This window comes from Tiliqua scincoides, chromosome 3 (assembly GCF_035046505.1).
Source record: "Tiliqua scincoides isolate rTilSci1 chromosome 3, rTilSci1.hap2, whole genome shotgun sequence".
In the NCBI taxonomy this organism is placed as follows: Eukaryota; Metazoa; Chordata; class Lepidosauria; order Squamata; family Scincidae; genus Tiliqua; species Tiliqua scincoides.
In genome coordinates this window covers 206,179,468-206,323,646 of record NC_089823.1, presented here as the reverse complement: position 1 = coordinate 206,323,646, position 144,179 = coordinate 206,179,468, and the positions used below count along the sequence as shown (strand labels likewise).

The 144,179-nt window shown below is 43.1% G+C and overlaps 2 protein-coding genes across 3 annotated transcripts; both read right to left on the bottom strand.

Annotated features, from left to right (window-relative positions):
- Positions 1-33,452: 33,452 nt before the first annotated feature.
- Positions 33,453-36,827, bottom strand: KCNE4 (potassium voltage-gated channel subfamily E regulatory subunit 4). The gene is made up of 2 exons (XM_066621887.1): positions 36,755-36,827; positions 33,453-35,927 (listed from the first exon to the last, which is right to left on the bottom strand). The coding sequence occupies exon 2, from the start codon at positions 35,898-35,900 to the stop codon at positions 35,394-35,396; it is 507 nt and encodes a 168-aa protein (XP_066477984.1). The 5' UTR covers positions 35,901-35,927; positions 36,755-36,827; the 3' UTR covers positions 33,453-35,393.
- Positions 36,828-81,288: 44,461 nt separating this feature from the next.
- Positions 81,289-142,394, bottom strand: ACSL3 (acyl-CoA synthetase long chain family member 3). 2 transcript variants are annotated; one of them, XM_066621222.1, is made up of 18 exons: positions 142,183-142,394; positions 125,079-125,175; positions 122,044-122,090; positions 121,595-121,692; positions 119,337-119,760; positions 110,544-110,721; positions 106,106-106,215; positions 101,826-101,964; positions 100,791-100,947; positions 99,581-99,704; positions 99,376-99,447; positions 92,873-93,012; positions 92,263-92,435; positions 91,982-92,056; positions 89,181-89,372; positions 87,943-88,057; positions 85,871-86,028; positions 81,289-83,828 (listed from the first exon to the last, which is right to left on the bottom strand). In XM_066621222.1, exons 5-18 carry the CDS (start codon positions 119,694-119,696, stop codon positions 83,665-83,667), a joined length of 2,157 nt encoding a protein of 718 aa, XP_066477319.1. In that variant the 5' UTR covers positions 119,697-119,760; positions 121,595-121,692; positions 122,044-122,090; positions 125,079-125,175; positions 142,183-142,394; the 3' UTR covers positions 81,289-83,664. The 2 variants fall into 2 exon arrangements, with proteins under 2 accessions (XP_066477319.1, XP_066477320.1); XM_066621223.1 differs by lacking the exon at positions 142,183-142,394 and adding an exon at positions 138,688-138,746.
- Between the last annotated feature and the right edge of the window lie 1,785 nt (positions 142,395-144,179).

The window sequence follows — 144,179 nt, the reverse complement described above, 5'->3', positions numbered from 1 at the left end:
TGGAATCCTCTGGAAGGAAGCAGATTGCCTTCCAGCAGGGCTTAGTACAAAAACAAGAGGACTCAGAAGGTTTGCAGGAACAGGTATATTTCCTTCTTGCCTTGCACCACACTGCAAACATTTGAAAACGGAGAGAGATGCTGTGGCTTCCTCACATATGGATCATTGGGCAACCTTTTATATCACTGCTACACAATATGCATTCGTGGAAGGGGTAAATTATATGCATTCGTGGATTAGTAAATTATATGCAGCTAGTTCTGTTGCTTCCTTCCTGTTGTTTTTGCATATGCACAGAGGCCTAAGAGAACAGTGCTTTCTGTAGCCATCACAGCAAAGATCTTTTCTGGGCCTCTAAATAAACTTCTCCAAAGGACAGAGGGACAAAAAACATATGCATTTGGAAAGGGCGTGAATCAAAAGGTAATTACTTCTAGGAGTGCTGTTATATAGTGGGTCCATGCGGATAAAGGAAGGCATAGTGATAACAGCTCAATACGTTTATTTCATCTTCAGAACAGAACCTAGCAAAATACAAGGCAAATCCCTGGCTTTTTATAGCCTTTAACTCCCCCCAGACTTGCTGTGATTGGTGCAATTGAAACCTTAACTAGAGGGCCAATCAGATGGTAGGATTTCGATCCATCACCCAATTGGCCAGCCATAAGCCTGGGCCAATCAGTTATGCAGGATTTTGATCCTGCATAACTTACATACATAACAGCGCTAAGGTCTGAACTTTGACTCTAAGTCCCAACTCTAATTAAGAGACACATAATTACATTCCATAACTCTCTCTTGTACAACCATTCCTGGTGTTTGCTTCAGTCCAGTGAGAGCTGCTTTAAATATTATTGCAAAAACTGAAAAGGCATCATAGTTCTTGTTCGTTGTGTTGTGATTATAATGATGTATCTCAAAACAATCAGAAGAAGCATTATATTGTACAAACCTTCAATTTTACCAGTTTTGCCCCAAAATAACCAGTGTTTTGAAACTCTCAGCCCAATCCTAACACATATAGTCCTCTGTGTTAGTCCTCCTAACACCCCCACCACCACCGCTACTAGAAGTAGTGTTCCAGCAGTGGAATGTGCTTCACAGTTGTTGGAAGCAGCCTTCTGGGAAACAGTCTTCCAAGACATGTCAGAGATGGGAGGGGGCAACTTGTGCCAGACACTATCCCCTCCAATAGCAGCTGGCTGCCACCTTTGTATCCTCAGATTGTAGGTGTTTGCTATACCTGTCACAACAGTCAGGCATGCTCTTGCGAATGCAAGACCGGGCCCGGGAAGGGGTGGAGATGGCAGCAGACTCTGCCACTGAATCCAGTGCTTCCTCCCAAGCCAGAAAACCCAACACGGGTCTCCTCAGTTCTGCACCCGCTCAATACTGGTAACCATTGGCATAGCTAAAGGGGGGCGGCGCACTAAGTTTTGCAGGAAGCCTCCCTGCAGCGTGCAAGTGGCTCCTCCCCCTCCCCTTGGGAGCCATTCACCTCTGTTCTCCCACCCCCCCCCGCCCACATGGCTCCAAAGCATGCTGCAAGGAGGCTCCCTGCAAAACTTAGCGCGCCACCCCCTCTAGCTACGCTAGTGGTGGTAACCATTTCGATGCCACTGAAGCCCTGGGCACTAGGGAAGCATAGGATTGGGCCCGTCACCAGAACTGGCATTAGTTAACCTGGAACAAATCAGAAGATACCTGTTTAGCCTGCATAACAGTTTTTTAGATGTCAGATGAACCCATCTTGCCAATGTATCTCCCTGCTGTTAAGTTTGGAAGTTAATAAACTTCAGTTGTCTGAAACAAAATGGGTTGATCTGTTTTGAAGACCTGGAGCCCCAGACCCCTTAGTGCCATTTGGGAATTATTCTAACCCAGAGAATTGGAATCCCTGGAAGTGGGGTGACTTTGAGGAATCAAATCATGGTGGGAAAAGGAAGGAGGTGTTTGAAAATGGTTCTATTTTTTCACAGATTTCATTATGAAGAAGGCAGAAAGCCGTGTAGTGTGTTTTTATTCTGTTCTCATTCCAAGTTCTCATTTTTATTAATTTTAAATGCTTTAAAAGTGTACTAAGTAAGTGATATAGGTGATATAGTGTCAGCAGATACAGCCACTGTATTACTTCTAACTGGAAAAGTAATCTATTTTAATTTCTGGAAATTTCTGATCCGCCCCCTGTTCCACCCTCCCCTATTTCAAAATGTCCCCTCCCAACCTCCAAACCATCCTTCTGCTACTCCTCCATTGCCTGGTGCAATCTTACCTGCTCCATCCAGCAGAAAGCTTGGCTGCAGTATTGACAGGATGGCAGCACAGACCTCCCTGTCGGCGCTACTTACTCTCCAGGTGCATGTTTGAGACACCTTCTGCCGGCAGAGGGACCACTGCACTGGCGGATCTTCCTCGTAGGATTGTGCTTTGAGTTTTTAAAACAATAACACTGGAACAATGGATCAAAAGGAGTGGCTTGCACCACTGGTGTAGTTAGAGGGGGACAGCGCACTAAGTTTTGCAGGGAGGCACCTTGGGAGCCATTTGTGGGGGGGGGCAAAATGGACACGTGGCTCCAAAGGGAAGGGGGAGGGGCTACTTGCATGTTGCAGGGAGGCTCCCTGCAAAACTTAGTGCACCGCCCCCCCTCTAGCTACGCCAGTGGCTTGCACACCCCAGCTTTACTACCTAAAGCTAGTGAAGTTTTGGCTTCCTGCAGACTCCTTAGTGATTTAGTGCCTACATTGTGTAGAATCAATTTCCCAAAGTTTTAACTAGCTTTTCAACACTTCCCTGTAGCTGGACAGAGCTCTGCAGAGATAACAATATCCTTAATTTGCTGACTTTAGCTTAGGAGCTGTGAAAAACAGGAAAAAAGGCAAGTCAAGCTATGAGAGAGTGTGAATCAGCAAAGAAATTCAGTGAAATGCAAAATCCTCTGAAGAAATGTGAGGGGAAAGTTCAAATTTCATTATGAAGGATAGGCGCTGTTGAACCTACTGAAAAAAAAGAGAAAGGATAATTGGCTTCAGAAAGCATTCTGGTATGACATAAAACTTTACAATTTAGCTGTAGTTAGAAAGTAAAATTTCAACCCCACTAAAACTGGTAGAAAAAGAACAGCATCTATACTAAAATGAACAGAAAAGCAGAAGTTTTATAATGTTTTTATATAAAACTCTGCAGTGGGATGCAGCAGAGATTGCATTGGTACCACTGCATCACCATGCAGGGGTTTTGCCAGGATTGGGCTGTAAACCAGCAAGAGTGAAAAAAGCTAGGGCTTTTGGTTTTGTATTTTTTTTTCTTTTTTGTGAAGCATCTGGAAAGGAGAGACTGATTTTTGTTTACTTGATTTGAAAATAGATTTGGAGAGAATACAGTTTTAGAATAAGGAATCTAGTAGGAAGCTAATTTTGGGGGGAGGGCATTTTCTGGGGGAATCTGGGAAAGAACCAACACTGGAAGCGAGAAAATATTGTTAGCGTATGAGGCAGCAAAGCAAGAATAAGGGATTTGGCAGATGCATAAACCCTGCTAGGTCAGGCTGAAATCTAGCCCAGCATTCTCCTCTTAACCACAGCCAGCCAAATGCCTCTGGGCTGATGGCCTTCCCTGTTACTTGTCCCCAGGGCAGTATATAGTTTCTGAACATGGAAGTTCCATTCTGCTCTCATGGCTAACCATTGACAGGCCAATTCTCCATGAATTTCTTTTATCCTTTTTAAAACAGCCATCTGGATAACTGGATATTGCCACACTTGGCAGCAGTGAAATCCACAAGTTAAATTATGTATTATGTGAAGAAGTAATGTGGGAGGTTTGCTCAAATTGGCTTTTTGTTTCCCACTTTTCTAAGAGCCCAATTCTAATGTTTCCCTTTCCTGCCAATACAACTGCACCAAAATAGCTACCACTGCATCCCTACAGTGGGATGCTACCACTGCATTCCCCAACAATAGCCAGTAAGAAGCCTCTAAGAAAATTAAAAACAGGGCATGAGAGCAATAGGTCCTTGTCTGTGTCTCATTCCCAGCCCCTGGAACTCACTGCCTCTAAACATGGACTTTTGTTCAGCTCTTACAGGTGATGTGAAAAGGCTTCTATTTTGTGGTGCTGAAGCAGGTAGGAGGAGGTGGGTGGAATACAGCAAAACATGATGAGAGTGGCTTGATTGGTAGGTAGGATTAGTACCACCCTCGCTTTCTCGGAAGCACAAAAATTGCCCTAAAGCCTTTTGTTTAGTCTTTGCAAAAGTCATTATAAAAAAAGGAGAACAGAAAACGCTAATGATGGGAACAGAGAATGTGTTTCCATAACAGCAACAACATGCTCAAGCCTGATACCAAACAATTCCACTTTCTCTGAACAAGGAAGAAGGTCATCCTTTAGGTTCTGTCTTGAAGTTGTCATTTACATTCCATGTGAAAACATGCTTGGAGACATTCAGGTTAAATTGTTTACCAACGTCAAGTCCGTGTGCTGTAGAGTCAATACTGAGCAAGCTTCTTGGACCATGCTAACTTTTCAGAAGGCAGCAATTACAGTATGTGACTCATTCTTAAAAGTTGCACAATACTTTCTGTGCTACTTCTCAAGGGCTTCAAGAGGAAATTTCCAGGAGAATTCACCAGTCTGTACAGTAAGAACCCCCTTTCAGAAAACTTGTCTGTGGCTGGCTATTTGCACCAATGGCAAACATGCACAGGAGTAGGCAGTTCTTAATACAATTGTTTTTTCTTAAATGCCCACTTCTCAAAACCCCCCCCCCCTTTCATTAGGCTTTGCTGGGAATTGCCTTAGCGCTTATGAGAAAGGACATAGCATTTAAGCAATATCAAACATATGTAACTGGAGCAGGAACCTCCTGGGAAATGGCACTCACTGCAGCCTGCGCATACGTACAGCATTCATTCCAGAATATTTACTTCAAAGAAAACCAGCTCTTCCTGTTTCTACAGAAGCCAGTCATCAGGAGCTCTAATGGGCTGATGTACCAGGTCACTTCCTTTCCCTCACATAGCATTTTTTTTTAAAACTTTTGGGTTTTTTGTTTTTAAAGCACTGAACAAATGTTTAGATCAGGGGTGTCAAACTCATTTCCTACAGAGGGCTGAATAGCCTTCATGATGCCCGCTGAGGGCCAAAAGTGATGTCATTAGGCAGGAAGTTATGTCATTAAACAGGTCATGACCAAAAATAAGCACTTTTTTCTCACTTGGAAACTCAGCTGCAAATGACAGAAGATAAAATATACAAATCTTGATCATATTTCAAGATATGGGAGAGCTCAATTTTTAAGTGGGCTGCCCTTTCAGCAGTAACACCTCAGCATGGCTCAGCAGCTGAGAGCCTGAGGGCCAGATGAAAAGCTTCCATGGGCCGCATCCGGCCCCCGGGCCTTATGTTTGACACCCCTGGTTTAGATGATGGCACACATGATGTACTTCAAAACATGTTTTTTGTTGTTTTTTAAGAGAGAGACAGGCCATTTGAAGCATTTAAGCAGGAGGCAGAACGTAGGACAGAATCCGCATTCAGTTTGCTGATTAGTACATCTGTCAAGTAGGTTGCACTTGATACATTGACCACTCACAGAACACTTGTGTGTGCCACTTTGAGGCCAAATAGGTGCTTCATCAGAGCACAAGGGAAAAGAGCTAATGGTTCCAGTCCAGGATCAGATCTCCATGGGGCTGCTGTACAAGAAAGAAGAGGTGCCTCTGCTTATAAGCATCCCTCTTAAACTTGTCTTCACTGTACTTGCATGTCTGTTCTCACCCTTTGTTCCAGTGTTGCAAGGATCCTGTGTGCCCCCCTAATCTGAACCAGCTGTTGTAATGGACATAGTAGCCTCTTTAAACCTCCCTCCCTCCCTCCCTGCATGATGGAGGATGTGACTAAAGGTGCATTCCACTAGTTGCATTTGTCAAGACAGCAGCCAAGTTGTCCATTAGTGTTCAATGTCACTTCCACAAGCTGGGGGGGGAGGGGGCAAAACACTTTCTCCACTCTGTATTGCACAGCAACATGATTCACACCCCACTGCAGATAACCAGGGAACTGTATTCAAAAAGTCAGCAGTGTAGCATTGCCAACAAGAAGGCAGGGTTCATTTTTAATCCAAATATGGTTAAGAATGCAATGTTTTGGCACAAACAACCTGTATATTTCAGGCGATAGCTGAAGTGCTGCCTTCAGGGAGTATTAATGCCACTCTACACAGCAGTAGGCCTCAGTGGGAAGGCTGTGTTTACTTTTAGCCATTACATTTCGAAGGAGGATGTTAGACCATGGGAGAGGAATCGGAACACCATGGCCAAGAAGACACTTGGCTTTCTAGGACAAGTGCAAGTCCTCATGCCTGCTTGGTATCAAACATGGGGTCCCATACTATGCTATGGGCCATATCCAGGCCACCAACACATTTTGATTGACCTGCTGTGCCCAGTGGTATTAAAATTACGCATGCCCCCCAGTCTTTACTCCCCCCCCCACTGTCTGCCACCATGCTTTCTCTGGTGGATGAAATGAAGTTTTTATACATACATACATACATACATACATACATACATACATACATACATACATACATGTGGTGGGCATTCTTGTGAAGAACTTGGTTCGTCAGGGGTTATCCCCCTTTTCTGCTTTCCAACACTGTCTCATTATTTAAAAAAAGCATTCGTGTTTTATTGCCACTTTCATAAAGCATTTGCCATTTTTAATTAACAGAAAGCCTTTGCCTATCTGAGTGAGGAAGTAATTTATGACAAAACAATCTGCTCATTTTCTTCTCAGCAATTACAGTTCCCACACTAGGAAAACATTTCCCTGTCTTAAGATAAAGGTTTCAATATTTTGACAATGAAAAATAGTATCACTGGTTTCATTCCTCCTTCCACTGAAACGTTCCTTTCAAGTTCCAATCTAGTGGGAAACAAAGATCAAGGTGAGAGTCTTGCCAATGTTCGACTTTTTGTATACAAACAAAAAAGCGTACTTAATATTTATGATAGAGTTTTAATTACGAACAATAAATACCTTATTATGAGTGGACATTTCAGGGATTCAGAACTTCAGAATATTTTATAGAGTTTTTAAGCTGCTATGCTAGTACTTTCAGCCATACTAGACGCTGTTCCAGAACCACCATTCAGAGCGCGATACCATAGTCTTTCGAGACTGAAGGTTGCCAACTACTATGCTAGTATGCTGTCACTGGATTCCTTTCCCATAACCAGATACTGTGAAACTTCCACAGTTATCTGCATTTATAGGTTTGAGGAGATAACATAAGAACATAAGAAAAGCCCCACTGGACATAAGAAAAGGCCCATCTAGTCCAGCTTCCTGTATCTCACAGTGGCCCACCAAATGCTTCAGGGAGCACACAAGACAGCAAGATGGAACTTGCTTTTTGCTTTCAATTTTAATTTGCTTTCAGATATCATGGGCCCCTTTATTGATCTAACACACATATAAATACACTTGGCAAATACAAGCACAGCAACACCTCTGAAAATGCCATTTCCTCTATTGCTGTTTCGCTACAGCATCCTGACTTGATTGACAGCTATTGCAGACATTGAGGACCTTTAAGCAGGGTGGAAAGGCAGGGTATAAATAAATAAATAGGGGAGTAGCGCATTCTGGCCAATCAGCATCAGATCCCAAGTGTTAATAGAGGTATTACTGAAGGCTAGCATTTGGGGAATGACTTGCCTTGTAAAGTCTTTAAAAAAATTTACAAGTCAACCGTTGCTATTGTTTACAGGTGACAACCATTTTCTGCAAGTCCTAGACTAATCAAGATTCTGCAGTTCCTAGGATGATGTTTTTCCTACTCTTAAGATAAGTACGGATGGTGGCTTCTGCCAAAGCTGTTCCAGCATACCCACATCAGAACTTCCCTTAGATACCCCTCACTACTAAACATTTCAATTACTTGGAGGGAAAGGCAAGACATACATTATTCACATACAATAAATAAAAATGTAGCTGACTGAAGGCCTGACGTAGTCAGCTGTTGGCGGAGCAGAAGCAACCAAGCAACTGGTCCAGCAGCTTTGAGCCCAATCCTGAGCTTGATGCGCCGGCTTACTGCTGGAGTGCACTGTTGCAAACATGCTGTAAGGCACAGTTGCAAAGTTTACACCGGGTGAGCGCCCATGCTAGCTTAGCGTTGGCCAGCACTGGCTAGCGCTGGGCAGGCACCTGGCTTCCAACACTCAGCGGTCTTACGGACCACTGAGTCACAGTAAGGAAAGTGGGAGCAGAGTTAGAAGGAGGTTGAAAGGGAAGGTAAAAATCTCTCCAGAGTGCATGGAGGCTGCTTAAAACAACAATAATAGAGGCCCAGCGGAAGTGTATACTGCAAAGGAAGAAGGGCTCCACTAAGTTCAGGAGGGTGCCCGCATGGCTAATGAGCCAAGTTAGAGAGGCTGTAAAGGGCAAGGAAGCTTCCTTCCGTAAATGGAAGTCTTGCCCTAATGAGGAGAATAAAAAGGAACATAAAATGTGGCAAAAGAAACGTAAGAAGGTGATACGGGAGGCCAAGCGAGACTATGAGGAACGCATGGCCAGCAACAATAAGGGGAATAATAAAAGCTTCTTCAAATATGTTAGAAGCAGGAAACCCACCAGAGAAGCGGTTGGCCCTCTGGATGGTGAGGGAGAGAAAGGGGATATAAAAGGAGACTTAGAGATGGCAGAGAAATTGAACGAGTTCTTTGCATCTGTCTTCATGGCAGAAGACCTCGGGCAAATACCGCTGCCCGAACAGCCCTCCTGACCAAGGAATTCATTCAGATAGAGGTTGAAAGAGAAGATATTTCAGACCTCATTGATAAATTAAAGATCAATAAGTCACCGGGCCCTGATGGCATCCACCCAAGAGTTATTAAGGAATTGAAGAATGAAGTTGCTGATCTCTTGTCTAAAATATGCAACTTGTCACTCAAAACGGCCATGGTGCCAGAAGATTGGAGGATAGCAAATGTCATACCAATCTTTAAAAAGGGAAAGAGGGGGGACCCGGGAAACTATAGGCTGGTCAGCCTAACATCTATACCGGGAAAGATGGTGGAATGCCTCATCAAAGAATCTCCAAACACATAGATGAACAGGCCTTGCTGAGGGAGAATCAGCATGGCTTCTGTAAGGGTAAGTCTTGCTTCACAAACCTTTTAGAATTCTTTGAGAAGGTCAACAGGCATGTGGATGTGGGAGAACCCATAGACATTATATATCTGGACTTTCAGAAGGCATTTGACATGGTCCCTCACCAAAGGCTACTGAAAAAACTCCACAGTCAGGGAATTAGAGGACAGGTCCTCTCCTGGATTGAGACCTGGTTGAAGACCAGGAAACAGAGAGTGGGTGTCAATGGGCAATTTTCACAATGGTGCCCCAAGGATCTGTACTGGGAGCAGTGCATTTCAACCTCTTCATAAATGACCTGGAGACAGGGTTGAGCAGTGAGGTGGCTAAGTTTGCAGACAACACTGTTGTAGAGTGTAGGAGTTTCCAGCAGCGCAATACAAACGGCTGCGCAGCAGAAACTTGAAGCTGATGCTCAAGGCAGTCCCACAGGAGGCACGACAGTTGCAAATAACCACTCCAAACAGAAGGCTGGGTTCCACCACCAAGGTATATTTACAGGAGATATTTACAGCAACATAGCAGACAGCAACGCTGGTCAAACAGAAAACAGCACATGTCTGGCTCCACATTCTCCTATGCCCTGGGAGCATTTGTTTGCAGTCCTGCTTCATGCATAGGGCACGCCCAAACTCAGGTACACAGGGTTTACACTTAGTATCACCTGCCACTTAGGTACATGGAGCACAACAGAATTAAACACCAACAGGCTACAGCAGATACAATGCCTGTAACTTTTCTCCTGTGAACAAGACCTGAGGGATTTCTCAGGTTGCAGACCTCAACACTTTTCCGAGTGGTGAAGACCAGACGTGATTGTGAGGAGCTCCAGAAGGATCTCTCGAAACTGGCAGAATGGGCATCAAAATGGCAGATGCGTTTCAATGTAAGTAAGTGTAAAGTCATGCACATTGGGGCAAAAAATCAAAACTTCACATATAGGCTAATGGGTTCTGAGCTGTCTGTGACAGATCAGGAGAGAGATCATGGGGTGGTGGACAGGTCGATGAAAGTGTCAACCCAGTGTGCAGCAGCAGTAAAGAAGGCCAATTCTATGCTTGGGATCATTAGAAATGGTATTGAGAACAAAACGGCTAATATTATAATGCTGTTGTACAAATCTATGGTAAGGCCACACCTGGAGTATTGTGTCCAGTTCTGGTCACAGCATCTCAAAAAGGATATAGCAGAAATGGAAAAGGTGCGAAAGAGGGCAACTAAGATTATTGCTGGGCTGGGGCACCTTCCTTATGAGGAAAGGCTACGGCGTTTGGGCCTCTTCAGCCTAGAAAAGAGATGCCTGAGGGGGGTCATGTTTGAGACATACAAAATTATGCATGGGAAGGATAAAGTGGATAGAGAGATGCTCTTTACACTCTCACATAACACCAGAATCAGAGGACGTCCTCTAAAATTGTGTTTTGGGAGGGTTAGGACAAACAAAAGAAAATATTTCATTACTCAGCGTGTGATTGGTCTGTGGAACTCCTTGCCGCAGGATGTGGTGACAGCATCTGGCCTGGATGCCTTTAAAATGGGATTGGACAAGTTTCTGGAAGAAAAATCCATTACGGGTTACAAGCCATGATGCGTATGTGCAACCTCCTGATTTTAGAAATGGGCTATGCCAGAATGCCAATGCAAGGGAGGGCACCAGGATGCAGGTCTCTTGTTATCTGGTGTGCTCCCTGGGGCATTTGGTGGGCCGCTGTGGGATACAGGAAGCTGGACTAGATGGGCCTATTATGTTCGTATGTTCTTATGAGCAGGGGGAGGCGGGAAAGAGGCTTTCTGGGGAGGGAGAAGGCAGACAGAGGGCAGGGGGGAGGTGTGATGGGGAGGTGGGAGGCAGGGAGAGGGCGAGTGGGAGGCGTGCCAGGGGGAGGGAGCGGGAAGGGAGGGAGGCGGGACCTTATGACAATGTTGACCTTATGACAGTGGATTGTGAGATCTGGACAGGATCTGTTCCTAGAATGCTGAGTGCTGTCTGAAATAGTGCTATAGGGCAGAACCCAAATATCCAAATTTCCAGTGCAAATTCAGCCACAGTGCAGCCCCAAGGTAAGGGAAAAAACATTCTCTTACCTTGAGGAAGCCTCCATGACTGTCCTCCCACATGATGCAGTGCATGTCTTGTTGACACAGCTGCATCAGCTCTGGAGAATTGGATAGGATTGGGGCCTCAAAAGGACTGGGTCATAAAGTTGTGCTGCAGACAGTGGCTGCAGGTGCTGCTTGGATGTGGTTCAACCACGTAAACTGTACTGTGTGAAAAATAAAAACGATTCCTTCACAATATTGTCTAACTATCAAATATTTAGTCTGTCTGGTTCTTACGAACTAACGTGGTTTAATTCATTTTGCAATGCACTTCTGTTTATGAACCTTCTGCTTCTGGCTGGACCTGTTGCGTTCAGGGCTGTTGAGCAATGTAAACAAATAGAACTCTTCTGGAAAATGAGCCTGAACAAATTGGCCTTTGCACATGCAAGTTTTCTTTATATTTCTGCACAAGATCACATTTTTATGACAATCTATGCGAGGTTTCTCGAACCAGACGCCTCTAGCCACTTTAATCATCCACACTGGTGTGAAATCACAGTCAATTGCAGCATGCCAAGTAACAGTGTAATGTATAGATCAGACATGAAATGAAGAACAGAAATATGGAGCTGAATCCAAAGAAAGTGAATCGTGACTGAGCATCAGGTAGTTGTGACTAATTCAAGTGCTATTGATTTCAATAGTGCTTGATCAGAATTTGTTTCCTTTAGGACCCATGGAGACAAAGATCTGCCCACTTGCAAAATATGTCCATTTGCAATTGATGTTCTCCTCCACACTTTTTTCATGAAAAAAACCTTAAATTATTAGTGCTCAAAAAGCACTATTTGTTAGTACAAACTCTATAAAAGTGCCTAAGCTAATCACAAGCCTAACTATAGTCAGGCCCAGTTTTATGAGGCACAAGGCAGTTTTATGGGCACGCAGAGTGGTGATCAAACACAACTAGGTCACTAGAGCAGGCGCAAATGGATGAAGAAGTTAAATGGGGTGCAAAAGTATGTTTTATTGGAGCTTTGCTGCAAGCCAAATTCCTGGAAGAAAAAATTCTCTTCTTTCTGTCACTGTTTTCTAGCATCCACCTATCATTACAGGACAAAACCCAGCCATGTTTGGTTAAAACGAATCCTATTTCCAAGCAGAATTATGTCAGAATCTAAACATCCAGTGATCCCTTCCAACACCAAAGCCAAGTTTTTCAGTACTCTGAGGCTCAAAAGAGGCGTTTCAGACAAGTATGATATTTATCCCCTCCTCCCTTTTTTCCGATTTCTTTTTTGTATGATAGGTTTCCAAACTATATATCACAATCCAAAGCACCTTATTTGGAAACGAGTCTCCTTCATTGCAGTTAATCTTAATTCCAAGTAATGGCCTGGATGTAAAATCCTGGACACACAGGGATGTGCCTTACACGGAGCCTTTGCTCATGTGGGCATCCCATTTTATTTCAGCAGTAAACAGTGAATGTGCATCCCTTCGTATTTACAGCTTATCATTTTAAGAGCTAAGCTAGACTTTGGAAGCAATCATTACACACCCAACCAGTTTCTTGGATATATCTGGGGCTCTGACACCAAAAATGACAATAGTTTTGCCCTATCAGCTCTAGTTTTGGATATACGCATACCCACCTTAGATGCCGATGTACAGAAATATAATTCAATCAGCATAAAAGGTGGCTATGCCATATCTCCAAAGCTAAAGCTGATAGGGCAAAACCGATGCCATTTTTTTGAATAAGTGCCCCCAAATATATCCAACAGCTCTAACTTTTAAGGCACCAAAATGCATGTTGGGCTGTGTTATTTATCTCATTCACTCTACTTTCTTTTAACCAAAGGAGGGCATGGGGAAGGGCACTCTCCTGTCTTACCTCATTGCACTCCTCTGCTTTTTCTTCCTTCCCAGTGCTCTTCTGCTGTTGGGGCTGGCTGAGAGAAAAACTGGGGTAGGACTGCTGCTGTATTGGCACAGCAGTAGCTCTTCTTGCTGTGCCTCTCCTGCAAGCTCATATGGACTAGCAGCAGAGAGTGGGAATCCTAAAACAGTGCATGGTGTGCATACAATAGCTGTTCTGCTTTAAAACAGCGATGCACAATGTGATTCAGGCCAGGGGAGGCAACACACACTCTCCCTTTCTCTCTCCTCTTAAGCTTGGTCTCTGTAGCATATATTCTCCCCACCCCCCAGAAAGCAAGCAAGCTCAGTCTCTGGAACACACACTCTCTCCCACTTCAATAAATTTGCTGGGGAAAACTCAACACAAGCTTCCTGAAGAAACTAGAAAATGACCTATCCTGGTACTTTAGAGAGCCATTGCACAGGCTCCTCCCTCCTTCTTCATTTTTTTTTTAACAGAAGAGAAGTAATTCCTCCAGCCGCCTCCCCAGAGCTTGCTGATGCAGGTGTCCTGCTATTTTTGGATTGGCTAGTCAGCTGCCCTCCCCTTGGTTTTTTTTTTTGGTAGCTAACTATGAATACTGTCCAATCTGCTGGAGGCAAGTCTTCCTGTTGCCTCCCCAGAGGCTAATGACACAAGTGCTGCCTTTTTATTATTGGGCAAACAATTATTATTGTTCCTTCCATGTGTGTGCGCATGTGTGTGCTGCTTTAAAAACAGACTCCTTTTTCTGCAGGAGAGAGAAGCAGCTTGGGAAAGGCAAAATGTATACTTTTAAAAGAAATTTGTCGGGTTCTTTACTCTTTTTTTTTCCTTGCTGGGTCAGGTGAGGCTCTGCCTACCCTCCCTACCCTGACTTAATGTCACTGCTTTAGAATCCCCTCCATTGTAACTGACCTAGTGAAAACGTTTGAAGTATCCCATATATATGTTTGTTTAGACACACTGGTCTTATTTGTGAGGGCTTTGCTATTATGAAAGTCCTCCCTACAAATCAATTTTACAACATTTAATGTCTTGGGGAAGGTAACACAAAGAGCAACAAAAAAGTCATATTAATCCTTGTTATTGAAGTGTTAAATCTTCACATAAGCCCCTTCAAAGATTTATCATTTTTGCAAGACAAGTAACTGCCTGTTAAACATTTTTCAAGCATTGCATCTTTAGCATTTGATATCAGTTCTTTTGCCACAGGCTGCCACAGAGCATCTGTGGCACCTTTGAAGTGGCAGGGAAAGTCTAACATACAAGGGGGCTTGTAAGTGAAGACATGTTCCCAAAGAATGAGAATGAGATATTTTTCTATTTAGAGTGTCATGGTGGTTTTTCTGTCCTAGGTTTTACTGGAGTTAAAATATATATACATTATACAGGTATTTATATACTGCCTTTCTTGGTCGTCAGATTTCTCCTCAGACTTTATTCAAGGCGGTTTACATAGGCAGGCTATTTAAATCCCTGTAGGGATTTTTACAATTGAAAGAAGATTCTATCTTGCAAGAACCACAACAATTCAGGTGTTTCTTTCTTGATCTGGTCGCACATTCTGGCCTCCATCCTCCCACGCTCAGAGCAGATGGGATAACTCGGCTCAGCTTGTCAGCTGCTTCAAGGTCGCACGGTGCCGTTGGCCTCGAACTGGCGACCTGCGGATGTTATCTTCAGGCAAACGAAGGCTCTACCCTCTAGATCAGACCTCTTCCCCGTGATAAAATACAATCACCATCAGTATTTGGTAAATAACATTTTTTTCCATACTGAGATAAAGCAGTCATTTAAAACATCAGACAATCTGGAAGAATCTGAAAAATGCTAACAAATATAGTGTGGCACAAACTATGGTGGGTCAGAGCCCACTTCATCAAAACATCTGGCTCATGAGAGTTGATGCTGAAAACATCTATAATTCATCTGATTGTCCTACCCTGATTCCATTGCAAAACGTAGCTCATGCCCTGCAAATAAAATGATTACTGTCCCTGCAAATAATAGGACAATGGACAGTGTTTACTATCCAGTTAGACATGCTAACCCTTCATTTCTATCATTAGTCCTGACAGTGCATGCTACAATATGTTTGTCTTTAAGGTGCCATTGAATTCCTTGTTATTTTTGTGGCAACAACAGACTCACAGCCCAATCTTGTTCACATTCTTCTGGGAGTAAGCCCCACTGACTCTAATGGGACTTACTTCTAAGTAGACAAGCATACAGTTGGGCTGTATTACCATAGATACTTGCTTATAAGTCAAGAAATTTATGCCAATAAATCAAGTGTAAATCACCTCCTTGCCTTATCTGTGAGGTCACAGGCACATCTGGAGGCAGAGATAATGACAAGGCAATCAATCTCCATGGAGACCACCTTCAAAGCAGCTGCAGCCAAAGTTAACCTTTTATTCTCCTCTGGAGAAAGAAAAAAAAGCAAGCCAGGGCTCAAGACTTCCATTTAAATCAAGCAAGCCTTGTTCTCTTTAGCAGACCCTTCTGCACCCTCATTCCATTTTGCAAATGTTTGGCAGAGGCTTGGTTTTTGAAACACCAGGATGTAATCCCCATTTCCATCTGAATCAAAGTGCCCGGCTACAATTCAGTGCACCATTACTTAAGAATAACACCCATGGAAAGCAATGGGTCTACTTCTGAGTAAATCAGGTTGCAACTATGTGTAGCTGTGCTTCCTCGCACACATTCCTTGTCGCTTGTCTCTCTACTGTGCACACTCCCAGTTATGTGTTGTATATTATATGTAGAGCCTCTGGCTTCACACACCAGGCACCTTAAAGAAGGATTTGATTAATGGTTCTACTGCTATGTTGTTTGCAGTGCACTGACTCTGCCACAAAAAGGTTGTGAAGACCAGAATTTTAGAGTTAATGAATGTATTTTATAATTAAAAGACATATTTAAAAAACTATATTAAAAACTATTAGACTATATTAAAAAAAAGAAGAAGAAGACTGTGCAGTTCTTAGGTAACAATTACTGGCAAGTTATTTTTTAGGACCTGGCCTTGGGTAAAATCAGACAAAAAATAATCAGATACCCCCCCTAAGTTTAACCCCTTGACTTATCCAAGGGTCATAGAAAATTTCATGAATTTTGGCTCAAACCCTGCTCTTGACTTACCTATGAGAACGACTTATAGGTGAGTGTCTTCGGTGCCCTTCTAGAATTTCTCATTCTCTCTTTTTACAAGTCATACACATTAGCCTGCCTTGTTCTCTAGCTGGGAGCAATATGAGAGGAAAGGTAAGGGACTCATATGGTCCAATCCTATTCTTGATTGGCCTGCAGGTGCAGCACCACTGATACAGACTCTGCTGCATCCCATGAGACCAGGTCAGTCAAGAAAGATTTTTAAAAGTTTACTTATGTCTTTGGCCACTCTTTTGTCCTTATGAGCTTGCTCAGATCCACGTCAGCCTTTGGGTGGCATAGGATAAAATGATCTGGATCTGATGGATGTTGCTGCCACAAAGATCTGCCCCCCCCCAGCCTGCCCTCAACCCAGCCTGATACCTTCCTGGCTCCACCCCGACTCCCACCACAATCATGGCAATGGCCAGTCTGCACAACACTGCTGCTGGTGTGTGGCCTTCTGGCCTTTACACTGGCAGTTGTACTCTGCTGATCATTGGAAACACAGCCTCAATGGCTGACCACGTGGTACACTGACAGACCTCAGGATCCTCCAGCATACTGTGCAGATAGGTTTGGGCCATTACTTGAATTTACAAGCTCCACCTCAAACTTCTCCCCCCCCCTCTAATTTTAATCAGATTGACGGTTTCTCCCATAGGCTTTGAAAAACAATATACAAGGAGTTCCAGCACAAAAACTGGAGGCAGGGAAGGCCACTTTTTATCCCTTGTAATTTGAGCAGGGAATGTTAAACCAATATATTCGGAAATATTCTGGTCGTCGTTGACATCTGAAAGAATCACACTTGCACTCAGCTGTTTAAGTTTTCTGTGGCACTGATCCACTCTTACTCCCTCCATGTTTCTGTGTGTGTGCGCATGTATTTATGTGTGTTAAGGTTTAAGGGGGGCTTGTATAAAATTATAAGAGGATTGGTATAGGTTCCCAGTCTTGTCCCAATATGAGCAGGTTGCAAGAACAAGACTTCAACTACAGCAAAGTACTTTCAGCAGTTGTATTGGTCAAGGGATATCACATATAGAGTAGTCATTTAACAGTCCAAGAGTCAGCACAGAGAGCAGTCAGTTCCAGTATAACAAATCCAAATCAGTTCCAATAATACACAGTCAAAGGTTCAGTCCATAAGTCAGTAATATCACATACATACAGTATCCAGCCTCTTCAGTCACTGGCAGCAGTCTCACAGTTACTCCATCAACTCCCCTACTGCTGCCCTTGAGGCGCCTTCTGACTAACCTCATATAGTCAGCTCAGCCAATCAGTATTTGGCTTGGTCACATCCAGGGTGTGCCTGTCCCAGGTGCTTGCTGATTCTGCTGAATCATCTCCCTGTACCTGCTCCCTGAACCAACATGTAAGCTGTGGTTCTGCAACACTCAGAACACAAGCTGACAATGTGAACTATTTATAGCTTGCTTTTTAGTTAAACAAAAACAAAGTACTCTACAGTACAAAATGCACAAAACAGCAGTAGACTCAAATTAAAATTTGAAAACCACAGAATCAAAGCTAGGCAAATGCCTTCTGGACGAGAAATGGTTAGGTGATGCCTTTTATAAATGGCCAAAACAGAACCACAGACTTTGCTTATTCCACAGAAAACAAGCCTCCATGGTTGATCTTAAGGCCTGGCAGATTTATAGGAGAGACAGTGTCCTCCATACAAATCTTGTTCTTCATAAAATTGGAGATCTGTAGCCGGTTCAATCATCCTTTTTTTCACCATGAAACTTGGGATCAAAATGGTGGCAACAAGCAAGTTAGACAATCAACAGTACCAATTCTGCAACTATTTAAACCTTGCAGCTGACAATGTTCAGAAGAGAGAAAAGGAAGCAAGCAAATATAAAAATAAAAAATCCTCAGCCTCTGTTGAACTAATCAGCAGCCAGAGAGAGGGAAAATAAAAGAATATTTCTGAGTCCCACAATGATGCAGCAACTAACTGAAATCGATTTGGTCAGGTTTATGAGACACACAGCCAAGCAGATGAGATACAGCTCTTGCAGGGCAGAGCCGTATAAACACACAAATCATCTTTCCTGCTGGCCATCTGAATAGACTGCCAGATGACTGACATAAGGGCAGAGCTAATCAAAACTGAGTCAGGAGCAGTGGCAAGTTCTCATAGTTTCAGTGGGGGAAAAGGGCACAAATGGATACTGTATCCAAGTGACAAGACAGAAAGCATGAATGGATGTGAAGCTTGCTGTGATTTTCACAGCAAAAGATTCAGGAGTGGGAACGTTGTCAATGCATGGTCATTTCAAATGATCCTTCCCCACATGCAGGAAGCATTGCTGCAGAGAATTTAAACCCTCTTGTGCCACCTAGTGGAAAGAACTCAGCCTAAGCCAGTTTATTTGGAAAGAGTTGGCTAATGCTTTGGAATATAGTTAGGGCTGTCCATTTTCATAATAACGGAGTGTGGAATGACATCATTGTAAAAGGAACTAAATAAATATTAGCATGTGTGCAGGCAACCTATAAGGGTAAAAAAGGCTTTTGTTAAAACAAAAACAAAACCACCAAGATTTCATATCTTACCTTAGCAATTAATGTTTCTGGTAGGACTGCCACCATCTTTAAACACAAGGGAACCATAACAACTGTTTAATACTTATATATATGTTCATACCAGGAAAACTTCAACCTATTGATTTGTGTCTGTTAAGGGCATGTAGGCTTTTGTCATGACTTCAGCCCTTAGCAGTAGCAGAGGGGGAGCAGTTGAGTTGGAAGGTACAGCCCCACAACAGCTCTAAACTCAATATCAGCCAGCCAGCTGGAAGATCCCAGAGCCAGAGATCCCTCGGACAGCATTAACCAAGCCTGACCCTCTGAGAGAACATTCTTTAACCCTTCTGTACCAAGAACTTTGCCCCCCCCCCGCCCCAAAATCTTCACCACAAAGCACCAGAAGTGATGAACAGAAAAGGATTGCAAGATTCTAGGCCAGGAACAGACCCCTTGAAATTTTGTTATTGTCCAGTCAGCAAGACCAGCCTTAGGAGCTACCAGGCCCAATGCAAAGCATTTTTGTGGGGCCCCTCACCCCTGCATCCCCTCTACTCACTAGGATAAGCAGCAGTAACGAGGCACCCGGCAGTGGCATCACTGCCAACTGCATCGGAGGGGGGATGATTTCAAGCCAATCAGACCCAGAGGTGGGCAGGAGGGAGGGCTGCCCAGCGATAAAGTTCTTCTTGCCACACTGATCTCATGACACCTCAGCATGAAAGATTTCATGCAAGAGCATCTGCTACAGAGCAAGGTGCTGGCTGCAGCTGCGGGCACTCACCAACCCAATGCAGGGTCCCTACGTGTGTGAGACCCAGTTTGGCCAAATTGGACAAACTGCCCCAAGGCCAGCCCTGCCAGGCAGATGCAGAGCCTGGGAGGGGTAGTTTCATCGAAGGATTGAAGGCCTCCATCCATCTCTGACCCTTGCCAGAGCAAGTCATTCACTTGCAAAACCACCTCACCCCCCTCCCTCACCACTTGTCAGACCACATGGGTTCCCATTTGCAGGGCAGGGTACAACATTTTTTTTGCCCACCCAAAGGCGGCAACTCAAATTTCTGCACATTTAAATTTTCCCATCTCACACATACTGTTCAGGTGTGTTAGAAATGGAATCATGAAAATGTAGGTTTTCCCAGTAACACCCATTTGGGGGACAGAGCACTGCAAAACGACACTGGATGGGAAATATTTGATCAAGAAAGCCACGCCATTTGGAGTGCGTGGAATGTATATGTATACCAAGCTCTCCCATTAAAAGCCTTTAAGGGGGAAAAAAGCTGTAAGTCAAGAAGGAAGATTCTTTAAGATTTAATACCTTCAAGCACTATACATAGGACAAAAGTATGAATTTTCTCTCATTTTCTCTCACCGTCTCATTAGATGGTGCTGCCTAAAAGCCTGTTCCTTGCCCTAAGCTTCCCCTCTGGCTGCGTCTCTTTGAATCTCAGCTCCTGACATTCACTACTTCTGTACATGTTTGGTGTGAGACTATTCCCTCTATCTCCTGCCTGCCACATCTGAACCCTTCTCTCAGGCCTATGACTCCTGCCCTCCTCAATTCTTGAATGAAACAGACATCCCTGAGGCCATGAAAGTGAGAGCTGAAGGATTCAGAAATGGGAGTGATGCCAAAAAGTGTATTGAACTGTGGTCTACATATTATAAAGGAAGTTTGCTTGTTGCCAGCATAGCTCTAGTTCATTGAGTTTACTTCATATTAAAAAAAAAAATTTCTATGTATTAGTCACTGATTTTGTTTTTGAAACAGATGATGCCAGCACGTGGACTAAATGGTACTCAAAGAGCCCAATCTCATTCTTTCCCCCCCACACCATCGCAAAGTGGCAAATACTGTACTGCATTACATGGTGGGGGTGGACCGACCAGGAGACTTCAGTGGGGAAGGGGGATTACGCACCCTCATGTAAGTCCCCCAACCCACAATGGGTCTCCTTGAACCCGCACCACCAAATTTGCCAGAGCTAGTCCAAGAACAGAAAGGGGGCAGGAAGGCTTCTGCCAGACAGGATAAGATTCAGCATGGGCCATCCTCAGTGAATCTTCCCCCTCCCATGACCTCCCCATCCTGTTATGCCCTTCCCCACCTCTGTTCCGCCATCTTGCCACCCCTTCCCGCCTCTCCCAATGTCTTACCTGCTCTGGTAAGTGGGGACCTTGGCAATGGCATGGGCAGGAAGGTGCAGGTTTTTCTGATGGTGCTCCCAGCAGTATGCTAACTCACGCACTGTCTGAGTGCGCGACAGGTGCTGACTGCTTTATGACCACATCATCTCTCTGACACTGTGTCAGGGGCCAGGGGAAAAAGAATTAATTTACATTTAAAATTTGAATAAATTTACATAAATTTACATAAATGAACATATTAAAGATGAACTTATATGAATGAATGAAGGTCTTGCAATAGCTCAAGGCCTTGCACAAAGCAAGGTCAGCCTTTCCTTTGCTGCCGCTGCTGCATCTCAGACATGAAACAACAAGCAGTAGAGGGAGCCCTCATCTCACAGCTCACCGAGAGGTCAAACAGTCGCCCTCATGCTGAGAGCAGTTGGATCAGGCCAGTGTGGGCTCCAACAAATCTCCAGCGGGCCAGAGGCTCATTGGAGACTGGGGGCTCCCTGCGGGCTAGGGTGGGAGTCCCTGAGAGCCACAAGTGGTCCCTGGGCAGGACCATGCACCCCCTTTCTAGGTGGTAGTTCTGCCATGTGTAGTTTTATCAGCAGGCCAAAATATCGAAAAAGAAGGGCAAAAGTTGCAAGTGGAAAGGGGCTGGGAGGGAGAGGCTGGTGATTCCTTCCTCAGCCTGCTGCTTTACCCCTACCAACCCTTCCACCCAGCTCCTTTTTCCCCAGCCACACTCCAAGATCTGAATTTGGCAAAAAGCCACCACCTTAAAAGAGGGCTGTGAGAAGAAGACATCAGGAGTGTTTAGCACCATCTTTCACTGGCTGCTTTTCCATTTCAAATGTCACCCACTGCAATTTAAACATATTTTCAGATACAAGTCTGCCACTGTCACATATATCTCCACCCTCACTGCCCAATCCTATCTTCCCCTATGCTATAGCAGGCAGGTGTGCCAAAATGGGCAACGCTGTATGCTATGGGGGTGGAGGAGGATCCGGAGGCTTGGAGAAGCAAGGGAAAATATTTTCCATTAACCCTCCTTAAATTCCTCAACTGCCTATGGGTCTCCTTGGACCTGCCTCAGCTATATAGCTGGCACATGTCCGAAGAGAGAAAGAACATAAGAACATAAGAAGGGCCCTGCTGATCAGGCCAAAGGCCCACTTAGTCCAGCTTCCTGTATCTCACAGTGGCCCACCAAATGCTTCAGGGAACTCATTAGACAACAGACACAACCTGCATCCCTGCATCTGGCAATCAGAATCAGGCTACCTCTACCTGGCACATACCTACCATGACTTGTAACCCGTGATGAACTTTTCCTTCAAAAATTTGTCCAATCCCCTCTTAAAGGCATCTGCGCAAGATGCCATCACTGCTTCCTGTGGCAAGGAGTTCCATAGACTAATTACACGCTGGCTAAATAAATATTTTCTTTTGTCTGTCCTGTCTATCTGGGCGCATTTTGGAAGACTCTGGAGGGGATAGGATCCCAGCGCAAGTCGCTTGTGCTGGGATATATCCCCTCCTCTCCCAGCACCTTCCCTTTCCCATCCAAATGCCCCCTCCCCATCCAAAGAATGTCCCCACCATCATACTTACCTTGGCAGGGTCTGGGTGATCTGTTGGCAAGTGCCAGGAGCATCTGGAAGTTTCTGCTGCCAGTTCCCAGACTCCATGCAGCTGCACGCCTTGGGACATCACCGCTGCAGCTATGACAGAAGAAGAGAACATCCACTGTCATAATGGGCCCCTAGGACAGGGCCATTAGTATGATGCGAGTTATCCAAAAGATCTCCAGTGTTGTACCCCTAAGAAGTAATCTCACATATCCCAATGTGAGATTTCTCACATATCCCAATCACATCTCACAGGACCACTGTTCAACCCACCATGGGCAGGTTCATGATGGCACAGTCTGCCCCACACTGGTCAGAACTTGGGCAGTAGTGGACCTCCCTAGCCCCGCGCCCAGGGTAAAAGTCTGTGATGGTGCCCTCCCCACAGGCTACCACCACCCCTCGTGCAGGAATCCCCCCCACTCACCTGAGGCTCGCAGAGCCTCGCGTAACCTCCACCTACGACGGAGAAACCTCTATGAGGTTCCCCAACACTTTAAACTGTGCTTCTGGAAAACCAGAAGCACAGTTTCCGCCCCCATTGGGAGCTCAGAGAGGCTTCCGCAGTGTCCTGGTGCCTCATGCCTGGGGCTTTTGCCCCATCAGATCTTATGGTAAGTCCGCAACTGAACATGGGAACCAAATGACTTCTCCATTGCTGTATTTAGTCACTACATGTCCAAAACCCCACTTCTTTCCATGCTAAAAACCATTAGGAGATTCAGCTTTCTGAGGGTAGATTACTGCCTGCTAAACAAGCCTCACAGTTTATGAAATTGTCTCACAGCTTCCAGAGAGACATCTGTCACATTGTTTACATATATTGTTGTGGAATTGGCTGGGAGCCCTCGTTTTTTTGTCATTTGATGCATTTCAAAGGATTGCTAGCTTGTGTAGACTCACGTATCCCTCCTACTACAGTTTTGACCCCTCACACACACACACACACACATCCCAATGTCCCAGAGACAGTATAATGTCTCTTCATGACATTAGCACTAGCTGAAGTTTAAAGGCTTCCCTCTACCCTCCCCCCTTTTTGATGACTAAATGCTGTGCAGCATTCCTAAGACACTGTCCTCTGGACAGAAGCCCAAGGGCTTCTGGAGCCAAGTGTGCATGCACAGACAACGTGGAGTTGTGCAACTCTGACCCATGTTATATATACCATGCGTGCCAATTAATCATTTTTTTTCAGGCTGCTCTTCTCATTTAATCTTAGGGAGAAGAACTGGAATGATTGAAAAAAAAATGTTCCTAGTAGCTGCCCATATCTCTCTCCATTGGTGTTTGTGATGCATGCAGCACTACACATGGAACAGAATTCCAAGGTGAGCCAACAAATACATTTACATCACAAGGGATCTAATGAGTCTCTGAGTGAATCCTGGCTGCATGCTAAAGGTCCCACCATTCCTGTTTTAATGGGATCAAAAGAGGGTCTTTTAAACCAGCACTGGACATAGCTTGGAATTCATACTTTAAAGCACTGAGGGACCAAGCTCTGTTTCCAGAACAATCTTTACTTGTTTGCTTTATGAGTCTCTCGATGACAATCTAAATCCCAAATGTTCTTTCACAAACCATTAATCTCTCTGATGGAGCTCAGGGAAATAATGCGTAACTTTCCATCGCCCAAAATGAGAGGGAGGGCATTAGGTTTGCCTGCAGCGTTGTAATATCAGTGATGGCATTCACTGCATGACCAGTTCTTTCAACAAATATGCTGCTTGGGCCCTGATCCTGTTCCCACTAAATTATGTGCATTTGAGTTTTGTGTGGCAATGAAGTCATTGAGTTTAAAGGTATGATGTGCTCAACATCAGGACATATTCACGTCCACCAGATGTGTGCTGGTAACAGCAAAGTTTTGATACATGCAAAAATGGCTGCCCCTTGGAAGCCATTTTGGATGTACTTGCCCCTAGATTTTCCCTTGAGTCTACTTCCGACAACATTCATTGGTTAAATATCATCTAACAGCTGCGCAAAGCAGAAGGCAGATGCTGGCCCAGCTATGAGCCTCCGAATACTGACAAACTGAGAACTATGGGGGGAATGTTGAGAAAGTGACAGGGAGCAACTTGAAACAATGGAAGTTATCTATTTGGGCAGGAGCAAAACCTGAGTCTAGATAACATCTTCATTGATATGGCTAATAGATTATGATGTGTCTATTGGCAGGCTTCAATGTGGGAATAATTTCTCCTTATTTCTCTGATGCAAACATCAGGGAGACTTCCATGAGAGCTGGGCCCTGTCCATCCTGCAGTCTTCAGTTAATAATTTATCTTGATACTTATATTCACCAGATTATCTATATACTACATTTTAAAGCAATAATAATAACAATGTGTTTCTTCTTTCCCAGCCTGCTGGAGATGGGATTTAATTAGTTTATATTTCTCTGTGTTTGAGTGGGCGGGGCGGTTCAAGTAAGAGATAAATCCTGAGGGGAACTTACTGTGAGAAAGTTGCACTGAGAACAGACTTTCCGCTCACCACAAAACCCATAGCCGTTTACATCTCCGGTAGGAGTGAGAAAGACTGAGTAAGCAAATCCCTCTTTTGATTTTACTTTCTCCTAATTGTAAACCTGCCTCAATACTGCACAAAGTCCATAGAGTGTAGAGTAGTGACGGAGGGAAATGAAATGACTGTTGCAGATCTCACAAAGTTACAAAGAATCTAAGGAAGATGCGACCCTGGCATACAAAAGGCATCTGGTTTTTCCATGGCATGTTACGGAAGTTAAATTAGATGATGATGATGATGATGATGATGATAGATAGATAGATAGATAGATAGATAGATAGATAGATAGATAGATAGATAGATAGATAGATAGATAGATAGATAGATAGATAGATAGATAGATAGATGCCCTCAATTTGATATGGAAAAGAAAAAAAGATGGGGGGAACTCCATTCATGGTACTCCACATCATACTGAGTTTGGCCCTAAGAAGATCTTTGGTTTTAAATTGCTCTTACATTTTTATCCAGATTACAGAACCAAGCACTGGGGATGTGCAGCTTCTGGTGCTCTAAACATGGAAAAGGATATAAGCTCACAAATACATTGCTGGTAAGATTCTGCCACCATATTTGTTTGTATGATGCAAAATCATATCAGGGTGATAAACAAAAGGTAGCAAATATACATTTTTTAATTTATAAGCATGTGCTTTTCTGGAACAAATATGAGGGTTTTTTTTTTTTTCAGAAACATACATTTTTAGGTTTTTGTTGCTTTTATAGCCACTCGTCCCAAAGAGAGATTGTACATGAGCATGATTGGGTTCACATTCTGAAATATTTTCAGCAACTATTGACATTTAAAAAATATTACTCTCTCTTTTCCTGCCATATCCAAAGTGGTTTACAATATCCAGTCTCCAAACACAGATGCTACCAAAATACTACACAACAAATTGCAGAAACCATTTTAAGTTACCGAAAGCTGTAAAATTGACTGTTTTCATCTATCAAAGCCACTGACTTTCTTGTATTCTTTAAACCAAAACATTTGTGCTAAAACAAAATATATTTAAATGTGTGAAGCTTCAGAGCTGAAAACATTAAATTTAATTGTATTTCTTTGTGATGGCAAATTTCAGTTCCCTGCAGGGTTTTGTACAGTTTCATAACTCATTCTATGACTATATCATAGTCTGTTCAAGGACTATATCCCTTGTAAGCCCAGAGTACATCATCTGGCTTTTGCAGCACATTTTGAAATTAATTGAATGGTCCATCTATGCCAGTGTTATTGTCTTCTCTGCCTGGCTGTGTTTCCCCACACTTTCAGGCAAGGATGTATCTTACAGCCCAATTCTATCCTCCCCCACCCACCCTGGCAATGCAAGAGTGCCAGGAGGTGCAGTTTCATAGGTCTTCTCTGGATAGGGGAACAATTGTTCCCTTACCCTAGGGAGGTAAGCCACCATGGTGCAGGGGGTCTATTAGGACCTATGCTACCTAAATACCTGCCACGTGGACCCATGCCATGGGATCAGGTCCAGGAAAGGGGTTAAGATTTGGTTGCAGGCCCCTTCCCAGACCTGATCAGCCCACCCTTCCTTGCCTTATGCAGGGCATGGCCAATCAAAGGAAACCTCCTGCCCTAGCTGTGGAGTGGCCTCAGTTTTCCAATACAGCAACTTGGTATAGAGTTGCAGTTCCGCGTCAGTCCCTGCCAGCAATCTGAAGTGACACAACACAGGCACGAGTTTTCCAACACACTGTGAGACCCATGGCTAGGCTGAGGCTCCTTTAACTTCCCCGTTGCTTTTTCAGAGTATGCTGCCTTTCTTTGGGAACAATAATGGGGAACATTCAGGTCAGCAGGCAGTCCAGGAAATGATTGAGCTTTCTCTGTCACTGCCAATTAAGTTTGCAAGTTAGGAAGGTTATGCGTTGCTTTTACCCTGTCCAAATATAAACATGCACTGCATTTGTGCCAAGCCAACAACAACAAATTAAATGAATTCTCTCTCTCTCTCTCTCTCTCTCTCTCTCTCTCTCTCTCTCTCTGTGTGTGTGTGTGTGTGTGTGTTGGAAACTGGAGGCACTGCATTTTTTTTTCCACCCCTTTTTTTTCTGCAGATAACCAAAAAAAAGCAGATCCCACATTAGTTTTTGGAGAGAAACTCATTCAAACTCATTATCAGCTCATTCAAAGTATGGTATATAGTTTTCTGCCAACGCCCCTTATTAAAATTATGTTTCAGGCCGTTGGTCCAACCTAGCTCAGTACTAGCTACACAGACTGATGACAGCTCTCTAGGATTTCGGGTGAGTTTTTCCAAGCTGGACCTGAAAATGCCAGAGCTGGGCTGTGGAACTTTTTACAGTATATGCAAAACAGGACTCCATGTTTGGTCGCACACAGCTGAATTGCAATGATTTCTATTATTTCCTATGATTTCCAATGACGCAAAAGGTCATCAGTTTAATTTCATCATCTTCCCAAAATCAAAGTGAAGGGAAATAAACATTCATGCACAATTGGGAATCAGTTGTTCCCATGAATAGCAGACTTTACAGAAAGACACTACAGAACTTCAGTACATCTGGGTATTGAAATCAATGCTTTGCCATGGGTGTATTACTCTTCCTGACATGGCATTGACATCTTCTTCCAGGAGATCACAGCAAACCCAAGAGCTGCTCCTCACAGGTTGCATAATTGTGCAGGGCTGTCACAGAAGAGGTTATTAGAAATGGGAATGGCCATACACACAGTTTCTCATGGGCCATATTTTCTTGAGCACACATGGTACTTTCTCACCAAAAGGAGCAAAAGGTTGAGAGCAGAATTTTGTGTGAATGTGACCTTCAAGTATATACAATTATATTTCAAAGGTCTCTTCTCCCATTGACTCAGACCGGTTTGTGGTGCACATGGTGCTTCCACACTGGCCATTGCCTGTGGAAATGAGATCATTCCTTCATGTGCAGTCATCATGGTGAATCCAGACAACATTGCTGCCAAATCACTGGATTCCAAGTCCCGCAATCTTCCCTTTCTTTCAAATGACTCAGGGCAGTTTTTCTGACTTGCACTGCATTTGCAGCACCAGCCTTTCATATGCCTTCTGGCAAAACACTATTGACACCCCTAAGAGGACCTGTGGTCTACGAGGCAAAAGTGTCCCACTTTTCTGCATTGCGTGGCTGGCATTTTATGGCTGCACTGACACCTTTGTCCTGCATCAGAAAGGTTAATATTTTGCAGATCAACTGTTCAGAAAAAGGAGCTGGGGACTAGATTAATCCCGTTAACCAAATAGCTGATCAGCAGGATTTTAACCTGGAAAGGGTTGATTGCACCTTCATCATTGTATGTCCCTTTTCCCATTACTTTTCTGGGTTTTTTTCCGATTTCCTTTTTGTGCCAAATCACCACTGAGCAAAAATATGTACACCTGGAGTATTGTGTCCAGTTCTGGTCGCTGCATCTCAAAAAAGACATAGTGGAAATGGAAAAGGTGCAAAAGAGAGCGACTAAGATCATTACTGGGCTGGGGAACCTTCCTTATGAAGAAAGGCTACGGCATTTGGGCCTCTTCATCCTAGAAAAGAGGCACCAGAGGGGGGACATGATTGAGACATACAAAATTATGCAGGGATGGACAGAGTGGATAGAGAGATGCTCTTTACACTCTCACATAACACCAGAACCAGGGGACATCCACTAAAATTGAGTGTTGGGAGAGTTAGGACAAAAGAAAATATTTCTTTACTCAGTGTGTGGTTGGTCTGTGGAACTCCTTGCCACAGGATGTGGTGATGGCGTCTGGCCTGGACGCCTTTAAAAGGGGATTGGACAAGTTTCTGGAGGAAAAATCCATTACGGGTTACAGGCCATGATGTGTATGCTCAACCTCCTGATTTTAGAATTGGGCTATGTCAGAATGCCAGAGGCAAGGGAGGGCACTAGGATGAGTTCTCTTGTTATCTGGTGTGCTCCTTGGGGCATTTGGTGGGCCACTGTGAGATCCAGGAAGCTGGACTAGATGGGCCTATGGCCTGATCCAGTGGGGCTGTTCTTATGTGTCAAAAATAAGCAAATGTTCCAACTTTGGTTTGGGATTGCAATGGCTGGTGCACTAATTGTTGCTCATGTTCATGCCACGTAAGATTGAAATGAAGAATATAGCATCATATTAAGTGTTGTGTGGAATAGTGATAGACGCACTTCCTGCTGATTGCAGAATAGCAATGCTTCAGCAGTACTAAAGGGCCTCATGTGCGGGGGGGGGGGGTCCACAGGTGGCATCAGGTGTCAGCCCGGTGGGCTACTGCTGAGAGCTGGCACTCATCAGGGTGATCCCTGAACCCTCAATACCAGTGGCAGCATCCAATGCAGGGGTGCCCAAACCCTGGCCCTGGGGCCACATGTGGCCCTTGAGGCCTCTCAATGTGGCCCTCAGAGAGCCCCCAGTCTCCAATGAGCATTTGGCCCTCCAGAGATTTGTTGGAGCTCGCACTGGCCCAACGCAACTGCTCTCACCATGAGGGCCACTGTTTGACCTCTCGCGTGAGCTGTGGGATGAGGGTTTCCCCACTGCTTGCTGTTTCACATCTGAGATGCAGTAGCGGCAGCAAAGGAAAAGCCAGCCTTGCTTTGTGCAAGACCTTTTATAGGCCTTGAGCTATTGCAAGACCTTCATTCATTCATATAACTTCATCTTTAATATATTCATTTATGTAAACTTATGTAAATTTATTCAAATTTTAAATGTAAATTAATTCCTTTTTTCCCTGGCCCCCGACACAGTGTCAGAGAGATGATGTGGCCCTCCTGCCAAAAACTTTGGACACCCCTGATCCAATGCACCATCAGGGACTGCCATGGAAGATCCAGTGCAGATTTTTGCCCAGGGTCCCCAGCACCTTAATGTAGCACCCAGAACCTTGATATAGAATATATATACTGTATATCTTGCCATGTCAGATGCTACCTGCTACCCATTAGCCCAGCAGCTCTGCGTCCAGCAATCCTCCTCCTCCCCAAGGAGTAGTGGAGAGAATGTGGGCTACAGCATTTTTTCTCAACTAGTGGTATGAGTATCACCAGTGGTACTTGAGGTGGTGTATGTGGTACTCGCAGGACTCCTGGAACCTGCCTGGTGAGTGAGACCAACAATGTGACACACGAACATTGGTAGGAGACTCCAAAGCATTCTTTTCCATGCTCAAAAATGTCCTCTCACCCACCCTTAGCCTCTTACTAGTGTTTGTTATGTTGCATCTGGCCTCCCAACCCAGAAGTAACTGGTAACAATGTCATTGCCAGTTACTTCCAGTGGTACCAAAAAGGCACATCATGTGAGATGGTACGGCAGAGGACAAATGTTGAGAAACACACTGGACTAGAGTATCTTCATGGCTCTATTCCACCACTCTCATCTGCTTCAAACTCCCTTTTCCATTCTGATCCCCTATGTCTTTTAGAACCCAGGAAATGAGAGGAGGAGGGTGCTGGAGGCAGAGGTGGGCAGGTGAAGGTGGGTGATGAGTGCATCCCACCAATCTACTGCCAGAGGCAACCACTTCAGCTGGCCTCATGAGCGGGAAGGTCCTACAAACATGAACCCTTGAAGGGTTCATGGTCTGAAAATTCATATAGGAAATGCGGCATAAAGAAAAAACAGATATTAGACATTAAGTATAAGCTCGATATACAAACAAATGATGTGTTCTGTTTCAGTTGTGAAACCTGGGCTCAGGACAAAGAGGTTTGGGGGGAGGGGATTTGTGGTCAATGGTAAATAAGGTTTACTTTTTTTCCACTTACTTTCCAGAAGGCTGGTTGGTTGAGCCAGTCAAGTTCTCTGAGCTCATCTGGGGTTCCTCAGGCAGTGGTGGACCTGCCATAAAACGAAATTGCGTGCCTCTGGGACCGCATGGAAGCCTCTCTGAGTCTCCCAATGCAGTCAGAAACTTTGCTTCCAGTTTGCCGGAAGCACAGTTTAAAACGTCAGGGGAAATTCAGGAGGCTTCCCCGACACGCCCTGGAGTCACGTGAGGCACCATGTGCTCCAGGTAAGTGGGGAGGTGGATTTGCCTGTGGGGGTGACGGCATCCAGTGGGGGTTCCATCGCGGACCTTTGCCCCAGGGCACAGGGCTGGGGAGGTCCACTACTGGGTTCCTCAGCTGTACCTGTATAGATTCTTTTTCTCATGACCTGCTACTGTTATTCTTGGAAGTAGCTTAAGTGGCTCACACATAGCAGTATGTTATGTCACACACTTCTTTTTTTTCAGGTTCTGGGCTGCGTCCAAGAGCGCTGAACTCTCAGATCTGTTCTCCTATCTCCTTGACCTTATTTAGTCTTTAGCTGTCCTCCCAGTATCTCTTCCTACTGTGAAGACCTGAAACCTCAGTAACAGATTACATGCATCCATGTCTTTCCTCATCATCAGAGATGTCTTTCTCATTCTGTTCCCCATCTCTGGTCTCCCCTAGAGGGAGCATTAGGGTTGTCATCATCCCCCCGTTGGCAGTCTTCCAAGCTTGGAATAATCTAATTACACATTTCCTCCCCTTCTGGAACATTTCTTCTGTCTGATTGCCTCCCTGCCTGATTGAAATACATCTAATAGGAGGAGCAGACTTGGTCATAGCAATTTTACAGCACGGTAAATATCAAAGGTAATCGCCACACCCAGAAACCTTTTCTATTTCTGACACCTCTGGGGCCTTAACTTAGTAGTAGCACACGTGCTTTGCATGCAGAAGGTCCCAGGTTCAGTCCCTAACTATATCTAGGGAGGGTAAGGATTTCTGCATAGAGTGCTGCAGCAAGATACTGATAGACCAAGAGCAATTGGCCATGTTCTTTTCTGACATCCTAAAGTCCTTTCAAGAGCTGTCACTGTCAGCAACCCAAGCAAGCACTTAAAAAAGAACCACTGATGGCACAATAGACTTCTATTACAGGCTAGCCCAATAGCATTTCCTTTTACAGCATCAGAAGCCAATCAGATTCTAGGGAATTCTGGTCAATCTATGATTTGGAAAGAGCTACCACACTTCCATGCTTTGGTACCCAAAATTACAGCATAAGGATCACCAATGGACCAGAAGGAACCCTGTCAACCTTCACTTGTACCTTTTCATAGAAACTTGCTATGCAGGAATGAGCCAGTGAAGTTTTCATATAGGATGGAGATCAACAGTGTCACTTACTAATCGATATAGATAAAAAACAGCTGTTAAAGACAAATCTGCTTCCTAACTTTACACTATACTGTATATGCTTAACTGGGTTGAGCTACCAGTGACTCCATGTAAGACTGCAATCCTATACATGCTGACCTGGGAGTAAGTCTCATTGGTTTCAGTGAGGCTTATTTCAGAATAGACATGCCTATGATTGCTGTTTTGGTAGTCAGTTTAATTTAAATGTGGTCTGTATCATAATGCTCTCACACGAATCTATGATGCAGCTTCTTTTAAAATAATGTTCTGGTTGCCCCCTCTCAAAAATATTGTAGAGTTGGAAAAGGTGCAAAAAGGGCAACTAAAATGTTCAGCAGTGACATGCATCTCCTCTGTGAAGAAAGGCTATAATGTTTGGGACTCTTTAGTGCAGAAAAGGGCAAGTGGGGGAACCTTATGAAGATTTATAAAATCATGCATCTTATGAGATGGTAGATAGAAGCTTTTCCCCCATCTTTCATAATACTAGAACTTGAGGTCATCCAATGGAACTGATTGCTGGAAGATTCATTATTATCAGGGTAAAGGAATTACTGTAAAGAATAGTGTACACAATGAGGAATTAATGTATAAAATTTGTTGCCATATGAAAGATGACCACCAGCTTAAGTAATTTTAAGAGGGGATTAAATAAATTCACAGAGCATAAATCTAACACTGGCAGTTAGTCAAGAAGGTTTGTGGAACCTCCCTGTTCAAAGCAGTGTACCTCTGAATACCAGTTGGAGAAGCAACTCTCAGGCAAGTCTGAAAGGGGTTTGGTCATAGCCACCTGCCTAATGAGTCAATAGCAAAGGCAAGATTTGAACCCGGGACTTTCCGATTCACAGATACCTCTCTGGAGTAGTGAACTGATATCATATAAAGTCACAAAACAGTGAACGCTTTATTTAAATAAACTTTAAGTTTATCGGGAAGAAACCAATTAAATACACAATACAAATATATACAATTCAGTATCAAATTGAGTATCAAATGATACTCAGTATCAAATGATATACATCATTGTCTGTCTCTTGAAGCAAAAAGAAAGAAAGAAAGAAAGAAAGAAAGAAAGAAAGAAAGAAAGAAAGAAAGAAAGAAAGAAAGAAAGAAAGAAAGAAAGAAAGAAAGAAAGCCACAGACTGATATGTGTTCAAAGAAAAGAAAGGACAGAAAGCTATGGAAGAACATGACAGCTCACATGCCAGTCTCAGTGAGAAGGTTTCAGGATTCAAGTGATTCCAGGCAAAATACCAAAAGTAATTTGGCTTCTTTAAAACTTAAGCAACCCCTCTTGCAACCCCACAGTTTGTGCTTATGGGCTGATCAGTAAAGTCAAGAGAGATGTTCCCAGCGCCTTTCATGGGATTTACTGCTTGATCTCAGTGAACAACAAAGCATCTCTGAAAACAAAACAATCCCCTGCAACCCTATGTGAGTTTTACTGGAAGGAAGCTCTACTCTTGCTTCTGAATAAACAGGCACAGGATTGCACTGAATGTGGATAATTTTCTTGAATCGGATAGTCCTGTTCATACTGAACTTAGGTCTGAAGGTTTAAATCGGCAGTAGAAAGTTTAAACTTCTTGCCTCCTCCTCTGTGCCGGTTCACTTTTTATGCTATGTTTTCCCAGACTTCGTCCCAAGCTTTAATAGCAAGAGACATGTTCCCAAGCTATTTTAACTCCAAAAATTCAGAGAGGCATTTTGGCAGCATTTCTGTTCTCATACTTGCAAAACCAATCCAAACACTGATGTTCTTGTTAAATGCAATGCATAATGGAAGGAATCACCCTGTGCATCAGTGTTGCATCCTTTATGAAAAACGGGGCAGCAGTACAATGAGAAATGCATAGGCATTTGTCTTTTTAACACACGTGCATCCAGAGAGAGAGAGAGAGAGAGAGAGAGAGAGAGAGAGAGAGAGAGAGGGCTCAATTCAGACATCACACCAAGCAATGGTTATTTAAGAAGTCAAACTGCACATTAGCATGGTGTCTGATCTGACATGCCACAGTCTGCAATCAACCAGCAAACGAGAATTAGAAATCATGGTTTGAAGTTTGTCTCTGGAGGACCCTACTCTGTAGAAACTAGAGGGCTGAGTGGTGGAAAACAAAAACAGACAATCAGCAGGTCTAAACCATAGTGTGCTTGCATGTTTTGAAGCTCTAACCATGGTTTGAATTCCAAATCATGTTTGGACGTGTTGTCCTAATTGACCCCAGTCATGAAACTGAAACAAAATAATACATAGCAATGCATGCATCACATGCAAGATGAAAAATGTAAACCTAGCCTGATCTACATCTGCTTTTTAGAATTAAAAGCCAAACTATAGAGCCACTCTTCATTTCACTGAGTTTGCTCAAAAAAAGTACCAGTACAATGAAAGACTCTTGAATGGTCTCATCAATTGGAAACACAGTCTCTGAGGATATAAATAGATGCACTGGGATTTCCTTTATCAGTGCTTACACCACTTTGGATCCCCAAAGGCAAATTCTGCTCAAACTCACTGCACAAAACTACTAATCACCCTCCAAACAGCTGCACATACAGTTAAGAATTCTTCAAGTTGTTCTTAGCCCTTTGTTGAAGCTACAGTTGTCCTATATTGCATTGCACAATTTCTGCCCTTGATGACCACAGTTCCATTGCAAACGGTTGTTTTTTTCCTTGTAACTTTCCAGAAAGTCACTTTTCATCTTAGAACTCCTTCAAAGAATTATGCAATATCCTGGGGTCAAATATTCAATTTCTTTGAGACTGGTTGAAACACAGGTGATTCATGAAGAGTCACTTATATCTTGCAACTCTTTCCCATAAACTTCTGAAGAACCTGCAGAACGTGGTCTGCAAACCAATTATTTGCTTGGGGAGGTCTATTCTTAGTAACAAAGGCATCCCATTATGCAGAAAAATGGCCTGTACAGTTACAGTGTGTTTGATGCCTCTTTTTCCTGTTTCCAACAGGCCACCCTTACCCCTGATGGTAGATGATCAAGACAGGAGGCAACATAGGGACTTGATAGTTGCCTTTAGTTCTACTTTTTTCCAAAGATGCTGCATCTCCAGTGCCTGCATGCAAGTGCTAGGAGTTTTGGTGGATGCTTTCGGAAGAGCCTTCGCTGCTGTCATTCAGCAAGCCTCCTTCAGCTGTTTCCCCCACATCCGCATCAGGCACTTCCTCTTCGATAGTGAGGTGAACATCAGTCAGAGAAGACTCGCTCACGCTGCTGCCTTCCATGGAGCAAAGGGTGCAGGAGAGAGCCGGGGCCATGCTCTCTTGCAGCATGCTGAACATCATTGGAATCTGGAAGGACTTCAATCCTGAGACAGTTGGCAGGGTCTTGACGGCTTGTCCCCACTCTCTCTCCTCATCTTTGTAGAGCAGCAGCAAGCTGGAGTCTTTATCTCTCCTCTTACACTTCATGTAGCCCAGCATTATTCCCATTAGAAAGATACCGTAGAAGGACATAACAATCAGGACGTAGAAGTATTCGTTCCCATTGCCCTTCTCCCAAGTGGAAGCCTCAGGGTTAGAACTTACAACAGCGGGTATAGGGTGGGTTATATTTGGATGGTCCATCCTGAACATCAAAGCTCTTCAGGGAAACACTGGAGTCTGGAAGAGAAAATACATCTAGATAGGACAACCAGAAAACCAATCTCAAATATGCAAAACCAATGGAAGAGATCGTCATGCACATTCTTACGCTCTAATATTCTGGAAAGTAAAATTAGTTAGACATATTTAAGAAAGGAGGTTTTCAATGGACTAATCACAATGATCCTTTCGCCATGTGTCAGAAGACTGAAGCTCAGTGATAGACCACATGTTTTGCGTTTAGAAGCCCCAAGTTTGACCACTCATGTTGCCATATAGGGCTAGAAAAGTCAAGAGTGTGAACTGGCAAGTCTCTAGCCATGAACTCACAGGGTGACCTTAGGCAATCTGCTGTTCTTGCTGCCTCCATCACACATCTGTGGTAGGGAGATAATAAAACTGGCCTAAGTTAATAGCTTGTAACAAGAGTTACTGAGAATAATGTGCTAATTAACGTGAAAGCTGAAAATGCACTAAATATTATTATCCAGGTCTATAGCACTATCCCTTTGCCACTGAGCATATGTAGATCATCACAAACTGAAGTTTCTTTTGGGGCAATGCTTCCTTTTCTTGTCTAAAGATAATGCAGACTAGGCAACACTGCAGAGGAAGTACATGAGCACGATTTAACAAAGGACGAAAAGCAATTCTAAAGTACAAGAAATGCATACGTGTTTGGAAGCAGACAGCTAGGGAAAAGGGCTTACTATCAGCCCTGGTCATTGAACTGAAGCTTCTTGAATTTGTATAGCTTCTAGTGTTGTAGTAAAGAAAGTAATAATAGGGAGGTGTTATTAGATCCAATGCAATGAAGCAAAGAAAAAGAAATTGGAACAACTTACGTGAGCCTGCAAATAATTTGGTGCTTCCCAAGCCTCGCAAGAAATCAGCTCATCGACCAGAGTGCAGAGCTCTGAAAACTTTCTCCCACTGCTGCCAGAATTAATAGCCTGTCCGTGAAGCAAAGTTTCATCACATGACTGAGAGTTTACAATAGTTTCATGCTGGAGTCAACAAAAGACCTCAGAAGCCAGCAGTTTCACTGGCTGAATTCCCCACGCTTGGTAAGATGAAAAGGGGTGGGAAATCTGTGTAACTCTTTCCTAAACAAAGACCTGTGCCAGAGGGTTGAAGCAGAAGTGCTCCTCAAGCACTCACACTCCAATGATGAACTGTGTTTTTCCTTGTACAGTAAGGTGTTTTGTTTATATAGGAATCTGTCTCGCTGATGGCTTGGGCAGATTTACCAGGCAATGCAGGAGCCAGAACAATCACCAGAAAACCCCTTTCATGGCCATGCGCAAGTACTACTTTCTGCCCAGAGCTTTTGCAAGCTGACTTTCCAGTGGTGTCTTTTGATGGTTACTAAGGTAGTCTTGGAACAATTTGGGAAATCTACACCTCTGCCCATGCTTTATTCAGGTTGTGGAGATGGCCGAGATGGTTAAGCTCCCAGACAATATCTAGTGGCAAAAGAAGCACATTCTCTGGTTTAGATGAGAAATAGACCCATTTCTACTTGTTTTGAAAGCACATCCATGTGTAATGAAGACACCAGGAAATGTTTTTCTCCTATTAAACACACTAATTGTATATTTTTAAAAACTTGGCAACATTCCCAGGGATCTATGGGACATCAGACAGCAGCACACTGTAATTCCAGATCAGCGAACATCTTCGAGATGGCCAGAACTGTGACTTTTGTGAGCATTCCTCACATCATGGCTTTCTGTTTTTGAACACCGTGCACAGCTTTGCCTTGCTAACTGAAATGAGACCCATTTATTTCAATTTTATCTACTGCTCCCCAGTAAGCATGCATTGAATTATCATCTTATAATACCTAACTGTCTTCCTCTTTGAGGGTAAATGTAACCTGGGGCAAGCTGCCCCTGAACATAAGAAGATAAGAACATAAGAACAGCCCCACTGGATCAGGCCATAGGCCCATCTAGTCCAGCTTCCTGTATCTCACAGCGGCCCACCCTGGAAGGCTGCAACACACTGTGAATGGTACACTTTGCTGACTGCCGCCTAGGATCACAAATTATAGGCAGATTGCAGATTACAAATTGGGATTACAGTGACAATCAAACATGAATGCCACTGGAGTTGCATTTTGTTTGCTTCCGACAGTGGTCTCTCTTTTTAGCCTGGCTTAACTGCTGTCATAGGTCTGAGTTTGTTTACTTGTTTGTGTTTTACAAACTTTTTCACCTGGTCTTATAAATGGCTCAGTTCATGCCATAGACAAACCCACTTGCTCAGAGTGGGTTATCAGAGAATCCACTCAAAAATTATCAGACAATGAATTGAACCAGAATAGGCAAAGATGTGATTTGGACAAAGGTTAATGAATGGATCTAATATGACATATGCAAATGTTGCAAACATAATAACATAAGAAGAGCCCAGCTGGATCAGGCCAAAGGCCCATCTAATCCAGCTTCTTGTATCTTACAGTGGTCCACCAGATGGGCGTACACAAGACAACAAGACACCTGCATCCTGGTGCCATCCCTTGCATTTGGCATTCTGAGGTAACCTACTTCCAATATCAGGAGGTTGCACATACGCATCATGGCTTGTAACCCGTGATGGACTTTTCCTCCAGAAATTTGTCCAATCCCCTTTTAAAGGCATCTAGGCCAGATGCCATCACCACATCCTGTGGCAAGGAGTTCCATAGACCAAAAAATCAACAGGCTTTGTCTCTGTGTTCTTAAGAATAGTTATGCCAATAGCGGCGTCCTTGAGAACTGCCATTTGCAGAGATGCACGAGTATTCACTATTTCTGGCTGCAGCCTGAGAAAGGATGACTCATGCTGCAGATGCTTTCTAAGGAAGCATCCCCCTCCACGCCTTCCCAAGAGGACAGTTCCACGTGGGGGGGGGGCAGGGAATGGCACATTTTCTCCATCTTGACACAAGAAGTATGCCACAGATTTGAATGCTGCAGGGAATTGAGTTTATTACAAGCACCAAGCACAGTGTCCTGTTTGCCTAGTCCCTTGACCTTTCATACCTCACTGTTATGAGTTAACCTCTCTGGGGTTTGCTTCTGGATGCCTCTTAAATCGAGCCCTTCCTTGCTAGGGGGCTGGAATGCCCAGGAGAAAAGGGCATGCCCACCAGGCAATATGCCTCAAAGTGGAGGTGAGAGGCTTGATAACTTTAAGAGGTGGGTGGGTAATTCTGCATTCTTCCCTAGACTGGGGAATGTGTCACCTGTGGCTTGTAGGGTGTCTAGGTGTCTCCTTTCCAGGTTGCTCCTTTCTTCCTGCCCCCTCCATCTCAGTTTCCTTTCTCTCCTCTTACACCAGCTGCTGTCTTGTTCCTTGTCCTCCCCATCCATCTGTGTTTCCCCTTTTCTACTTGCTTCTTGGGTACCTCCCTCCAACCTCCTGGCTCTCCCTCTGCTCCTCCCTGCCATGCTTCTTTTGCTATGTTTCTTCACTCCATTCTGATCAAGCCCTTCTCTTCTGCCTTCGCTCTTCCCCCTGCTGCCTGCTTCTCACTACCTTTTAGGCTCTCACCCTCACCCTGCTCCACTCCCTCCCAATTAACTTCCCTGGCCAACTACAGTCACAACTGGCTCTGAGACACCCAGAGATACATCATCCCACCTTGAATGGGGGACCCACCTGAAATTGGTTCGTGACCCACCTAGTGGGTCCTGACCCACCGTTTGAGAAACACCGGCCTAGAGAATGCTTTGCCAGTCTACACAAGATGGGTTGGTGCTATAATTGCATTTTAAATATTTAAAAAAATTCCCCAAAAAGGGATGTAAATCAAAGAGCAGGGTGACATAAGAAAACACCAGAATTCAGCAGGCTGGCAATGATTTCATTTGGGTTTGTGGCAATCCTAGGCTAAACAGCTAGTATGGAAGCAACTCAAAAATCCATCTCGCCCATCATTCTGCAGTCAACAGTGAGTGGTCTGGAGGTGGAAACGGTTCTTTATAGAAAAGTGTTTAAGTGGTGGTATTATTTTCTGCTCCACTTTTCACATAGTTTGCTTTACACGTTTTATAATTTTTGCTATCTACTGCTCCAGAAGATTGAATTAGACAAAGCAGAAATTAAAGTTTAAAAATAATTAAATCCGGATGGTAATTTGGCAGATGTTCATGTATATTCTATTTTCACAGAGAAAGCCTAACTGCTCCCTGCCTGTCATACCACTGTCTTCCTTCCTATTTACTGAAATTGCACATCACATAATCCATCCCATAAGCAAACAAAGTGATCTGGGGCTGTGAAAATAGTCCTAAATCAACCATGCTCTGCTTGTATGACATAAATGTCAACCCTACTGAATAGCTTTCGGAGATGTTTATGTGAAAAGACATTTCAGGTTCTCACTGGGTTTTGAAGAATCCCCTGTGAGGAGGTCTGAATGTTTTCTGGTCATAACGTGGCTCTCTCTTTAAAGGTTAAATAAGCATGTAATTACAGAATCAAAAACTTTGTATCCCCTACTTTTTTTAATGTAGAGATCTAAGGACGAGAATCATGGGCTTTCTTTCTTCTCATCTCTCAAAACCAATGTGGCTTTGTTCGTAGGATGTTGATTTAATCCCTTCATCACACATTCCCATACATCAGCCCAGGAGTTGTTGATGTTGGATTAATATCCACTGGGATTTGATATGACAACATTGGCCTGCAGCATTGCTTCCCAAGTCTGTATGGGTTGCTTTTTCTCTCTCTATCTCTAAATAATATCTTTACTGTTGACTTAAGTATATCATAGCGGACTTTCCACCTCCCCCACTGATAAGCACAAGTACAAACAGCACATGAGCACCAATGGCATACCTGACCCAGTGTACTTTCCAAATTTATGGACATTTGTTGGACCAAGAAAAATCCAAAGTCAACTCCACTCCCCTGCCATGTTCAGAATAAAGGGCAACTGAAAAGCACACACATGAGATGCTTTTCTCCCTGATCGCAAGGAGATTGCTGCAATGGCTTTTATAACTAGCTGGCTGAAACAAAAACAGATGCACAATAGTTGTGCTGAGAATTCCTTGGCAGGATCCATGATGTAGCTATTGACCTGCTGGGAATACTCCTCCCTCCCTCCTCTGTACCCTCAAATTCATACACTGCCTGATATGATATGATATGACACACACAGGGGACCAAACAGGAACCCTTCTGTGCTTGTACCATAATTTTCCATCTCCAAAGAAAATATTAGCCAGTGCTGCAGTAGCTCAAATCTTGGAATGTAGGAAAACCTCATTCAGATCTCTATGCAATGGCCAGCCCCAATCTTATGTAGGGGTTATGGTGGCAGATCTCCTGATATGCCACCCTATGTCCTCTTACAGTATTATAAATGGAGCACCACTGTCACACGCTGTGTGGGTGCTGGCGCAAGTAGCCAGAAGTTCCTCTTATGCACCAGCAGTTCCTGGATGCCATGCTAGTGCAGGTAAGGTGGTGATGGGGTGGTTTGTGTGTAGGGAGCAGGGCAAGTATGGGATAGTTCAGGGGCAGGAGGGGGTGGATCTTGCCAGCAGCAGTGCACACTAGGATCCTATCTCCATTTTCTCAGTCCAACTGATCCCCTGCCTCTTCTCAGACTTACACCAGCAAAATAGCTGGTAAGATCTGAGGAGACCCAGGTGGCCTATGCAGAGGTAAGTAAACATTATTTTCACTTGCAACTCTCAGGCCATCTGGTCAACACTGCCACCCCCCCTCACAGTAGCATGGCTGCATCCCATAGAATGGTGAGGGATATGATTGAGGCCTTGCTGAGTGGTCAGCACAAGTACTTTCACTCAATGCAACCTGCAGCTGGGAAGTGCCCACGTCTATCCTTCCACTTGTACTACTGCTTGGTGTGCTAGACACTCTAGCCTACCACTCTTCTATCTTCCGTGCTTCCTTTCCCACGCCATCTCCTTCCTTTCCCAATTCAGGGAACAGGAGGAGCAGAGGCTGGTGTATTGCCACATAAGGGAGAGCAGGAGTTGGCATGTTGCCTCAAGCACTTGGAGGTCTTTGGCCACTCCTGCTAAGACATAACCCTGTGCTTGCAATCCTATACAGGCTTACATGGAAGTAAGTTCACTAAGATCAGTAGAACTTACTCCTGAGTAAACACAGATAGGATTTCACTGTTAGGCCTGCAGAGGAAGATCATGATATAAACGTGACAAATGAAAGAATAAATGAGAAAGACTGTGAATGACTTCGATGTCAGTGCATGGTCAAGAGCTCATATGTTTACGCAAGTGCTTGAACTTTGGCTAAGGAGACAAGATCTGCATAATGTGAGCATGAGCGTTTCTCAATCATCTTGGCAATTTCATTCCTACCCTTGTGTGCTCACCACTTCCCCAAGTAGTGAGCTGTTGTTCATGAAGTGCTACCAGGTTTAGTTTCATTTGGATGAAAAAGCACTGGAGGTTTTGCAGTATTCAGGAGCTCAGGAAGGTGCCATAGATCTTTCTTGATCAGCATTGTCTACAGCAGGGGTGGGCTAACATTTTGGCAGGAGGGCCACATCATCTCTCGGACACTGTGTCAGGGGCCAGGAAAAAAGAAAGAATTAAGTCACATTTCAAATTTGAATAAATTTACATAAATGAATACATTAGAGACAGAACTTATATGAATGAATGAATGACTTTTACTGAGCTTATTTATAATACACGCGAGAACTATAATACAGGCATGTAGAACTACATAACAACTATGAACTGTTTGCCACACACCTCTTGTGCAGTGAAAACATACTGACCAAGCCAGAGACGACACAAGAAGACATAAGTTGTTCAGAGGCAATTGGGGGGGGGGGGGGTTAAATAAAACCCAGGGAAAAGCAGAAAACACTTGGAGACTATACAAGGCCTTGCTCTAACTTACCCACTACTCATGTCTAGTGGTTGCGACTGGCAGTTGTAGGCCAGCACAGGGTTCAAGAGTCTCGAATGGGCCAGACGCTCATTGGAGACTGGGGGCTCCCTGTGGGCTGGATTGGGGGTCCCTGAGGGCCACAAATGGCCTGCAGGCCAAGGTTTGCCCATCCTTGGTCTACAGTGGCTGGAAGCTACTCCATGGGTTCAAGCTAGGGACAATCGTAGCCCTAGTAGGATTTTTCATAGGTTGACCTGCATACAAAGCAGATGCTCTTAGGGCTGAGCTTCCACCTCTCCACATATTAGATATTTGCTTTATTTACAGTATACAAGTAGAGCATAACTGGAGGCAAATAACAGGCATTCCTACAAGGGACAGTTGAATATTCTACATCAGATCCCCAGAAAGGGACCCTGCAGCTAGCAGCCAACTTACAGCTCTCTGCCTGCCTTAGTGTCTCCAAATTACAAAAAGCACTGCTCCTCTCAGATGAAGGGTTGTCTCCTTCCCCCAGCTCTGATAGGTATACCTTTCAAATATGCAGCAAAGTTTCGCAACCATTGCCTAAGGATCAGCTCCCACTGAGGAGACACCAAGTGGGTTTTCTAACCCATAATCTGCCTAACCAAGAATGTGCAACCTGGTTACGTGGAGCTGTTCCCTAAAAATGATTTCTTGTAACGGAGGAAATTTCCTTACTCAGGGATACCAATCTGTCAAGGAAACTGCTGTCAAGCACTCTTAAGTGCAACGCTCTGTTATTTCTTTGTTTCCATTTCACGAACACTATCTCTCTCACCCCATCATCACTGCAGTCCCTCTGCTAGCCCCTGCTTCTTCTCTGCTTCTTTCTCCCTCCCTCCATTGGAAACAGACTCTGTTTTAGCATTAGATAACACCGCGCACATGTTGTGATCTATATATCTGGCTACACCTGCCTTTGCTTCCCTCTCCTCTAAATTATAATTTATCCCTGAACTGTTACCTTGCACATGCCCAATCTTGTCTGATCTCAGAAGCTAAGCAGGGTCAGGCCTGGTTAGTACTTGGATGGGAGACCACCTGGGAATACTGGGTGCTGTAGGCTTATACCATAGTCTTTCGAGACTGAAGGTTGCCAACCAACCTCAAGAAATAGGTCTGTGCTTTTGGGTTACTTTTGACTCTTACCTCCTACTTAAATGTCTTGTATACCAACCTTTCTTTGAGTGCACCACGAGTAAAAGATCCCTAGAACACGCATGTTTTGGTACACATGTGAGGGCACATCACTGAGCAAGTCTGGTAGTAGTACCACAAGTGGCATAGACAGTGGGAGTTTAAGGCAACTCTAGGGAGGAGTGTGTGGATCTGTGGAATAGAGCCATGTTGAGTTGAGATGTTGGGATATTTTAAAGCCATTTAAACTGCTTATACATAAAGCCTATGTAAACTGCTTTGTGAATTACTCTTGTTAAAAATAAATAAATAAATAAATAAATAAATAAAGTTCACACATAACCCAACTTCCAGCTAGCCAGTTATTGCTATATAGATATCAGAGGGCAGAATCAACAGTTGTCTAGCTGCCCAACCCCATGGACATGAAAGAAACAACATGCATATTAGAGCAATTTTGTACCCTAGTGTTGGAAGAAAACAAAAGGGTGTAAAGTGCAACTACCTGCCACAGAGAAAGTCCATTTATTTATGAATAATTGCATTTTATTTATTTCAATCAATCAATTTTAGCCCTCCTTTTTGATACGCAAAACCAACGCAAAGTGGCCAACAATTACAAAAAAATGTGAAGCACTGTATGATAAAAATACAAAAATGCAAATCTCCACTAAAAAGCAACAGTCTGACAGACAAAATAGCTCTGATACAGCAATCTAAAACTATCTGCAGAATAAAAATGACTTTAAACTATGTTTAACAGTTCTATCCACAAGCTGAACTCTCCTTCATCAATTAATGCACCCTTGTATCAATTCAGAGAAAAGAAAATGGTACAATACACATTTTTGCTCCACAACCTGAGCTAGAGCAAACATTTTCCCCAGTGAATTAAAAAGCTAGATTCTTGAGGCTGCCATGAAAAATGCAACATTAACCCTATTTGTGCTATGTTTGTCTACCAGATTCGATCTAGTGAGTCAGCAAGGATTAAAGACATCAACCCTAGGGGCTCGTTTGATCCATGAGATGCCGGTCCCCATTCAATTCCCACTGGCCCTGCAACACTGTGCATGTAGCTGAGTGGCGTGCACACAAACCTTCCCTATCCTTCTCTGAAGCAAGCTGTTTATGATCAGTGTGAAAGGAAGGGCAGTGGGAGGGCAAGGGAGTAGAGGTTAGGATTTCCCCAACTTTTAAAGCCAGGCTTTCGTAGAGATGGCGAGAAGTGCTTTAGGAAACGGGGAAATGCAAAATATTTTACTTTAGATTTATTAAACTGTCATGATGCAATGAGCGGATGTGAAACAGGTCAAAAGTATAAAAAGAACTCCTAACATGAGATTTTTATTTAAAATACAGGATTAAATTAAACACACAGGCACAGGCCACAAAGACACATGCTGCATCCTATGGTGCGGGGAGGGGGGGGAACAACCTAAAGGCAGATTGGAAGTAAGTAGGAAACATTTGTACCTACTCCCAAGTAAGCCCTCAAGCAGCAATGGCTCTCCTAGGAATACACCACCTATTTTGGTCGCATATATCCAAGGAGATAAAAGGAGTGGGGAGGTTTGCAAAAGAGGGGAGAAGTTCCAGCTGATGCCATTGCTGCCGAATCCACCCCTCCCACCTGCTCCCTGCTACCAGGTTTCTCCCTCCCCCCTGGCCAGAAATGCTTCACCATCCTTCCCACTGCCTGCCTGCACTGCTGCATTACCTCGTGTCTGTGAATGGTAGCCTCACTTCCAGTAAGGGTATGCGGCCACCAGCGACTGCTCTGGTGGCCTTGTTGCTCTCATTGGCAGTGTTGGTGACCACAATAACATTGCATGTCACGCACCAACTCCAGGCACTTCTACCTGGACCCTGGCACTTTCACTGGCGGAACACATGTTCCACTAACAGCCACAATCTAATAGGACTGGGCCAGAAGTCTGTGTATGATGTTTATTTGCGGACAATATATAGATATCATATATGTTATCATTTATGTTAACATCCATTCTCATAAGAGCTTCCTCAAAATCATATCTTTTCATACCATTACCAACAGGTTCACTTAAGACTACTTCTGAGTTCAGACATTAATTTATCCCTGCACACAAAGAAGGGAGAAAAAAATGGTCTGAAACCTATGCCTTCATAATTTCTGAATGGTCAAACATGTGCCTGCACATGAAGGATGAGAAACTTTCAAGTCAGATCGGTTTTAGGGAACTGATATATAGTCACCAATTTGAGAAGTGGAGCTCCTGGATTAAACTGATATCCTTGATTTTAAACTGACAGACTACAGAACTACACCTTAAGAACATATAAGAACATAAGAACAGCCCCACTGGATCAGGCCATAGACCCATCTAGTCCAGCTTCCTGTATCTCACAGTGGCCTACCAAATGCCCCAGGGAGCACACCAGCTAACAAGAGACCTCATCCTGGTGCCCTCCTTTCCATCTGGCATTCTGACATAGCCCATTTCCAAAATCAGGAGGTTGCACATACACATCATGGCTTGTACCCTATAATGGATTTTTCCTCCAGAAACTTGTCCAATCCCCTTTTAAAGGCGTCCAGGCCAGTCGCCATCACCACATCCTGTGGCAAAGAGTTCCACAGACCAACCACACGCTGAGTAAAGACCTGATCTGTAGAGTGAATAAGTTGAGGAATATTGATTATGCACATATCTTCCATCTCCAACACCAAGTAGCTGACTCAGAGCTCAGTCCTGAGCTTGATGCGCTGGCTTACCGCTGGCACGCACTGTGCCAGGCCTAACGCACTGCGAGGCACTGTTAGGCACTGTGAGGCCTAATGTTGGGCCAGCACCTGTGCTAGCCCAGCACTGGCCGGTGCTGGGCTAGCACTGGGTGGGCACCGGCCTCTGCCGCTTGGTGGTCACATGGACCGCTGAGCCACGGTAAGGAAAGTGGGGGTGTGGGAGGAGGTGGGGAGAAGGCGTTCCAGGGAGGAGGAGGCAGGTGGAGGGCAGAGAGAGGGTGGGATGAGTCATGACAGGGAGGTGGAAGGCGGGGAGAGGGGTCAAGGAGGGAGGGAGGCGGTGTTACATGAAAATCCCCCTTTTTGCCTTTTAGCTGTGATTTTCTCTATATATATCTGGTTATGCGGACTCTGTCAGTCCACTTCTCCAGTGGCTGCATTGGCTGCCCATTCGTTTCCGGACCCAATTCAAGGTGCTGGTTTTGACCTTTAAAGCCCTATACTGTTCTGGGCCAGGGTATCTTAGAGATTGCCTACTCCCGTACAATCCGGCTCATCCTCTTAGGTCATCAGAGAAGGCCTTTTTACAAGTGCCGACGCCTAGGGAGGTACGTGGGGCGGCGGCAAGAAACAGGGCCTTCGGAGTAGTGGCACCAACGCTATGGAATTCCCTTCCCCTTGACTTTTCGGCGAGGCCTGAAGACCCTTCTGTTTAAACAAGCCTTCTGAGTTCTCGGCCTTTTTAACATCTTTTCAACATCTTTTAATATTTTTTACAGGCCTGATTCCTTTATGATTTGCTGCTCTATGCTCTTTTTACCTGACTACTTTTTATCTGACTGCTGTTTTTATGATATGTGTTAACATGCTTTTATCTGTTTTAAATTATGTTTTTAATCTGTTTTAACCTGTTGTACGCCGCCTTGAGTCCCTTCAGGGAGAAAGGTGGAGTAAAAATAAAGTTATTATTATTATTATTATTATTATTATTATTATTATTATTATTATTATTATTATTATTATTATTATGCTCTATTATTATGCTGTATTATAGACTATAATTTCATGCAAGCTAAACTGTTCTCCCAGCATACAGACCACATTTCCAGGACTTTGGTCAAGCCACAAGCTCATGGTTACACAACCACCACCACTCCATAGTCAGACGTTATGCGAGGAAATCTTGTGTTTTAATCCAATCACTGTTTAAGCATCTCCTACATTACTGTATGCAAACTTGAACTGCCTTTAATGATTTTGGTGTGGCTGATTCATCGTATTGTACCTACATCCTGTACTTTTTCCCCCATACAGTCTTTGTTAAGTTCCCCCTTCTAGGAAGCCAGCCATTGACCCCCTGATTGAATTTTGCTGATAACTGACATCCTGATCCCCATTCAAATGCATACATACTCCAAATGTATACATAACACAAGTCTTGTGTTAGCAACCTTGTGTCTCCCAACCCCTTATAAGAGAGGGCTTCCTCTTACTCTCTCTCTCTCTCTCCAAGGCCCAATATACTTGTGTTGTGTCAGAGGGTCCTCTCCACAGGACTCTCTCCCCCCCAACTGCTTTACAGGAGAGATAACTATCTTGCGCCTGGAACTCTTTCCCTTTTTCTCCCCTTCTCTCCCCATCTTTAGTTAGCAGCTGGGGTTGGCAGAGCAGGGACCCCTAAAGAACTTCCCTACAACCCCCCTTCCTTATCTGTTTTCCTCGGATGCACCAAATACAGTAGAACCTCCAAAGTTGACCACCTCTCTATAATGACCACCTCCTTAAGTTGACCTAATTTTCACAGTATGGACAGACACTGCATATACACTATGGGAGACCAACCTCTCTATATTGACCACCTCCATAAGTTGTATCTTGATCACTTTGACCATTGCACAGAGTATTAATCTACCCTCCGTAAGTTGCCCACTGAGCGCAATACTGCTTGTGCATTATGAAGCCACTGTCCTTTCACTTTGGTTCCCATCACCAGTGCATTACTTTACACTTATATTGAAACACAACTGCTATTTTGCTGCCTATTCTCCCGGTTTGGAGAGATCCTTCTGGAGCACTTCACAATCCTTTCTGGTCTTCACCACTCAGAAAAGTTCAGTGTCATCCACAAACTTGTCCACCTCCCTGCTTATCCCTGTTTCCAGGTCATTTATAAAGATGTTGAAAAGCACCAGTCCCAGGACAGATCCTTGAGGCACTCCACTTTCCACCTCTCTCCAACTTTTTTGTCAATTGCCCACTAACACCCACTCTCTGTTTCCTGGTCCTCAACCAGTTCCCAATCCATGAGAGGACCTGTCCTCTTATTCCCTGACTGTGGAGTTTTCTCAACAGCATTTAGTGAGGGACCATATTAAACACCTTCTGGCATTTAGTGAATCTGAGGAGACACAGTGAAGGCCAGGCAGCCTAAGCAAAAAAGTGTTGCTTTTTTAGCTGTTGAGGTTATGTAACATGCTACATGCTATGGGCTGGCAAGGGATAGCATTGGTCTGCCTGTCTGCTATGAAACCAAGTATTTTTTTTAACTTACAATTTTTTTTAAGCTTATGAATTTTCAGGGAGTTTTTTAAACACTGATTGTGGGCTGTTTATTCTCTGTCTCTTGATATAGATTATATAAATAGTAAACATCACAAGAGGATCAATTCTCATTGATATTTGCAATAAAACTTTTTAAAAATCCAATCTAAATAATAACTTGGCCTTACATTTGTTGTCCTGGGAGCTAAACATGATGATATTTAAATGCCTTTTTTCCGTACGTTGACCACCTCCCTATGTTGACCAATTTCCTCCAGTCCCTCGGGTGGTCAACTTAAAGAGGTTCTACTGTACTCTTCACACACAACCACCATGAAAGTTAGGACCAAGAAATATCATTTCTCCATGTGCATTATTTTTATCTTTGTTCTTTTGTAATAAACCATAATCTGTTATTGAAAGTTATCTTTCTCTCAGTCTCCTCTTTAAGGAAAAGGGAATTTCTCTGCATTACACCATCTTGTTATCCAGCCTATGATCCTAAGGTTCCAATAAGGGCAGTGTAATAATTCCCCTAAACAAAACAGCCCTTTTGGTAATGTTGGGTCTGGTGGAGCTCTGCTCTGCTCTCCACCAGATCCTGTCCATTCGTGTGGGACTTGGTGTCCTACAAGAATGCTTTTACCTCACCACCGACCCATTGCGGGCTACTTCCCTTACCCTGGAGAAGGACGAAAGTCCCGTTCTCCCAAGGTGCTGCCTAGAGCTCAGGTGCCGCCTGGGAGCTCAGGATTGGGCTCCCCGACCAATTTTGAAACATTCTGAAAATAATAGATGAAGGATTCTGTTTTGAGAAACAAAGCCCTCTCCAATGATGAACATAGGTTCAGGGACTTTGAAGTATGCCCCTTATACAAGCAGAATAAGAATTATGGGTGCCATGATTTTAGAGTTGTACTTGCATTGGTAGGAAGCAATATGGTGGGATTTCTAGGACTCTGAAAACAGAAACAGGGAAACAGAAGTTATGACCGAAAATTAAAAAGAAAACTAAAATCATCTGATGTCAGTAAAATGTCTTAGCTTCAACAAAATAAGCCCCAACCATATCTTCTGTTAAGATGAGAAATGTACTTCTGCCACAGAGCTTCCCTTCCCAGTGTCCTGCTAGAGATTATTCCAAAGAGAAATCCAAATCTACATTTATAAACGGGCGTTAGAAAGATCTATAATGATTGAATATTGAGAAGACCACAGCATATTTCAAGGGGCTTTCTGGCACATCCATAGACATATGAGCTCTTTTTGAGTGCAAAGGGGAACGTTTATAATAAAAGCCTGCCTAATTGGAGGCATGGTTTGTTAGAAGATGCTATCCTATGGCTTCTTGGAACACCTTTGTTCAGGTCAAGAAACAGCAGTGTTTCCTGGAAAGCCATGGCATTAACAAGTTGCTACTGATAGGATTTGCTTGGACTGTTAGACACGATGCTACACAAGTCTGAACTGTGACTTATTCCAAGACAAGCTGTTTGGTCCGCGTGGGTTGTGCCCACTTTTGCAAGGAGCACATGAACCAATCACATAGTGATTAATCTCTGAGTGGATTCTTTTATTTCCTGCATGTTCTGGTGTATAATTTTCAGGCACTCAAACCCAGGATACAAACTGATGTCAAAAACACGGAGAAATGTGTTAAAATGTATGGTCTCCCTCTGAACTATAACTCTCTGAAAAAAAGCTATTCTATTTGTTTGTACAGTTCAATTTGTGTGCAAAGGAGAGGACAGATTTTTCTCCTGAATAACTTACAGTTCAGATATTGACAAATAAGAGACCACAGAGGAAGGGAAGGGAAATGGGGGCAGGGTTAAACCATGAATATTTCTTTATTGGGCAGCCCAAACCTAACCCACTCTCTGCACAGCGATGCAGTGTCACCAACGTGGCTACCACTGTATCTCGCGGGAATGTTTCAGCCTCTGGAGGCCTCCTGGGGGTAAGGAGACATTTGTTCCTTTGCTCCAGGGTGAGCCCCAGCAGCCACTAGCCTACGGGTCAAGTTGAACCTGTGCCAGCTTGTTAACTGGCTCAAATGAGCTGTACAGGCAGATCAGGTCTGGGAAGGGGGATGGGATTTGATGGGTGCCGCTGCTGCCAAACCTGCCCACTTCCTGGGCCCAATCAACCCTCCTCCCAACCCTGTCACTGACCCATTCTGGCCACCCCTCCCCCATTCCACCCTACCCACTGCCCTCCCCACACCCTCGCCCCACCCCATCCTGCCTCTGTTGCCAGCATAACTTACATGGTGCATCTTTGGCCATCCACTGATACCTGAGTGGCCGTTCTGGAAGTTGCTGCTGCTGCAATGCACAATCTGGCATTGGCCCAGCATGGAGCATCACAGAACTGAGCCACTAGTTACACATCCTTAAACTTAGTTACAGTAGGGTATTTGTTACAGTACGCTACAGTAAGGATTGGGGACAGTTTACAGTGTTATCTCTACCATCTCTACCACCAGATGCAAGGGAGGGCACCAGGACGCAGGTCTCTTGTTAGCTGGTGTGCACTCTGGGGCATTTGGTGGGCCACTGTGAGATACAGGAAGCTGGAGTAAATTGGCCTATGGCCTGATCCAGTGGGGCTGTTCTTATGTTCTTAACTGTAATCTCTGTATGCAGTGTCGGTATACCTGTCAGTTTATCGGTCTTTCATAAGAAGGAGACCCTGATGTGCTATGGCTGCAATCCTATATGCAGTACAATCCTGAACACAGTGTTCAATAGGACTTACATAGAATTCTGCTGTACAAGTTGGCCAGCCTAGAACCTTAAACTGTAAGAGAACATGCGCTTTCTGTCTGCATTCATACTTCATAGAGCTGCCCCTCTGTTCCCTGCTCAGTCTTGATCTTGGGAGTAAGAGAAGTACACTGAGCTAAGAATGGAATTTAGGTAAAAAGACATTTGTGTCTCTTCATCAACTTGTTCCAAATGTATACTGATACAGCAAGACTGCAAAGTCCATAAATGGTGCTGGTGGCTGGATGTTCCTTGTAAAGAAATGTATATTTAAATAGTCACAGAGAAGTTCATAGGAAATGCTGCATATGTACAAGTGGGGTGTGTGAGAGAGAGACATGCTGCAAGCAAGCTTGAGTACCTTCGAAATGCAATTCCGCATCTGCTGTCCATGTGAAAATAAAACAGCTGCTATGTTCTTAAGGTCACACTGACCTAGAATGCTTTTCTGAGACAACTATGAAATGATGAAGATGGCTTTTCACACTACAAAACAATTTTTTCAACCAGTTCTCTCCAATGTGGAGAGGAGAAAGCTGGTCCATTTAGGGCTTTGCAGCCTCTTGGGTTTCTCTGAGGTTGCATGAGTGCAATGGAGGACATGGTACATCTGTTCCATGTAATGTGCAGCTCACTGGCACCAAACATGTGACTGGCAACCTCTGTGTATGTTGCTTTTTCCTGTGGGTGGTTGCAGCAGAATGGCAACATGGTGACAGTGGAGCAAGGACGTTGCTCATACTGCGATTGTGTATCCATATGCTGATTCCTTTGCCTGTTTTTGCTTTTGTGGCTTGTCATTATTTTTATTACATGCTTTCATCCAGAGCTCAGACCAAATACATATTTATTTATTTATTGGATTTGTATTCCGCCTTTCTCTCCGAAGGGCACCCAAGGCGGTGCCTAGGGCAAGTGCGCCCAGGCAGAAAGGATGGGGAGGCACCACCAGGGCCACCCATGCTCACTGCCTCCCCGTCCAGAGGAATTCTGAGGGCCAGAGAGGCCGCAAACAGCCTCTCTGACCAGCGGTATACCTCCCCAGTCCCGTACCTGGTGCAAAAGTCTATGATGACACCCCCCCCCCGCGGGCTATTGCCCCCACCTGGGGGAAATCCATGCCCCCCACTCACCTGAGGCTCGCAGAGCCCTAAGCAACCCAGGGCTGCATAGGGGAAGCCTACTCATATTGGAATCTTAAAAGTTTGGTTCTGCAATGAATAAGTAATAACCACCATTATTAGTACAGAAAACAAGAATGTTCCTGGGATTTCTGGCTACGACTTTCAACTGAACAGTTAAGAAATGGAATAATACTGGCTTATTGGAAAAATAAAATAAAATAAGGGTTATTGTTAACCCAAAGGAATGCTAAAGATTCTGGTTTTTGTTTGTTTTTTGTTGTGTGTGTGTGTGTGTGTAAATGATCTCTTAATGACATGCAATTATACACTCAGTGTAAACAAATGAACAGCTGGTCTGCATAAATGTGTGTGGTCCTATTGCGGTACATAGGTCAGTATTTATATAGATGCAAAAGAATTCAGTGAAAGGGAATGAACTGAGTGCTGAGATGTTAGTTTTTATATCAGTTTCTTAACAAATGCATCTGGGCAGCACACAAGACATTTAGGATGCAATCCTAACCCACTTTCCAGCGCCAACATAAGGGCAACGCAGCTCCGAAGTAAGGGAACAAACGTTCCCTTAGCTTGAGGAGGCCTCCTTGACTGCCACCCAACTGCAGGATGCAGCACATGCCCCACTGGCACAGCTATGCCAGTGCTGGAAAGTTGGTTAGGATTTGGGCCCTATATATGCATATATACACATGCAGAAATGTTAGCTGTAGAACACTGAAAATAAAAAGGTAACATTTGTAGTCTGTTTTGGTTTGGAAGAATGCAAAAAGTGAAACTTAACTCAAATGAGATGGATTTGCCATCGGGGAGAGAACCTACCAGCCAGGATGGAGATATTTGACATCTTACATGGGCCCCCCTACTTACCATACATCCATTATGTTTTGAAAGTTCCTGTAAAATAGATCTCTCTTGTGGCCTCTGTGCAGATTATATCTTGGAATTACTGTTGGACAAATGCCACAGTCCAGTATTTAAAATTATACCAGTTTTGGGAAATTATACAAGTTTCAGGAAAGTTTCGCCCTTCAGTTTTACTTTTTAAACATGAGTATGGATGGAAAAACACATTATTCTTGCTTCAGAATCAAACACTTATATCATGGTTTGTTTTTCTTAACCTTTTGTTGACATGACTTAGCATGGATGTTGAATAAGATTTTGGAGGACACCAGAAAAATCAAACTCTGCCCATCCAACCCAAGAGAGAGTTCAGTCCCCCACAGGGGGATGCAGAGGAAACAAACAATATTTTTGATATGGGAGCACTAGAAGGGGTAAAGGACACAGTCCAAACATATTATCAGCCATGCAGCTCCAAATACAAAAGGGGTATCCTGAAGTGCAAAAATGGCATGGCAGTTTGATTCTATAAGCCACTGTATTGGTGGTGTATTAACAAGACTGTTAAGGTAAGACTTTGCAAACATTCATTCACACAGCAAGAATCTTCAAAGAAGATCTGCAAAACTTACATTCCTAGGTCAAAGCAGAGTCCATTGGCAAGACTTTATCATCTTTACTAATTAATGAAATACACCTAAATTTTCCAAGCCAGCCTCCTTTACAAGATCTTATCTTAGCTCCATTGCCAACAAGCTGGACACGACTAGATTAGAATGCACAAAAGAGACCAAAATCTATAGGAATAATAGCTATCACGACTTTCTTTATTTTATCCTAAACATCAGTAAAGTCATGTGGATATAGTCACAGGGGACTTCAGTTTCATCAAGAGAAATTTAAGTATGACTTTCCTGACTGTTGAAAAGTTGGCACATATGGGCCATGTCAAGAAAATTAGGAACATCTGAAAAAGTGTTTAACTTGGGAGCTGTTATGGAAATCTAACAGTTCTACGATTGCTGCTTCTGTTCAAGAGATAACAAGCTTATCTTTGTTACATGGAGCTTGTGCAAGAAAGCAAATGCCCTCGATTAAGGAATCACTATATAAAAGGTTTAAGGTGTACAGTATATCCACATAACAGTGCTCCAAATACATATACATTCCCTATGCACAAGTTGTTTAAATAGGACTTCTAAGAAGGCCTAAGGACACAATAATCTACAGATCTCTGATTTTATTTGTCCCCATTTTTTGACTGGAGTCCCCTGAAGTTATTCACAACAGCCATAAAATATAATCAATCCCACTTTTAAAAACCTTCAGTTTTAACAATAAAATCATAAAAGAAATAGACTCACAAGGCAGTGGTCCCAAGAGGCAGTGGTGTCTCGGGGGGTGGGTGCAGACTGCACTGGGTGACACCATTGGGGGGTGACATCAAAGTTACTGTGGAGGGCACTCCAATTACTGTGAGGCTCATTGTGCAGGAATGGCCCTTCCTCACTTCAAATGGTACCTACATACAGTGGGAGCAGGACCAGAGCTGCACCGGGTGCATCATCCCTAGTGATGTCACTGTCACAAGGAGGTTTGAACGAGAAGATTTGAATGAGAAGAGGAGAACAAACTGGACTTTTAAAAATTAATAATAATACTGAACCCCAAAACAAAATTTAAAAAAACAGAAATTGAAAGCAAATTAAAAAATCCTGTACAGGGAGACTGCTTCATTCTACATATGGGAGAGTAGAACAACAGAAGAGGCATGACCAAGCAGGCATCTAATTGCATCTTGCTGCCTCCAGGCTTTCTCACACAAAACAGTTGGCCTTCCAAGGCCACTGTAGTAAGATTAACAGCCCAAACCTAACCAACTTTCAGCACTGATGAAGCTATACTGCAGCCAGATGTTCTCTTAAGTTGAGGATGCCTCCATTACTTCTGTTGGCAAGGCTACATTAGCACTCAAAAGTTGGTTAGGATCGGACTGTAAGGAAAGAAAACCTGTTGTCGTGTCTTTATCCATCTTCCTTTCTTTCCTAGATCCTTTTGCGTCCATGTAGATTTAAGATTTGTCCAAAAATCTAGTAAAACAGATTATCTAATGCAGTGGTTCCCAAATGTCACCAAGTGGCTTCCCCCTCTGCTGCTGCCATTTCTTTTGAGAAGCCAAAGAAAGCTGACAGTGAAGACCCTGTTTCCAGGCAGTCATCTCAGCAAACAGCCAGGCACCTTCTAATGCCCTACCACTATGCTTTCACACAGCCTGCCAAGAACAGCAATCAATTGCTCCTGCCTCCTTCTGCTGCTGCTTCCCGAAAAAACTGTTGAAAGCTGATGGTGAAGACCTCATGGGCCATTTGAAAGCACAGCAACACATTCATCATGAGAAGAAAAACTTGGCTGATTGCTGACATGTTATGGATACTGACATTTTGAAGTTTGCCATGGCTATTTTAAAGGACTCTCTGCCCTAGTTGCAAGTGCCATTTTTAAGGTCTCCACTGCAGTGGTTCTCAAACGTTTTAGCACTGGGACCCACTTTTTAGAATTACAATCTGTCGGAACCCACTGGAAGTGATGTTATTAACCTGGAAATAGCATCATCAAGCAGGGAAATTTTTAACGCTACTTATGCAACAATATCAAATCACATTAGTAAATTAAAAGTTTAAAATAAATATAAAAATTTATTTAAAATAAAGAAGAAACCTCCTAACCCTCCCCAGCAGTTGCTGATCTGTTTAAAAAAAAAATTCCAAAGGTTGCAATCCTATCCACAGTTACCTGGGAGTAAGCCCCATTAACATTGTTAAAAGCATATACATAGTAGCCTGTTAAAAGTACAGATATGTAACATTTCCCCAAATGCCGTCACATACCATGGTAGCACCGAAGCTAATATATTGAAAATAAAATACATATTGAAAATGGGAACCCACCTGAAATTGGCTCGTGACCCACCTAGTGGGTCCTGACCCACAGTTTGAGAAACACAGCTCCACTGCATTCAGCAAGGAAGCAGAGACCTTCAAAATTGTTTCTTAGAATTTAAGAACTAGTACATATGATTTCTTTCATATTATTCCATTCAATAAGTTTTTTACAATTTATTACTGCTGTCTATTTATGGCCTGGGTGATAACCTCCAGAACAAACTGTAGAAAGATGCTCAAAGTTTCTGGGGAGATAACTGGATCTGAGATAAGCTTCCTTGCAATACCTGAAGATCAAAACATATCCTACATACAAGTGGCTACCTACAAGTATGTGACCATTTTCACATCTTGAACAGAAGACTGAGCTTCACAGTCATTATAATTTTTACTAGCAAACTTGGTTCTAGTCATGTCTTTCTGTTATACAGTAAGTGGTTGGGATGGGGAACAATGTTATGTATTAATTGACACATGTTCACAGAATCCATTTTCTGACATAGTCATGTACCTAATAGTTTATTTTGATGTAGCAGCAAAAGCAAACAAGGGCCTCAGCAATCTGGTCCTTGCTAAGAAAATATAAGCTGCTTATTTTCAACTATATAACATAGTACATTTAGCAAGTGAGACTCTGATCAAGTTTGGAGTGGGGAATATACGGAAAGCAAACTGCACAGAAAGGATTCTCAATCCAAGTATCTTGCAATGGAGAGAAAAGGCTTGATGTTTCTCCATACTAAATTTCATTGAAGTGTCAATCCTACCTTCCAAACTGCAATAATTACTACAGACAATGGAAGGCAGCTGATGCAGTAGCAAAGCTCATGCTGTATTTCCGGTGTGCCCCCAAAATTCTGGGCCCAATTCAGAACAGTGTGTGAAGAAGACTCACGTTGTGTCCCTCAGCCGCTACATAAAGACAAGCAAGGACTCATGGATAACCTTTTGCATACACGAACCCAAGTGTGCCATTTAGGGAGAGTGGGAAGGTGCCCCCCTTGTCTTGCAGACTGCAGTCAGTTATTCCTTAGCAGCAGCTATTTTTTGGATTATTTTGAGTGATGAAAATGTCATCAAAATGTATGCTTTTAAAGTGCACTGGCTTGGATCAAAAGTGCCTTGCATAAGCAGAAAGGCACTTTCCACTTCTGAAGCAGTGGCGTCACTAAGGAGGTGCGGGGGGTGCAGGCCACACTGGGTGATGCACCCGGGGGGGTGACGCACCATAGGGGTGATGCGCTAAAACCACAGCATTAGGAGCTACCACGTCATGCCATACAATGTTGGATGTGGAATTCCCAGCTGAGTGCAATGCATAAAACCTGAATTGAAATTGCTCCTTTTGTTCAAAAGTTATGGCCAAAAAACCAGAAGGAAAAAATGCATGGATCTCTATGGAAAGTGAAAGTGAGCCGTATCACGCGTTTACCCATGAGTAGGCATACTTGCCATAGTCCGTCGTAAAGGGCAGCCTGAGAAGAATCCAACCAGAATGGTCCCGATCCAATGAATGCAGCCCCCCAAAAACACCCGAGGATGTCCCTACCTCCCTCCCAGCTGCATTTATAGAGCCCAAAACGAAGGCACGTGGCCGCGTTTACTCGTGAGTAGGTGAACTTGCCTTAGTCCATCGGAAAGGGCAGGCTGCGATGACTCCAAGGATGTCAGAATGGACCTCATCCAATGAGTGCAGCCCCAAAAAACACCTGAGGAGGTTCCTCCCTCCCAGCTGCAAGTCTACGGAGCCCTATGCAAAGCAAACTCAGCCACATGGTCGTGTTTACTCGTGAGTAGGCAGACATGCCTTGGCTGGCGGTCAGGCCAGGCAAAGGGGAATGTGAGGTCACCAGAATGGTCCCAATCCAATGGAGCTGGAGTGCAACAAATGCTCCAGAAGGCAGCCTCCCACCCCCACCCCCACTAAAAAGGACAAAAAAGTGGCTTGAACTGGTAAGGGGAAAGTTTTCTATTTTGCACTTGAAAATCCAGGTGGATCCTTATCTTGATCTGCTTGAAGTAGAAGAACTTTAAACTGGGGAGGGCTGGAAATCTCACTGATTCTTTTTGCGGGGTTGTTATTGCAGGCAGGCTACAGAGTAAGCCCCATTGACCACTATGGAACTTACTTCAGAGCAGACATGCATAGGATTGGGCTCACAGGCTGCAATCCTACCCACACTTTCCTGAGAGTAAGCCTCATTGACCACAATAGAACTTACTACAGAGTAGATTCACTTGGTGGAACAGGACTGGTTCCCCCTTATTTCATTATTTCTTTTATTTTAATTTAATTATCTATAATTATTTATTTTAACTTGCTTGATGATGTCACTTCTGGCCATGACATCACTTCCAATGGGTCCTGGACAGATTGTCATTCTAAAAAGTGGGTCCCAGTGCTAAAAGTTTGAGAACTGCTGCAATAAGGTGTTAGTAAGTTGACACGGTGTGTGTGTGTGTACACACGAGAGAGAGAGAGAGAGAGAGAGAGACTCTACAAGTTTTCAAAATCACTAAAATCGGAATTTGGAGGAATAATACCATCATGTTATATATCAATCAATGTGTAATTTCATGCAGAATGCAATGAAACAAACCACATTGAAATAACTGTGTTCTAACAAAAGGTACAGTCAAAAAACCAGTGGGGGTGGGGCGATGGTACATCACCATGCCCACCACCTGGGGCGTTGCCCCGCCCACTGCATGGGGTGACACGCAGGCCTCCCACACCGGGTGACACGAATCCTAGTGAGATACTGTTCTGAAGGATCCTCCATCCTTCAGGACTGGCTTCACAGTGGTACAGGAGCTGCAGTGATCAGTGGGGAGGGGCAGGATAGCTGTTGCACAAGCAGAGTTCTGTTCAGTCTAGATCTAGTTCTAACCTACTTTTTGTCATGCAAATTAATCTTTGTTATATATAAACAGCTCCCTTCCTCCCACACTTGCACAACATTTGAAATGGAACCTCTGCAAGTATCTTTCCTTCCAGAGTAAGCAAGAGTGTGATTGTTAGATGAGTGCAGGGTTGTAATGCCTAGCAATCAGTGTCCATTTCCAGCTCATTTGAAACTGGGTTTAACTGGGATGGTAGATTACTTCCACCAGTCAAGTCCAGGGGAAAGTAGACAGGAGGATGCCTTTGGGAAACCTCTTACCCAGAATAATAGAAGGTTCCCAACATGCTGGGTGTCGCTCTAAAAGCCAGAGAGTAGCAAAGGCTGGTGATCTTTGGAAAGATGGGGCAGCCAAACTGCCTCTTGAGTGACTGGAGATCAGGCAGGGTAACAATAAACAGAGTATAATTTTTATTAAAGGGAGGAAGAACACCAAAACAAGAGGAATAAAGTGAAGCATAACAGTATGGCACTTGAGGAATCATGAACAGTAATGGAAAATTCAGGTGGATGGGCAAAGACTGACACAGTTTGCAAAGTAAGCAGAGAAAAAATTAAATTTTATTTTTTCACATTTTTATACCACCTTTCCTCCAAAGAGCTCAGGGCGGTGTACACAGTCCTTTTGTTCCCACAACAACCCTGTGAGGTAGGTGAGGCTGAGAGAAAGTGACTGGCCCAAGGTCACCCAGGAAGCTTCATGACTAAGGGGGATTCAAACCTGGATCTTCCAGGTCTAAGTCCACCTCCCAAACCATTACACCACTCTGGCTCTCTACTAACCATTTACATGGTGAACTGGGTTCTTGCCCTTCTTTAGGTTTCCCAGTCCAGGATTTTGATCCTTATACCAAAATCTAGCTGGGCAAGCAGGTGATCCATGTCATTTCATCCAACACACTAGACAAGTGCCCAGTCCAAATGTGCAAAGTAGAGGTGGTTGACCTTGCTTTTCATCACTTGAGGGTGTTAATCAGGTTTTCACTGCAATCCTATCCACACTTACCTGAGAGTAAGCACCATTGGGCTATCATGGGATTTACTTCTGAGTAGATATGCATGGGATAGGGCCCTTTGTCTCTTAGATTGGTCACTTGAGGTCAAAAGAACCTGTTGAATTTCCCACTCTGGGGAAGCAGGTGAGCTTCATGGTCCAGTGTGCTGACTCAAAGTGAAATTCTTGTTTTACTGATCAATCGGGGATGAAGAAGGAGGGCAAACAAGAGATGACATTAATAGTTTACACAAGGTTATTGCAAGTGAATGACCCAGCAGCCTCTTCAGGATGCTAATTCCCATACAGGAGCCTTGGAGGTGATCAGTATACCCAAAATAGTGGAAAAACAGGCCATAAATAAGTGGAAATCAGTTTATGGTGATTATGTTATATATCTTAGAATCATAGACCCCCCCCCCACACACACACACACACACACACACACACACGTGCCTGAACAGGCAGCTGTATCCTCTGGTTATTAATTAGATGGTCAGGTTGTTCAATGCACATAAGGTGAGGTACAGACTGCTGTTCCCAACACATTGCTCATTGAAGCACACAACAGAACTGCAGAACTGCAAGGCCAGTTCTTGGCCTGTTCCGTCTTCTCACAGCACAGTGTCTGTTCACACAGTTTTAAAATGACATAGATTCTTCCAAGATGTGGAATACACTGGAGTCCTTAAAAAAAAAAAAGTAGTAATAATTTGCTTAAATAAGCCATCACATTTACGAATGGCCTGCTTAGGCATCACAAGTGGAATGCTTGTTGCCATAGTTACCTACAAGGGGAAAAAAAATAACACAGTCTGCCGTGGAAATTAAATTGCTGAGAAACATCAGACATCTGGATGTTGCATGGATAGTACATTGAGGGTGCTGCATGACATTCTAATTCAGGCAAAATATATTCTGATGCCCTTGCATAGCTGAGGCATGCCTCTGAAAAAAAATCCTTATGGAATCAGATGCATTTTGCATTGGCCGTTTTAACTAAACATTTAATTTAGAAGGCAACAAATACACAATTCTATTCTGCATTCTATTCGGCTGGTCCATAAAAGATGCAACCTTCAATACTGCTCTGGTCTACATATCCAAACATGCATTACCAAACATGCAAAGAAATAGTGAATTTGCTGGCATGCATTTTCTTTGGGATGTCTGTGCGATATAGTGGATAAATGCAGCAGAATTAATGCACAGCAACCATGGTCCATTTTCTGACCCCACCATCTCTCCCTTCTTCTGTACTACTGAGATGGCATGTTTTTGTTTTTTTCCAGAGGTGCTCTCAATTTTTCTTCTGGATGATGAATAAAGAGACCAGCAAAGGAGGCAGCAAAGCATATATTCCTGGAAAGGGTGGCTCAAGAAGCACAGAGCTGACAGGGAAATGATTCCCAGAGCATGGCTTGAACATCATGATCTGAAGAGCAGTACACAGCTGACAGCTTTGTGAAATGAAACAGTAGCTGCAATTACAGGCAACAGGCTAGACGAACGTAGGCATTCCATCATGCTGATGGTGTGATTACGTTTTGCGTTTGCAGGAGAAGGAGAATCAAACTTTCATCCTACTCTGCTTTCTTCAACAGCTGCAGTGTGATACATCCTCACACTGCAACTATTTATGCCTCAATGTCTCAAAAGCGAGAATTGCCACTTTTTCCTGACATAAATCCTGTGCTTTCTATGACTAAAAGCAATACGGAAACAGTTCGGACAATGCTTTCCAAACTTGTCCCACTTCACACAACGAGGAATGGGATCACATCCCCTCACCTGATCAGGAAAAGCAGAGAGGAGTGCTGGACGGAGGAGCATTACACACATAGTTCCGCTCTTCGTTGCATAAAAATGCGCTGTTTTGGAAAGTATTATCCAATACTCTCCATGCCTAATGCAACCCCTAATGCATCCTAGTGTAGATATTTTTAATAAATGGGAAACCCAATTCTAATGGTGACACAGTGACACAAAAATGGCAGCCGCTGATCCTGCAGGGCCAGGGAGGCAGGGAACATTTGTTTCCTTACACCATCTCAAGCCCTGAATGCCACTATGAGTCTACTTAGATCTGGACCATCTCAATTGCTGGCACAGATCCAAGTAGACCTGTGTAGGGCTTTCAGGCATGGGGGGGGGGGATAGGATCCACCAGCAGCCTCCTTCACCATCCCCACCCTCCTCTCGAGTCTGAACTACCCTCCCCCACACAGTTTCACACCCAAACTGCCTTCCTTTTGCCCTTTACAGCCCCGGAACGCCTCCCCGCCTCTTGGTAGAGAACATTCCACCAATGGCTCCTGGTGGCCCTCCAACTGGCATGGACACCCAGCGCCTACCCATGCTGGCCTCCCCAACGACACCTCCATCCCTCTAGCTGCCACAACATGCCTTATGGCACATTTGTGACAGCAGTCTCCTGGGCAATGCACTGGAGACCTGCACTGGCCTGGAATAGGATCAGGCCATTAGCTGCTAGATAGAATGTCTGTCAAGATATACAAAGGGCCCAATACTGACCAACTTTCTAGTGCTGATGCAACCACGGTACAGCCCCAAGGTAAGGAAACAAATATTCCCTCATCTTGAGGAGGCCTCCATGACTGCCCCCCTAACCACACAATGCAACACGCACCCCATTAGCATGGCTGCATCAGTGCTGGAAAGTTATATAGGATTAGGTCCAAAGACTTTACCCAGAATCAACAGGGAATTATATTAGTTGAATAGGCAAGTTTCTGTGTGCAAAGGCTGGAGGCAGAGTAATATTCTTGAACTAGGGGAATAGGAAATTAAGCTCCATGAAGTAGCAGCCAAATTAAGTTGTTATTTTAGGATTAAGGAGGAAAGACAAACAAGTTATTACTTCATTAGACTAACATCTTTGTGTTATAGGCTCTGGAAAAATAACATTGCTTGAATATGCTCCTGTGTCACTTTTTCTTGTTTGCCGCACACTTCTAATTGGACTACTCCCATAGTGAAGGAGTAAAGGTTCTACTCCATCTTCTGCATGTTATATGTATTTACTCTGTCTCCTGTCTCCACTTATGTGAATGCCAAGACAGTATTTCTTATCTGAGCTAAAGATACACAACAGCATTCAAAGGCACAACCACTGTGTTACAAAATGTGGTCTCCATTTGAACCACAACTTTTCGTTCTGCCCGGCGCTGCGCAAAGTCCTCCATGTTTGGAAAGTCCTCTGGAAAGTCGCATCTGCTGCCCAGCAACCCAGAAGGCCGTGCAATAGGGCGCCCTAGCAGACATGACTGCCCAAAGCATCCCTCTCCCCTAATGTGAAGGACTTTGCACTGCGCCCGGGGGGAATGGTAATGTCCACTCACCGGGTGGACAGATCTGCCCGAACCCTAGATCCGGCCCCTGGGCTGGGGTTCGAGAGATCCAGCACTGGAAAACCACAACAGAATTCTCCTACAATGTTATCAGCTGTTCAAAATAAAGCTCACCAGCTGTAACACATGAATTAGCAGCAGATGGTACAGAGCATGAAGCCTTACTGTTCCTGTGCGGGCAGGATGCAGCTGTCTCCCAGCTGAGCACTAGAGGCACAGGAAGTGGGCCAAAAGAAAGAGAGAGCTACAAACTCATACATTGAAAATGAGTTAGTAACGCATTCCCCCCCCCAAAAAAAAAAAACCCCAAGAACAAAACCCAGAATACAGGGATAGTATGTAGCAATGATTTAGATATTGAAAGGGACTAATATTTGCCTAATAATAATAATTTGTAGGGCAGGTATAGCATTTGCTTTGGAGATATGAATGGGTGAAGAGAGTGCTTAACCCTTCACCGTATCTCCCCCTCAGTCTCTATCCCACTTTGGGTTTTTCCTGTTATTTCTCCAACCTAACTGAGGCCAGAAATTACCTTGACTGGAGGGGGAGGCCTGGGGATGGGAATAGGTTGCAGGAGAAAATTGGTGTGTGTGGACAGGGCCTAGGACAGGGGGTCAAGGGGGTAATTTGTACCCAGATCCAGGGTCGGAAAGGGGGCCCAGGAGCCAAAGGAGGGGGCCCAGAAATTTCCTGGAATCTTCCATTTTCCAATCACACCCAGACTCTCTGCCCATGTGGGATGCTGACAACACTAGGCAGCAAGATAGACCTGAGCTCTGCATTGGAAGATTGGTAGACCTTGGCTCCAAAGACTATTCTGGCTTTTGCCACTTTCCCCGTTTTGCCCCCATTGCCACCCACAACATTGCCCCCTCCCTCTTTGGGAAGGGGCCCAAAAGAAACTTTGTACCCTTTGATAAAATTCTTCTCAGAGGCCCTGTGTGGGGAAAGGGTTAAACAACTCCCTCCTGCTTTTCAATTCTCCTCTGCAGATCCCCACTACAGTGCCTTTAACAAATGGCCAATCCCTCCCTTCTTTATTACAATGTTGCTTTTTCTCCCACTACCCCTGACATATAAAACACTTCATGAATGGCTCATTTCTACATACACACATCACTTTGAACTGTATATGGGCACAGAGTTTCCCAGCAGCAGTTCCACGGGCTCCACTTCCGAATCAGTCCCAGCTCTGTTTTAAGACATACGTGCCAGCAAGCAGATGCTTCTGTTTTGATGTACCAACTGCTGTGCCAAAGCTATGATATTATGCCTGCGTTGGAGGAAAATATGGCAGCACAAATGTTTAGGGTGGCAGGTCAAGCACCCGATGAGCCACCCACACTTCCCTGAATCTAGCACACAGACCCACATGAGTCATTTTCTATATTTAATTACAAAGGTAAAGTGCGTGCGAGTATTTATTTTTTTTATGATACTTGAGTTTAACTTGTATTGCAGCATCTTTTCAAAATCTTTGCAATGCTGCATTCTCAGCTTAGGAAGAAAGCTGGAAGGTTCCGGCATGGGGCTGTTTTCAAAGAAGTGAGATTGAGTCACCCAGTGAACGCACACCATATTTTGGTCTGCTCTCCCAATGACTGAGGGCCCAATCCTATCCAATTTTCCACCACCGATGCAGTCGTAATGCAGCCCCAAGGTAAAGGAACAAATGTTCCAATACCTAGAGGAGGCCTCTGTGTTTACTGGCCCACCACAAGATGCAGTGCACACCCCATTGACACAGCTGCACCGTTACTGGAAAATTGAATAGGATTGGGCCCTGAACTGGCTCTCAGAACCCAGTGCAAAGCAAAAATCTTCCACCACTAATTTTCAAACTTTCTCTCTTCAGGAAATCATCTTCACACTGATTCATATGCTGATGAACCCCAATGCAGTTGCCATGAAGTCCCAGTGTACTGTAGATTATGGCGTACCATCTGGAACCAAACTACCTGTTATGTTAAATGTGTAGCTTGACTCTTGTGCGCTTTTTATTCTGATAGATTGGGGTTGTACCAGTGCTCAAATGGATCTTTAGTTCTTTCCCTCTGCCACAGTCATGATTTGGATCAAGGGTCCCTATGGTTATTTCTCCCAAGACCAAGAGGGATACTCTTAGTGGCAGCACTGTGTGTGTGTGTGTGTGTGTGTGAGAGAGAGAGAGAGAGAGAGAGAGAGAGCCATTGAGTTTGCAATGTTTGTTACTACATCAACTGTCCCTCTAACCCAGGGGTGTCCAAAGTTTTTGGCAGGGGGGCCACACATATCTTTCTGACATTGTATTGGGGGCTGGGGGAAAAAAGAACTAGTTTACATTTAAAATTTGAATATAATAATAATAATAACAGGTATTTATATACCGCCTTTCTTGGTCTTTATTCAAGACTTTATTCAAGGCGGTTTACATAGGGATTTAGATAAAAAAAGCCTGCCTATTTAAATAGAGATTTTTACAATTTCAAAGAAGGTTCTTTCTTTCAAGAACTACTACATTCAAGGTGTTTCATTCCGATCTGGCTTCACATTCTGGCCTCCATCCTCCCACGCTCAAAGCAGATGGAATTGCTCGGCTTCAGCTTGTCAGCTGCTCCAAGGTCGCATGGTGCCGATGGCCTCGAACTGGCGACCTTGTGAATGTTATCTTCAGGCAGATGGAGGCTCTACCCTCTAGACCAGACCTCCTACCCATATATATTTGCCCTCTAGACCAGACCTTATATATTTACATAAGTATACATAAACGAATATATTAAAGATGAACTTATATGAATGAATGAAGATCTTGCAATAGCTTATTGCCTATAAAAGGCCTTGCACAAAGCAAGGTTGGCCCTTCCTTTACTGCCGCTACTGCATCACAGATGTGAAACAGCAAGCAGTGGAGGAAACCCTCATCCCACAGCTCACGCAAGAGGTCAAACAGTCACCCTCACACTGAGAGCAGTTGCGTCGGGCCAGTGCAGGCTCCAACAAATCTCTGGAGGGCCAGAGGCTCATTGGAGACTGGGGGCTTCCTGAGGGCCACATTGAGAGGCCTCAAGGGCCACATGTGGCCCCAGGGCCGGGGTTTGGGCACCCCTGCTCTAACCTCATGATGATTTATTTATTGGTTGCTTCCCCTAATAAAACATTGCTTCTCTCTCTGGGAACTGTGATTTTACTTTAGATACTAATTTTTTGTGGGTTTGTTCCTCTGATCTATTAAACAGCAACTACTTATTAAGAAGTATCTTTACACAGCAGCTGGTCTCTTTTGGGGAAACAGCTGGTACTGATGCTCAGAATTACAGAGCATTTTAGTTCCAGCAACGACATATCATATCATCATGGAAAACTCTTTTGGCAAGCTTCATAAGGCTGGAGAGGCCAGACTGGGAAGGCCAAGGCAGCTGATGGAAGCAGGGACTTCACAGAATTCATCTGGAAAGCACCCACATCTAGAAGAGATACTACTTTTGTTTTTGGTCAAAAAGTATCAGTTTCATTATTGTATTTGCCTGGTTAAAGACTGCAAATGTCAAATAGCAAATGCTTTCCAATATAAGGCTTTTCATAGGTCAAGCTAAAAAATATTTTGCACAAATAGCTGAACTTTCTTCTACGTCAATATGCTTAAGGTTGCACTGCACGACTCATATACATGAATCAGATCTTAGATCTGCTTTAGAAACATGAAGTATTCAATAAAACATATTAAGGATTTGAGAAACTTATGAATCATGTTCTGCATGAAAAGAAGGTTCCCTGGGAGATTTGTACTCCATTCACTCATAAAAATCTTGTGCATTGTTAGAAACACTTGTCAGAATTCTAAGCTGATGAAAATTGAAAACATTTGTTTCCTTCGCAGTATTCGAGTTGGTTAACATTAAATGTTTATAATTCTAAAGGAAAATATTATTAGGGCACAATCCTAACCCCTTATGCCAGTACTTTCCAGCACTGGCATAACAGTGCCAATGGGACATGTGCTGCATCCTGCAGTTGGGTGTCACTCATGGAGGTCTCCTCAAAGTAAGGGAATGTTTGTTCCCTTACCTCAGAGCTGCATTGCCCTTATGTCAGTGCTGCAAAGTGCTGGAAAGCACTGACATAAGGGGTTAGGATTGCGCCCTTATTTACCTTTCTCATGACAAAATTCAAAAGATTTGCTAACCCTTGCTAATTGGGTAAGAGGCACTTTTACAAATAGGTGCTCCTCTTTTATTTAGCAGGGGGAGAGTAACTGGCCCTCCTCACCCCAGCAGTGTCTTTTCTAGTGGCTGTCTCCTGGTGTTTTGCATCTTTTAGATTGTGAGCCATTACTGATTTGATTTTTCTCTGTAAACTGCTTTGTGAACTTTTGTTGAAAAGCGGTATATAAATACTGTTAATAAATAATATTTGTGTTAACTATTTATGTTAAGTTGGGATCCTCATATCTGCTCTCTGCCATAGAACATAATCAAGAGCTCTAATATTACCACCTTAAACTTACAGATGACTTAATTCAAATGTTGTGAAATCCACAATGCCTAGACGGTCATGTCCCAACAAGCCATACATTTCAAAGCCCTACCCTCAACCTACCTACCATGCTTGTCTGTGCAAACACTGCACTTGAGAAGATATCCTCCCCATAATTAGAGAGCCTGGGTATGCAGCGTCCCTAAGCATGGGGATAATCTCTCCCTAAGTGCACTGCTGGCCTTTTCAGACATCTTTGTAAACATGATGGGAGGGAAGTGGGGCTGTGAAGCATGCTGGGTGGGGCTTGCTGATGAACTCCTAGATGGTGCAAAATGGTGGAGACCCTCCATAGTTCCATAACATCTGCATAGTGTTTTCATGAAACAAAGTTGAGAGGCCAGTTTAAGAAAAATGAGAGACTGGTAAGAAAAGTACACTAAAATCACCTTTAAAAAAAGATTTGGAGAACAGCTGAATGCAATACCATCACAGAACCATTTCTCAGTAACTGCACTAAATCATAGTTCACTAAAATATGCATTGTATTACCTCTCTTGTGTCTTGATCCCAGACATGATACATTTCTAATTAATTCCCTTGAGCCAGAGCCTTGTGTGCATCTGAGTATCCCTCAGCGAACATGCCTCAGAATCAATATAAGAAGATGAGAGTTTATCCATAAAATGGGTTTGGAAATAATTTATAGGAGCATAAACCTGCAGTTAGCATTACTGCTTTGTTGTTCACAGAGAATGATACATACTAACCATGCCTCTGGAGCATTTAGGAACTTGAGGATTTACGAATTAGGAAATAGTCCAATATAAAAGTAGCATCTTCTGCATTAACTACCTTTCATTGTCAGACATAGTGAGCCAACTCATAATCTTGCAAATGTTGATCTCACTAGGCTCTGGATCAAGCCATCCTTCAATAGTCAGCCATCCTTCAAGGTCAAAAAGGACCACATGAATATTGATCTTTGCTTGCTCCCCCCATCTCTCTCCTCCAAAGAATAGCAGCTAGGAGAAGGTTGAACTTTTGTTAATGGAAAGAAGCACACTTTGAATGTTCAGTTCACAACTGCCTTTCCTTAGATGACCTGATCAAGTGAGCCTTGTGGATCATGCATGGAAAAAATGTAACAGTAGGAATGTTTGTGTTCCTTCCAGCATTCCCCACTGTGGGTCAGTTCAGAAGTTTGATGAGCGTTTTAATTACTACCACACTCAGCCAATCTCTGATGGAATCTAGAAATGCTATGTCTAGTAAGATTTACAACAAAAATTGCATTAAGTGTTTCTGTCAGAAATGTACAATAAATACTGTAATCCAGTGTTTCTCAAATTGTGGGTCGGGACCCACTAGGTGGGTCGTGAGCCAATTTCAGGTGGGTCCCCATTCATTTCAATATTTTATTTTCAATATATTAGACTTGATGCTACCATGGTATGTGACTGCATTTGGGAACCTGTACAGACTTGTACTTTTAACAAGCTACTATGTATAATCTTTTAACAATGATAGCCAGTGGGACTTACTCCTGGGTAAGTGTGGGTAGGTTTGCAGCCTAGGATTGTTAAAAATTTTCCTGCTTGATGATGTCACATCCGGTCAAGACATCACTTTGGGAGGGTCCTGACAGATTCTCATTCTAAAAAAGTGGGTCCTGGTGCTGAATGTGTGAGAACCTCTGCTGTAATCTAAAGCTTTGCAGAAAGCAGAACAAACTAAAATTTCACAGAAGGTACTTGATGTTCTTTTGCTCTGTGCAGCAAGTCTGAATTAAGACTTTCTGCAACAAATCTTACATATTTGAGTGAGTGGAATTCAAGAACAGTAAGGCAGCTGTGCTCACTAACGCTGAAATATTTGGAAAGAATTCCGTGCAAATTCTCAAATTGTACTCTCTCACCCCTTTCACCCACACCTTCTCTCACACCCTGGGGGAAAGCCAACAGGAGCTGAGTGGCATCTGGTTTGGGACTAATCACTATGAGATAAAAATGGAGACGTTCTCAGGCTGCAAGGCAAGGGCAGAGTAGAATTTGGAGCAGAAGCACTGTGGGACATCACAGTCAAGTCCAGCAGAATGAAAAGCTGCAGGGATAAAGACACAGATATGCAATCCTTGGGATGCCCAGGTTCCTTTGTGCAAATACCCAAAGTTTCAGAGTTAAGATGGGGGAACTGGAATTTTTGGTGGCTAGGGAAATAGTGGTCACAGCATAAGCATGGTGGAATGAGAACCAGTGGTTCCGCTCCTACTTGGAGGGTCGGTCCCAGATGGTGGTGCTGGGGGATGCCTGTTCGACACCCTGGCCCTTGAAGTGCGGGGTGCCACAGGGTTCAATTCTGTCCCCCATGCTATTTAATATCTACATGAAACCGCTGGGAGAGGTCATCCGGGGGTATGGAGTGGGGTGTCATCAATATGCTGATGACACCCAGCTCTATCTCTCCTTTCCTCCAGACTCCAGGGTGGCGGTTGAGGGCCTAGAGCGCTGTCTGGAAGCAGTGAGGATCTGAATGGGGGCTAACAAGCTGAAATTAAATCCGGATAAGACAGAGGCTCTCCTGGTTCCACCTCGATGAAGGTGCTGGACTATCTGCTTGCGCTGAATGGGGTTGCGCTCCCCCTGAAGGAGCAGGTCCGCAGCTTGGGGGTCCACCTGGACTCGCAGCTGCTCCTGGATTCCCAGGTGGCGGCTGTGGCTAGGGGGGCCTTCGCTCAGCTTCGGCTAGTGTGCCAGCTGTGGCCGTACTTGGATCGGGCAGACCTGGCCACAGTGATCCATGCTACGGTGACATCGAGGTTAGATTATTGTAACGTGCTTTATGTGGGGCTGCCCCTGAAGACGGTTCGGAAACTGCAATTAGTGCAGAATGCGGCGGCCCGTGTGGCCACTGGAGCTAGGCAGTTTGACTCTGTCAGTCTGCTTCTCCGGGGGCTACATTGGCTGCCCATTCGTTTCCGGGCCCAATTCAAGGTGCTGGTTTTGACCTTTAAAGCCCTATACTGCTCTGGGCCAGGGTATCTTAGAGATCGCCTACTCCTGTACAATCCGGCTCGTCCTCTCAGGTAATCAGAGAAGGCCTTTTTACAAGTGCCGCCGCCTAAGGAGGCACGTGGGGCGGCGGTAAGAAACAGGGCCTTCTCAGTAGTGGCACCAACATGGAACTCCCTTCCCCTTGACTTGAGAATGGCTCCCTCTCTTGAGAGTTAAGAACATAAGAACATAAGAACAGCCCCACTGGATCAGGCCATAGGCCCATCTAGTCCAGCTTCCTGTATCTCACAGCGGCCCACCAAATGCCCCAGGGAGCACACCAGATAACAAGAGACCTGCATCCTTGGTGCCCTCCCTTGCATTGGCATTCTGACATAGCCCATTTCTAAAATCAGGAGGTTGCGCATACACATCATCGCTTGTACCCCATAATGGATTTTTCCTCCAGAAACTTGTCCAATCCCCTTTTAAAGGTGTCTAGGCTAGACGCCAGCACCACATCCTGTGGCAAGGAGTTCCACAGACCGACCACATGCTGAGTAAAGAAATATTTTCTTTTGTCTGTCCTAACCCGCCCAACACTCAATTTTAGTGGATGTCCCCTGGTTCTGGTGTTATGTGAGAGTGTAAAGAGCATCTTCCTGTCCACTCTGACCATCCCCTGCATAATTTTGTATGTCTCAATCATGTGTGTGTCCCCCCCCAGGACATCTCTTTTCAAAGCTGAAGAGGCCCAAACGCCGTAGCCTTTCCTCATAAGGAAGGTGCCCCAGCCCCGTAATCATCTTAGTCGCTCTCTTTTGCACCTTTTCCATTTCCACTATGTCTTTTTTGAGATGCGGCGACCAGAACTGGACACAATACTCCAGGTGTGGCCTTACCATAGATTTGTACAACGGCATTATAATACTAGCCGTTTTGTTCTCAATACCCTTCCTAATGATCCCAAGCATAGAATTGGCCTTCTTCACTGCCGCTGCACATTGGGTCGACACTTTCATCGACCTGTCCACCACCACCCCAAGATCTCTCTCCTCATCTGTCACAGACAGCTCAGAACCCATCAGCCTATATCTAAAGTTTTGATTTTTTGCCCCAATGTGCATGACTTTACACTTACTGACATTGAAGCGCATCTGCCATTTTGCTGCCCATTCTGCCAATCTGGAGAGATCCTTCTGGAGCTCCTCACAATCACTTCTGGTCTTCACCACTCGGAAAAGTTTGGTGTCGTCTGCAAACTTAGCCACTTCACTGCTCAACCCTGTCTCCAGGTCATTTATGAAGAGGTTGAAAAGCACCGGTCCCAGGACAGATCCTTGGGGCACACCGCTTTTCACCTCTCTCCATTGTGAAAATTGCCCATTGACACCCACTCTCTGCTTCCTGGCCTCCAACCAGTTCTCAATCCACGAGAGGACCTGTCCTCTAATTCCCTGACTGTGGAGTTTTTTCAGTAGCCTTTGGTGAGGGACTGTGTCAAACGCCTTCTGAAAGTCCAGATATATAATGTCCACGGGTTCTCCCACATCCACATGCCTGTTGACCTTTTCAAAGAATTCTATAAGGTTCGTGAGGCAAGACTTACCCTTACAGAAGCCATGCTGACTCTCCCTCAGCAAGGCCTGTTCATCTATGTGTTTTGAGATCCTATCTTTGATGAGGCATTCCACCATCTTACCCGGTATGGATGTTAGGCTGACTGGCCTATAGTTTCCCGGGTCTCCCCTCTTTCCCTTTTTAAAAATAGGCGTGACATTTGCTATCCTCCAATCTTCTGGCACTGTGGCCGTTTTGAGGGACAAGTTGCATACCTTAGTCAAGAGATCTGCAACTTCATTCTTCAATTCCTTAATAACTCTTGGGTGGATGCCATCAGGGCCCGGTGACTTATTGATCTTTAATTTATCAATGAGGTCTGAAACATCTTCTCTTTTAACCTCTATCTGACTTAACTCCTTGGTCAGGAGGGGCCGTTCGGGCAGCGGTATCTGCCCGAGGTCTTCTGCCGTGAAGACAGATGCAAAGAACTCATTTAATTTCTCTGCCATCTCTAAGTCTCCTTTTATCTCCCCTTTCCCTCCCTCACCATCCAGAGGGCCAACCGCTTCTCTGGCAGGTTTCCTGCTTCTAACATATTTGAAGAAGCTTTTATTATTCCCCTTAATGTTGCTGGCTATGCGTTCCTCATAGTCTCGCTTGGCCTCCCGTATCAACTTCTTATATTTCTTTTGCCACAGTTTATGTTCCTTTTTATTCTCCTCATTAGGGCAAGACTTCCATTTATGGAAGGAAGCTTCCTTGCCCTTCACAGCCTCTCTAACTTGGCTGGTTAGCCATGCGGGCACCCTCCTGGATTTAGTGGAACCCTTCTTTCTTTGCGGTATATTTATTATTATTATTATTTTATTAATTTGTACCCCGCCTTTTTGCCCAACCACCTCTGCTGGGCCTCTATTACTGTTGTTTTAAGCAGCTTCCATGCACTCTGGAGAGATTGGACTCTTTTTACCCTCCCTTTCAACCTCCTTCTAACCAGCCTCCTCATTTGGGGGAAGTCTGCCTGTCGGAAGTCAAGGGTTTTTGTTAGAGATTTGCCTGGTATTCTTCCCCCAACGTGCATGTCAAACGGATCACAGCATGATCACTGTTCCCCAATGACTCAGTAACATTTACATCTCTAACCAGGTCCTACATACCGCACAATATTAAATCCAGTCACCTGTCCTCTGGTGGGCTCCGTGACTAGCTGCTCTAAGCCACAGTCATTTAGCACGTCAAGAAATCCGGTTTCCTTATTGTGACCAGAACACAAATTGACCCAGTCAATATGAGGATAATTGAAGTCCCCCATGATTACAACCCTGTCCCTCCTTGTCACCTCCCTGATCTGTTTCCTCATTTCAAGGTCCCCATCCGATTTCTGGTCTGGAGGACGATAGCACGCCCCCAGTACTACATCGCTGCACAAGCCTGGTAATTTAACCCACAGAGATTCTACGGTGGAGTCGGACCCACCTTCAATCTCTACTTTGCTGGATTCTATCCCTTCCTTAACAAACAGCCACCCCACCTCCAACACGCCCCTGCCTGTCCCTCCTGTAGTTTATAGCCCGGGATTGCGGTATCCCACTGATTCTCCACATTCCACCAGGTTTCCGTTATGCCCACTATGTCAATGTTTTCCCTTGTCACATTCCAGTTCTCCCACCTTCGCTTGTAGACTTCGGGCATTTGCATAAAAGCATTTGTACACGGAGTGCCCTAGGATGGGCTGCTTATTTGCTCCTTTGTCCCCGCATCCTCTCATTGTGCCAAACCGTCTATCACATCCCATCGCGCTACCTTTCCCAATTTCTTCTCCTGCTCTGCCTTTGTCTTGTTGATCTCTAACCTCCTCATCCTCATCCCATAGGGATGAGGAGTCCCGAACCGGATGCCCCTCGGCTCCTGTCGGCCTTCCCCAAGGGATCAGTTTAAAAGCCGCTCTGCCACCTTTTTAATGTTATGCGCCAGCAGTCTGGTTCCATTCTGGTTCAAGTGGAGCCCGTCCCTCTTGTACAGGCCCCGCTTGTCCCAAAACGTTCCCCAGTGCCTAACGAATCTAAACCCCTCCTCCCTACACCACCGTCTCATCCACGCATTGAGACCCCTGATCTCTGCCTGCCTAGCTGGCCCTGCGCGTGGAACAGGTAGCACTTCAGAGAACGCTGGCTCTCAGCTTCCTGCCTAAAAGCCTAAATTTGGCCTCCAGGACCTCCCAGCTACACTTGCCCACGTCGTTGGTGCCGACATGCACCACAGCCGCTACCTCTCCCCCAGCACTGTCTACTAGCCTGTCTAGACGAGAAGTGATGTCCGCAACCTTCGCACCAGGCAGGCAAGTCACCATGCGGTCCTCACATCCGTCGCAAACCCCCCTCTCTATGTTTCTAATAATCGAATCCCCCACTACAAGAAGCCCCCAACCCCCCTTCCGCCAAGGAGTATCCTGAGTGCGTTCGGATACGGGCCCATCCCCTGGAGAAGGGGTTCCCCCTATGGGATTGTTTCCCTCCTCTCCAGGATGACGTCCTCCAGCCCCGAGACTTCCCACCCAGGCAGCTGAGGAGCTGCACGCCTGAGGTTGGGCGTGAAGCAAGGCCTGAAGACCCTGCTTTTTAAACAAGCCTTCTGACTTCATGGCCTTTTTAACATCTTTTATACATCTTTTAGTTATTTTTTTACAGGCCTGATTCCTCTATGAACTGCTGTTTTATGCTCTTTTTTATTCTGACTTTTATCTGACTACTGTTTTTATGGTTTCTGTTAATGTGTTTTTAATATGTTTTTATCAGTTTGTTAAATTATGTTTTAATCTGTTTTTAATCTGTTGTAAGCCGCCCTGGGTCCCTTTAGGGAGAAGGGTGGGAGAGAAATAAAGTTTATTATTATTATTATTAATAAATAGGACTTACTCCTGGGTAAGTGTGGGTAGAATTGCAGCCTAGGATTGTTAAAAATTTTCCTGCTTGATGATGTCACTTCTGGTCATGACATCACTTCCGGTGGGCCCTGACAGTTTTCCATTCTCAAAAGTGGGTCCCAGTGCTAAATGTGTGAGAACCACTGTACTAGGAAGTTACACCTCAGCATTCCCCAAGTCGGTTAAAACCTTCCTGGACTTTCAAAATGCTCAAGCTCAGTGATGATTGTTGCTCTAGTGCTTATTGATTGATGTTTAGATTATTTACAACTTGTACAGGATACAAGAATGTATATGGGATACAATTGCTCTTGTTGAAAAATTATGTTATATATCACTGTATCCTGCCCTGCCCTTCAGTCACATCTCTCAAGGCACCTAAGACTTATATAAGAACAGCATAACTAAATCGGAATTATTTCTAAAAATAAAGCCCAGAATAGCAGCAAGGACATCATACTGCAGCAGTAGCATATCAGTTGGCCTTACCCCAAAAGTCTTCTTAAAACAGGTGGTTTTTCACTGCCTGCCCAATAATGGAGTCAGTCCTCCTTTTGGAAGGCATTCTAGTGTCATGGTGCCCCTATAGCAAAAACCACCACACCTCCCTGATGTTGATCAAGCATTCAAGTGGGCACATATTGGACAAGACAAGGTGAGCCACTGTGAGATACAGGAAGCTGGACTAGATGGGCCTATGGCCTGATCCAGCGGGGCTGTTCTTATGTTACCAAGATAGACTTTAGATATGGTCTCAACCAGTTTAAGGGGTCTGGTGGGCAAAACTAGCCCTTTAAATTGGGCCTGGAGACAAATGGGTAACCAATACAAATGTAACAACAACCAAGGGATTTGTCTTGTGCAACAAGTCTCAGTTAGATTCTCCATAACAAATCTTACATACTGTACTTGCTTGGAGTGGAGTTCAGAGACAGTAAGGCGGCTGTGCTCAATAACGCTGAAATATTTGGAAAGAATTTGAGACAAAAGAACCAAAAACAGATGAAAACTATTAAACCATTGAAACTATTGACAGCGTGGGAATAACAATGTCAAATTAGGTCAGGGTCATTTGAGCAGCTTTGCACAAGATTTAAGGCATAATTGTGGCACGATGACAGGTTCCAGTAGAAAGGTGAAGAGTTTTATCAGAGATAGTGATTTATCACTGCTAACAGTTTAATTATTTGAAGAATAATTCAGTAGTTCAGCCACAACTGAGCAGAGAGAGCTCTGGTTCCTTTAAAAGCTTGGAAGCAAGGCAGCATTCAACAATGCAGGGCAGGAGGTCTGGTTTAGAGGGTAGAGCCTCCGTTTGCCTGAAGATTACAATCAAAGGGTCACCAGTTCGAGGCCACCGGCACCCTGAATGGTGAGACCTTGAAGCAGCTGACAAGCCGAGCCAAGTTATTCCATATTTAAGCGTCTTGGCTGCCCTTCAAGTGAAAGATGAAGGAGCTGTTTGTCAGCATGCGTGGAAGGAAAGTGGAGATCAGAATGCGATACCAGATCAGCAAATATCCATCTGAAATGTTGTGGTTCTTGAAAGACAGAACCTTCTTCAAATGTGAAAATCCCTACAGGGATTTAGAACAGCCTGCCTATGTAAACCACCTTGAATTAAAGTCTGAGGAGAAATCTGACGACCAACGACCAAAAGGCGGTATATAAATACCTGAAAAAAACAAGGGTTGTTCTCTCTCATTGCAACATGGTTATGGTGGAACATGCGTGCCTGTCATTGAACTTGCCCAAGTAATAATTATTTGCAAGAGTGTAAAGTCCTGCCACAGATCAAATGCAGATAATGCTCTCAAATTATCTTGTAACACATCAAAACATTCTGTGATTCGATGAAAGTAGTTCCCTAATTCAGTCATCAAGCAGCATGTTAAGAGATGTACCTATCTGCTCAAACCCTGTTCCTGAGACCTCTTAAGAGATGCAGAACCCCAGTTGCTATCAACTTCCAACAGTGCGAGTAAGGTGATAAGTAACCCATTATTTCAGAATGGAGTGGAATTCCTTGGCACTGGCATTTACCACCACCACCCTCATTAAAAAAAAGTCTTTTTTTTTCTCAAATACACACACTCTAACCTATTTATGTTACTTGACATCTTGCGGGCTAAAAGGGACCAGGAAGAGGAGTTGTGCATATTGACTATTAATTACAATAGCACTGCATGTATACTCTACATGCCTTCATTGAAAATGGTCCCATTCTAGACTAGCTTTCTTTCAGATATACTAATTTTATGAGTGCAGTAAATTTTTCCACAGGGAAACATTCAATCATGCTATGTTCACTGAAATCAAAGACCCAAAAACTCAGAATCAATCCATAATACACCAAACCTATCATAGACATTCAAAACCTGCAGGACGCTTTTTAAAGTCTGCCTTGTCATATCTGTGGTGCTTGCTGCAATCTGGCTGGGGAATCCCTTTTCTCCCTCCATTGTTGATGCATCACAAAAAGAGGCTATGGACATAAGGGAAATGAATCAACACAGCAGGATATCCTTTAAGTTTGGGAATGGTGGGTTATTTGGCAGGTCACGGTTCTACTGAAGGTAGCACAAAAGGAGTGTTTCTGGTTTGTCGATGGAAGAAGACACCATTCCCAAACTTGAAGGATATCCTGCTGTGTCAGTGAGAGTGACTTTGACAATTATTCTATGGAGGTAAGAATCAGGCCAAAAGCTCTCAAATAGCTGGAAACAAGCAAAACAGGAAACAAAGTTTAACTTGTGAAACTCAATTTTAATTTTATTTTGAAGTGTAAATGTCCAATTACAAATAAATAATTCATACAATATAACTCAGTTATGATAAGACATACTTCAGGCAATTCAGGATAACAACCAAGATTAATGAATTTACATTAAATAACCAATTACTATAACAAAAACAACTGGTCATCCAGTTACATTTTCAGCTTGGTCTAATGCGTACAGCCTTTTTTTAAAAAGTCCCCTCCTTTTGCCAGTTCAGAAGACAACAAATGCATATAATTTTTTTTACAAGCCCAGAAGAGCACACACATTACATTTACATAAAATAAAATAAAAAGACTAAGGTGGGTGAAGTGGAAATCTAAAGCAGGAAGAAAAATAGCTTGTGAAATTAGGCAGCAAACCTTCTAAGGATCTCTATTCAGTTGAATTTGCTGCATAAGTTCTCAAACTTTATACACTGAAACACTTTAGTGCTTCAACTCCATACATTTTCCTCACCTTTATTAAAAAGTGATAGCCCAGAGTATATTTATAGGCTTCATTTTTCGTTTTAATTGCACACTGCTCTTAGCTTTAAACTTCAGCAAAATATTTTACTGCTAAAAAGACAGCTTCCCCTTGAGGTAAATAGATGCATTATCTGTAAACTGCAATAGCAGCAGCATCAGTAAAACCATTTATCTCTTTTCCTGAAATACAGGGTACAGTCCATCACTGCTGCTTTACTGTTTTTCAATGGAACTTGTATGGGGCTTGCTCATAAGTCTTGGAGGAATGAAAGAAGGTTGGACAAAGCAGTGCTTGATCAATTTCTTCACACCCATCTCCACAAAAAAGCTTCCTTCTTGTTGGAACGAAACATGCAAAATGCTTTTAGATTTAAACATGAAACTATTTCATAATTTTAAAAGCAATACAAGCTGTAACAATCTTAAGGTCTCATTTCCCCAAATTTGCTATCCAAGAGGACAACAGCCCCCTTCTACACCTGCAGGCACATAGGAGCAACTTCCTTAGAGGAAGGAACCATGCAGTTTTGTAATCTGCTACTAGTGGGAAGACAAGTGGGTAGATAAGATACTTACATTCACCCTATGTTCATCCTCACCCTTACAATTGCACTATTCAAATAGCACTGTGGCCACATGGAACTGCAGCACAGAGAAGTAGCTTCTACATGGCTAGAGATGGGTGTGAAGAAGAACTTGTATTTAATGTTAACACCTACCTTTCAACAGTACTACTGGGACAAGAAGTGAATGATCCCAGATGTTCCTGTGGTCTGAGAACAATGTCAGAACATAGCATAGCATGCCACAAAAAAAAAAAAAAACATTAAGCAGAGAGAGTTGTTGACCCGTACCCCTCCAACTACTTTCCCAATGCAAAATTGCTCCTCCAAGTTGCTTTACAAAAGATAATTCGCCTTCCTGTGGGTAGAAAAGCAGCCAAGGGTTGGGGGTTTTGAGTACAAAATATTCAGAAAGGGCTAACAGGTTCTTCACCATTCGCTCAAGACTGCAGCCTTTCACAGCTACTTTTATTTTTAAAAAAACACCAAACACACACCAAAGAATTGGAAACTGTTACATGTATCTGTCACAAAATGTCTAGTTTCACTCTGAATTACTGGAAAGCTTAAGTTTATAAAAGACTCTATTTTGAATTGGAAGGTTCAGAATGTACTTCTTGGTCTAGTTGCTAAAGAAGGAGTACTTATGCACTCTTCTACCACCACCTGCCTTCCTGCAGAACAACAAAGTCAGAAGGGAGGGAGAATGCTCACAGTTTAGTAGCCGGAAGGTAGTACAGTACAGCACAATGTAAGTGATTGCAAGGAAGTTCTGCATTTTAATTTTGGTGATCAAAGAGTATTTATGACTCACAGTTCACTTCTGAATCACCACCTTAGTTCCTAATTCTAAAATGCCCAAAGAATCCACAGGCATTAAAACCATCAACTGAGATACTCCACAAGTTTGTTACCTTCACTGTGTAGCCTTCATAACAGCTATCATATATACAATTCTTCTCATGGAGAGTATGCAGCAATGTTCAGAAAACTAATTTGTTGTGAGGTTTCTTTTCCTTAGGACATGTTAGTATGAATTCAAAAGCTCCAGCAATGGGACTGACAGGAGTCAGTAAACTATCACTTTACATTGCCAAAGAATAAATAGTTCAGGACTATGTTATAAACACTTTCATAAATGTTAACCCTCCAAAAAACCAAACCATTAAAATATATTTTTTTTTAACACAGTGGAATCCAGAACCACAAAATGCATATAAGTGTTGCAAGGTCTATCTAAAATATACTTTTTCTCCAAGGGAGTTCTTTCTGCCAAGGCCATATAAGTGTTATAGTTTTAAACTATATCCAAAATTAATCATACACACACACCCTAAAATTACAGATACATGACTGTGGGCTCTTATATCTTTTTATTTTTAAAAAAAATAAACTGGCCAATTTAATTTCACTGTACAAAAAGAAAAGCATACAGATCTCAAGAAGCGAAACCCAGTGCAAACCTTGACAGAGTTCCCAAGGAACATAGCAACACTTCCATTCAGACAGTTGTGAATAAGTAGTTTCAACCATTATGAAACACCTAACTTGACCTCCTGCAATAGAGTTCCACATGTCAGAAGAAAACTGTTGCTTTAAGTAGATGTCAACGATTTTTAAAATTAAAATGCAAAAGTTATTTGCTTCCTGAATCTTCCTAGTTAAAGCTTTTTCAAAGTACTAACAGCAGCCATGGATTGCTTCAAGTACAGTATGGGCACAAGACACAAAATTAAGTACATTTAAATTCTATTGATTTTTAACAAGATGCAAGCAATTGCTTAGCTCTTCACCTAGTTCAATAGTATCTAAAAGTACTTAGCTCTGGCTGTATCACGTCCAAAGTCTTTTGCATATCCAATGCCCCATGACCAAGATACAAACCCCAAACCACCATTTTTTACTTTACAGAAATGGCGGTAAATTAAAGCCTTTTTCATCCTTGCAAAAAAAATTTGCTAATATACGACTTTTATATTCTCAAGGTTTCCGTAGTAATACATGTTTCTAATATTACAATGAACAAAATCAAACAAGTGAAACAAAACCAACATTTCCAAATTTCGACCTAAGTGATATCCAGAACTTTCAACACAACATCCTAGACTAGAGCTCCATGATGTTCAGATGCACATACAGAACTCTGTGCAAGAAGAGATTCCACCTTTCTCTTTGTTGTCAACAGAGGCACTGCATACACGACTCATACTAGCTGGGACAGAATTCACCCCTCCCCCATTCTGCAATCAGTCTCTTTCTACTCCTACAGAGTTGGATGTGTGCACCACCGAAACAAAACTGGACCCAAAATCTGCACGGTAGTATTTTGAATGAATTACAACAGAACTCTTTTTCAGGTTAAAAATTTTGGACACAAGAACAATGAACTATTCAAAGAAACACAATTAGGGTTATGATCTCAAACACACTCAACCTGGAAGTATGTTTTGTGGAAAAAAAGGAAGTTTTATGCCCAGGCAAAAAGTGCTTAAGACCAAGAGTCCAACAATCATGTAAAGAATATTTCAATCAGCATTCATTACAATGAGGCAGACAGATTGTACAAACTGACATCAGTACATGAGGAAATTTCTCTAAAAGGGCACAATCCATCAAATATTGCTCTTGGGCAAGTCCCACCAAAACAAGAGATATGCAAGAGTGCAACCAATATTTATTTTGGCTGGGCTTGTGCAGGACAAGTTCACAATGGACTTGTGGGAATAAAATATTTGGGCTTCAGCTAGGCTTGAACTGGAGTAGAACAGTTGATTTGCACAAAACAAGAGAAAAAGCCTGAATTGTAAAGCAGATAAAATCAACACAAACAGAAGTCCCAGCTTTAGAAAAAGACATTGTCAAACATCAGGACACATTTAATTTAAAACTGAGTTCTCACTAGTTTTAACAAACCCAAATTTCTGTAGAAAATGGCCTCAGTACATTTTGAAAAGTGAATGACCTCTGTTAAACAGATTATTCACAGGTGTAACATCTGCTGTGTTGAGCATACTTTGCATGACTAAAGCCTCACCACAGTTTGTTGGGCAGGTATGCCTGCATATATACAGTGCTTTGCCATGACCATTTTCCTTAATTTAGATAAAAATAAAATATATATGTAGGAGAAAATTGCCAGGCACATACTCCAGCTGTTGTTTTCTAAGTCAGAATGTCAGACTATTTCTCTTGCAATTTTAAACAAAACAATTGCACAGCAACAAATAATCTGGTATTCTGGCCAACAATGATTTTCACCAATAAGTCATTTAATTGTACATAATTTCACATGGATACCTCTTTAGTATTTAAATACTTATGTAAAAAAGGCCCCCAAACTAATAATTTCTTATATAGCCAAGTTATCCCTCTATATATCCAAACTTCAAAAAGATACAAACAGAACATTATACAGAATTTATAAATCAGGTTTAAAAACTTGAGGCTTCAAAATCATGTTATTCCAAAAGGACTTTTAGGAAAATCCATACTTTGACAAGGTAGTAGAGGAAACTGAGGGGGGGAAAAAAGACAGACAAGTTTTCTGCCTTAACATTTTACTAATCCTGCCAGTTAAAGATGTTGATGATATCAGGAATAACAGCATAAGCTGAAAGTGAGGAAAGATGTTTTTTGTGTTGGTCTCAAGTGATGAGACATGCAATTCAAGTATTTCCTATTTGATCTGAGCTCACCATAGCAAAGTGGTGCAAGGGAAAAAAGAAAGAAATTATTTTACATTTGTTCCATACATTCGATTAATATCTGCCTGGTAGTGTGCTGTAAGCTCTTTGCGTTTTAGTTTGAAGGCATCTGTCACCAAGCCGGTCTCTGGGGTCCATGGTTCAGGGCTCAAACAAATTTTGAGTGGGACCTCAAATTTCTCCAGGCTACCTGCAACAGATAGATGAAACTTCAAATTATACATTGTATTTCAGTTTGTGAATTTGAAGCTGTATGCATTGACAGCTGAGGCTGACAGAGCTTTAAGGGAACTGGATGGGTTTGAGTTCAGGCCAAATCAGGCGCATGCACGCACACATGTGCAAGAAGTGTGCTTAAGGGCCCCTTCTCTTTAAAACTAGCCGTGCAGGGCATCAGGTCCCAGCTGGACCCAGGGCACAATGGAAGATTCATTTCCTCCCCACATCCCATTTTCCTTCAGAAAATGCCCCCCCATTGCAACTTTCAGCAGTGGTATTCAAGAATTTTTTTCTTCTCTTTAAAGGAAAACAGTTTAAACACCCTGTACTTTTGGCAGTTATTAAAATGGTTTTGCAAGCTTCTCAAACTTGGCCTCTTCAGTTACTCGTTGTAATCTATCTGTGAATGTATCCTGTTCTGTAACCTAGTGGACTGGACCACAAGGAAGAGTGGAAAAGCCAACACATTGGCCCAGGAATGTGGGGGTGGGGATTGCCTCAGCAAGAGAAAAAGGTTAGTCAGGGTTTCTAATTGCTACACCACAATTTTCTTATTTTGTTATCCTTAAGGATATATGTTATGTTAGCAGCCAACCCCTCCTTTGGTCTGATAGTGCTCCATGATGACGGTCTGCACCCTGACTCTAGCATGCAAGAATGGAGAAAGACCACCAGAGTGTCTACCAGAAGAAATGAGATGCTATCAAACTACAATAGATCTTTTACCTATCCACACAATGAGGAAGGTCTGTGAACGCACCACAACTTCAGTTCAAATGCTTACTCTCCCAAATTCTTCAGTTACCCAATTCCAGCCCAGACACACTGGTGAAAAGTAATATCATTAAGCATATGAAAGAACAAGACTAGTTATGGAAGAATCAGCTTGAATTCTGCAAAGGGAAGAACTGCTTCACCAATCTTTTGGCATTCCTGAAGAGAATGTCAATAAAACATGTGGATCGGATGATCCAGTACGGACATTCATGGATTTCTAAAATGCCTATTACAAAAGTTCCTTACCAAAATTCTCAAGTAAACTTAGCAATCTTGGGATGAGGCCTGCTTATGGATCAATCTTGTTAAAATATGAAAACAGCAGAAAGAAGTAAGGGTAGTTCCTATAATGGTGGGATGAACAGAGTCCTCTGAAAATCTAGGTTTTGACCAGTGCTACTTTTCCAATCTGGAGTTTGGAAAAGATGCTAAGAGTTGTTGCCTTTACCCTGATTCTGGGCTTCCTGGAAGAATCTGGTTCTTGTGGGAAACAGGATGTTACACTAGATGGTCCTTTTGTCTGATTCAGCAGGGCTCTTATAATTCTTCTCCCCCTTAGGATAATGCAAATAAATCTAGCATCCTAGTAAGGTCCTTTAAAAATCAGTGTTTCCCAACTGTGGGTTGTGCCGGTTGCTGGTGGGTCTTGAAACTGACAAGCTGATAGCTGACAAAAAACTATATCTTGCCTTATGGAACCTGAGTCACATGTGTGCATTTACTCATGAGTAGGCAAACATTCCTCAGCCCACTTTGAAGGGCAGGCTGAGAGGAATGTAATGCTGCCAGAATGTTTCCAATCTGATGAAAGTAGGTCCCAAAATACATTTGAAAAGTTGACAAGGAAAATGTATTGAGCCCTATGGAAAGCAAAACTGAGTCATGTACTTGTGACTAGGCAAACGCGCCTTGGGTCTTATGGAAGGCCAGGAGAAGGTGAAAGCAAAGCCACCATCATGGTGCCAATCTGATGAACGTGGAACTCAAAACACTCCAGAAGGCATTCCCCCCCCCCCCCCATAGTAAAAAGGATAAAAACAGGGCTTGAGAAGCTGGTACGGTGAAACTTTTTTTTTAAACTCTCAAAGTTAAATGGGTCCTGATAATGTGCCATTTTAAGAAGCTAAAACATTAGGGAACCACTGCTTTAAATTGTCTTTTTCTTTAATTTATAATAGTCTTGTATCTTACATTTATTCTCATAAAGTATGTTTCATAAAATTTTTAGGTGCTTACCTCTAGTAGCTGCCTCAGCTAAAATCTTCTGCACTTCTTTTTCCATTTCAGCATTGCTACATATCTCTTCCCAATTTCCTTTAATTTCTTTCTTTCTTGCTAACTCACTAAGTTCTTTATGGTTTGGCACAACAAATCCAATGACGTAAGACTGGAAACTAAGAAGATACATAATCACTGTGAAATTGTGCATATGTATATGTGCTTTATCCAACTACAAAGTTTAACCTCACTACACATTTATCACTTTTTTCCCCTAAACTTTTCTCCAAGGATATAAAACAGAAGGTTAGAATGTAGCACATAGTGATCTTATCATTGAGTTGCTGCTGAAGACAAAACCCGAGGCAGGTTCACTGCTCCTCCACAGTTATAATGTTTACAACTTCTTACCATATGCAGTTCAGCCACTGGTTCAGATTATGGCTTGCCATTACATGAACAAGCTTTTAATGATCCTCAGGCTTAACAATCCCTGGGAAATCAAGAGGAGCAGGGGGAAAAAGTTTGTTGCCTGAAGGAAAGAGTAATGTTTCTGCATGGCTGCTGGATGGACTTTAAAAAAGAAAACCTTCTGGTATTTATTGGGAGAGTACAGAACTCTTCATCTTCAGAGTTCATCTACTTCTTCTGCAATAAAATCTTGACAGATTTGTGGTTTAAGAAAACCTAGTCAGGCTGCAAAATGAACTTCTTTCCTCCTTCCTTCAGACAAGATGCTTTTCCTTTCTAAGACCTACCTAAGAAAATAAGACCTACCTCAAAAATAAGACCTAGTGTGTTTTTTTGAGAATTGCTGAAATATAAGACCTACTCTGAAAATAAGACCTAGTTATGATTAGGGTCAGGATGGGGGGGCAGAAGGGGTCCTCGGGCGGGGGCGGGTGGACAACGTGACCAGGAACGCTGTACTCCCCGCGCCACCTAGAAAGCACCTGCTGTGCTGCCTTGGGCAGAGGACACTGAGGAGGAAGCAGCAAGCGAGGCAACCCTGCCTACCCTGCTCTGAGGTTCTCCACACCTTCCAGGGAGTAAGTTCCATTAACTATAAAGGGACTGACTTCTGAGTAGGCAGGCAGGGATCCTCCTGGGTGCTGAGGGGATATTTTTGAACAGTATATTTTTGTACATGAATAAATGTAGACTGTTGTACATGAATTACTATGGATTGTCGTACATTAAAAAAAAGGGGGGCCTACCCCAAAAATAAAACCTAGTGTGTTTTTTTAACCAAAAAATATAAGACAGTGTCTTATTTTCAGGGAAACATGGTAGGTTGATTTGCTGTGGGTAAATCCTATCTCTGAGAGAGCAGGGAAAGACAAAGTACAAAACAGGACTTCAAGGTCCCCCAGCTTTCCCTGCTGATTTGGACAGATGAGGAAAGGAGACATTTAGGAGACTCAGGCAGTCAGCTTCTCACATAACATGAGCAGCTGTAACACAGAGCCAGGCTCTAAGCTGAAGTTCTGCTAACTGGTCAATTGAAAAACTGGTCTTGGGAGAAAAATTCAAATAAACCATTCCCTTTCAAAAATGTGTTGAAAACTGAGGTTTCTGAAAAGTAACTCACAATCAGCCTAAAAGAAATTTTGGTGCTGATTCAAAGCCTGCCAGTAAGCAAGTCAGAAGACATCTACTCTGCTGCCAAGTTTTGCAGAGAACCTATGTATATTCAACATGAGATCACGTCTTAGCTTTAAGCACAGGAAAATACATAATCAGACACACCAAGATATTAGGGCCAGTAAAAGCTAGTACTCATAAGCACCTCAGAGCTAGGACATAACCTCTCTCATTACTTGTAATGTACCACATGCAATGATGGCATAACAACAACAATGCAAGTCAATAATTAGTGTCCTAGCCTACAGAGTGCAAAGAAAAACTATGAACGGGCTCTGTATTGAAAGAGCACTTGTTGCTAGACTTACATAGAATGAATATGAAGACATGTCCCACTGTCATACACCACTATAAATACAAATCAGGCAGCAGGAAGGAGCTTAAATCAAGCTAATCAGTTCACTGACAGAAGCCCCATAGAAATTATGCTTGGGCACTGGTCTTACCTGCTTGCATATACACAAATATTATCCACCAGTGGAAGATTCTTCAAAGCTGCTTCAACTTTACCAAGAGAAACATATTCTCCTGCTTGAAGTTTTACAAGATCTTTTTTACGATCTATAGAAAGAAGAATTAAAATTAAAAAGTTTAGAACACTTAAACAACAGATATATTGGATCTGGTACAATTCTGCTTTAAGGCAATCAGAGTTTGATCTCACTAAGAATACTTTGGCTAATTTTTTTTTCTTTAATGCTTTGAATTTTTTCTTCTTCAACTCTTTTTCCTTCATTCTTTGTACGTGCATTTAGCCTTCAACAACATTACATAACAGATTACCCAGACTGATTCAGGAATCTGTAAAACTAGATCTATAATCTGTACTAAACCTTCTGTCAACGCATTCATTAGATCCCTATGTTCCTGCGGTAGGATATTCCCTATGTTCCTATTAGTTTTATTTTACCGCTACAATATACATTTATATATTTATCAAATAGTAAACCATTTTCAAAACTGAAAGTATTAACTGATCAAATGCATATTTACTCGGCATTAAATTCCATTGACTCAAAATATGTTAGTAAGTCACTGGAATGTTCTGGCCATTTTGAGCCTTCTTCCCATATTGCCCTTATTTACCATGTTTGATTTACCACTGTGTTTTAAGAACACAGTGTTCTGGTTTGGATGTCATGAAGAAACATAGTACTTCATGACATGAAGTTTGTATGTCATGAAGAATCATAGTTCTTCCTAAACCTTGGACTTATGAGCTTCCTGTTCATATGTTAATAGAGAAAGATATGGGCTCCTAATAATGCTTAAAAATGAGCTAGAATTCACTGTGACATCTGAACACAGGATATGAAAGCGGGATGCTGAACAGGGCCAGAGTTTGATCAGAGACTGCACAATACTGCCAAAAGACTTTACCACCCTACTGATTTCAGTGGACAAGATTTAAGTAGGAGCTTAACTTTCACATAAAGTCATGCTTCCATGTTGATTTCAAAACTTTCATTTTGGTAGGCTCTCTAAATGCACAAGAGTCCAAGAAAGAGAAACTAACAATGAAGAGTGAAGTATGCTTTTGTTGAAAAATTAAAACTTTGAACATTCAGTAAGTTACAGAAGCAGAAGTAAGTCACAGTCACAGAAGTAAGTCACTACATCTGTTGGAGTGAAAACATCTTGTGCTAACCGAGTGGTTCAATTAAGTACTACATGGTTAACTCACCAATAATTTTTAGACACCCATCTGGCTGGAATTCCCCAATGTCTCCAGTGTATAACCATCTCTGTCCATACTCATCTACTGTGAAATCAGTGTTTGTTCGGTCTTGATTTTTATAGTAACCCATAGTAATGTTTTGGCCTCCAATAAGAATCTCTCCTCTAGGGTATGGCTTATCAGTGTTAAAGTATCCACCTATAATAGAAGTTTCAATAAGAAAAGGGATGTGTAGGCTTAAGATACAGAATGCATTCTAAATATTATGCTATTTTTCACAAAATAAACAAAAATGGAACAGAAACTTTAAAATCTATAGTATATACCAGGGGTGTCCAAACTTTTTGGCAGCAGGGCTACATAATCTTTCTGACACTGTGTCGGGGGCCAGGAAAAGAAAAGAATAAATTTACATTTTAAATTTGAATAAATTTACATAAATGAATACATTAGAGATGGAACTTATATGAATGAATGATGGTCTTGCAATAGCTCAAGGCCTATACAAGCCTTAAACAAAGCAAGGCCAGCCTTTCCATTGCTGCCACTGCTGCATCACAGATGTGAAACAGCAAGCAGTGGAGGGAGCCCTTATCCCATAGCTCAGGGGTGCTCACACTTTTTTGGCTCCAGAGCTAGTTTGAAACCCAGCAAAGCCCAGAGATCTACCAGAGTTTTTTTTACAATGTTCACGCCATCATAACATATAACATTTATGTGTACAATGTATGTTGTACATTTATGTGTACAATTTATAACATTTATGTGTTATAACATTTATGTGTACAATTTATGTGTACAATGAGCGACTAAGATGATTACGGGGCTGGGGCACCTTCCTTATGAGGAAAGGCTACGGCGTTTGGGCCTCTTCAGCCTAGAAAAGAGACGCCTGAGGGGGGACATGATTGAGACATACAAAATTATGCAGGGGATGGACAGAGTGGATAGGAAGATGCTCTTTACACTCTCACATAATACCAGAACCAGGGGACATCCACTAAAATTGAGTGTTGGGCGGGTTAGGACAGACAAAAGAAAATATTTCTTTACTCAGCGTGTGGTCGGTCTGTGGAACTCCTTGCCACAGGATGTGGTGATGGCGTCTAGCCTGGATGCCTTTAAAAGGGGATTGGACAAGTTTCTGGAGGAAAAATCCATTATGGGGTACAAGCGATGATGTGTATGCGCAACCTCCTGATTTTAGAAATGGGTTATGTCAGAATGCCAGATGCTAGGGAGGGCACCAGGATGAGGTCTCTTGTTATCTGGTGTGCTCCCTGGGGCATTTGGTGGGCCGCTGTGAGATACAGGAAGCTGGACTAGATGGGCCTATGGCCTGATCCAGTGGGGCTGTTCTTATGTTGGTGTACCTTGAGCCCCACTGAGTATAACAGGACTTACTCCTGACTAGACATGCCTAGGATTAGGCTGTGAGGCTGCAATCCTAGCCACACTTACCTGGGAATAAGCCCCATTGAGTACAATGGGCCTTACTCCCGGCGTTTCCTCCCAGAGGCAACTGAAGGGGGGGGTCGGCACTCCGCGGTCTACTCATTTTGCCTCGCGATCTACCGGTAGATCACGATCCACCTATTGAGCACCCCTGCCATAGCTCATGCGACAGGTCAAACAGTTGGCCGTCACACTGAGAGCAGTTGCATCAGACCAGCACCGGCTCCAGCAAATCTCTGGAGGGCCAGAGGCTCATTAGAGACTAGAAGCTCCCTGAGGGCCGGATTGGGAGTCATTGAGGGCTGCAAGTGGCCCCAGGGCCGGGGTTTGGGCACCCCTAGTATATACCAATAATTGAGGACACCGCTGCCCGAAGCCTTGTGGACATAGAGGTAGCCTATGATAGGTAGGTGATATTTCATGATAGGTTTAGTTTGGACCTCAGAGGAAGTTTGTGAGGTAGTAGAGAAAACATTCATGTTGGCATACTTCAGTCTTGGAAGACTATGGTATCGTGCTCTGAATGGTGGTTCTGGATCAGTGTCTAGAGTGGCTGAAAAGGCCAATTTGGGAGTGACAATCCCTTCCACACTGAGAGTAAATGTAGTCTGTCCCTGCTTTGTCTCCCTGGCTACAGGCCTGCCTCAATCTGTTGGGCAAGTGTCTCTTCAAACTGGGAGAGGCCATGCCGCATAGCCTGCCTCCAAGCAGAACGCTCAGAAGCCAAGGTTTCCCATGTGTTGAGGTCCATTCCTAAGTCCTTCAGATCCCTCTTGCAGATATCCTGGTATTGCAGCTGTGGTCTTCCTGTAGGGCGCTTTCCCTGCACTAGTTTTCCATAGAAGAGATCCTTTTGGATCCAGCCATCGTTCAATCTCACGACATGACCAAGCCAATGCAGGCGTCTGTTTTAGTAGTGCGTACATGATAGGAATTCCAGCTCATTCCAGGACTGTGCTGTTTGGAACTTCGTCCTGCCAGGTGATATTAAGGTAGCACATGTGGAAAGCATTCAGCTTCCTCTCTTGTTCCTTGCTAAGAGTCCAGGACTCACTGCAGTACAAAAGTGTACTCAAGACGCAAGCTCTATAGACTTGGATCTTGGTATGTTCCGTCAGCTTCTTGTTGGACCATACTCCCTTTGTAAGTCTGGAAAACGTGGTAGCTGCTTTACCGATGCATTTGTTTGTTAAACAGCTCTTAAAGCAAAGTAAGGCTCCTCACTTATACAAGAAAGTCTCAAAAATATATAAGAAGTTTGTGGATCACAGTTTGTGGATCATCCTTTCAGTGCAAACTTTATGATAATCATTATACATCAAACAAGGTTTTACAGCAAATAAACACCCTACCTTCTTCCCAGTTCTTTAGTTTGATTTCACAGCAAACCAATGGTGCTCCCACTCTCCCTGTTGTGTAATCCCAAACTGAAATTTAGGAGAGAAGACAGAATTAAAAACCCTCCAAGTATAGCTTACTAACAAAGTTTACTTGTCATTGTATAGGATAGCTAACTCCCACACTACATCAGAAAGGTTGGCAGAAATTTTGGAGTGAAGTGATATCAATATAATTGACACCCAATTCTCTCTCTACAACCTGGAGGAGATTCTACTCTATAATTACCACTAACCTTCAGTTATTGTTCCAGCCCCAGAGGATTCCGTTAGGCCATATCCCTGTCCCACAGGACAACAAAAACAGATGTTCATAAATCTCTGAGTTGCTGCAGAAAGTGGAGCTCCTCCACACAACAAGATCCGAATCTTCCCACCTAGCAGCATTCGGACTTTCCGGAAAATAAGGCTACAGAGACAACAATAGGTTTCTACTGTTTAATATGGAAAAAAAATCTGGAGGTCATGTAACATTGTTTGTGTAGCAGTCCTAAAGAATTATAGTTACAGAGCCACTCTTTGCAATCTCAAATGGTTTCACTGCACAATAAACATTTATAACAGAGAAGAATTAAAGACTAGCTGATTAAGGAAAACAAGATTGTTTCTCTTAACATCTTCTAGCTTTTCCACATAGAGATATCCTGTTTAGCAAATCTGGAATGCAAGCATCCTCCTTCCTTCATCCACACCACCAGATTTATGCCCACACTGCCAAAGCCTTACCCACTTCGCCCTGGTGGCTAGCAAAAGCTTCCTGTTTCTCTGACAGGCTTATCTGTGTAGGTGACTCCTTAACCAGCCAATCTGACACAATAAACCGCAACTTAAGAAAACTCATTTTACCTGTCACACAGTGGAGTAGTATATCCTTTTGAAATCTGCTCCATTTTGTAATTATAAGCCAATATAAACAGATTGCGTTGGAAACTGGACATTTCATTAACTTTGCTCATGACATTTTTGTAGATTCGATCCATGATTTCCTAGTTACAGAAATGGATTGTGCACATCAGTTAGAGAAGGTAACTGCATAAGTCTGAGGGAGTAAAGTTATCACTGAAAAGTAGATTTCAGGTCTTCAAAAACTCAAAGTGGGATAGAGCTTATAACCATATCAATACAAGGTTTTAAGTAGAAAACACAATCATCACAGAAGCTAGAAACCTACTCTCTTCATCATCCAGATTGACCCCAATAATTAAAAGGCAAGGAAACATACTGGGGTGATTCTAACTCATCCACACCTACTTTTTGGGCTCTTCCATAAATTCTGCCCCCGAATGCAAGATGTAACTGGAAAGGGTTGTTACGCTGTGCTACCATTATTTATTTAAAAAATTTCTATCCCACCTTTCCTCTGCTAAAAGCAGAAGCCCAAGGCAGTTTACAATTTATCGATTTTCAAAAAATTAAAAAATAAAATATACAATAGAATAAAAATAGAAAATACAATCTAACAATAGAAAATAAATTGGAAACATAAAGGGGGGGAAACACCAATTGGAGCAGGGCAAAAATATTCAAGTAACTGCTACAGAGGCACAGGAGGCAGACATCCCAAATGCAAAATGAAACAAAAATGTTCTAAGTCCTCGCCAAAATGCCATGAGGGAGGGGGTAGATCTTAATTCCTCCAGTAGGGAGTTTCATAATTGTGGCGCCACTATTGAGAAGGCTTGCCCCCATGCTGCCATACCACTAACTTGGGAGAAAGGCAGTACTTGCAGGAAAGCCCCCTCAGATGACCTAAGAGGGCAGGCTGGGATATATGGGAGAAGGCAGTCCCTCATAACCTGGCCCCAAACTGTGAAGGGCTTTAAAGGTCAAAACCAGCACTTTGAATTGGGCCCGGAAACGAATGGGCGGCCAATGCAGTCACAGAAACAGTGGTTCAACAGAATTAAACTATCTGGCTCCAGTAACCACCCTGGCAGCCGCATTCTGCACTAATTGCAGCCTCTGAACCATCTTCAAGGGCAGCCCCACATAAAGCATGTTACAGTAATCCAATCTTGAAGTCACTAGGGCAGGGGTCGGCAACCTTAAACATTCAAAGAGCCATTTGGACCCGTTTTCCGGAGAAAAGAAAATCTCGGGAGCCACAAAACCCTTTTGACATCTAAAATGAAGATAACACTGCATATATAGTTTTTTTTTACCTTTATGATCTGCTGCAAGCGCCCCTTCCTGTGCTAACCAGACAATATACTTATTGTCAAGATAGATATATCTTGACTGAGGGCCCAATCTTATCTAACTTTCCAGCACTGATGCAGCCCAGACTTAAGGAAACAAATGTTCCCATACCTTGAGGAGGCCTCTGTGACTGACTCCCCACTACAAGATGCAGTGCATGCCCCATTAGAATGGCTGCACCAACACTGGAAAACTGGATAGGATTGGGCCCTAAGACGGCACTCTGAGGCACACACAGGGTGACCAGATGTCATAACAATAAAAGACGACAAGTCACCCCAAAATGTAGGATATTGAAGAAAAATGTAGGACCACAAAATAAAAGCTAAAAACACTCATCTATATTGATCAATATATAGATTATATATTGTATTATTGATCTCATGTGCCTAATTTAAAATTACTTATTATTGAATTTAAAACTGTATTACATATAATTTATTAATTACAAGAGGGGATGCGTTGCCTGCTCACAGGGAAAAGCAGGACATTTAAGTTCTTTTCCAGGAAATGGGGCTAAAAAATAGGACATGTCCTGGAAAAAGAGGACCTCTGGTCACCCTGGGCACACACTGGGGCGGTGCATGCTAAGACGGCACCCTTGAATTTAGCACTCTTCATTTTCCCCAGGTCAACCCCCATCTTTCTTGCTCCTGAAAGAGCACCCCTTTCTAAGGCTCCTACAGCCCCATCTCTGCCCTCCTGCTCCCCATGGCACCCCAGAAAAGCAAGGTAAAGATGGAGTTACACAGGCAGCCCTTCCACAGCCTCCCTCTTCCCCACCCACCCACCCTTGTAAAGTCAACACTCTCCCCCCCTCCCACTGCTCTGCCTCACCTATTGCCCTACAAGACAAAAGTGAGGTCATCCCCATTGCCTCACGGTGCCAAGCCCCACCCCACAGCTGTGTGCACAGGAGATGCCCACAAGGGGACTGCAGGCACCTTCTGCCCTCTCCTGGGAGCTGCCCCTGCCTCCCCCCACCCAGGCAGCCCTGCCTGGGCTCCCCCTCCTGCCTCTGCGCCCCCCACCGACCCCCCACTGGAAGCCCACCCGCCTGGCGCCCCCACCCCTTGCCAGCCACACTCAGGGTGGCAGGAAGCCAGGAGGGGAGCTTGGCTGCTGTCAGCCACACTCACCATATACAGGACGTAGAGGGCGCACAGTGCATTACGGGAGCAGGCGAAGCCCCAGCACACCATCTTCCCAGACAGGAGTGGCCAAGCCCCCCTTTCCCTCCCCCGCAGCACAAAACAATCTCCCCCTCCACTCAAGGGGAAAGCAGCTGCCGCCCGTCCTGCCCCTTTAAATCCCAGCCTGCAGGAGCCAGAGCAGATGGCTGAAAGAGCCGCATGCAGCTCTAAAAACACAGGTTGCCGATCCCAGCACTAGCATATGGACCACAGTGGTTAGGTGCGACTGACTCAAGTACGGCCACAGCTCAAGCACCAGCCGGAACTGAGCAAACATACTCCTGGCCACCACTGTTACCTGGCTCCCCTTGGAAAGCTGTGAACCCAGAAGCATACCCATACTGCACACCTGCTCCTGCAGGGGACGTGCAACCCCATTCAGAGCAGGCAGATAACTCAGTACCTGCATCAAGGATTTCCTGACCAAAAGGACCTCTGCCTTTTCTGGATTCAATCTCAACCTACTGGCCCTCATCCAGACCCCAACCGCCTCCAGACATTGCTCCAGGACTTCCACAGCCTCCCTGGAATGAGATGGTAAGGAGAGATAGAGCTGGATGTCATCAGCATATTGGTGACACCCCACTCCAAATCCCCCGGATGATCTCCCCCAGTGGTTTCATGTAGATGTTAAAAAGCATGGGGGACTGAATAGAACCCAGAGGCAACCCACATTCTAAGGCCAGGGTGCTGAACAGGAGTCCCCCATCATCACCATCTGGGACCTGTCAGCCAAGAAGGAGTGCAGCCACTGCAAATCAGTGCCCCCAATCCCCAGCTCAGCCAGCCTATCCAGAAGGATACCATGATCAGTGGTACTGAAAGGTCGCTGAGAGGTCCAAGAGAACCAACAGGGACGTGCTCCCTCTGTCTAGTCCCCAGCGAAGATCATCCAACAGGGCAACCAAGGCTGTCTCTGTCCCAAAGCTTGGCCTGAAGCCGGATTGGAAGGGGTTCAGAGCGTGCTCAAAAACCTTACCCAAGAAAGGAAGGTTAGATACTGATCAGTAGTTTAAATTGGTGGAATCTAAAAGTTTTTTTCAGGAAGGGGTGCACAATTGCGATCTTCAGGATGCTAGGAATCACTTCTTCCTATAAGGATGAATTTACAGTGTGTTTCACCCAAGTGGCCAGACCAGCCCTAGCAGATTGACTTCGCCATGCTGGGAAAGGGTCAAGCGGGCATGATGACGGTCAAATTCCAGAGGACCCTATCCACATCCTCAGGTTGTAACAGTTGAAAAGAATCTATAATGATGGAATTGACAGATGCCACAGGGACAGCTTCTGGAGCTGTTAAACCAGAGTCCAAGTCACAACAAATAAGATCAATTTTATCTGCAAAGTGCTTGGCAGACTCATCACAGAAAGTAATCGAGCCCTCCAGCTCATTTGCCAAAGACAGGGCTTTTCAAACTCGGGCGTCACAATGCCCTAGCCAGTGAGCCCTGGCCTCTGCCCCCTAAAGGGGCGGGGGCAGCTTGGAGGCAGGGAGGAGGCAGCGGCACACCACTCGGGGGGGCTGCAGGGGCTTGGGTGCACTTACCCAAGCCTCCTGCAGCCTCCCCAGGCTGCGGGGAGCCGGTGCGACCTGCAGCAAGGCTCCCTGCAGCAGTGAAAGTAAATGTGGAACAATCGCGTGGAGGGGGCACGCGATCGCTCCGCATTTACTTTCACTGCTGCGGGGAGCCCTGCTGCAGGTCACACCGGGCTCCCCGCAGCCTGGGGAGGCTGCAAGAGGCTTGGGTAAGTGCACCCAAGGCCCTGCCACCCCTCTGGGTGGCGTGATCCTGGGGATCGCACGGCTGCCTTCCCCCCGCCGCCTCACCCCCCCGCCCATGCAAGTACTTAGTGGCTCTCAAACTCTCCCAGAGAGTTTGAGAACCACTGGCCAAAGATGTTGAGTGGAGCAGTTCATGAAAGACTTGAAAAAGCTCTGCGCAAACACAATGGTGGCAGAGGAAAAAAAAAAAACTTTCTTTGCTGCCATCACCGACATGGAATAGGCCCTAAAAATAGGCTCTAGCCCATGTTCTGTCAGACTCATCAAGGATTTTCCTTGATCATCACTCTAGGCATCAGCCAAGTTGTTTCACTGCCTGCAGCTCCTCAGTAAACCAGGGAGCTGCCCTGGCTTGACAACAAGACTGAGGTCATTCAGGAGTGATCACATCCGATGCTCTAGCTATCTCCCCCATACCACAGGGCAGCCAGGGCATCAGATGAATTGGCATCCCGGAGGCCGGGAAATCCCCCGAAGCCCTCAGGAAACCATCCGGATGCATCAGTCTCCGGGGGCGGACCATGCAATTTGGTTGCCCAGTTCTAACTGGGTTAGGTGTTGCCAGCCTAAAACTCACCAGACAGTGATCTGTCCATGACAGAGGAGTGATCTTAGCCTTCTCCAATGCCAGATCACTCTCCCCATATCCCCCAGCTAATAGTAGGTATTCATAAATCATTTATAAAAATTATACAGCATTAATGTGGCCTTCTTCCCCTATCTGCTGGATTTAAGATAAAGAGAAACACCATAACTGCACTACAATGATTCCCTTGGATCTATTAAAGCTGTTGCACTGTGCTGACACCATAGGCTAGACCTGCGGTTTTCAAACTCTCAGGGAGTTTGAAACCCGCAGTAAGTCTTTGCGGGGGCGAGGGGGAGGCAGCAGGGGCAGGGAGGAGGAAGCGACGCGATCAGGGGGCTGCAGGGACTGGGCCATCCCTGGGTGTGGGGTGCAGCAGCCATCCCTGGGTGTGGGGAGCCCTGCGCAAGTGCCTGCAGGGCTCCCCAGGTCAGGGAAAGTTAGAGGGGAGAGATCGCGCTCTTGACTCTGCAAAACCGGAAGCAGAGCACAATCTCTCCACTCTCACTTTCCCTGACCTGGGGAGCCCTGCAAAAGGTCGCACAGGGCTCCCCACACCCCCAGGGGAGGCTGCAGGAGGCTTGGGCAAGTGTACCCAAGCCCCTGCAGTCCCCAAGCGGCGCAATCCTGGGGATCGCGCTGCTGCCTCCTCCCTGCCCCCGCCCCTTAAGGGGAAAGGGTTCAGGGCCCTCAGGCTGGGGCGTCGCAACACCCCAGTTTGCATACTACTGGACTAGACTTACAGCTCTCTGTTCTGTCTCATAGAGCCAGCAGTTAAAGCAGAAATGAAGTGCATACAGGTAGCACAACATGGTCTCAGCCAGTTCTGGCAGGCACTCTGTCTCTCTGTCTCTCTCTCTCTTGTACTGAGCTGTCTATATACTGGGCTTGGCTAGCAGCCTCTTAATGCTAGGAGTGCAGTGTAATTTTCCCACTGGCACGCTGAAGAAAACTGCTCTTTACCCTAGCTAAGCAGCAGTGTACAAAGTAGTCTTAAGACAGAACAGTCACTATATAATCTAAATATTCAGAAAGTTAATTCCAACTTTTAAAAAAACTACTTCCGCATTGTTATCATTAAGAAATGTTCTTTGTTCCTTAAGAGTTAGATACTCAATTCCCCTTCCACTCTCCTTTTTTGGAATTTTCAAACAATAAATGTTACATCTGCTAACACATAATAATAAATCCCTCCAAGGCTGCAATCCTATACATAATTACCTGGCAGTAAGCCCCCTTGAACTCAATGTGACTTACTTCTGAGTAGAAATGCCTAGGACTGCACTGTAGGTCTTATTAGCTAATATTATTAACATGGAACACAAAGAATTAAAAAGATCATAGTATATTTTAGTGGCTATATTTTAAGGTAATCTAATACACTATCATTAACAAAAATTAGAATATTCAACCATGTCGACTTTCATATAACAAAAAGTTTACAATCTTATTAACACAAACACACGTTTCATCTCTGACATGTTTTCCACATGAATCATCCGATACTGGAAACAAGCATTACATGGGAACTGCTGCTGAAAGATCTTCTCGCATCTGAAAGATATATACACAAAAAAATATAACTTACAGGTACAGCTGCCATTAGAGTTGGCTTCAGTGTGGAAACATCACCTTTACTTCCTTTCTTTATTTTAGAAGACTAAAAGAGAAGTGGAGAAAGTAACATGTTTATATTGTAACAGATAACACAACTAGGGGAAAAAATCCATGTTTGTGAACAAAACTGAACATGTACCAACCACTGTTACGATCTGATTATGAAAACAACCTACCTGATCACTTAACGTTTGAGGTGATGAATAGCCAATACAACATCCATGGGCCAGACAGACAAGTTCAGCACTTAACTCCAGAACGTGAGCAAGAGGCAAGTAACCAATGTAAGTGTCCTTCTCTCTGAAAAAAAGATTACAGTATAGTTGTGTCAAGTTGTGCCCACCAACTGCTAAGGCTGCAGCATCGTGATTTAAAGTCTGTCTTGCCGTAACAACTTGGCAATACTGGTATACTGACATATCTAACATCAGGAAAGGGGGGCAGAGACAGAATTACAACAGTGGCTCACCACTTGTTATGGTGAGCAAATTGTGAACTAAAGTTAAAAATGGGTTCCCACAGCGCCTCTTTCTCACAGAGCAAAATCTTCCCTCCCCCAATAAATGCAGTTAAGCAGTGGCAACACGAGTGTCTGCTGCAATTAAAGCTTGTGAGAGCTTTCTTTAAAATGCAGAACTCAAACACAAACATTATGCTCCCAATGTTATTTTTCTCCTATATCCACACACAATACAGTTTGAACAGAACATTTGAATCAAGTTGGGACTATCTCTACTTCGTTGCTAGTTTGTTTACAAGAATGTATATGGAACTTCATTTCTAGAGGCAACATGTTTCTGAATGCCACTTGTTGGATAAAAAACAGCACAAAATAGTTATTGCCTTGAAGGCCTGCTGGTGGGGTTTCCAGAGGCCATTGGCCACTAAGGGAAGCAAAATGCTTGACGAGATGAACCTATGATCTGACCCAGCGGGCTTCTCCTTACAACCTGAAGCCAAATGAAACTAGATAAAATCTTTCATCTTGAACACTCCCGAGGTTTTAATGATTTGCAAGATATTCTACAAAACTACCATTATAAATTAGCTTAGATTTTTGTGATAAAGAATGTATATTTTAATGACTCACCTCTGAAAATTTAACTTTAACTAGATTGTAAAGAAGCAACATAACTTATTTTAACGAATAACAAATGCAAAACAAAATAAAAACATTAAAACAGAGATCATTCTGACTACATACATTCCATAAATGGAAGAGTTTAGCAGATTATTTTTGTGTTCTAGAATAGAAACTAAGTTAAAGCTAGCTTTATACTTTCCCATATACTTTCTTAGAATCTCTTTGCTAATGTTAACGTAAACATTATTTCAGCAATTCTAGAACTGTAAGGAATACTATTTTTAGCTGTATTTGACACATACCCTAAGTTAGGAATCCTTTCAGCCATCCCAGTTATACCAGAAATCAGATTACAATGCGAGATCATAACTCCTTTTGGAACTCCTGTAGAACCGCTTGTGTACATAATCACAGCTATGTCCGAGGGTACAGGTTTTATCTTCTGTCTGCCGACTGGCACTTAAAAAAATTAATGAGCAAAACCATAAAATCAGCCAACACAAAGCCAAGTGAAACCAAGATTATTCTCTTCCTTTAACACAAAGGAACACATTCTAATCACTATTAAATAGTTTTTGATGTTCTCAATTGCTTTGTAAAAAATTTTAACGAGCTCTTACATGGAAAGAACTAACTATAGTTTCCTGCTTTTCTTTATTCTGAATTACTTTTAATCTATTGTTTGGAAGGAAGTATACCTTTCCCTCCCCACAACATGTTATCATCACCACACATATTATGAAGTCCAATCCTCTGTCAGATGCAGAAATCTTAATCCAAACTTGCATTGTAAGAGGACTATGCATCCTCATCTCCAATGAAGGACAACTCTGGATAAGCAACCTCAAGACCACCTCTAGGCAACCTTTCAGGCTCAAGTTTATTCACCAGGGGTGTCAAACATAAGGCCCATAGGCTGGATACAGCCCCCAGATGCTTTTGGGGCCCTGTGATAATTGGGCTCTCCCACACCCATCAGCTACTGAGCTGCAAAATGACACCTCAGCAGAAGTGGTACTGCTAAAATGATGGCCCACATGATAACTGGGCTGTCCCATATCTTGAAAATATGGTCAAGATTTGCAAATTTTCTCTTCTGTCATTTGCAGCTAATTAATCCCTAAATGAGAAAAAGTGCTTATTTCTGGTCATCACCTGCTTAACGATGTTAATTCCTGCTTAATGACACCACTGCCAGCCCTCAGCAGGCACCATGAATGCTACTCAGCTTGCTGTATGAAAATAGTTTGACACCCCTGCTTTAACCTCTTATAACCTCTATTTCTAGAAAACATTACACAGACAAAAAGGAGGATCAAACAGTGAAGTGTACATACTAGTTTCTGCTTTGGCCCCCATAGCTTGAACGGATGCCATAGTATGAACATTTACACCTTTGGGGAATTCTGACCATGTTGTTGGTTTGCCATCCACAGTAATAATATGGCGCAGTAGAGGAATCTGAGAAGCAATACTCTGTGAAGAGGAGCACATATACAAAGTTTGAAACTGTTCCTAGTTCAATGCTAAAGACTTTTATCTTCCCATCTTTTTCTTTTTGGACTTTACTGCCCTTAAAATTAACATACCTGTACAATAGAGGATATAGAGGCAACAAATTATTTATGCTGCTACGTATACATCAGTGATTTTCAACCTTTTTCATCTCACGGCACACTGACAAGGTGCTGAAATTGTCAAGGCACACCATCAGTTTTTTGACCATTGATAAGGCACACCATGCTGCTGGTAGGGGCCTCAAATCTTCTATTTGCCCTACTAATAAATGACCTTCCCCAAAGTCCTGCGGCACACCTATGGACCATCCATGGCACACCAGTATGCCATGGCACAGTGGTTGAAAATCACTGTTATACAAACTATTTCAACACAATGCTTGGAATAAAAATGTTACCAAGGGAGTTCAACAAACCTTCGTGTCATTGCTGAAAACTGTTTTAAGAGTCAGGAAGGGGGTCCAGCTCACAGCAGAGCACTAATATATTAATTAGTAAATCAACTAGGAACTTAAAACATTTGCCCCAAATTTACTTTTCACAATTTGTAGCTTCTTCCTAGAACAAAAAAAAATGTTCTGTTTTTGTTCCTGGGGGAAATTGCAACCTGAGCAGTGCCAGAGTCTTTTCCTCCAAAGCAAAAATTATCTTGGTGCACTTACTCAAAATCATCTAGCACCTAAGTTTCAAAAAACATTGCTAAAGCCAGGTTGACTGAAACACACATCATTATTGGCAAATTCCAGAGTGCAAATGAAGAGTTCCAAAAATCAATTTAAACTGACTTATTTTTAGAAGACATTTTAAAAAATTGTTACCATTGCTATAAAAAACATGGTTCTAAATTTCTTCTCAATATAGACTATAACAATGAAAAAAGTGCTTTTGTTTTTATTTTAATGCTTTCGTGAAGTAAATGCTACTATTCATCTCTGTGATATAAACTTTCAAAAAATGCAAACCCCTCTATAGTTCCTATAAACTTATGTTGGAATGATTTACCTTCCCTTAAAAACTAGATACTTATTGTATCAGTGCAACTAAAGCAAATCCGCTGGATTTTACTATGTTGTGGGATGGAAGAAACTGTCAAATCCTATGCTTTCCAGAGCCCAGGTCTGCTGTGCTACTGAAATGGTGACCACTGAAACCCATGGGGCTGGAAAGCAGTGCCAGGTCTCCTCAGGGTTAGGGAGCTTATGCTCCTTGACCCTGTGCAAGAGCCGGGCAGCCCCAATACGTTGGGTCTCCCAGGCCAGGAGATGGGTCAGGATATGGTGGCACAGCTTGCTGCCATCTCCGCACCCTTTCTGCCCTGCTCCCACCCCCTGCCCCACCCTTCCCTGCCCTGGAACGCCACTGCCACTCCACTCACTGTTCTGCTGCCCAGAGCTCCAGGAAGCATTCAACTGGCTTCTGTTCAGTGCTGATTCAACACCGGCTTGTGCTTAGTCAGCCTGGCAGTAAGTGTCGCAGGTGTGCCTTATGGCACATTTGAGACACTGAGCACCAGCACTGGGTCAGCATGGGCCCAATAGTATTGGGTCCTAAGTCCTCACAAACTAAAAGAAGTTATAGAAAGGCATGTCAAGAAAGATTGCCAGGAGGGGAAACAAAGGCAATAGGTAACAAGGAAAGAGATGATTGCAGGTAGGACCAGGGGGGCCTTTGAGGGCTCATATGAAGGAATAATTTCTGGGGCTACAATACGGCTATAGCTAGGTGAAAAGGAAGGAAATGGGTGAATACACCAGTCAAGCAAGTCTGGTCTTATAAGTTAAAGATTAGAATAATTTTTGACACTACCGGGAAAGATTTCCTAGTTCAAACAATAAGCTGGGAATGGAGCAAATTCGAATTTCAGTTGGTTTATTTTAAATATAAACAATTGCATTCCAGAATTTACAACATTCAGAGAGTTAATGGAATCTGAGGGAGTGGTCCATTGTAGAGGCTGCAAGCAGCTGCTCCAGGTCTCAGAAAGCCTCCTGGAGGTATCAAAAAAGTATTTCCAGTTTTCACCAAAACTGGAAGTGCCTTTCTGATACCTCTGGGGGGCTTCCTGAGACCTGGAAAGGCAGCGCGCAAATGTGACTCCTCCAGAAGTGACTGGAAAGAGCTTCTGGCTGCATCCAAGAAGACAGGCGAGACTCTCTAGCATGGGTTTGGAACCCACACTGGAGTCAAATCCATTGGTTTAACTACAATTACAATGACTTTTAAATCCTAAAAGTTAGTAAGTTTGTGGAATGCTTCAGTGCCTTATAAAGCAAGTGGCTGTACCTGTCGAATCACAAAACTGATACTGAAAGACTGAGAGATAGGTAGAACTTGCCCACAGTAACTGGAGAGCACCTTCAGTGACTGGACCACTGAAGGGCGACAAGTAGGGAGAGGGGTGCCTCTTGCCCATAGTAACTAGCCATGCTTCCTTTCACTGCTCATGGAACAGCTATGAGAGGAGGAAAGTCAACACATCTGTAACTAATATATACAAAAGAAGCCTACAGCAGCTATTGCAACCCATATGTGTACGACAGCTCTAAAGGAGAAATATAAAGATTTGTGCTGCTCTTCACCTCAACCACAATGCCTCTCCAAAAGCACTTCTGTGCCTCTGTTAGTAGCACAGAATAGAGAATTTAACCAGGTGTGAATTTTTATAGGAATAGCCACATCTGACAGAGCTCCCCTTTTATCCAACCCTTAGAGACACTTTTCAGGACATTTATCTGGCAACCTTTGGGCTCCTTTACTCTCCAGTCTGACTTCCTGTCCACCTCCTTCCTGCCATTAGCTCATAACACTCCTAATAATAGAATCCAGTCCTTTGAAGTAATTTTCCCTTTCCTTAGACTTTGTTTCTTCTGTTCTTTACCTCACTCCTCCAGTCTCCTCCACCTACTCTTTTGTTCAGATTCCTGTTCTTGTTAACTACCTGATCTGCTTTCTTTTCTCTAGCTGTTCTGCTTTGTGGTCCCTAAACCTTAGTTTTCTTATTCATTTGGTGGGGACCAATTCCCACCATGTTATCCAATCATTCTTGCTATCTTGTTCCCAAAACATCTCATGTCTCTAGTAGAGACTTCTGAATTCTCTCAACCACACTGACGTTTAACTGCAATTCACAAAAATGGAATGTTGCAAACTTTCTACAACATCACAGCAACTCTACCAGAAGGTCCCAGAGGCTAATCATGGCCAGTAAACACACTTACATGGGAATAAGTTCAATTGAATATACTGGAATCTACTTCTGGGTAAACATGTATATGATTGCACTGTTAATGAGCTACAATCCTAATTAGAATCATAGGGCCTCCAAAGTGCTTTTATAATTATGCTGCTACTAGGTTTCATACGCGTGCAGCAAGTCAGTATTTTAGCAGACGAAGCTTATATGTGAAATGAGTATTTAGTTGCCCTTTTAGGGCAAAAAACTTCATATCAGGCATGATTTCTCCACGTTTGGTTCAGCTGCAAGTAGTAGATAATAATGCTTCCCTGTTTCTTTTAAAAAAATTTACTGCCATTTTCCTCCATGCTTTTTTGGTGTTTATGCTATATAAATCAGTGTCCATGACATTTAACAAGGTTAAATCAAATAGATTGCTGTCACAAATTCATGGCAGTAATCTTTTTGATTTAACCTTGTAAAATTTACTTTATATAAGCTACATATAAGTTATGTATAACATATAAAAAGTAAAACTGAAAATAGTATAAAAACTTTACAAGAAACTTGAATGCATCCTGTAATGTATAGCGTAAGACACTACTCATGCATTAATTAAATGTGATGCTTAAACAAGCTCAAGCTGCAACCCCCGGAACACTTACCTCAAAGTAAGCTTCACTGAACACAGTGGAACTTACTCTTTACACATAGGATTATGCTGTTAACAGTCTTTTATGTAAGCTATAGGAACATGCAAGTCAGTTGCACTTCGTATTTTTGTGTTCTTACATTATAACTAAATCTGTAGATGCAAGGACGAGGGAAGAGGAATAATAAATTGTATTATATCACATTTTCTCCACAATATTAAACAAAGCCCTTTGCATATATGCATTCAATTTATCCAGACAAGATTAGTTACCTTCAATTTTGTCTGCATCAGCTCTTTGCTAGTAATAATGGTTTTCACTCCAGTTTCATTTAACCCATGTACTATTGCAGGGCCTCCTAGAGTGGCATAAAGCGTAACAACTGGACAAAAAATATAAAAATGCATAATGAATTTTCTACTATAACCATTCAGGATATCAAAACATACACGGCATGCTGAAAATGCTAGTTTAGCAGACACCCACATTGACTACAATATTTGGAACATTTGGAACAGAAAATGCATAAGGTGTTTTGGTTTCACCATTTGTACCCATTTCACCAGTAAAACTGACGTCTTCCCTCTCCAAATCTTACAGCAGTTACATAGAAGGAACATATTGTGGAGCTAGAACTTTTCCACTTTGGTTGTGGAATAAGAATGGATAAGCACTACATATAGCAGAATGAAGGCAAAACATAAAAGAACTTTAACATGAGATACTACATATCATTCACCTCCTGCTTCATGCTATGACAGAAGAATAAGAATTGTAATTACTGAAAGGGAAAAAAGTAAATAGGAACCACTGTTCCTATATTCTATAGCCATAGAACTCAGGGCATTACTGAAAACTACTTCCATTCCCAGAAAAAGTCTGCTGGCACTGTTTACTCCCCAGGTCTCAAAAACTGCTTTACAACACTTTTATGACACCCAGCACCAGTGCTGTGGCCACAGTGTCAGCGTTCTCAGAGCACAAGGCTGGGCTGTTAGGTTAGGATACGACCCATTAACATTTACAGAGAACAAAAAATTATGGATAGTCACTAAATCTAAAAAAAAATTATTTTGTGAATGTTTAAAAGGTTCCAAAAAGGGAACACGCAAAGAGTTGCACACTGATTATGTTCATTTTAGGCATCATCCTCCTTCCCATAAGTAATCAGCACTAATAAAACTGACAGCACAATTAACTGCTGGCAAGATGGATCCTTACCTAGCACTGTGCATGCAAGCAACTCACTGCTGCACACAAGGATATCTCAGAGTTAGGGCACAATCCTAACCTGAGCTGGTACAGCCAGGCTGCAGTGGCCTGTGCTGCATCTAGTGCAGGTTAGGTGAATAAGATCTGTGCCAGCTGCACCCTCCCACCACCCTCTCCCACCCCCAGCACCACCTCAGAGCAAACTCTCCTCTTCCGGGCTTCTGCGCCGGACCAGCCAACTCCCAAGTCATCTCAAACGTGCCTGTACAGTGGGCCTGTAACAGCTCAAATCCACATTAGGACTGTGCTGCCCAAGTTCTTTTCAATAAAATTCAGTCAAGCTCTTTGACCTAAGAGTTAATGAATGTCTATTTGGCCATAACTATGTCATAAGAATTGGAGAGTTGCTCTTAAAGACAATCCCACATTTCTGTGGCAAATGACTCATTTGCATGGTTGTGGCTTTTCAAATAATGATGTAACTAAAATATTGATCTAAATAGATTAATCTTATGCTGCATAGCTATTAGAACATAAATCATATTAAAGCATTTCATAAATCTGATGCAAGTATTTAAGAATTATCAGTATCATAATCAAGAAATCAAAACCATGCAGCCTAATCCAAAACTAAGTGCTATGGGACACTTACTTGACCCCAAGTAGGTACTCACAAGACCTACAGTCAGATACTGGCATTAACAATGGACTTTGGCACTGCTAATGATCAAGTTATTAGATTAAGGGTGCAATCCTAACCCCTTATGTCAGTGCTTTCCAGCACTGACTTAAGGGCGATGCTGCTCTGAGGTAAGGGAACAAACATTCCCTTACTTTGAGGAGGCCTCCGTGAGTGACACCCAGGATGCAGCACACGTCCCACTGGCACCACTTGCCAGTACTGGAAAGTACTGGCATAAGGGGTTAGGATTGCGCCCGAAATGTATTTCTTGGAATGAATGACTTCAAAACACTAAAAAAACCCGCAAGCAATTTCCTTTTAAAAGTCAAAAACTAGGCTGCTGAATTTCATTTAAGAAGGCTATTTAACCAGGACCTGAATTTCAAATTGTTACAGAGTGAACACACAAGTCAATTGTTTTCTTTAATTTGGTGGGAGCAAAGTACAAAAGACTGCTTTTTATTCATTCCCATGTGCTCTCTCCACTTAGTCCAGTGACCCCTGTTATATAAACTTAAGATTCCCTAAGACAGCTCTCAGCAAACTGTGGAAGAAAAAGTTTAACCTTCCAAATAATTGATATTAGTCACCTACAAAGAGAGAATAAAATGAAGTGAAAAATAATCTAGCAGTTCATCAAGTCAAGAAGGTTGTCCAGTTTACAAAATGCTACACTGACGTAATGGAGGGAAAAAAAGAAAGCAAGCTTACAGCAGCTGCAAGCTATTATCATGCAGTCTGAACTACAGTTGTCACTGAATATTGTGCACAACACTTTCTCATGAAGAGACAGAATCCGATGAAGTATTAGTAGTATTGCAAATGGATATAACGGAAACCTTTCAGGTGTATAATTGCTATTTCCTAGTAGAGTTCCAAGAAAAAAAAAACCCTTCTGTTGAGTGTGAAACTGGGTTCAAGTAATGTATACTTTATGATCCATCACATAGCAAAGGCCCTTTTTTCTTATTAAGCTAATTTGTTTTCTGGCTCAGAACAAGATGCTGGTTTTACAGCCCAATCCTATGCATGTCTACTCAGAAGTAAGTCCCATTAGAGTCAATGGGGCTTACTCCCAGGAAAGTGTGGATAGGATTGGGCTGTTAGTCTTTAAAGATCAAAATGACCTGGTACCAAAATAACTCTGGAACCGCCTCCTCCTGTATGAACCTACCTAAGAGTGCCAAACTATTTCAGGGGTCCTCAACCATGTTCCCCCACCATAAGAAGCAAGGCACGTGGACACAAGAGAGGCTGCTTTCTTAGTAATGGCACCCAGCCTAAGAAACACTCCAAGGAACTTTTGGGAGAGTGGTGAAACCTGTTTCAGTATGCTTTTACTTAAATTTGTCTCTACATGCTAGTTGCTTGAAACTGATGTTTCATGTATTCATAACAATAATTTTTAAATTTATATCCGTAGTTTCTGTTAATATTGTTTGAATTGTTATTTGCCTTAGGTACAAGTCCATTATAGAAAAGTGCAATATAAATAGGAATAAATAAATACAGATTTAAAAAAACTATGCAACAAACAGATCCATGATTTCAATGTATCTGAAGAAAGTTTAAAGGGAAATACTGCCCATGCTTATTCTGGACAGTGGTCTTTCATTTATCTCAGGTGAATAAAATTGTATTTGGTGCATTAACAATACTCTTGTGGCAGAAATTCAGGGCACTCCTCTTTAAATATGTACAAAAGATAACAAATCAAATGAAGAACCTCCTTGAAATATTAAAAATAAAATTTTTGTGCAGTTTCATGTATATTTTAGAAATATATCATTCTGAACCCACATTAACAAAAATAAACATCGTAAGATTAGTACCAACACACAGCAAATTTTGGAAAGGTACTATTTGTCAAAAGCTGCAATAGCAAACACTTTTTTTATGAAGTTAAATATTTAATTCATCATATTTCACTGACTACAGGTCAACTTTTAGTAATGACTACGTGAAAAACATGCAATAAATATTACCATCTGCCAGCAAATAAGTCAGCCAAGTTCATTCATTTGAGATCACCAAATGCTGTGTCATGCTGTGAGCTGAAGCACGTCTCAGAACTTGAAACGTCCAACTATTAATCCCACTATCTCTGTTCCTTCCTGATGCAAATACAGTACAAGCTTTTCTGATTCGAATACAAGTTTTTCTATACCTGATGTTACATATTTCACTATGTTTTCATGTTAAAGATGAAAGCATCTTGAAAATATTTACCAATGGATTTTTTAAAAATGAGTTTAATATTTCTGAAAGTGTTTTTTCTATGAGCTTTCAGGTTCTAGATTTTAAATCCTTTTAAAATCATGAGAATTAAAACGGGGAAAATGTTCTGTCTTGCAATATAATTTATTCCTCCATGGCTGTCGTTTCTGCAATTCTCTGGACACCACTGGCCTGGTTCAGACCATGGTTTGTGAGGTGAATGAGCTTTGCTCCTACACATTCACTTCTACCTCTCAGGCAGCCCAATCCTAAGCCCTGGCAGCAACCAGAGGAGCAGTGACACCGAAATGGCCGTCACTGCATCTTATGGGACTGGGGCAGCTGCTGGAGTCTCCTCGGGGTAAGTGAACATTTGCAGAGGAAGGAACATTTGCAAGAATCTTAATTATAATCACAGTAATTTAGGAATACTATTTAAAACAGTTATATCCTGCCTCTCTTTGCATAAGAGTGGGATGCCCAAGGCAGACTCTAGCAGCTGTCATTTATAATAAATACATTAAAGTGATAGGAAAACCTCAACAGTGAGTTTGGAAAGAACAGACATAATGTTGATATTGCCAGAGAACATTACTTACGATGGAAGTTATTCATGAAGCAAGCTTGGGCAGCAATCATCCATTCTGCTCTAGTTTCACAGAAGATGGCAATGTTAGTCTTTGGTTGTTGTCCCAACACAGCTAATCCATTTCCAAAATCATTCGCTTTACTGTAAACATCTTCATAAGAAAGCCAGTTATACTTTCCAAGGATGACCTGATAAAAATATAGAAACCGAGTCTAACATATATAACTACCGTTGCAAACATCCTTTCCTTGTAACTCAAATCTTTCCTTCCCCATTATCAATATTTAGATTGTAAGGTCCATGGAAGGTAATATATCCAAAATTATACGGTCTTCTGGATATATTACTCTAATGCAATCTTTCCATATATGACATTTTAAAAAGAAGCGTAATGAACTATTTTTTGTATCTCACTAGTTCAGTGAATTAATTTGTTACACAAAACAATGTGAATTATCAATAAGAGCCCTTCAAGAATAATCCTAATTCAGTAGCTCTGTACTTCAGGCTGCTCCTGAAGCAAGTCCCAAGCCAATTGCATTGAAATCAGCCTTGTTTCAAAATTTTTAGGTGGGTCATAAGATCTATGCACTTTAAAATAATCAAATATCTTTTATAACCAGAAGGTTTTGCAATTTAAAACCAGAAGTGGCTTCCGATTGCTTTTTCTTTTTTAACACTTACAGAGGCTTGGGGAACAGCCCTACAGAGGTGTCCATGGGCTTCCTGCATGCCCAGGAGGCAAGTATGAAAAAACCCCTTCATCCCTGGCAGCAATGCAATTCTGGGGACCATGCTGCTGCCATCTGCAGGGCATTCCCTTAATTTTGGAAATCAACATTATGGAGAAATAATGTTAAAAATTCTCAGAGTGCAATCCTATAAGCTCACTGCTCCAGTGGAAGTGTTGCACATTTAACACCTTACAAGTAAGCAGCACCAGCAGAACAGCCTGCGCCTCCCCGCCAGCACCACATTTGGCACCACCACCCCCCGGCACAAGCAGGTAAGGCACCAAGTGACACAAGGGTGTGGAGAGGGTAGCAGGGAGGAGGTATTTCTGGGTGGGGGAGAGCAGAATGGGGGTTGAATCCGGCAAGTCCTCCTCCACCATACACTCATCCTCTTCCTAGGCCTGGGATCAGCAACCTGTGCTTTTAGAGCCGCATGCGGCTCTTTCAGCCATCTGCTCTGGCTCCTGCAGGCTGGGATTTAAAGGGGCAGGACGGGCGGCCGCTGCTCTGGCTCCTGCAGGCTGGGATTTAAAGGGGCAGGACAGGCAGCTGCTGCTTTCCCCTTGGGCGGAGGGGGAGATTGTTTTGTGCAGGATGGGCTGCTGCTGCTTTCCCCTTGGGGGAGCGGGAGATTGTTTTGTGCTGCAGGGGAGGGAAAGGGGGGCTTGGCCACTCCTGTCTGGGAAGATGGTGTGCTGGGGCTTCGCCTGCTCCCGTAATGCACTGTGCGCCCTCTACGTCCTGTATATGGTGAGTGTGGCTGACAGCAGCCAAGCTCCCCTCCTGGCTTCCTGCCACCCTGAGTGTGGCTGGCAAGGGGTGGGGGCGCCAGGCGGGTGGGCTTCCAGTGGGGGGTCGGTGGGGGGCGCAGAGGCAGGAGGGGGAGCCCAGGCAGGGCTGCCTGGGTGGGGGGAGGCAGGGGCAGCTCCCAGGAGAGGGCAGAAGGTGCCTGCAGTCCCCTTGTGGGCATCTCCTGTGCACACAGCTGTGGGGTGGGGCTTGGCACCGTGAGGCAATGGGGATGACCTCACTTTTGTCTTGTAGGGCAATAGGTGAGGCAGAGCAGTGGGAGAGGGGGAGAGTGTTGACTTTACAAGGGTGGGTGGGTGGGGAAGAGGGAGGCTGTGGAAGGGCTGCCTGTGTAACTCCATCTTTACCTTGCTTTTCTGGGGTGCCATGGGGAGCAGGAGGGCAGAGTTGGGGCTGTGGGAGCATTAGAAAGGGGTGCTCTTTCAGGAGCAAGAAAGATGGGGGTTGACCTGGGGAAAATGAAGAGTGCTAAATTCAAGGGTGCCGTCTTAGCATGCACCGCCCCAGTGTATGCCCAGGGTGACCAGAGGTCCTCTTTTTCCAGGACATGTCCTATTTTTTAGCCCCATGCCCTGGAAAAGAACTTAAATGTCCTGCTTTTCCCTGTGAGCAGGCAACGCATCCCCTCTTGTATATATAAATTATATGTAATACAGTTTTAAATTCAATAATAAGTAATTTTAAATTAGGCACATGAGATCAATAATACAATATATAATAAATATATAATCTATATATTGACCAATATATAATCAATATAGATGAGTGTTTTTAGCTTTTATTTTGTGGTCCTACATTTTTCTTCAATATCCTACATTTTGGGGTGACTTGTCGTCTTTTATTGTTATGACATCTGGTTACCCTGTGTGTGCCTCAGAGTGCCGTCTCAGGGCCCAATCCTATCCAGTTTTCCAGTGTCGGTGCAGCCATTCTAATGGGGCATGCACTGCATCTTGTAGTGGGGAGTCAGTCACAGAGGCCTCCTCAAGGTATGAGAACATTTGTTTCCTTAAGTCTGGGCTGCATCAGTGGTGGAAAGTTAGATAGGATTGGGCCCTCAGTCAAGATATATCTATCTTGACAATAAGTATATTGTCTGGTTAGCACAGGAAGGGGCGCTTGCAGCAGATCATAAAGGTAAAAAAAAACTATATATGCAGTGTTATCTTCATTTTAGATGTCAAAAGGGTTCTGTGGTTCCTGAGATTTTCTTTTCTCCGGAAAACAGGTCCAAATGGCTCTTTGAATGTTTAAGGTTGCCGACCCCTGTCCTAGGCCAAGCAGCCCTATACTGGGCCACTCTGACTTCTACCAGCTAAATACCTGGCAGAGATCTGACTAGCCCCATAGGGCTAGATGAGGAGTTGGATAAGGAAAAATATATCCCCGGAGACCTCTAGCTGGCTCCCAAGTAGTGCTGGATACAGTGTAGGCCAGGCAGCCTGGCTGCACCACCACTAGTTAGGATTGGGCTGCCCATGGTTTTGCAGTTTGCAGCCTAAAAGAACAAACTAATTTCTTTAGATTTTAGTCAGTCTTCACTAGCTGTTATTAACTTCAAACAGGTAAAGGAGAAAATAAATACAAATTTGATTCATCAGAAATTATGCAATAGAAAACTAAAAAGATCTAACAGGTTTTTATAGCATGCAATGACAACACTTTCTACAGACAAGACTGTCCAATACTGCCACCACATGGAACAAAATAAAATAGATGCAAGCATGCCAACTATTGCATCACAACTTTTCTCAAATAACTTAGCAGCATGCACTATGTATCTTAAACAGCTTGGGGTTTCCTTGCTTCTAAATTGCTGTAGTACTGCTTGCATTTTTAGTTGTGTATTGCCTTCAGAAAAAAAAATGGATTGCAAGTTCTTTACCTTTACAACTAAGCTATCATCTGTCACATTAATTCGAATTTGGACCCAGGAGGATGGGAGCAGTAAAGGAAGAAGAGAGTACAGTGGTACCTCGCATAACGAATGCCCCGCGCACCGAAAAACCCGCATAACGAAAGCGTTTTTGCAGTTTTGTCCGGTGACTCGCAAGACGAATTTTCTATGGCCGTGCTTCGCATAACAAATTTTTTTTATGACCATGCTTCGCATAACGAATTTTTAAAATTAAAAAGTTGAAGTTTTGTGCTTGAAATTTTTGAAATCCTCAGTACAGTATGTATGCCTTTAAAGAGCACTTAATAAACACTTTGTAAACCAAATTTGACTTTGTTCTGACTTTTCTTGCCCATAGGAACGCATTAATTAAATTTCAATGCATTCCTATGGGAAAACGCGATTCGCATAACGAAAAATTCGCATAACGACTTGCAGAACGGATTAATTTCGTTATGTGAGGCACCACTGTATATGTGTTTTCTAGTTAGCTGCTCCATCCCCTCTGTCAGGGATCAGGCACAGGGATCACATGGGTGGGTTCTATTACTCTTTCCCCACCCCATGAAATAAACTGCTGAAAGAACAAGATCAGCTCCTTCAGGGAGAGCTCCAGCAGATTTTTTCTCCCTCACCTGCATTGGTCCTATCCAAGCTGCTATGCAAAAAGAGCAATGAACTAGAACTCTCATCCTCCTTTCCTACAGGTTCCAGCATTAGGCACACAGAGAAGCTGCAGAAGAAAAGGCAGAGTTCTGCAGCTACTGATTTTTCAAGATACACTATACAGTAAAATTCTAATGGTCCAGCATCCAATTGTACAAGACTCCCAATAGTATAGCATCAAAATAACAAGAGGCTAGCAAACAAGCTTCAGCAAAAAATGAAGTTCTTAATCGTTTTAAGTGATTAACCTCTGTTGCACTAAATGGCAAGGGGGCATGAATTAAGCACCAGTGCCTCTCTTCCAAAATGAAGCTTAGCTCTGCTTTTCCTTCCCCAGTTTATGGGGCCTCCTGATAAGAATTTTGCGTGATGCTTTCCTAAACCACACTCTGGCCCTCTGGCCCAGGCTCCTTGGCTACCATGAAGCTGCAAAGGCACTGGGTAAGCACTGGGTGCACATTCCAGATGAATTGACTGCTAAAGGCAGCAGGCCCTTGCAGGTCTCAAGGACCGGGCCTTGCTTGGAAGCTCTCATATTTGGGCAGATTGTTGAAACAGGGTGTGGCCAGGTGAGGCAGCTGGGTGCGCTCCAGCGCCAGCAACTGGACAAAGCATGGTGTGCCCAATGTCTCTATTGCCCTGGCTCTGCCAATACCTCCTGATAGTCTAGCATATCCAATAATTCAGCACCATGTAGGTTTCAAACGTGCTGAATTATCAGAAACTTACTGTATTTAGAAAACCAATGACAATCATATTATAAATGGAAGTAAGTGCAACTAAATGGTTGATTAAGGCTGCAATCCTATCCACACTTTCCTGGGATTTGGCCCCATTTAACACAATGGGACTTCTGAGCAGACATGCATAGGATTGTGCTGTTAAATACTAGTGGTTTGGACTGCACTGTAGATAAAAAACAATAATGCTTCCCAGTATCAAATGTCCTCAAGTGAATAAGCCCAATGGTTTTAAGCAAAACATTTTTTTTTATTTTTAGAAAAAGGAAAATAAGCAGATCTGTTCCTACATTTCTTGGCTCTCTGATAATTTAGTTACTTACGTAATAGAATAGTCTAAAACTTCCTAATACTTAACATTTATCCTATTAATTATGCTTACAAAAGAAATTTATGATGTAGCAAAAATGCTAATCTGCGTTCACAGTTCGTAAGCAGTAACAACTTGTTTTCAATGATTCTTCAACAAAACCAGAATGAAAGTCATGCACATTTATATATCATGACAGCTCATAAACAAGGTCCCACACATTTTGCCAGGGCTCACTAACCAGTCATTATTTGTGGTTCAACCACCATCACCCTTGACCCCTCCTCTCTGTCAAGTTCACTGGCAGGAGGAGAGAAGCCAGGGGAGTAGAGGAGTCTCTTCTCTCACAGAGATGAAGAAAGAGAAGCTAAGAGCTCCACAAAGCACTCACTTCCAGGTCCTATTAAGTCTCCAGCTACACAGCAAGAGCTACAGACAAGAGCTACAGGTACAGCTATAGGAACTGATATGAATATTTAGATAAAAGCAGCACTAAAGGTTCCCTTTCAATGTAGTGTTTTGACATAAAGATGGCCTCTAAGAGCAATACATAGTAAGCATTGTGGAAACAAGATGCTCTTGTCCCTTCTCAATATAAGCATTGCAATCGCGCTGACAGGATTTCAAGTAACATTTCACTCCCTGTCTAGATTACACAATTTGTCAGACATACAAAAAAAAAAAAGGCAAGACTGTGATTGGGCAGTTAGAAGGAATAATTGGCCAGAAAATGAAAATAAAATGGATGCAGATTTCTTAACAGTGCAATTCTATACTAACTGACTTTGAAGCAAGTCCCAGTGCATGCAGTGGTGAGGATAAACTAGTAAGAATATTTAGGATTACATTCTTTTAGAGATTAAAGGACATGTTTGTTATATGCACCCTGTCAGAACTCAAGCAGAGGTTTTGGGCTCATGAGAATAAAGGTTGTATCTGATCATCCACAGATTTTTCATACAGGAATTTGACTCAACGTGGGTTCCCTGATCCTCATTGAGCCTGAATTAGGCCCAACCTGTAGCCCTCTAAATGCAACCAAAGCAGAGCTCCAAAAACAGGAAGATTTTTCAGAAGTTCCAAGGCCTTATAAGTCATTCTGAGGGCTGTGGAGGCCACATGCACCCACCCTGCCAATCAGAATGCCCTCAGGACATGACTGGAACTTGGAGGGCTACAGATGCCAAGACCTGCTGATTTCATTATCAACAGGTTTCCGTATCCGTGGGGTGTCTGGGAGCAGATCCCCCGCAGATACCAAGGTACCACCTGGATAATGATCCTTATTTCAAGACTTCAGTATTACAGATACAGTGTTGAGCTTTTGACTAGTAAATCTCCAGGGCCTTTAAAAGGCTGCATGCAAGGCAGAAATTGACAACAACATCTTCCACTTCTGTATCTTCATGCCAGGGAACAATGTACGGGAGGGGGGCCCGTATCCACAGATCCCATATCCGCTGTTTCAGTTAACAATGGATAGGGTCATCCCCCCCTGCACTCCCACGCTCCTGTGCCTTTACTTCCTTGAAGACAGGCCTCTCTCACCACCGTATTTCCACCAAATTGAATTTCTGCTTGTAACAAGGCATTTAAAAGCACCACAATCCAGTTAGAAAGAAAGGTGCAAACCTAGCCTGAAAACAAAGTGTCATCTCTATCTAGTTTTTGTATCTTTTGTGGGTGGAGGGTGCAACAAGAGTTTCTAATCTTGCCTGACTACTTTGAAATTTCACATTAATCCCTACATATTTCCACAGCTGTCTGCCCAAAAAAAATTCCATATTTCTGAAAGTGGAGAATTCCTCTATCAAGCACTAGATGCCCCCATCACATTTAGACAACAGTCCACTGCTTCATGACACCTGGAGATATCAAGAAGTGTACACCAATCCTTTTCCTCAAAATGAGTTGAAAGGTGACAGAAAAGGCTACAGGACTCGAGATGAAAAATATCTGCCATACCCAGTATTGAGATCTTCTCCCCACTCCAAGTTTTTGACAATGTACAGACAATGTGGTAAGAGGCACTTTTTCAAGTGGGTGCTCCTTTTTTTAGCAGGGGGAGAGTAACTGGCCCATCTCAGCCCAGCAGTGTCTGTTCTAGTGGCTGTCTACTGGTATTCCTTTGCATCTTTTTAGATTGTGAGCCCTTTTGGGATAGGGAGCCATTTAGTTATTTGATTTTTCTCTGTAAACCGCTTTGTGAACTTTTAGTTGAAAAGCGGTATATAAATACTGTTAATAATAATAATAATAATAATAATAATAATAATAATAATAATAATGTGGAGGGAGGCGTTAAAGAGTGACCATTGTGTTAGGTAGTGGTCATCACTGCAGGGGAGGCAGCTGCTCCAGATGACCTAGCAACAGGATTTGCGGGCTCAGGAAAACAATACACTATAATCACAAGATCTTCTATTAAACATAAAGTTAGACTGAAAATCCATATCCACAGTCCTTGCTATGTCATACATGTGGCTTATAGATACCCTCCAGGATTTAAAACTCATTGCCATTCTGTACTTCTTGGCCCTTCAGCATCCTTTAAGTAACATAAAGGATACAAATCAATTGCCTTTAGAGGTGCCTGGTTACTTACAACAGAGCCCCTTTCAAGGGCAATCCATTAAGTATCTAGAGCAGGGGTGCCCAAACCCCGGCCCTGGGGCCACATGTAGCCCTCATGGCCTCTCAATGTGGCCCTCTGGGAGCCCCCAGTCTCCAATGAGCCTCTGGCCCTCCAGAGATTTGTTGCAGCCCGCACTGGCCCAACACAACTGCTCTCAGCGTGCAGGCAACTGTTTGACCTCTTTGTGTGAGCTGTGGGATGAGGGCTTCCTCCACTGCTTGCTGTTTCATGTCTGTGATGCAGTAGCTGCAGCAAATGAAAGGCCAGCCTTGCTTTGTGCAAGGCCTTTTATAGGCCTTGAACTATTGCAAGACCTTCACTCATTCATATTTCATCTTTAATATATTCATTTATGTAAACTTAAGTAAATTTATTCAAATTTTAAATGTAAATTAATTCTTTCTTTCCCCGGCCCCTGAAGCAGTGTCAGAGAGATGATGTGGCCCTCCTGCCAAAAACTTTGGACACCCCTGATCTAGAGTCATTCCAAATCTTGAGATCAATCAATTCGAGGAGGACTAAATGTCAAGCCCACCTAACATTTCTGTACCTACCACAGCAATAACTAGTTATGGGGAGCTGGACTACCAAACAGGAAGACTGAGAAGCAACCATCACATATAAGGATGGATGCAAATATACTAGCTATCTGTTCCTTGACCCAGGAAGTAGTTCTGGAATATGCATGCTGTGTTTCACAAATAGGTCTCTCTCTGGTATAGCATAATCTATTAATTTATAACCAGCATTTAGGATGAAGCCTATCCATTCATATGTGGGAGAACTTCTGCTGTCTTCTGAAACTTTCAGTTTGGCAGACAGGTGTTAAATCTTCCAGAAAATTCATGCAAGATTATTTTCTCTCCATGGATTAACATATACTGCCTAAGCTGCTTAAGGTACTTCCTACACAATGGGGAATGTCAAATTATAAAAGTTTAAACCTCTGTCCCCTTTAAAGTTACATTAAAGGAACATTACAGTTAAAAGATAAACAGAGGAGCAATATACCTTTTTAAAAACTTTTCCGGATGGCTGGATTTCATCTTCCTCCTTCAGGATTTCCCGTGTTCCTAGGAGTGGTCGGTCCTTAAATTTACTTTTAGCATACTTGAAAGCTTTGTCAAGAGTATCGCATCCAGGATATAACACAGATGCTAAGCAATGTAAACTGTTCACAGATCTGTATGAGCTACCTGGTTTGCCATCCACAGGACTTGCTTTTACTTGCTTTGCCTTTGCTCTGGCATATCTTGATCCAGAAAATATATACCATGGAATAAAGGTAAGAAGTGTGTACACCAGGATTACAAAGTTTATAACATGAAGAAAGACTGAATTGATATTATGTTTTAACTTCATTTCATCCATCTGTGAAGAATGCCAAGCAGCCTTGAATAGCTTACAAGTATATCACACAAAGATCAATGAAGTCCTGAAACAAACAAAAAGAAAAAAAAATATATATATATACCACCACATTTTGGTAATACTTAATATTATGATAAGAAATAATCTTATGTACTTATATAGGCTTTTGGGCTAAAAACCACAGTCCTTTAAAGAAAAGAAGGATTTTATATATCATATAAAGTAACATATTAATAAAACATATTTTTATATGTTAGGTATTGGAAGGAGTCTAGAAGATTGATATAAACAGGAATGGTAGAAATGATGATATACAAAGTATAAAAAGTATATATAGTATATGTATAATATATTTTCTATTTTTTCTTATTTGTCCATTTTATTTTCTCCCTTATCTTTTAAGTTAATGAGGGGTAAAAGTAGAAGAATAGTAGATTAGGAATGTAGAATGATGTATTAAATAATTTGGTAGATGGTGTCTTGCAACCTCTGCTGTTTGTGGTGTATGTGTTTGAAGTGTATGTTTGTGTGTATTAATAAAAAAATTAAAAAAAATTGAAACTGAAATTGAAATTGATTTATAAGCATAAAGCCAACAGAAACAGAGAAGGGCTATCGTAAAAACGTCAAGCACAGCTTTCAAGAATGAGGCCCCAGGTCTAGCATCTTCAATAAAGAAATGCCATAGCTAAGGAAGTTCATGAGACTCTGAACTTCAGTTTTGGGGTCAGCTGTCAATCTGAAATGACAATAGAGCCCCAGGATCTGAAGTTTATAACTGTTTTAAGATGGAGCACAGGAGACTTTATGTTAACTGAATACAATTAGCTACTGCTGGGTGAGAGACAGAGGATTGCAGGAAAAAGAAACTAGACTCTGGTACAGTTCAGATGTTACAAATCCAATCCCTAAGAACTGTTTAAGAGATTCAAGAACACACCATAGGCTCACCTGTTTCCTCTTCTGGGTTCCCTCCTCTATTTCCTGATCATAGTTTGAGCCACTTCAAATGACAGGAAATCATTCACCACTTTGTTCTTCTAATCCTCCCAAAGTTGCATGCTCCCTTCTTGTATCCATAAAAGAACCATAATAGCAACATCCTGATTTATTTAAAAACTATGACTCATGCAAAGCCAGGAACAGTGGTTTAACTCTGACTTCCAAACAAGGTGAAACTCAGGTTCACATCCTGATTTTGTAAATGTTAAATCATGGTTCCTAGTATTTCATGAGCCATTGCTTCAATAAACCAAGATGTTGATGTCATGGCTCTGACAGATCAGATGAGGGAGTGCACAGGTTTAGAAGAGTTAGAAGCCACATGCACTAGCAGAAAACTGCTTTTGCATTTTGTCTGACCTGCCAACTGCCATGGTATCTGACTTGGCAAAATACTATTAGCGAGCTGCCTGCGTACTATGATTTAAAGTAAACTGGTAAACAATGGTTTGCAAATAACTTATCCCATTGGTTTCAATAGGTCCTAATTGTGATTTTCTCCAGAATGTGGACAATTCTTCACCTACCCCCACCCCACAAGTGGAAAGCTGCAAGCATTTATACTCACAGTCATTTGAATGAATCATTACTTTAAATGTTGATGATGAGGTTCACTATTAGAGGTACATGCAAACAAAGAAACAAAAAATCTATGTTGCACAGAATGTCAAGGCCATGCCCATGCTTTCCTTCATTACAGCGAGTTGGGTAGATTAGAAAAATTTCCAAAATCTTTGGAAAAAGATGTGACGTAAGCTCAAGAAAATCACGGGCATGGATAAGATTTCTAGTATTCATATTTCTATTTTCCCCTTCCTATCCAACACTTTTCAATTTTTTAATCTGGATTTTTAAAACTTCTACTCACAACGAAGAACAGTAATTAGGAACCTTACTTGTTCACCTTGGCTACCGAGCCATTTTGCTATACGATGCAATCTTTACTGACTATTTAATTCATCGACAGAACTTGCATTAGTGTCTTCCCTAGTGACTGTAACAAAAAGAGAGAGAGAGAAAGAGGATGTTTTGAGCCACAAGGCAAAGTTCAAATACCCAATGATGGAAAAGAATACTGTGTGAAACTAGAAACAAGTTTTACTGTAAATTGCCTTAAGCTATTTGGAAATTGGTGGTTCAAAGGTTAATACAGTTATATTGTGCAAATTTAAATAATATGCCAGTTACACATGACTGAGCTTTAGTGCATTTGCTTTATTTACAGAAGCTACAATAAGAGTTAGCAAATGCAAACACTTTTCTCCCAGAGCTTCAGAGTAGACTAAGGTCTAAAGTTATAGTGCACAGAGACTTAAACTGCTGAATACAATGGGCTTGAGCATACCTAATGCCGTGTTGGATTAAGGCTTTCCTCAGAATGGTCCTCTGCACCTAATAAAATACAAGTAAACACATAGTATCAGAATAAAAGTTAATCTCTCTCTCTCTCACACACACACACACACACACACACACAGAGAGAGAGAGAGAGAGAGAGAGAGAGAGAGAGAGCGCATAATTAAAATTTTTGGCAGAGCATTTGTACACCTGGTTTTAAACTATTATCAGAAGTTTCTGCCTGTCCACACAATTGCCTCACAGCTCAGCTGAAAAAGGAGATTTACAGAACACGTCTAAAACTTGAACATCTAAAACAGGGGTGCCCAAACCCCAGCCTGGGGGCCACATGTGGCCCTCGGGGGCTCCCAATCTGGCCCTTGGGGAGCCCCCAGTCTCCAATGAGCCTCTGGGCCTCTGGAGTCTTGCTGGAGCCCGTGCCGGCCCGACACAACTGCTCTCAGAATGAGGGCGACTGTTTTACCTCTCACCTGAACTGTGGAGCAAGGGCTCCCTCCACTACTTGCTGTTTCACATCTGTGAGGTAGCAGTGGCAGCAAAGGAAAGGCTGGCCTTGCTTTGACCTTCATTCATCCATATCAGTTCCATCTCTAATAAATTCATTTATATAAATTTATTCAAATTTTAAATGTAAATTCTTTTTTTTCCTGGCCCCCAACACAGTGTCAGAGAGATGATGTGGCCCTCCTGCCAAAATGTTTGGACACCCCTGATCTAAAACAATAGTTGAAAAACAAACATCTGTTAGAATAAAGGAATTCTGAAGTAAATTCCACATGCTGCACACCAAGTAGTCCTGAAGGCAAATTTGACAATGGGGTATACAGTATTTGGTTATGCAACTCAACAAAAGTGTTGCAGTGTAAGACAGTAGCTGGATTCAAACGCAACAGGTAACCGTAATTTCCCACAAGAAAGAACCCTGGACAGCTGCAACTGCGCATATTCCCCCTCCTCTACCTTCATGCAGAAGGAGAGCAAAAGCTTTTCCTTTCATTTGAAGAACAAACTGCAGTTCCACAATATGTATGAAAATGAGGAACTGCAATGTATTAACCAAGCAGAGTTAGAACAAGGCACAATATTAACCCATTTCTGCTCAGCCAACAGCTGTACACATTTGATTCCTTTTGCATACATACAACATACAGCAGAAATGGCTTAAACCAGGATCAATCATGATTTATTTAACTTTAGTTAGTTAAATGCAGTTTCTCACATTCATATACAACATAGACCTGCTGTTTGCTCCCAAAGTGAATGCAAAAGCTTTCTACTTTCCATGAATAAAGTAAACAGAAGGGGAAGTGTGTGAACTCACAGTGTCCAGAGGCTCATTTTTGTAGCAGAAAACCATAGCTTTCCCATGAAAGCTGCTGATGCGGCATTTTTATCCAAATTCCAACTTGAAATAAAAAAAGATTGGGCTAACATGCTAGACAGCACACTCAACATCAAGTCTTATAACAGAGGATTTTCAGACTATGTTGCATGCCTAAACAAATAAATAACCTGTGATCTCTTACTGAAGTGTATGTTAAGCAGTACCTCAAAAAGGCCTGTGAAATTCATTCTCAAATAAATATGCAGAAGCAAGAGAATGGAAAACAAGTGCCCTTTTATTCCCCAAGGTTGAAAGTCACTCCCCTTTAGTTCATATAGTTCTAAGTGGTAGATCATCCATTCTAAGAGGGCAGTCCATTTGCTCAGTTCCACTGACTCCACTGGGGGCTTATTCACAGTCCTCTGAATCCTGGTCACATGTTGAAGAAAGTGGTCATACGGCAGGGGTAGGGTTAGCAGCTAGTCCAGCCCACCTGCCTCCATAGCCAGTTTCTTCCTTGTTCTGGGATGTCACAAGGCCTTTGTTGAGAATTATCTTCTCCTCTTTCCCCCACCATCATCCTTCATTCCCTTCTTCTCTCCTGTCAGCTTTCTTCCATCCCATATTTCCTTAGCTTCCCCCACCTATCTCCTTTTTCAGCCAATACCAGCCACCGACCCAACACTACACACCAGCTGCTTGAACTCATGAAGGAAAGGATGCACATCATTGACACCATGTCTGCTAATAGTATGCCAACATGACCTCATTACCCAGAGCCATGACTAACCCAGTTACTGCCAGCGCCAACGGCAAGCGAGCATCACATTCTCCAACACCACAGTCCAGGAAGTGTAGCATCATTATATAATCTTCAACAATTGAAAGATTAAACTTGTGAAACAAGTTCAGCTTGCTGGTAGGAATATAGACCATACGTTATAAGAGGGGAGAAAGATCTGCCAGCCAACCTGGCCAGGAGACATTACATCTTCTTAACTCTCTACATTGAGACCAATGATACCTTTATTCATATTTCAGGTCTTTCTGGGAGCCATATGCCTCTAAGCGTAAGTCAGGTCTCCCAGGCGCTGGCAGCCCCTCTCTGGACCCTGACAGAAAAGGATGCTAAATGGAACTCGACACTGTTAGATGCATAACTGATCTTCTCTTGGGGAGACTCATACGAATTTTCTTTCGTTCAAGCACACTCAAGATACCCTTCAAGATCTTTCATGCAGAAGAATGTTTCCAAAATGTTACATTCTCAATTTCAGATCACTGTCAATTATTATACACTGCAAAATACAGACTTCAGTGGCACATTACAGTCCTCAGTGGCACATTAATTAAGCTGCAGTCCTAAATATCCTTTCATGTATGTTCCACTGATGGAAGTTTTACCTATTTCAAATAAAATAAGTTTAGGATTCAGGTATAAAGGAAGTATAAAGGGAAGAGAGCATTATATTTTTACCATGCCAAAGCAATAGAGTTCACACAAATGTTCTACTACTGCTCGAGTTAATCCCTATTATACAATGTAATCCATGATTTCACTCATTACTGTCAGAGGTAAACTTGTTCAATGGGCAAGAAGAAAAATCCGTTAAAAAATGTGTTTACCAACTGATCTGATAATCTTGTGATTGAACAATTAAACTAGAATAAAGCACAAAGTGGTAAGTCATACAAACCTTAAATGACTTCTCATTGTTATGATTGGTACTGATGGGGCAACAGTTTTCAGATGCTTGTCTCAGAAAGATCAGTCACAGACAACACCAGATAAATCTAAAGATGAAAAGTTGCAGTTAAATAAAGCAATTTTAAAAATCCACAACTAATTGCTGCCCTTTAATCTAAACAGTCAGAAAATAGTATCTGTAAACTTTCCAAGTTGCAATATGCCAAATTCAGTATATTCAAAACAAATACTTCAACATAATAGTTTAAAAAGATTATAACTGCCTTTACAGTTTCTTCAATGGATATAAAAGACCAGGTATCAATGCTGTAAATAAATTATATCAAAAGTTTGGTTGACCACTCTTTATTTGTATTCCACCAACAGAGGATCAAAGCAAAACAAAGCATAACTTCTCTAACTAAAGGCCAAACTACAAGCTACGGTATGTTAAGTACGTCATTTGTCCTTCAGATTTTGGGGTGCTTTTTCTCTTTTGTAATTGGCTGTGGTCAATGGCAACCAATGTAATTGGCTGTTGCCAATGGCAGCTTGCCTGCTGGAGCAAATATCAATGTCCCAAAGGATAATTGTCCAAGAAAGGATAGAACCAGAAGGTTTTTAAAACCCTCATCCATACACTGCAGTCTTGACTCGGTCCCTCCAAAGTTAAGTTTACAAAAAGAAAAAGGAACCCCCATACAGGGGCAAGATATGTATTTAACTGTTGATACCATTTACTATCAAATTTGGTGGGCAAGCAGCATAGGAGTCTTATGTAAATTCAGACCATCAGTTCATCTACAGTACTGTTTATACTGACTAGCAGATTTTTTCCAAGGTTTCAGACAGTGATCTTTCCCAGCCCTATCTGGAGATGCCTGGGATCTTTAGTATGTAAAGCATAAGCTCTACTCCTGAGCTGCAGCCTTTCCTGATGTTAGCAGCCACCCTATAGAAATCCTCCAGCTTTCAGAAGAGTAACAAAAACTTTCCTAGACAAAACAGCATTTGCTGGGCTGAATTACGTTTCTGGACAATTAGTTCTGCTTGCGCTATCAAGGAGTACTTGTTAGAAGTACTGCAATTCTGATGAATTACCATTTATGACACTGTAGTTACTATATTGTATTTTCAAATTATATCATAAGACCCTTTGTAATCAAGATTATACTTGTGCTTTCTTCAGCATACAAAGCTTTCTGCATATACAAAATGCTTAATGTATATTACAATATCTTGTTGAAATCCTTACAACCCTGTTAGGTCAGTAATGTTATCCTCAAATTGCAGCTGTGGAGCCAAGGCTGTGAGAGAGAGGTTTGTGTCAAGCCACCTAGTGAATTCATGGCAAAAGAAAGCTTTTAACTAAGGATGTCCCAATTTGCAGCTCAGTTTTTTAGCCCCTGTGCTACACTAGCTCTTTGTAGGCCTAGGCTGTTACAAATCTGTAGAAATTCAACACATATCTCCCTAAAAACACACAACAAGCAATTATATAGAAACACTCTTGATTATACAAATAAGGATTATAGCAGCATAGAATTTTAACTCAGTGGGTGTAATCCACAGAAAGTTTGTTGTCACAATTCAATGTCTCAGGGTTTGATGGCAGGCATGACTAAACCCACTAAGTTCAATTGGTTTAGGCATACCCACTCATAGGACCAGACTGGACAAATTACTTCTGGGTAGCTCCACCAACAACTATTAGCCACAATGGCTAAGAGAAATCTCCAAGAGCAGAGAGGCAGCATGCCCCAAGTACAGATATTGAGGACAAACAATAAAGGATTACTGTTACCTTAATGTCCTGCTTGCAGTTTTCTAAGGAAAATTTGTTGACTGATGTTGAAAACAGAATGCTGGACTAGACAGAAAACTAGCAAAGCAATCAGTGCACAAAAGTGTCCCTAAAGTCAATGACATCTGAAGCTCAATCCTAAACACATTTTCTTAAAAATGCAAGTACCATTGAATTCAATAAAAATTTAAAAATACATTTAGGATTAGAGACTGGCAGCCCTGAGTGTACCTTACAGACTAATCTTATGCACATTTTTTTCTTAATGAAGTCTTACTATAAGTCACTGGGACTTATTTCCAAAGACATATACATAACACTTTAGCCTACAACCTGAGGAATGCTTAGTGGTACTTATTTGCAGATAAACATACTCAAGATTGGGCTACAAATCTCTAGATTGTGTCCCTTAAACTTTAACTCAATATTATGCAGTCCTAAGAGAAATAGTGGCTAGAAGCATCGAACCAGAGGTTCAAATCCCCATTCAGCCCAAACACACCTTGGTAACCTTGAGCAGTTGCTATCTCACAGCCTCATATACATGACAGGGTTGTTGAGAGGGTAAAAAGGAAACTGAGAATCATGTACACTGCCCTTAAGCTTCTTCAAGGAAGGGCAGAGTGAAATGTTTATTAAAATCTTATTGAATTTTTATCTAACTTTCTCCCAGTTAGGGCATTTAATATTTAAAGGTTATTTGTTTCAAATGCTTGTTCTGAAACAATGAAAAGAGTAACTGCAGCTCCAGCTAAATATAATTCCAACAAAATACAAAATGCTATATAAATATTGAAAGGGTCATATTAAAATTAAGATGCAAATATGGTATTTCTCTTTTAAAGCTAAACAAAAAGGAGCTATTCGCTGTGCTTTACTAATATCCTTAACAGAAACGCAATTCATCAGTTAGTAAATAAATCACTTTTGGGTCACTTTATAAATGATATGTTATCACCCAAACTAGACATTTCATATCTGGTAACTATTGTATGAGAACTACAATGATAAATTAATGACCAAGTTCTACCTGACGTAGCTCAAAGCTGCTGAGAGGCTCAACTAAATGAGGCTGCAGGATAAATTGTTGCACAGGACAGAAATCTAAATGCATTATAACCAGTCTAGTCCATTCAGGAATTTGCTGTTTTTATTCAACTGTTGACCCAATACATACTGTTTATTGTACTATCTACTAAATATTTGCATTTGTGTATTATTTGCATGCAAAAAGAATGTCAGGAATTCTGCTATAAAACAAACCACAACAATAAGACTATTTTGGCAAAACAGAAATCAGTCACTACAGCTAACTAGCAAACAAACTTGCTTTGAACCCACTTCCAGAAAATTTGGTTTGGTTCTCAAGCAGCTATAAAATCCGGAAACACAGCACTGGTTTACAGCACCCACATACAAGTTCTAGTTACTGCATCCACTTTTCCTATATTTACAATGCAATTCTAGCATGTTTACCCAAAAGTAAGTCTCAGTGAGTTCAAAGGGGGCTTATTACCAAGCGTGCATAGAAACACAACCTACAGCTGCCCTCCAACATTGCCAGGAAAGTCTGTAATGCCCATTAAAGATGGTGGGGCTTACTTTTGAGTAAACTTGCATAGAACTGTACTGTTTGTAATCAACAGCAAAATAGCAAGTGTATGGAAAAGTCAAAAGTTCAACTCAAATCATACTCTCCACTGGCATCATTCATTTCTTGGAGAAGTAATTGATTTGAACTGAGATTATATTAAGAGGAAAACAGGACCACAGCAGTAAAAACTGGGAAGTGGTACCATACAAAGTAGGGGAAGTCTCCTGTGTGTTTTAAGAACTTTACTGCTTCCATATTAGTCAGATCCACACTTTTGTTTTACCCGCTGCAATACTACTGTATTCAACAGAATAAGGCTTTAAGTCAGTATTTCTCAAACTGTGTGTCAGGACCCACTAGGTGGGTCGCAAGCCAATTTCAAGTGGGTCCCCATTCATTTCAATTTTTTTATTTAATATGTTAGACTTGATGCTACCATGGTATGTGACTGCATTTGGGGAAATGTTACAGACCTGTTCTTTTAACAAGCTACTATGTATATTCTTTTAACAATGATAGCCAATGGGGCTTACTACTGGGCAAAGATTGCAGGCTAGGATTATTAAAAAATTTTCCTGCTTGATGATGTCATGACAACACTTCCCAACAGATTCACATTCCAAAAAGTGGGTCCCAGTGCTAAAAGTTTGAGAACCACTGCTTTAAATCATTCTCAAAACCAGCAAGACTGCGCTTTTCGCTTGTAGAACTGAGCTTCATTCACGTGGGAAGCGACCGCCCTCTAGCGTTCGTTTCCCACAGAGTAGTCAAGCAGAGCCCACTCGCTCCAATTCTGCAGAGCAGAGATGCTGCCGCCTGGAGAACAACACGAGATGGACGGAGGGAAAGGACCAAGTGACGCGCTGATAGGCGTTTTCCTGGATGACGGAGGAGAGCGTCTTACAGCTGCTTCTCCCGGCTTAGAGGCAACCTCACCTGCGAACCCCTGGGTGGGCAGGCAGCCTTCGTCATGCTCCTCCCCCAGCCTACCTGATCAATGCCCTAGGCAGATCTCACCACCATTTACTTTCTTTAGTTCGGCAGTCAAAGGATGCTAAGGAGGAGGAACAGTTGCCTTGGAAACAGAAAATCCGCTTTGTGACGCGCATCCTTTCCCTCTGCTTCCCCCCACCAGTGACCCAGACAAAAGAAGCAGCTCTTCCACGTGCGCTAAGCCAGCAGGCGTCCAGCCTCCTTGCAAGTTCAGCCCTGGAATAAGGAAGTCCCCTCCCTCCTTCCAGGGTAAGCGCAACACATTCCAAGACAAGCTGCAGGCTGCCTCCAGTCACCATCCACTCTTTCAGCCTTTACCTAGCTTGTATATGGTGTTTAGAATCTTAGGCTCTCAGCAGACCTTTCACAGAGTGAAAGCAATTTAAGTTGATGACAAGCACCCCAACTTTTATAGCTGGCAAGGACAGGGTGACCAGATGCAATGGAGGTCACAGTGCCTATATCTTTAACTTTGGAAGAGAAGAGGGAATTCTGTCAGGTGCAGCTCAACATGGAAGAGTTTAAAAAGCTGCACCCGCCCAAATCCCCTCTTCTCTACAAAAGTTAAAAATATAGGTACTGTGTCCTCCATTGCATCTGGTCACCCTGGCCAAGGGGCACTATAAAGTCATGCCACGTAAGTAAGCAAAGTTCAGAATTTAATTACATCCATTTCCCAATCTGTTTTAGTAACTGAACTGCACATCAAGGTGAGGGAATGTTGTGGACAGGATCTCTACAATTAATGCAATCAAAACCACCTTACAGCATGTTTTCTATTCCCTCAAGCTTATCCTTACAAATAGGATATATGGGAGCAATCAAATTGTACTAATAAGATAGTGGGTGCCATGGGGAAGATATCTTAATGAGTATATCTTTGTATCCGAACTCAAGGCAAAGGTTTAAATACAGCAGATAAGGGCTACTGCATTATTTGAAGCTTTATTAGTACACAGCAAGAGATCTACAGCTCTAACTTGCCTGGGTGTAAACCCCACTAAACACAGTGGGACTGCTTTCTAAGTAAGGCTGAATAGAATTGCACACATTTGTGGTCCAACAGTAGAGCATCAGTCAATGACTGTTTACCGGACCCAGCAGTAACCTGAATAGGTTTCTGTTTTTGTGGAAGTCTCCATAAAACAAAAATGAGCATACACACTTTAAGAAGGCAACAGTGGGCTTTTACATATTTGCTTTACTCTTCAATAGACATTGTGTTAAAATAAATTAGATTTGCAGACAATAACAATATCAAATGCTACTCAAATTAAGCATTTACTTTTCATTTTCGCCACTTGTAAGTAGTCTTCAGCATGTGAACAGTCAATAACATCCTTACCATCAGTTTCATTAGATAGGAAACGAACCACTGCAACTTTCCCCATTACTGCAGCTCTATGACAAAAAAAACTACCTGTGGCAAACAGGTCACATAGGTAGAATGTCAGGAAAAACTGTGGGAACTATGTTGCTTCAGACAAGCAGCCTACTTCATTCAGCATTCTGTAAGCAATGGTAGCCAACTAGATGCAAGTCTTAATGTCGGCCTAAGGTCAATATGAAATGCAGGGGTTAAATCCTGAAAGATGTGAACTACAAATGTCTGTGACAGACTAACATGTTTGTCCCTCTGAAACTGAGCAAATGTTTCTTCACTGGCCCCAAGTAATTACAGCTATTACTCAGGTATTTGGGTTAGGTCAGATAAAGCCTTCCAAAGAGGATGCAACTTCCAAGTGGCCTTGAGTTTCAGCACTGCTTACTTTAGAGCAGTAGTTCCCAATCATTACAGGAAGGCAAGGGAAACACTGATTATCTGCAGAACTGGCATGAGGATGCAGACTCGACAGTGAGGGCACTTTGGGTTCATGCTGCCGCCACTGCAAGTTTTTCCACACTTACCAGTAATGGCAAAAACTCAGGTTTTGCAGCCTCTCCAGCCTTGCCAGGTAAGTACAAAAAACCCTTTACTTTGGTGGTGGTGGTGGTGGCATGAACATGGAAGTGCCATCACCACTGTCCCCACTGCTGCTGGTCACTACTCCCCTTGAGGAATGCAGTGTTTTTTGTTGCCATGAGGGGGGGCTGCAACCACTATGTTGGGAAACACTGCTTTAGAAGGACATCAGTGCTGATCAGATGTCCCCAGGAGATTCCATACAATGGTGATATTCACTGCTTGCTAGTCCCTATCATCTAATAGTCAAAAATACAGTTTCTCAGAGGCAATCACAGCAAACAGTCAAACAGATCAGTTCTCTATTTTTACATGAAATTTTTTCGTACTACAAGTTAATGTTATAGGCCATTGAAACAAACATCTAGTGCACACCACAGATTCACAATGTACTGGGAGAAGCGATACTTCATTTTGTTTCTTAAATCTATTGATATTCAGTTTGATTTTTTTTAGCATTCTGCAGATAAAATCACTAGTAACTGCTTCTATTCAGACTTCACAATTAATACAGTAAATAAAGCTAACATGACTCAGTTGAGTTTATATAAATCCCTTCAGGTTATGTTGTCCAAGGATATGGACAAACAACTTGGAGGGTAAAATCTACTACCTGTGTGTCTAATGCATGCCAAATGTGGCTGCTGAAATATGCCCGATCCATCTTGGAGAAATGGGTGGCAGAGGCTATAAATGCCTCTGAGGAATAGCATTACCTTAACACCTCATAAAGGAGAAATAATGCACCCTCTTAATTTAAAAAAAACAAAACCCCGCTTTGGACCAAGTCAATTTGAACAACTAATTTACCAGTTTTTAGTAAATTCTTAGAACTAGCAATGATCTTCCAACTTCACAAAATTCTGGGTAAAACATTTGGCTCCTTTTCAGTTCAGGGTTAATCACCCTAGTGAACAATCTATACCAGGGATCAAATGGGACAGTGTAACCCTATTGAGTGTCATCAGCCCTGAATACTATTTACCATGGAATCCTTCTGGGGGGACTGAAGTAGGAGGTAGTTCCTTACAATGGTTCCAATCCTACTTCCTATATTGATTGCAGAAGGTGAAATTGGGGGGTTCCACTTTTCCTCTTGGGTTAGTGCTGAGTTTCATCTTGTTTCCTATGCTTTTAACATATATATGAAACTGCTGGTAGTGCTCAACTGGGACTTGGGGCCAAGTTGTCACCAGCATGCAAGCAATACTCAGTTCTACCTCTGAGTGCCAATATCAGATCCTAGGGAGGAAATGGAAATTGTTAATTGCTATTTGGAGACAGTTCTACAGTAGATGAGGATATACAAGCTAAAACAATCTAGCCAAGATAGAAGTTCTGATGTTGGAAAATACATCTGTTCTGTCTAATGGTGTCCATCTGACTCTGGATGGGACTGCACTCTCCCTGAAAAAATCAAGTATGCAGCTTAGTGGAGCTTCTGGACTCAGAGTTGCCACCACCTGTCCAGATGACATTCAAGGCCAGGAGTACCTTGTACCAGAAGCAGCCAATTCCCTGTGGCTGAATCTAGAAGACAATTTCCTAAATTCAGTTATTCACACATTAGTTACATTCACATCGTAGTATTGTAATGCACTTTACTTGGGGTTGCCCCTGAAGACAATGTGGAAACATCAGTTACCCCAGAATGAAGTTCTTCTTGGATCCTGTGATGAAAATAATGAAGCCGCACGCTTGGGTGGGTGCAAATTTTTTTTTTTTTTAAACCAGCCTACAGGAAAAGAGTAAGGGAACATGGAAAGCAATGTTTTAATAGGGAAGTCTTGCTGCATGAGAGTTGCAAAAAAATCAGAACTACGATTTATTGCACAGGGATCGAGGTTCACAGAATAGCAACATCATGTGTTCTATTAACCCTTCTTGACACTACATGGGGAGGAGCAGACTGTACCTGGATTACAGGTTACTGAACCCAAGAGGAATATTGGGAACATACTTTAAAATAGTATGTGCATATGTGTCTGCTTAGGTGGGGGAGAGGTAACAGTGTGACACTTAGCTAATATGCCACAAGAACATTTGTGGATCCTTATTACTCAGAATCCTTAGTTAACTTTAATTCCAGGAGACATATTTACCATGCATTTTTGAAAACATCAATAGCCTTTACACACATAAAGATGTGGCCACTGTGTAGAGGAAAAGCAAAGAACCACCCTTACTGTAAAATGCCAGGCAACCTTAAGACTTGTATTTGTTTTGTAACTGCTGCTGGATTCTTTCATGCAATAAGAACAGGAAAAAAAGGTGCTTAGGTTTCACATCATGTGTGCTTAGGAAGCACAATGAAAACTTTTTATTACTAAGCCTTTCAAACATCAAGGAAGGCAGATTACATTCCTTACTATGTATATTCCTAACAGATATCCTTTGTCTACAGAATTAGAGTGTTGTTCTTACCAAATACCCCTTGATGGTTGACTAAGGCTAATTGGATAAACAGAAGATAGTCTCAATCTCTGGATAGCCAGACATGTCTCTAGTAGTGACCAAGTTGCAGGAATGGGTTGGGTAAGACAAAATCTGCTTGCCTATTCCTTACAAGAGCTAAAGATTAGGTGCCCTAATTCTCATACAAAAAAAGATTTCCAACATTAGAATGTCGAGGAGAAGGTTAGGTTAGAAACGTTAGATGATGAGAAACGTCATCATTCTCAGGTCCTTCATGAACATAAGTTTCAGAAAAAGTGGTTGGAATCCAAAACTGTATGCATCAAAATTTTAAAGTCTTTGGGTAGAAGCCAGTTCACTCCCAACAACAGATTATACGAGAATGGGGAGACAGAAAACTAAGAGTACATGCATCCTTTTAAAGAATATGTGCCATTATATTAAGATTAAATAGTTTTCTATTAATTTTGCCTAAAATTCCTTAATCATTTATACAGTACACTGTATAAACTAACACTGATTGAAAATGAACACTATGTTCTACAGAATTTTAGAACATTCAAAGAACCACCTACTATTACAAGAATCAAATTTTAAACATAAATTTTAAAACAGAATCTCAATTACTACTTGAAAGTACAGCAGCATAAACAGAATGTTCACCCAGGAATGTCTGTGAAGCACATTTTAGAAATAAACACAAATAACTGAACTTTTTACAATTTAACACGCATTCTTTGTGCTTTCACTTTCATATTAATAAAGTGTCCTAAAAAATTTGGGCCATTCCATATGATTTGCCACCACTCAGGAGGAAGCCAAATCCAATCCCAATTCTGACAGGTGAACCTATTGAGGGATGCAAATACAGTGCAGTAACTTGTGTTTCTCCCAAGGGTCCAGCATTCCCTGGAAGCCATCAGAAGTTTCTCACTAAAGTGGTCAGTAATGTCAGGGCAAGATCATTTGGGGAGGTAGCAGGGCCCAATAGGTCTGACCAGCACCCCACTGGTACTGGATGGATGCAAGTTATAAAATACTTCCCAGAATCCTCTACAACAGTGGGGTTCCTGCACAGAAAAGCAGGTTTTGAATGTTATCTGAAAGAACAAAACTTGAAAAGCACTGTTAGAACAGTTGCCATAATCAGAAAGCCTTTGCAGGTGCAAATGCTCCAGAATGCTCATGAAACTCTTCCAAACAAAGTTTCCCAACTCAGATCAACAGAGGGAACAAGTCCAATGCTAAGTCATGCACACTTAGGATTGTCCCCTCCACTGAACAGAATGAAGAAGTGATGCTGGAGTTCTGTGTGAAACTTGTACACAAATTAAGGCAAGAAAAGAATTAATGAGATGCATGGAAGAACATTTCCAAGACAAAAGATGTCCACAGGCCACTGAGGGTACAGAAATGATGCTACATATCCACCACTATATAGGGGCTATAGTTCAGTGGAAGTGTACTCTGTTGGAATTTGGATGCTACACTGCCTGCAGGACTCTGGAGAGTAATGTACTGCCCAGCCATCTGAGACCATCTACTTATCCTCTGTCCTAAATACCATTTCCTGCCTTCCCTTATTGATAGCAACTAGCCTGAGTGTTGGGATACCTTTTACCATAGGAAGAGCTGGATGCTTTCACTGATTATTCCGGTATTCTCCCCCTTTCGCTTCTAACACACTTCTCATAAGAAGGGTCCCAGCAGGACTGAGAAGAACTATTGCTTGAGAGTTTGGAGTGCTGCTGCCAAAATAGATAATACCAGGAGAGATGGACTGATGTCAGATTCACAGTAAGGACAGTTTTGTGCATTCAATTACCTCTGCCAGGACTCCTGTAAAGAAGTAGGAAAATATCAACAACTAGTGCCTCTACCTATTTGTAATATACCACTAGTGATTCACTTATGGACCTAGAAACATACAGTGTCACACACAGTGTACTATTATAAGAGGCCTCTCCTATTGATCCAAATATCCAGAGCACTGCAGGGAACCACTGCCTACGCTGATCTTTACATGAGCAGAAGCTACCTCTTTATTTCAACAGAAAGAATACTCCTTGCATATCTCAGATTGTACTTGTAGAACACTTCCTAGTCAAGCCATGGAGCACATAAAGCAATACTGCTTGCATAAAGTTTTGCATGTATATCGAGTCAGCTTTGTATACTGTCCTATCTTCTCCCACACCAGCAGTCCAGACTAAAAAGTTGTAGCACTGTTGCGTTTTCACAGAAACCAATTTCAAATATTTTTTCCAATTAGTCAACACAGCTTCAGATATCAATGAGCAATATGTGATGCCATTATAGTTATGGCATTTGGCAAGTCCCATATGTAAACAATTGTAGCTTATTCAAAAAGTCAAAAATTAAAACCCACCAGAATTTGAAATCTCATGATTTCAGAATCTATCAGGTTTTTAAGAGGCTCACTCATACACTTTTACGATTAGTAACAGCAACACTCTTGATCACCTATCTCAAGTGTTTCTCAACCTTTGCCCCCCAATGTACCTCCACTGCTATCTCCTGACCTTATCTTAAGTACCACTAATATCAGTGATGTCAACCCATAGGCTGGCCCTTTGGAAGCACAGGAGGTGGGAAATGTCCATGCTCTTACTGGTTGGCAGCTAACCAGCTGATTGTCTACAGTGCTGCCAACATGAGCAAGAGCCTGCCTAAGACAGAAGCTGAACCTCCAGCCAAAATCAGCTCAGGCAGCAGGGGCAGAGCTTTGCAAGAAGAATCAGTTTTGCGTACTACTGGACAGTAGCTCAGGTACCACTAGTGTTACGCATACCACTGCACGACTATCTGCAAGAAATTTCAGCAGGCACAAACTGGACTCATCATATTATCCAATGTGCCAGAAAGATATCCTGACAGTGAAATACAACATAAGGAAATCAGTCAGAGATATACTCACAAAGAACTTTTCTGAAGGAATATACCATGATAAAGCTGCACTATAAGCTGCTACCCAATTAACTCAGTTTTATTTCAATCTAATTTATGAATACTCAGAACTGACACTCCACCACTCAGGTGAAGTTACCTACAGAAGCAGCGCATGTGTTGTGCAACAACTTGGCATCCACATTGTCCATACAGATCTTATCAGCTAAGCAGGAATCACCACACTGGCTATGGCCCTGTAGATACAAAGTTCATTCCTCGGTATCATCTTTTCAGAATCGCTAGCAGTATTTTAAGCCCAAGTATATTTGAGTCAGCTACACTGAGAAAGTCAAACTCCCAGTCATTCTCCAGATCAAGGGTCTCCAAGCTTATTGGCCAGAGGGTCACATGAAATATCTGGTACAGTGCTGAGGGCCGGAAAAAAATTTAAGTAAAAAATTTAAGTAAATAAATAAATTAGAGATGGAAGTTAGATGAATGAATAAATGAATGAGTGGGCTCATTCACTCAGCCTCTTCGGCCCTCAGAACACCCTCCAGATGCAATCAGAGCACAGCTCTGTCATGTTCAGTCAAGTGGGCCAAAGGCTTTCAGGGGACAAGAGGCTGGCCACGGGCCAGATAGCAGCTCACTGCAGGCCGCATCTAGCCCCCGGGCCAGGGTTTGGAGATCCCTGCTCCAGATGATCTTTCCTGCTTGCACTTTTCTTTTCATCTAAAAAAAGAAACCAAAAAGGCTAAAACGATTACTTCACAGTTCCAAGTGTTATAAGATCAATTCAGACTGTGACAACAAGTTGCATGCACTTCACCCACATGGAAAACTTATACTATACTCTCTCCTCTGCCATCTTCTGGCTATGGGAGTATGCTGGAGCCCCAAAATCCTCTGCCTTAGCCAGTTCCAACAAATTCTAACCATCTTCCCCTTTCATCTAGAATACAGTTAAAAAACAGTGGACTATACTTCAGCACTTTTTGACAGTGTGTTAATACACACTGCTGCATGCTAATAATGAACATGCCTGTTACTGGCTAAGCGGGGCCTGGTTGAAAGTTGCCCTCTCGTGCATGGAGAAAACACATTCGTGTATTCTTCGTAACACACTAATCATGCCAAAGAACTGTAGTCTGTGGTGAAAAAGTATGTTTTCCTTACTCTTTCATAGATCACATACAAATTCACATCATTCAATATATTCTCCCACACTGATTTGACTAGTTTCGTTGCAACCTGATGGAGGACAACTGCAGTCTGCTCATATAATCACAGTTCTACAAGTGGTGAACTGAAGTTATACAATTTGCATTTGTGGTTCTGACCACTGGAGATGCCAGTATATCTCATCATAAAATGCAGACTTGCAGGATCAGTGTATCTATGACCTCCACGACCACAGACACAAATACAGATTAGAATCTATATTGCAACCCATGTATTTTAAGTAAAGAGTGGAACCCTCATCCTTTCACTATCCTAATTGCAAGTAGACTATAGCTTAAGGGTAACTCATGCAGTACAATGTAAAGTACATTTACTTGGAAACAAATTCTACTGCTTTCAGAGGGGCTTACTCAGCAACAAGCAATACAGGATAACTGCAACCAAAGGTTCTCTCTTACCCCCAACTACCCACCTCTTTACCACAGGAGAACTCCAACACTAGGGTTCTGAAGCCCTAAAGAGGACCACCAATAAAGAAGCCCCATTTAAATTACGTGGGACTTGCTTCTGAGTAAACAAGTGTAAGGCTACATGCAAGATGACCAGGTGTCATAACCACAAAAGAGGACCCCAAAATGTAGGACATCCAAGAAAAATGTAGGATATGACAAAATAAAAGCTAAAAACACTTGTAAATTGATTTCATGCAGTTAATTTAAACACTGTATTACTTATTATTAAATTAAAAGCTATACCTTGTATAAGACCATATGCTGCCTGCTCACAGGGAAAAGGAGGACATTTAAGTTCTTTCCCAGGACACAAGGCTAAAAACCAAAAACGTGTCCTAGAAAAAGAGGACCTCTGGTTACCCTGATTGTGTGGCACAAAGGAGATTTGCATGTGTGAGTGAGACTACCACCACATTTCAAGATGCAGCTGCAAGGTTTCCTAGCACCCTGGCAGGATGGAGGCAGCAGATTCCATGTTCCACTACTCGAAGACTGAAGTGAAGTACAGTGCATGCATGAGTGAATCAAGCCTAATTCAAGGCAGAAGTGGAGGAGGCTACCTCCTCCATGTTGTGCCAGCACTGTTCAGGATTAATCACCCTGGAATAAAAACACATGGACTGGTACACGCCACAGGCCCCACCACGCCAGCCCAAGTTGCAGCCCTCCCTCCCGTTCCCTTCCCACCATTTCAGCCCCTCCTTGGGGGTGCACCTTGGGGGTCTCCCCCCACCATTCCAGTTCCCCTCCAGCCCCCTCCCCATGCACACCTTGGGGAGGTCTTCTCTCCCCACCATTCCAGCCCCTTCCCCATGTGCAGACTTCCCCCAAATGAGGAGGCTGGTTAGAAGGAGGTTGAAAGGGAGGGTAAAAAGAGTCCAATCTCTCCAGAGTGCATGGAGGCTGCTTAAAACAACAGTAATAGAGGCCCAGCAGAGGTGTACACCGCAAAGAAAGAAGGGTTCCACTAAATCCAGGAGGGTGCCCGCATGGCTAACCAGCCAAGTTAGAGGCTGTGAAGGGCAAGGAAGCTTCCTTCCGTAAATGGAAGTCTTGCCCTAATGAGGAGAATAAAAAGGAACATAAACTGTAGCAAAAGAAATGTAAGAAGTTGATACGGGAGGCCAAGCGAGACTATGAGGAACGCATGGCCAGCAACATTAAGGGGAATAATAAAAGCTTCTTCAAATATGTTAGAAGCAGGAAACCCGCCAGAGAAGCGGTTGGCCCTCTGGATGGTGAGGGAGGGAAAGGGGAGATAAAAGGAGACTTAGAGATGGCAGAGAAATTAAATGAGTTCTTTGCATCTGTCTTCACGGCAGAAGACCTCGGGCAGATACCGCTGCCCGAACGGCCCCTCCTGACCAAGGAGTTAAGTCAGATAGAGGTTAAAAGAGAAGATGTTTCAGACCTCATTGATAAATTAAAGATCAATAAGTCACCGGGCCCTGAGGGCATCCACCCAAGGGTTATTAAGGAATTGGAAGAATGAAGTTGCAGATCTCTTGACTAAGGTATGCAACTTGTCCCTCAAAACGGCCATGGTGCCAGAAGATTGGAGGATAGCAAATGTTACGCCTATTTTTAAAAAGGGAAAGAGGGGGGACCCAGGAAACTATAGGCCAGTCAGCCTAACATCCATACCGGGTAAGATGGTGGAATGCCTCATCAAAGATAGGATCTCAAAACACATAGATGAACAGGCCTTGCTGAGGGAGAGTCAGCATGGCTCCTGTAAGGGTAAGTCTTGCCTCACGAACCTTACAGAATTCTTTGAAAAGGTCAATAGGCATGTGGATTTGGGAGAACCCATGGACATTATATATCTGGACTTTCAGAAGGCGTTTGACACGGTCCCTCACCAAAGGCTACTGAAAAAACTCCACAGTCAGGGAATTAGAGGACAGGTCCTCTCATGGATTGAGAACTGGTTGGAGGCCAGGAAGCAGGGAGTGGGTGTCAATGGGCAATTTTCACAATGGAGAGAGGTGAAAAGTGGTGTGCCCCAAGGATCTGTCCTGGGACCGGTGCTTTTCAACCTCTTCATAAATGACCTGGAGACAGGGTTGAGCAGTGAAGTGGCTAAGTTTGCAGATGACACCAAACTTTTCCGAGTGGTGAAGACCAGAAGTGAGTGTGAGGAGCTCCAGAAGGATCTCTCCAGACTGGCAGAATGGGCAGCAAAATGGCAGATGCGCTTCAATGTCAGTAAGTGTAAAGTCATGCACATTGGGGCAAAAAATCAAAACTTTAGATATAGGCTGATGGATTCTGAGCTGTCTTGTGACAGATTAGGAGAGAGATCTTGGGGTGGTGGTGGACAGGTCGATGAAAGCGTCAACCCAATGTGCGGCGGCAGTGAAGAAGGCCAATTCTATGCTTGGGATCATTAGGAAGGGTATTGAGAACAAAACAGCTAGTATTATAATGCCGTTGTACAAATCTATGGTAAGGCCACACCTGGAGTATTGTGTCCAGTTCTGGTCGCCGCATCTCAAAAAAGACATAGTGAAAATGGAAAAGGTGCAAAAGAGAGCGACTAAGATGATTACGGGGCTGGGGCACCTTCCTTATGAGGAAAGGCTATGGCATTTGGGCCTCTTCAGCCTAGAAAAGAGACGCCTGAGGGGGGACATGATTGAGACATACAAAATTATGCAGGGGATGGACTGAGTGGATAGGGAGATGCTCTTTACACTCTCACATAATACCAGAACCAGGGGACATCCACTAAAATTGAGTGTTGGGCGGGTTAGGACAGACAAAAGAAAATATTTCTTTACTCAGCGTGTGGTCGGTCTGTGGAACTCCTTGCCACAGGATGTGGTGATGGTGTCTAGCCTAGACGCCTTTAAAAGGGGATTGGACAAGTTTCTGGAGGAAAAATCCATTACGGGGTACAAGCCATGATGTGTATGCGCAACTTCCTGATTTTAGAAATGGGTTATGTCAGAATGCCAGATATAGGGGAGGGCACCAGGATGAGGTCTCTTGTTATCTGGTGTACTCCCTGGGGCATTTGGTGGGCCGCTGTGAGATACAGGAAGCTGGACTAGATGGGCCTATGGCCTGATCCAGTGGGGCTGTTCTTATGTTCACCTTGAGAGGGGTTTTCCCTCCCCACCATTCCAGCCCCTGTTTAGACCCCTCCCCACATGCACCTTGGGGGGGTCTTCACCATTCCAGGCCCCTCCCCATGTGCACTTTCACCCCACCATTCCAGCCACCCTTCTCATGTGCACCTTGGGTGTCTTCTGTCCCCACCATTCCAGCCCCCCTTCCAGGCCCCTCCCCATGTGCACCTTGGGGTGGTCTTCTACCCCCACCATTCCAGCTCCGCCATGTGCAACCTGGGGGTCTTCTCCCCACCATTCCAGCCCCCTCCCCATGTGCACCTTGGGGGGGATCTTCTAACCCCACCATTCCAGCTCCCTCATGTGCAACCTGGGGGGGTCTTCTCCCCACCATTCCAGTCTCCTCCCCATATGCACTTTGGGGGGTCTTCTCTTCCCCACCCCCCCCACGTGCACCTTGGGGGGGGTCTCCACCCTACCACTGCAGCGCTGTAGGAACCTCCCCCAGCAAAGGTTCCTCTTCCTCCACAGCCCAGGAGGCTCACAGCCCCCAGCCACCCCCGCCCTGCCTGGGCTGGCCTGCTTCTCCTCAGACCCGCCGCCCGCGGAGCCTTCGCCCCCAGCCCACGCTGCCGACCCCTCTCTGCCCGGCTCGCCCGCCTACCGGCTGACTCTGCCCCGCACACGCGCTCCTCACGGCGACGGTGGCTGGGGGAAGCGAGCCGGCGAGCGGCTGTGCGCGCGTGCCGAGGAACCCCCGCGCCTTAGCTGCCGGCCTGCGTTCCGGCGCTGGGCGGGCCGCCTGCCAGAGCCAATGACGGCGCTGCCCCCCCCTCCCCGTCCTGCAGCCGCGAGCTGGCGCACCTCACCGGAGCCCGTCGCAGCCGCCGAACACCCTCGTTCCGTCTGCCCCGAGCGCCGCTTCTGATTGGCCCGTGCCTGGTGGCGCGTGAGGGGCCGGGTCTGTGACGTGCCAAACGGCTGTGCTGGCGGGGCGGGGAAGGGAGCGCGCAAGGTTGTGCAGGGGTTACTCGCGGTCACTCTCCGCAAGGAGACCCGTAGCAGGAAGAGCCTCCGGAAGCAACGCAGGACTGTTCGCAGCCCTGCTCGAGGCGTGTCTACTCAGAAGTCAGTCCCACTGCAGTCAGTGGGGCTTACTCCCAGGAAAGTGTGCGTTGCATTGCAGCCTGGGGATGCACACTTTCCTGGGAGTAAGCCCCATTGAATGCAAGGGGGCTTACTTCTGAGTAGACACGTCTAGGATTGTGCCCTCTGGTTGCAATCCTGTGCACACTTTCCTGGGAGTAAGCCCGAATGCAACGGGACTTACTAATGAGTAGACACGTCTACTCATGTTCTCTGGTTGCAATCCTGTGCACACTTTCCTGGGAGTTAGCCCCATTGAATGCAATGGGACTTACTTCTGAGTAGACATGTCTAGGATTGTGCTCTCTGGTTGCAATCCTGTGCACACTTTCCTGGGAGTAAGCCCTATGGAACACATTGGGACTTATTTATTATAGTCCCATTTATTGTCTCAGACACTTTCCTGAGAGTAAGCTCTGTGGAACACAATGTGACTTACTTGTGAGTAGACACATAGGGCTGAGCCCTTAAAGAACTGTGAGGTGCTGTCATTGCTCCCCTTGACTCTCTGAGGTGTGACTATGAATTTGCAGCCTGCTTTGCTGCTGATCCTGTGTGATATATATTTTTAATATAAATACTCTAAGGCCCAGTGAGTAATTTATGCAAATCAAGTTGCAATCCTATGTACACTTGAGAGTAAGCCTCACTGAAGACAATAGGACTTACTTTTGAGTAGACAAACATTGGATTGTGCTCTCAGTATGGCTGGCTGCTTCCCCTCCCCACCATCTAAACAGGTTATTGTTTATTATGTAATAACAGTAATCCCCCACATGTTCTCTAAGCCAGTAGGCTGGGAAACCATGAATGGAGCACAGACAGCTTATATACTTTGCTGTTTCTGATCATTTAAAGGAGCAAATGCAAATTTACATGAGAGATATATTTTTTTTCCCTTGCTTGTTTTGCATTTAATGTGGATGGCATTGCATCGTAAGAAATATTATCATTAGGGCCAGCTCCAGATTTCACAGGGTCTTTGGCAAACTAGTCTTCATGGGCCCCCTTCTACCTAGGTGGGCCCCAAGAGAGTCATTCAACCTCCACATGAAGGTTGGGAGCACAGAGGTGATCTCAAGGATCCCCAGAAGGCCCTTGGCAAACATCCAAGGATACCAACCTATGATACAGGTGCAGATTATTATCACATGCCTAGGAGGGAGGCAACCGAATTCTCAGTCCTAAACTTATTGATTTAAAATGGGGTGTTCAACAGGCTGATTTTATGATGCTTCCTTGGAAGTGAGTTTCATTGCTCTCCATGGGATTTACTTCCAAGTAAATGTGTTTAGGACTGAAGCTTTATGTGGGGTATCATTTCTAACAAACAAGGCCAATTCCATACAGCCAGAGTTCACAAGCTATACGAGGGCTGTGCTGTTCCCCACAATGCTGTACTTGTATTACTGTAATGTACTAGTATGCTACATCTGTACTAGCAGATGAAGGATGACAGCAACAGCATGGCTGTTGCAATCTGTGACAAAGTACGTTGCACCAATTGCTATGGGA

Coding starts and splice junctions, on each gene's coding strand:
- KCNE4 (XM_066621887.1), bottom strand. CDS start 35,900: ATGTTCAGGATGGACCATCCAAATATAACCCACCCTATACCCGCTGTT.
- ACSL3 (XM_066621222.1), bottom strand. CDS start 119,696: ATGGATGAAATGAAGTTAAAACATAATATCAATTCAGTCTTTCTTCAT. Junction 106,216..110,543: donor CTTCATGAATAACTTCCATC/GTAAGTAATGTT, acceptor TTTTTTGTCCAG/TTGTTACGCTTTATGCCACT. Junction 92,057..92,262: donor GGCTGGAACAATAACTGAAG/GTTAGTGGTAAT, acceptor CCTAAATTTCAG/TTTGGGATTACACAACAGGG.